The sequence below is a fragment of the Ranitomeya variabilis genome, chromosome 7, assembly GCF_051348905.1.
Source record: "Ranitomeya variabilis isolate aRanVar5 chromosome 7, aRanVar5.hap1, whole genome shotgun sequence".
NCBI lineage: Eukaryota > Metazoa > Chordata > Amphibia > Anura > Dendrobatidae > Ranitomeya > Ranitomeya variabilis.
This window is the reverse complement of record NC_135238.1, coordinates 4588791-4704566: the sequence shown is the minus strand read 5'-3', so window position 1 is coordinate 4704566 and position 115776 is coordinate 4588791. Positions and strand designations below refer to the sequence as shown.

Sequence of the window (115776 nt, the reverse complement as noted above, 5' to 3'; positions counted from 1 at the left end):
CTCCTCACCAGTTTATTCCGCAGCGTATGATCAGCAACAAGTTGGGTGAGAATTGATGCTACAAGACCTCATGGCCACACGTACCATGCGGAGGACTTCACATCTGCTGTTAGGTCCTGATTGACATTTTGCCACCGTTGATATACTACTTTCCCAGGTTCCTTGACTGAAGGAATATTCCAAAACCCACAAACTTCTTTTGACCTTGCGCGCTGGATATTAAAATTAACATAAAAATTTAATTTTATAACCGAAATGTTGATATCTCTAATTGTCCCCTTAGGGAGGCAGGAACGTTCCCTACTGTGCCCCCTCGCCCCAGAGCAAATTCATTATTGAGTCCGGAAAATATCCTGATTCTGACTGAGGTTACAGATTCGTCATCACAATGGATCCGTTGGCTCCTAAGGGGCGGCACTCGGAGCTTCAGAGACGATGTTTCCGCTCTTCTGTCTTCCTAACCTTGGACGCACAGAAGGTGGTGGACATCTGGGCTTCCTAAAAGAGATTCCTGGTGTCACGAACAGCACTCCGCGTGCCAACGATGGTCAGGAACTCAGGATAGATGGACGAGGCAACGGCTGCTTTTGCTACTAGGCCGGATATCAGGCGCTTTCACAGTGAGCGTATGGTATATACACATCCGATTACAACACATGGAATATATATACAGTGGGTACGGAAAGTATTCAGACCCCTTTACATTTTCACTCTTTGTTTCAGCCATTTGGTAAATTCACAAAACTTCATTTTTTCCTCATTAATGTACACTGCACCCCATCGTCACTGAACAAAAACAGAAATGTAGAAATTTTTGCAAATGTTTTAAAAAAGAAAAACTGAAATCTCCCATGGTGATAAGTCTTCAGATCCTTTGCTCAGTATTGAGGAGAAGCCCCCTTTGAGCTAGTACAGCCATGAGTCTGCTTGGGAATGATGCAACAAGTTTTTCACCCCTGGATTTGGGGATCCTCGGCCATTCTTCCTTGCAGATCCTCTCCAGTTCCGTCAATTTAGATGGTGAAAAACACCCCCATAGCATGATGCTGCCACCACCATGCTTCACTGTGGGGATTGTATTGGGCAGGTGATGAGCAGTGCCTGGTTTTCTCCACACATACCGCTTAGAATTATCACCACAAAGGTCTATCTTCATCTCATCAGACCAGAGAATCTTATTTCTCATAGTCTGGGAGTCCTTCATGTGTTTTGTAGCGTGCGCCTTTCCAAATCAAGTCCTATCAGTTTAATTAAACACAGCTGGACTACAATGAAGGAGTAGAACCATCTCAAGGAGGATCACAAGGAAATGGACAGCATGGGACTTATATGTGAGTGGCTCAGCAAAGGGTCTGAATACTTATGACCATGGGATATTTCAGTTTTTCTTTTTTAATAAATTTGCAAAAATATGTACATTTGTTATTTTCAGTGAAGATGGGGTGCAGAGTGCACAGTAATGAGAAAAAATTAACTTTTTTTAATTTACCAAATGGCTGCAATTAAACAGAGTGAAAAATGTAGTGTGTCTGAATACTTTCCGTACCCACTGTATGTTATAATTGTTGCGCCTCCTTGGATCACATTGCTAAGGACTATTAGGACTGTAACCTCTGAATGCAGCAGTGATGAACACGTTATGTCTATACATTCCACTGTCCTGAGTGTTATAATAAATACAGCAGGGACAGGGAGTGTCTTTTATTTGTCACCTCATTTGTTCGCCTCCATCATATTGACCCAAGTCATGTAGAAAAAATGAATGTTCAGAAACACCCTGCTATATAATACACCACACCTCCGCTTCCTGTAAGCCACCGAAAATGAAAGTATTCAGAAAAATCTGAGATAACTGAAGAAAACGCAAGACCTAGAAAGAGGAGAGAAAATAGGAGAGGTGGTGAGAAGGAGCAATCCATGAGAGATGGATCCAGACCAGCTAAGGAAAAGTATCCTGAACTTCAGCCTGGACCATCAGGGCTTTCTATCGACACTCTGGAAGCTCTCTGGTTTCACAAGTCGTGGTGATCAGGGATACTCCCGGGTTCTCCTCCAGATATTTGGCTACATTGGTCATGGGAAATCCTCCTTCATTAACTCCTGTAAGTACGTGATGGAGGAGGGCGAGGAATTCATAGAATGCGCTATTGCTGGAGAAGATCATAAGACCATGACCATGGAAAGAAAAGCCTACGCTCTCACCAAGAACATCACCATAGTGGACAACAGAGGGTGCATAATTATGGGCAGCTTCCAAAGAGCAGAAATCTACGCCCAACTGGGTGAGTAAGAACTGCCAATATTAACCCCTTAGTGACAGAGACAATTTTGGCCTTTTTGATCACTTATTAATGCTACATGTCACTTTATATATTAGCTTTGGAGCTTCTATATATCCCAGTGATTTTGAGATTGTTTTTCAGGACATATTGTACCTTTTGTTAACGATAAATTTATATATATAACATTTCTGCCTATTTATGAAAATATTTAAAATTTACAAAAAATGTATAAACATGTGTGGCCATGGTGGGACTGCTACTGATGCCCTGGTCCTCTGGATGTGCTGCCTGGCTTGCAGATTCCGGTGGTGGGGGTGCTTGGGTGCATCTTGAAAGTGCTGAAGAAGGACCTGCCTCTTCACCACCATCACCCACTGGATCAATTTGCACCTCGGATTTGGAACCCGTCTCCCTCTCCGTAAGGTTTGACTCCGTGCTATATTTTTGTTAAATAAAAAACATAACATTACTATTTGACACCAAAAGCAAATACAACCTTTTTAAAGCCATGCACTTAAGTTCTCAGATCCATCACCGGAGTTAGGAAATTAAGGCGGTCGAAGTAGAGGTATTTCCTCTTGGTGGTTGCAGCCACTCCACTCCAGGCCCGCAGCTGTCTCTCCCTCCTATAGTCCCTACAGCTGCGCCAACGCCTTGTCACATCATTCACTGCAATGTAACACAAAACACAAGTGTTCAAACCACAAATATGGATATGTTCTGAGCATATACAAATATACTTTGCAATCAATATCAAAATTATATGATTTATTTTTGTTATGGCTCCAGACCAATAATACAAAAGTAGTAACGATTTCAGGGCGGAAAAGGGCCTTCATCAGAACATACTTGAACATAAAATGACTACAATGATGAGGTTTTGAGGTATGGGTAAGAACATCTGTTATTACTTAAGGCCAAAGCATTCACCTGTATACTGGCTAAGATGGGGCAAAACATCAATGAGAAAAGCAACACATTTGTTGTGTGCTAAATTTGGTAATTACTGCAATATAGCTCATAAAAAAATTAATGGGGGCAACATTCATGGATCTAGAAATTATATTGTGTAAAGATTCACACGTATTGCTTTTAAACGGTTTAGCTGTAAAGGAGGGCACATTTTTCAAATTTAATATAACATATGAATATTGTACATTTTAGTTTAGTGACACATTGTAAAATTAAAATGTAAACATTTTTACATAATTTTACTTACTAATTCTCTCCTGATCCTCTCGAGATCTGTCCGCATAATCTGTGAACAGTGGGCAACAGATTCTTTTCCACGCTGCCTCCTTGCATGCCCGGTCGGCCTAGTGGGCATCTCTCTGGTCACATAGTTCTGGCCTCTCTTGGACCTGAACTATGAGTATCTCAACGTTAATAAGCGTCGACATGCTTTTAGGAATCCGTGACGTTGTTCCTTTTTTTTAATCTGTTCCAGTGTAATTTGCATGCCAAAGCTTCCTGACAATGCCTGATGCAATTTCCGGTCACCTGGAGAAGTCTTGCGATTTTATCATAAGTCACACTTGTGGTCCATTTGGAATCCGATTTTTCATCACACCCATAGACTTGCATTGGTGAATCCGATCCGATAATCGGTGACAATCGCAGCATGCTGCGATTTTCTCGGCCCGATGAAAACGGCCAACAAAAAATCGGCTGCTGGGAGCTGCCCCATAGATTAACATTGGTCTGAGTGCAATGTGATTTTTTTTTATCGCATTGCACTCGTCCGTTTTTTGTCGCCAGTGTGACTCCGGCCTTACTGTCAACCCTGCGCAGTTTGTCAGAGAGTTGGAAAGTCCGGGAATATACGGAAAGCTCCATTGATACCACTGCCTGTGATCGATGAGCCTTTCCAGTGAGTGGCTGTGGATATCATAGGGCCACTTGCAATCCCTAGCAGCTCTGGCAAAAAGTACATTCTCACAGTGGTGGACTATGCTACACGATACCCGGAAGCTGTGGCACTGTCCTCCATCCGAGCAGACAAGGTGGCGGATGCTTTACTGACTGTGTTCTCTCGTGTGGGATTCCCCAGGGAAATGTTGACCGATCAGGGAACCCAGTTCATGTCCGATCTGATGGAAAGCCTCTGTGAGAGAATACAAGTGCAGCATGTTGTGGCCAGCGCCTATCATCCCCAAACCAACAGACTCTGCGAGCGTTTTAATGGAACATTAAAGCAAATGCTCAAAATGCAGGTGGAGACTGAAGGGAGAGACTGGGAGCGGTACCTCCCCCATCTGTTGTTTGCCTACAGAGAGGTACCCCAGGCGTCTACTGGATTCTCCCCCTTTGAACTGGTTTATGGGAGGAGGGTCAGGGGGCCACTTGATTTGATTAAGGACTGTTGGGAGGACGACCCCAGAACTACTGGAGTCTCAGTGGTCGAATATGTACTGCGGCTCAGAGAGAGAATGCAAAAACTGAGCAACCTGGCCCATGAGAACGTGACCCAGGCCCAAATCAACCAGAAGGTCTGGTACGACCGTAATGCCAGACTGAGGGCCTACGAGGAGGGACAGAAGGTTTGGGTGTTGGTCCCTATTAGTGTTGAGCGATACCATCCGATACTTGAAAGTATCGGTATCGGAAAGTATCAGCCGATACCGGCAAAGTATCGGATCTAATCCGATACCCGATACCAATACAAGTCAATGGGACTCAAGTATCGGACGGTATCCCTGATGGTTCCCAGGGTCTGAAGGAGAGGAAACTCTCCTTCAGGCCCTGGGATCCATATTAATGTGTAAAATAAAGAATTAAAATAAAAAATAGGGATATACTCACCCTCTGACGCGCCCTGGTAGTAACCGGCAGCCTTCTTTACTTAAAATGCGCGCTTTTACTTCCTTCCGTGATGTCACGGCTTGTGATTGGTCGCGTGCCGCCCATGTGACCGCGACGCGACCAATCACAAGCCGTGACGTAATTTTCAAATTCTGAATGCCTAGAATTAGGCATTCAGGACCTGAAATTACGTCACGGCTTGTTGTGATTGGTCGCGTCGCGGTCACACCGAAGTCTTCACAGGGGAGCCTGGGAGGACACACTTAGCAGTTCACCATGTGGACACTGGTACTAATCCCCCAGTATGGCAGTCTGCATACCATGTGTCAGCAGAGGTGAAGGCACACATGAGGGAACAGGTAGAGGAGATGCTGAACCTCAAGGTGATACAAAAATCCCAGAGTGCCTGGGCCTCGCCTGTGGTTCTTGTCCCAAAAAAGGACCATACTACCCGGTTCTGTGTAGACTACAGCAGAGGTGTCAAACTGCATTCCTCGAGGGCCTCAAACCATGCATGTTTTCAAGATATCCTTAGCATTGCACAAGGTGCTGGAATCATTATCTGTGCAGGTGGTTAAATTATCACCTGTGCAATACAAGGAAATCCTGAAAACATGACCTGTTTGTGGCCCTTGAGGAATGCAGTTTGACACCCCTAGACTACAGGAGATTAAATGTACTGACTACATGTGAGGTCTACCCCATGTCGAGGATAGACGAGCTGTTAGAGCAGCAAGCTAAAGCATCGTACCTCACCATCATGGACCTGAGTAGGGGATACTGGCAGATACCCCTGCCCAGAGAAGCTCAGGAGAGGTCTGCCTTCAAAAGCTTCCAGGTGTCCACTGGGGAAAAGAGGAAGTTACTACCTGGATTTAACCCCTGTGGGTGTGGCCGTAGGACCCTTCCCCTTTAGGGACTATTGGCCAGCTGGGGCATCCTAATTAGTGCATCACCAAGGGGAGTAGTGCGAGGGGGGATCTGGCTACTGACCATATTTTATTGTTGCTTGCTATATGTGCTCCCCAGTCAGAGGCGCGCACCTTATACAGTATCGCGCCTGCCAAAACTGCAGGTCTTATTGTTAAGTCGGGGACGTGTCAGGGAGCTATGCGGGAAGTACAATACCTAGGACACCGGGTGGGGGGAGGCCTGCTAAAACCTGAGCCAGGGAAGGTAGAAACCATTACAAAATAAAAAGGGGTGAAGCCAGCGCTGCTTATGGTCAGAATGCAATACAGAGTGCACATGCACATATTAATTTCTAACTGTATTTCAAAATGAGACAATTAGCGAACAATTGATCAATTCTTTGAGCCACCCGGCCACGCCAAGGTATTATAATGGGGCAGTCCTACTTCCTAAATTTAGGCTTCCTAAATGTGTTAAAAGCAAGTCCACATTACATGCAAATTGTACCTGAAGCGTTTCTGAATCACTCCCATGGCGCCAGAAAGGGTAGCACAGATAAAAGTGGACCAGATCCGGACATAGACATTTCAGGTCCATCCTCCACACTGTCCAACCAGCACCACAGATGAAGGGTGAGACAGGCTGAGACACAGGTGCACAATCAAACAGAGCCTAGGGCAGGGCAGGGCTGCTATAGCAGCCTAGATCAATCACAATGAACACAGAAAGAATGGCATGCATAACCCAGCGCACACAGCAACAGTACTGTCTTTCCTGGGTACGGCTGGCTACTATAAGAGGTTTGTACCAAACTTCAGTGCTCTGGCCAAACCGTTAACTTATCTGACCAGGAGGAAACGTCCCAAAATTGTCTCCTGGAGTCCTCAGTGTGAGGAATCATTTTCTGCCCTAAAGTCGGCATTGGTTAGTTCACCCGTCCTGCAGGCCCCAGATTTCACTCGCCGGTTTGTAGTGCAGACAGATGCCAGCACCTATGGGCTAGGTGCGGTTCTCAGCCAGGTGAACCAGCAAAGTGAGGAACACCCAATTCTGTACCTAAGCAGGAAACTCCTGCCCAGAGAAGTGGCTTATGCCACCATAGAGAAGGAATGTGTGGCAATTTTGTGGGCTCTGCAGAAGCTGCAACCATACCTCTATGGGCGCAACTTCACCGTGATCACAGGTCATAACCCATTGAGTTGGCTCAACAGAGTAGATGGGGACAACGGGAAATTGCTTAGAGTCTGATATTACAGCAATACGATTTAACAATTCAGCATAAGAAAAGAATCGATCACGGCAATGCTGATGGCCTATCTTGCCAAGGTGGGGCGGAACCAGATACGTGCTTTGGAGCTGACCTGTAAGTCAACCCCCATGCACGTTCATAAGGAGGGAGGTGTAGTGAAATATGTATAGGTATGATTGTGTGACTTGCAGTAATTTAACATCTATCCTGAAGGCTGCAGGTCTCACCCAGGTGTTAATATGTATTATCCTGAGAAAGCAGCCTTCTGTCTCAATCTCACCAGGGGGCTTAGCTAAGGACCAGGAAGGAGAGGAAACGCTTCACACCTTCGGCTCTTTTGAAGAGAGATGTCAATTACAGCCTGACACTATCTGTCTGTGAGAAACTTTTACACAGGGATTCCCAGAAGAAAATAATATGCTCATTGGTGGAGTGGCCATGGTCCAATCAGAGACAAGCAATTATAATATCAACATGAGAGGCTGATCTAGAAATCTGACCTCCAGAGTGACTCTATAAATTAGACCTACACCCAAAGGGGGTATTCACAGATTGAGGGGCAGCCAAGCTGATGTGTTCCATTCCATATTCTTCCCCCCCCCCCTCACGGAGCAGAAAGCAGACTACAAGTTAGCTATTTCTGTAAGTTTTCTCCTGTTTATTTTATACTGTTTTGCATAACTGTATGTCTTTTTATTATCATATTTTTATACCTTTTTCTTTACTGTAAGCACTGTACCTTTTTGTATTAAAGCATAAAACTTTAACAAGTTGAACCTTGTATGTTCTCAAGAATCCAAAGCCTTAAACTGTTTGATCCTTATGAATGGTAGACAGTAGTAATAATATTTCCGGGACTCATCGCCCGTGTATTCGATGAGTGGTGGCAGCGTGTATGAGCGGGTGTGTGGCCTGGGTCGGTGTGTGATTTATGCTCCCATTACAGCATAGGACAGAGGTTGAATGCTGGACTGAGAGAGGGGAGATAGATTAACCCATGCAGGCGCAACCCCAAGTCGCTTGCTGAGAGCGGGTACGTGACAAAATAGCGGCAGCACGGAGGGATCCATGACACTGTGCAATTTTCAATCTTTCCTTTTTTTACCTTCAACACCACAAAGTCACACTACACAAAACTTTTCCCATGTGTCTACTTTACAAAAAACATCATTTTTTCCCAAAGTCTTTTTATGTTGTTAGAAAGGTTCAAAATTTAGGAGCAAATTTTCCTTTTTTTTCAAGGAAGTTCCAGCTGTATGCATGGTCTCACGGGCACAGTCGGCGAAGCACCGTGTAATGCTAGTCACTACTCAATGTGGCGCTAGTCACTATTCACATATCAAGAGGTCCGGGGTCAGTACCAAGAGAGCTCGTAATAGAAAAAAGTAACAGACAAAAGCGCAGTCAGGTCACAGTCCAAAGTCAGAGAATGAGGAAGGAAGCAGATCAAGAGAAATGGTAAATGGATGGTCAAAAGGGTAAATCGTAGGTCACCAACAGAGATCAGAAGACAGCTCACAGCACAGAGCACAAAGCTCAGAGCATTCTTGAGATTCAGGCTAAAAAGGCCTTGCTGGCTATGTCTCAGGGGCAGGACGAGGCTGAAGTGTACTGCCAAAAATTTCGGAAATGGTCCGTGCTGACACATTGGAACGAGTGTGCACTGGCCGCTAATTTTAGAAATGGCCTTTCTGAAGCCATTAAGAATGTTATGGTGGGTTTTCCCATTCCCACAGGTCTGAATGATACTATGGCACTGGCTATTCAAATTGACCGGCGGTTGCGGGAGCGCAAAACCACAAATTCCCTCATGGTGTTGTCTGAACAGACACCTGATTTAATGCAATGTGATAGAATCCTGACTAGAAATGAGCGGAAAATTCATAGACGCCGGAATGGCTTGTGCTACTACTGTGGTGATTCTACACATGTTATCTCAGCATGCTCTAAACGTATAGCTAAGGTTGTTAGTCCTGTCACCGTTGGTAATTTGCAACCTAAATTTATTCTGTCTGTAACTTTGATTTGCTCACTGTCATCTTATCCTGTCATGGCGTTTGTAGATTCAGGTGCTGCCCTGAGTCTCATGGATCTCTCATTTGCTAAGCGCTGTGGATTTACTCTTGAACCATTAGAAAATCCTATTCCTCTTAGGGGTATTGATGCTACGCCATTGGCAGCAAATAAACCGCAGTATTGGACACAGGTTATCATGTGCATGACTCCTGAACACCGCGAGGTGATATGTTTCCTGGTTTTACATAAAATGCATGATTTGGTTGTTTTAGGGCTGCCATGGTTACAGACCCATAATCCAGTCCTGGACTGGAAGGCTATGTCAGTCTCAAGTTGGGGCTGTCGTGGTATTCATGGGGATTCCCTGCCTGTGTCTATTGCTTCTTCTACGCCTTCGGAAGTTCCGGAGTATTTGTCTGATTATCAGGATGTCTTCAGTGAGTCTGAGTCCAGTGCACTGCCTCCTCATAGGGGCTGTGACTGTGCTATAGATTTGATCCCAGGCAGTAAATTTCCTAAAGGAAGACTGTTTAATCTGTCGGTACCTGAACATACCGCTATGCGTTCATATATCAAGGAGTCTCTGGAAAAAGGACATATTCGTCCGTCTTCTTCCCCTCTTGGTGCGGGATTCTTTTTTGTGGCAAAAAAGGACGGATCTTTGAGACCTTGTATTGATTATCGGCTTTTGAATAAGATCACTGTCAAATTTCAGTATCCTTTACCGCTGTTGTCTGACTTGTTTGCCCGGATTAAGGGTGCCAAGTGGTTCACCAAGATAGACCTTCGTGGTGCGTACAACCTTGTGCGCATTAAGCAAGGTGATGAATGGAAAACCGCATTCAATACGCCCGAAGGTCATTTTGAGTACTTGGTGATGCCTTTTGGGCTCTCCAATGCGCCTTCAGTTTTTCAGTCCTTTATGCATGACATTTTCCGGAAGTATCTGGATAAATTTTTGATTGTTTATCTGGATGATATTTTGGTTTTTTCTGATAATTGGGATTCGCATGTGGAGCAGGTCAGGTTGGTCTTTAAAATTTTGCGTGAAAATTCTTTGTTTGTCAAGGGCTCAAAGTGTCTCTTTGGTGTACAGAAGGTTCCCTTTTTGGGGTTCATTTTTTCCCCTTCTGCGGTGGAGATGGACCCAGTCAAGGTCCGAGCTATTCTTGATTGGACTCAGCCCTCGTCAGTTAAGAGTCTTCAGAAGTTCTTGGGCTTCGCTAACTTCTACCGTCGTTTTATCGCTAATTTTTCTAGCATTGTGAAACCTTTGACGGATATGACCAAGAAGGGCTCCGATGTAGCTAACTGGGCTCCTGCTGCCGTGGAGGCTTTCCAGGAGTTGAAACGCCGGTTTACTTCGGCGCCTGTTTTGTGCCAGCCTGACGTCTCACTTCCCTTTCAGGTTGAGGTGGATGCTTCGGAGATTGGGGCAGGGGCCGTTTTGTCGCAGAGAGGCCCTGGTTGCTCTGTTATGAAACCTTGTGCCTTTTTCTCTAGGAAGTTTTCGCCTGCCGAGCGAAATTATGATGTGGGCAATCGGGAGTTGTTGGCCATGAAATGGGCATTTGAGGAGTGGCGTCATTGGCTCGAGGGTGCTAAGCATCGTGTGGTGGTCTTGACTGATCACAAAAATCTGATGTATCTCGAGTCTGCTAAACGCCTTAATCCGAGACAGGCCCGCTGGTCATTGTTTTTCTCCCGCTTTGATTTTGTTGTCTCGTATTTACCAGGTTCAAAGAATGTGAAGGCCGATGCTCTTTCTAGGAGCTTTGTGCCTGATGCTCCTGGAGTCGCTGATCCTGTTGGTATTCTTAAAGATGGAGTTATCTTGTCAGCTATTTCTCCGGATCTGCGACGTGTGTTGCAGAGATTTCAGGCTGATAGGCCTGAGTCTTGTCCACCTGACAGACTGTTTGTCCCGGATAAGTGGACCAGCAGAGTCATTTCCGAGGTTCATTCCTCGGTGTTGGCAGGTCACCCGGGAATTTTTGGCACCAGAGATCTGGTGGCCAGGTCCTTTTGGTGGCCTTCCTTGTCAAGGGATGTGCGGTCATTTGTGCAGTCCTGTGGGACTTGTGCTCGAGCTAAGCCTTGCTGTTCTCGTGCCAGCGGTTTGCTCTTGCCCTTGCCTGTCCCGAAGAGACCTTGGACACATATCTCCATGGATTTCATTTCTGATCTTCCGCTATCTCAGGGCATGTCCGTTATCTGGGTGATATGTGATCGCTTCTCCAAGATGGTCCATTTGGTTCCTTTGCCTAAGCTGCCTTCCTCTTCCGATCTGGTTCCTGTGTTTTTCCAGAACGTGGTTCGTTTGCACGGCATCCCTGAGAATATTGTGTCAGACAGAGGATCCCAGTTCGTTTCCAGGTTCTGGCGATCCTTTTGTAGTAGGATGGGCATTGATTTGTCGTTTTCGTCTGCTTTCCATCCTCAGACTAATGGACAGACGGAGCGAACCAATCAGACTTTGGAGGCTTATTTGAGGTGTTTTGTCTCTGCTGATCAGGACGATTGGGTGACATTCTTGCCGTTGGCTGAGTTTGCCCTTAATAATCGGGCTAGTTCCGCCACCTTGGTTTCGCCTTTTTTCTGCAACTCTGGTTTCCATCCTCGCTTTTCTTCGGGTCATGTGGAGCCTTCTGACTGTCCTGGGGTGGATTCTGTGGTGGATAGGTTGCAGCAGATCTGGAATCATGTGGTGGACAACTTGAAGTTGTCACAGGAGAAGGCTCAGCGCTTTGCCAACCGCCGCCGCGGTGTGGGTCCCCGACTACGCGTTGGGGATTTGGTATGGCTTTCTTCCCGCTTTGTTCCTATGAAGGTCTCCTCTCCCAAATTTAAACCTCGTTTTATTGGGCCTTACAAGATATTGGAAATCCTTAATCCTGTATCTTTTCGTCTGGATCTTCCTGTGTCGTTTGCTATTCACAATGTATTTCATAGGTCCTTGTTGCGGCGGTACATTGTGCCTGTAGTTCCTTCTGCTGAGCCTCCTGCTCCGGTGTTGGTTGAGGGCGAGTTGGAGTACGTGGTGGAGAAGATCTTAGATTCTCGTCTCTCCAGGCGGAGGCTTCAGTACCTGGTCAAGTGGAAGGGCTATGGTCAGGAGGATAATTCCTGGGTGGTCGCCTCTGATGTTCATGCGGCCGATTTAGTTCGTGCCTTTCATGCCGCTCATCCTGATCGCCCTGGTGGTCGTGGTGAGGGTTCGGTGACCCCTCACTAAGGGGGGGGTACTGTTGTGAATTTGCTTTTTGCTCCCTCTAGTGGTTACTAGTTTTTTGACTCTGGTTTTTCTGTCATTCCTTTTATCCGCACCTGGGTCGTTAGTTAGGGGTGTTGCTATATAAGCTCCCTGGACCTTCAGTTCAATGCCTGGCAACGTAGTTATCAGAGCTAGTCTGCTGTGCTCTTGTCTACTGATCCTGGTTCCAGTTATATCAGCTAAGTCTGCCTTTTGCTTTTTGCTATTTGTTTTGGTTTTGTATTTTTGTCCAGCTTGTTCCAAATCTATATCCTGACCTTTGCTGAAAGCTCTAGGGGGCTGGTGTTCTCCCCCCGGACCGTTAGACGGTTCGGGGGTTCTTGAATTTCCAGTGTGGATTTTGATAGGGTTTTTGTTGACCATATAAGTTACCTTTCTTTATTCTGCTATCAGTAAGCGGGCCTCTCTGTGCTAAACCTGATTCATTTCTGTGTTTGTCATTTCCTCTTACCTCACCGTCATTATTTGTGGGGGGCTTCTATCCAGCTTTGGGGTCCCCTTCTCTGGAGGCAAGAAAGGTCTTTGTTTTCCTCTACTAGGGGTAGCTAGATTCTCCGGCTGGCGCGTGTCATCTAGAATCAACGTAGGAATGATCCCCGGCTACTTCTAGTGTTGGCGTTAGGAGTAGATATATGGTCAACCCAGTTACCACTGCCCTATGAGCTGGATTTTTGTATTCTGCAGACTTCCACGTTCCTCTGAGACCCTCGCCATTGGGGTCATAACACTCAGCCCACTCAGTGATGTCACGACCGGAGTGCATATCTTTACCCCTGCTGAGTTGGGAGTAAGTGTTGGTCCAGGAAGCGAGCTAGCAACCGCTCTTCAAAGCTGTCCTTATGCATCTTGATGTATCTCCTGGGCACATGGGTGATCAGGCAATGAAATGATCTGAACGACCTGTAAGTGTTCTATTCAATTTTAATCCTTCTTTTATTTGTAATTGCAATGTACATATGAATTGTCTTCTTTATAATATCTTTTTAATACTTTGTAAACACTGCCTACCTTTTTATGGAGTAAAATATATCATTTGCTAGCTTGTCTCTCCCTGCTCTATAAACAAACTGTGAGTCCTCTGAGGTGAATTACGCTACTGATTTGAATTGGCTCCGGACCCGTTAATCAGAGCTAGTGGCAGCATACTTTTTTCTGTGCGATTGGGAATCTATGTAGCGACCGGCGGTGTTGATAATTATTGTTCCCGCCTGTGTGGGAGTAGTTATATTGCCCTTGTTGTAGCGTGCCAATAGCCAGTACATAGCAGGTAGCCTTTCTGGTGACTAATTACCCTCGGTACAGTACCCTGACTGACCTGAGGATAAGGGGGCGCCAGAGAGCTGCAAGTTCCAAACCGGAACTGGGAAATGGGATATACATAAATCCCCTTTAGAAGGAACCAGGGGCAACCAAACAACCCTGGTTCATGACAAATAGGTGTGAGTGGTGGGGACGATAAAGGTGTTTTCCCCGTGATCCGTGACATATTGTTGGCGGCACGGTATGAATCCTGACAACCAATGCATTTTGAATGTTGTAGCTTTCGTAGTCCTGGTATATGGGTGAGTGAAGTATGGAGGTTTTATACCACACTTGTTCACCAGAGAGCAGTGCAGCCCAGGTGGGACATGAGGAATTTAGAATACTGTAGTGTCCACCACTTAGCATACTCTGACAAAAGTTATATATATATATATATATATATATATATATATATATATATATATATATATACATATATATATATATATATATATATATATATACAGTGTGTAAAATAAGTATTTGATACACTGCAGATTTTGTACGTTTCCCCCCTATGAAAAATGGATAGAACTTTATCGTAGGTACACTTCACCTGTGAGAGACAGAATCTAAAAATAAAACCCAGGGGCTGTCACTGGGCAATATTGATTTTCAGCTCCTTCAAAGATTTTCTATTGGGTTCAGGTCTGGAGACTGGGAGGCCACTCCAGGACCATGAAATGCTTCTTACAGAGCCTTAGTTGGCCTGGCTGTGTGTCCCAGGTCATTGTCATACTGGAAGACCCGGCCATATCTCATCGTCAATGTTCTTACTGAGAGAAGGAGGTTGTTGACTAAAATATTGTAATACATGACCCCATCCATCCTCCACTCCTTACGTTGCAGTTGTCTTGTCCCCTTTGCAGAAAAGAGCCCCAAAGTATGTTGTTTCCCCACCATGCTTCATGATTGGAATGGTGTTCTTGGGGTTACACTCATCCTTCTTCTTCCTCAAAACATGGCAAGTGGAGCAGATACCAAAAAATTCTATTCTGGTCTCATCAGATCATATGACCTTCCCCCATGCCTCCTCTGGATCAACCAGATTTTTCATTGACGAACTTCATCTGAAGGCTTTGGTGAGCAGTGATATCAGGAATGTACAATGACCGAAGAAATGGATGGCACTCACCAATGCGGGTTTTTTCTTGCTTTATTGAATGCTGCGTGTCTCAGGCACCAGAGACATGTGCAAGGTATGGACTAATAATAAAGAATAATAATCTTTATTTTTATATAGCACTAACATATATCCCGCAGCGCTTTATAGTTTTGCACACATTATCATCCCTGTCCCTGTTGAGGCTCACAATCTAAATTCCCTATCAGTATATCTTTGGAATGTGGGAGGAAACCGGAGAACCCGGAGGAAACCCACGCAAACACGTGGAGAACATACAAACTCTTTGCAGATGTTGTCCTTGTTGGGGTTTTAACCCAGGACTCCAGCGCTGCAGGGCTACTGTGCTAACCACAGCACAGGACTACAGCTGTTTCACGCTTCAGCGCTTCAACAAGTCTGTTGAAGTGCAAAACATGTCTCTGGTGCCTGAGACACGCAGCATTCAATAAAGCAAGAAAAAACCCGCATTGGTGAGTGCCATCCATCATTTCTTCAGTCATTGTGGATTGCTTGCATGTATTTTTTCATACGGATTGAGCACCTACAGCGGTGTTTTTGGAGGCTATAGCGCTCATGATTTAGTGTGGCTAACCTCATTCTTTTGAGCTAAAGGCGATGCAGTGGTGCCAAACACTCTTCTGATGAGCGATGATGACAGTAAGGTTATCAGAGGTCACAGCCGATGAACTGCGGTAACCTTACTGACATCAGTGCTCGCAGCATGAGAGATTTCACATCACAAATTGTTCGGACATCCCTGTTATTAGACAGACACTTATTACACAGGGTAAATGTTTTTCTTCACCTAGGAAACTTCCTCCCCATTGGTGAGAAGGTGGAGTGGATGAAAGACTACACAGATCTGATGTACAAACTGGAAGATGCTGCACTCAACCCAAACTACTCCGATTTCATTGTCCCCATCCTAATATACAGGTGAGGGCCACAACTGGCAAGACCTGGGGTCAGTGTTGGATAATGTTGGATAATGTTGAGATCATACAGAAATATATATGGAGACACAGAGAGTAAAAACAGACACAAAATATGAGACACCTGCGCTAAAGAACTAATAAAGGCCTAATTGTGGGGAGGCACAAGCTGCAACCAACTATGTTACACACCCTGTCAAATGTGCAAAATTGAAATAAACTATCTCAAGAAAGACCCTGACACTACAGTTACATGTTAGAAAGCACAATATAAATAGGGGATAACAATACAAATTAAGGGTAAGTTCACACAGGGCGTTTTTGCTGCTTTTTTAATGCTAATTTTCAGCTGCTTTTTACAGTACCAGGAAAGCCTATGAGATTTCAGAAACCTCATGCACACACATTGGTTTTTTTTGTCATCAGGATTTTAGGCTTTGCTGGGTTTTTTAAACATAGAGCATGTCACTTCTTTCAGCGTTTTTGCTGCATTTTTTCAGTGTTTTTCACCCATTGACTTGAATGGGTGTTGAAAAAACTCTGCAAAAACGCAGGTATCATTATTTGCTGTGTTTTTGCTGCTGAAAATTCAATGACATTAGCATGGACAAAGAGGAAGAAAAAACACACCAAAAATGCACCTAAACCTGCATTTTTTGACACAGCTTCTTTCCTGCCAAGAAGATCAAGTTTTGCTGCAGAAATAAAAGCAGCAAAAATGCCCTGTGTGAAGTTACCCTAACAATATAAATATTGTCAAATATTGCCTATTTATATTGTACATTGTTATTGTTGTCCCCTATATATATTGAAACATGTAACTGGATAAACACTGGCACGTAAGCCTTAGTGTCAGGGTGGACTAAAGTAATTTAGGCTGACTTCTGAAAGTTATTTAAGCAATTTTTTTTTATTAATAAAGCATTGCAGCCTAATGTGATAACCCCCTAGAGCTTTTTTGTTATTGTTTCTATTTGTGTTTTTTTTACCCATACACTTACTATATATAAAGGTTTTTGCAATTTTGCATATTTTTTGGTTTCTACAAACGTCTGGGGAGGTCACACTAGTGCAAAGATATATACCTTGTTATGGGTTCTTGAGATAGCTTGGAGACACAACGAGGCAGAGAGGTGATTTCTGCAGCTGGCGCCCCATGTGGGAGAGCTCACAGCAGTATTCTTTATAGTGACTTAAAGAAGTATAATAAAATTCTATTAAAAATAATCCTGAGTTATTAAAGGTATTTGCTAAGACTGAATTATATTTGAGGGTAGGTAATCAATGTTGGATCAGTGAGGGTCCTACACCTTGTCCCCCTGCGGTTCAGCTATTATCAGATCCAGCAATGGCTGCATGTGAAGAAGTAATGGAAGCTAAAAAGCACAGCGCCACACACGGCCAATTGGCTGCAGCTAAGAAATGCACCTTCACTACTTATAAGCAAGTATGCTCGTTACTCGGGTTTCTCCGAGCACACTCAGGTGGTCTCCAAGTATTTGTTAGTGCTCGGAGACTTAGTTTGTGTCGCTGCAGCTGCATGATTTGCAACTGCTAACCAGCCTGAATACCTGTGGGGGTTGCCTGTTTGTTAGGAAATCCCCACATGTATTCATGCTGTATAGCAGCCGCAAATCATGCAGCTGCAGCAACACAAACTAAATCTCCGAGCACATTCAAAATACTCGGAGGATGCCTGAGCATGTTCGCAGAAACCCAAGTTCTTATTAGCCTTCAAAGAATAGTGCTTCTATTGAAGAGCCGTTTTATCATCATCATCAACATAATCTCCATTAATTTCACTTCAGCTATCACCAGCATTATCACTACCGTTATCATAACAACCATCCTCTTGTACAGGCCCAAAGTGACTAAAGAAAGGGACAATGACTGCGAGGTTTAAAAACTTTTAATGTTTTAATTTTTCCAATTGGTGAATGGTTATCCATGGGTCATATAAAGGCTAAGGTTTAATGGGGGAGGGGAGGAGAGTAGCAGGGGAACAAAAGCTGGGGCATATGTGCTGCTCCTCTGCCAGTTTGGTGAGAGAACCAATGTTGATACACAATACACAGAATGTCAACGATATTATCTGTGCCCAATCAGGGGATTAGATAGACAAAATCCCATGCAGCAAATATATAAATCCTACAAAAGATACTGCAAGAAAACCAGGATACATAAATATATAAATTTATTATTTAAAAAAATTATAGATAAACAAGAATCAAGGTGCTTTAAAAGGTGAATACTACAAAGGAGCCGCAGATCAGAGGTTTAAACCAATGCTGGGTATAATGCCTTTGTCCACATTGACATAGATTGGTGTATTTAGTCAGTCCAACACATAGGAACAATCTTACTAAGCTGGTGCACAAAACATCCAGCGATACCACCTATTGCAGACAACAGGAACATATAAAGTTACAATGAAGCATAGTTACCTCGGGCCTGCGGCGCCACCACCCCTACGCGCGTTTCGGCGTGCGTGCCTTCTTCCGGGGGAGTGGCGTCGTCAGGTCTTACCGTAGTATAAATATACACAGCCGCCCAATGGAATTGCAGGGTTATAGAAAAAACGCCGAGTACCGGCCCTATTGTGGCGCATGCGTAGTCGGAGTCAGGAAACATCCACATCACTGGGTGCGTCATCGCCATGTGAGCAGACAGAACCCTCCCACTTTATGACGTGGGAAGGCACTGCCCACCTTGGATGTAACTAGCGATGGAGACGCCATCAGCCATGGTGAGTAACCGACTCAAACGGTCATGCGCACAGGCCAGCCAAGGATTATAAAGGGACCGAATGATAATTGCGAATCTTTTGGTACATAGAAATATAATGTCCGTAGACAATATAAAGTGCAATTTAGTACATGAAGATATAATATCAACAAACAGTGAAAGTGCAACAGTGCTAAATTAATATTAAAACAGTGCAAAATACTGCTAAAGAAAACAAAGTAATTACGTAAAGAAACATACTATAAACATACATAAAAATATAATGGTGCATTGTACACAGAACTAGTTATAAAGTTATAAAAATACAAAAATACAAGAATATAGGTGGTATAATTTATTTAACCACCATTATATGCACTGAAGCATGTGACACTAAAAGTGCAAAGTGCCATAAAAAACATATAGTCCATGAACCAGACGTCCGAAGCTTTTATGTAAGGTCCTCATGATGATACAGCAAGCTGATTATTCGCCATACGAGCAGCCGTAGCAGAGAATTTTTACGCATAAATATTAAAATACTAAAAAGAGAAAAAAACATATTATTTATTAGTGCATATTATAAAATTAAATATTAGTGAATTAAAAGACCCCTGACGAGGCCACTTAAAAAACCTGTGACATAGAGCTCAGAGGAAGGGGGCATAACTTATCATCTCATTTAGACCTTGTGGATATAAGGTACGTAACTCCCAAATCCAGCGAGCCTCCTTCTGGGCTAGTAACCGTCCCACATTACCACCCCGGAGATCCAACCGTACACAATCAATCCCTTTGACCTGTAGAACACTAGGGTCACACGCATGGTACTCTTTGAAGTGCCTTGGTATACTTTTTAACAATTCATTGTTTTTTTCCTCTTTGGCCGCCAAAATGTCCCTCACATGTTCCCTAACTCTGACCTTAAGGGCTCTTGTTGTTAGCCCAATATATACTTTAACGCAGGGACATGACGCATAGTAAATCACCGCCATCGTTGAACATGTGATGGTGTGTGTTATTTTAAAATTGCGGCCATCAGATGAAAGAAATTCTTTTGCCTCCACAATATTGGGGCATGCCACACATCTCCCGCATGGCTTGCAGCCCCAAGCTGGTAATGGTCTCTGATCAATGCAAAAAATGGGAGACGGAGTCTTAGGTGTATAATAACTCCTAACCAGCATGTCACCCAAATTGGGGGATCTCCTAGCTGTCAGAGATGGTTTGGGCGTGAGGTATTGCTTAAGAATAGGGTCGGCCAAAAGTATAGGCCAATGTTTTGCCATGATTTCATTTAGCCTATTCCAGTGAGAATTATAGGTTGTGACCAATCTTACCTGGTTGGTTGATTCTTTTTTATTATTACGAGAGTACAGCAATTGGTTTCGATCCGTGTTTCTTGCTCTATTATATGCTCTTTTAATAGACCTTTTACTGTAACCTCTCTCCAGAAAACGTGTCTTCATCTCCTCCGCTCTAGCTTCAAAGTCCAATGGGTTAGAACAGATTCTTTTAATCCGCAAAAACTGTCCGGTGGGGACAGCATTCACTACATGACAAGGATGTGAAGAGCTTGCGTGAAGAACAGAGTTGACTGCTGTGACCTTACGAAAGGCATCAGAAGACAAAAGACCATCAGGGCCCCTCCTGACCAGAACATCCAAAAATTCAACCTGATGATAACTGAAATTAAAGGACAAATGAATATTCAAATCATTATTATTAAGATTTTGAAAGAAAGATTTTAAATCATTAGGAGTTCCCCGACAGATCAGGAATATGTCATCTATGTAGCGGGCCCAAAAAATGACCCGCTCCATAGATACACCCCGATCTGACGAGAAAAGGTCCCTCTCCCACAGCCCCAGGAACAAATTAGCGTAAGAGGGTGCACATGCTGCCCCCATTGCTGTTCCCTGGAGCTGCAGGAAGAAGGACCCATTAAAAAGAAAGAAATTTTTTGTTAACAAAAATTCCAACAATATCAACAAAAATTCAGAATCATCAGTTGATAAGTCTGTCATGGTCAGGAAATGGGAAACCGCCCTCAAGCCATCCTGGTGGCGTATATTAGTGTACAGAGACTCAACATCACATGTGGCGAGGATCATATCCTCGTCAATGTGAATGGAGTCAATTTTTTTTAAGAAATCTGTGTATATTTATACTACGGTAAGACCTGAGGACGCCACTCCCCCGGAAGAAGGCACGCACGCCGAAACACGCGTAGGGGTGGTGGCGCCGCAGGTCCGAGGTAACTATGCTTCATTGTAACTTTATATGTTCCTGTTGTCTGCAATAGGTGGTATCGCTGGATGTTTTGTGCACCAGCTTAGTAAGATTGTTCCTATGTGTTGGACTGACTAAATACACCAATCTATGTCAATGTGGACAAAGGCATTATACCCAGCATTGGTTTAAACCTCTGATCTGCGGCTCCTTTGTAGTATTCACCTTTTAAAGCACCTTGATTCTTGTTTATCTATAATTTTTTTAAATAATACATTTATATATTTATGTATCCTGGTTTTCTTGCAGTATCTTTTGTAGGATTTTTACAGTTTGGTGAGAGGTACAGCCACCCTCTCCTCTTCCATCTCACTGTTCGTCTCCGTCACCGGTGCCCTCTCCTCCTCTCCTTTTCTCTCTCTCATGCTCTCCCTTTCATCCTCTATACCTCTACCTCGCTCTCCTCCTCTCCATCTTCTCTCCCTTTTCCTCTTCTCTCCTCATTTCTCTCTACCTCGCCTCCTCTGCTAGTACGCCTTTCCCTTTCTCTCTTCTCCTCCTCTCTTCCTTTCCCTCTCCCTACACCCATTCTTTTTTCAGTCATACTCTCCCTTTCCTCCTTTCCCTTCTTCCTTCCTTCCCTTCCTTTCCTTGTTTTTATTTATCCCTTCTTTACTTTTCTTTCCTGTTTTCCTTCTATTTCTTCTTTCTTTCATTACTTCCATTCTTTTTTTCTTTCCTTCCTTTTATGCTCTTCCATTTATCCTTCCTTTCCTTCTATAGTTCTTTCCTTCACCATCTTCCTTCCTTATTATTATTACTAATATGCATTGTTATAGCGCCTTTCATTCCATGGCGCTTTACATGTGAAAAGGGGGCAAATATAGACAAATACATTAAACATGAGCAAAAAACAAGGCACACGGGTACATAAGGAGGGAGGACCCTGCCCACGAGGGCTCACAGTCTGTAGGGGATGGGTGAGGATACACTAGGAGAGGGTAGAGCTGGTTGTGCGGCGGTTCAGTAGGTTGAGGATCACTGCAGGCTGTAGGCTTGTCGGAAGAGGTGAGTCTTCAGGCTCTTTTTGAAGGTTTCTATGGTAGGCGAGAGTCTGGTATGTTGTGGTAGAGAGTTTCCGAGTATGGGGGAAGCACGGGAGAAGTCTTGGATGTGGTTGTGGGAAGAAGAGATGAGAGGGGAGTAGAGGAGGAGATCTTGAGAGGATTGGAGGTTGCGTATAGGTAAGTACCGGGAGACCATGTCACAGATGCATGGAGGAGACAGGTTGTGGATGGCTTTTTATGTCGTTGTAAGGGTTTTGAACTGGAGTCTCTGGGCGATAGGAAGCCAGTGAAGGGATTGACATAGGGGAGAGGCTGGGGAATAGCAGGGAGACAGGTGGATTAGTCGGGCAGCAGAGTGTAGGATGGATAGTAGTGGTGCCAGAGTGCTAGAGGGGAGGCCAGAGAGCAGGAGGTTGCAGTAGTCAAGGCGGGAGATGATGAGGGCATGTACTAGTGGTTTTGTGGTGTCTCAGTCAAGGAATTCACGGATCCGGGATATATTTGTGAGTTTAAGATGGCAGGAGGAGGCAAGGGCTTGGATGTGTGGCTTGAAAGAGAGGGCAGAGTCGAGGATCACCCCGAGGCACCGAGTGTGTGGGACTGGGGAAATTGAGCAGCCATTAACATTGATGGATAGGTCTGGTGGAGGGGTAGAGTGAGGTGGGGGAAAGATGATGAATTCTGTTTTGTCCATGTACAGTTTTAGAAATCGAGCAGAAAAGAAGGCCGAGATAGCAGACAGACAGTGTGGGATTTTGGTAAGTAAGGAGGTGAGGTCAGGTCCGGATAGGTAGATCTGCATGTCATCTGCGTAGAGATGATACTGCATACCGTGGGATTCTATTATCTGTCCCAGGCCGAAGGTGTAGATGGAGAAGAGTAGGGGTCCTACAACAGAGCCTTGAGGAACACCGACAGACAAGGGGCGAAGTGAGGAGGTGGTGTGGGGGAGGGAGACACTGAATGTTCGGTCTGTTAGATATGATGAGATCCATGAAAGGGCCAAGTCTGTGATACCAAGAGATGAGAGGATCTGTAGCAGAAGGGAGTGGTCCACAGTGTCAAAGGCAGAAACAGGTGCAGGAGAAGGAGGACAGAGTAGTGTCGCTTGCTCCTGGCAGTTAGTAGGTCATTGGTGACTTTAGTTAGGACAGTTTCAGTTGAGTGATGAGGACAGAAGCCAGATTGTAACTGGTCAAAGGGGGAGCCTGAGGAGAGATGGGAGGACAGTTCAAGATGGACGTGTTGTTCCAGTAATTTGGAGGCATAAGGGAGAAGGGATATCGGGCAATAGCTAAACACAGAGGAAGGGTCGAGGGAGGGCTTTTTGAGGATGGGTGTGATCTTGGCATGCTTGAAGGATGAGGGGAAGACACTTGCTGTGAGTGAGAGGTGCGTTAGGGTTGGGCTGAAGACTGTGGCAAGGATAGGGATGAGGTGGGACGGTAGTGGAGCACCCCCAGACGCAGGGCAGCGGGGTACTCGGTACCGGGTCTCTCTGTCTCTGTTCTGGGGATTCACGGTGGCCCGACCCAGTCCGTGGCCCTGCTATGGGGCGTCCAATTAAAGGTGTAGGTAGAAGTCTGTCAAGTGTTCGTGACGCCACCTGTGGTATTCGGTCAGGATGACCGACACTGCTAGGGATCCGCTGGGGTGATGGTATGGCAGCTAGATGGTATACCTTCCCACAGGTGAAGTGTATCCCCAGGGCTTCCTCAGAAGGATGTTGCCTCGATCTTAGGGCACGTCTCCTCCCAGTATTATCTCCTAGTGATGTGATATCGTTTCTCACTTCTCCACAATATACTCCGCTTCTTGTCCTTTCTTAAGATGCCGCCGCAATGAAGTGCAGGCGCGGCTCCGTAACGATCTGTCTCTTGCTAGGCCACTGTCAGGATCCCACCCCTGACACTACTGTAACTGTATTGGCGCACACAGAGCGCCGATACAATTTCTCCCTGCTCTGCCGCAGAATGTATCGATCTCCCTGCTCTGCCGCCCAGCCGCTATGAGGCCCCTGAGAAGGCGGGGGGCTTTGTGCCAGCAGTTGACTCCCCGCCCGTCATCGCAAGGTCAGCTGTACGGCATTATACTATATGTAGGCTTATGGGGAGTGCCTTATACTATATGGAGGCTTATGGGGAGTGCATTATACTACATTTAGCACTATCTGGTGCATTATACTATATGGAGGCTATCTAGGGGGCATCATACAGTGTAGAGATTACAGTGAGGGGGCCATCGTACAGTGTGGGGATTACAGTGAAGGGGCCATCATACAGTTTGGGGGCTACTAAGTCAGTATACTGTGTGGGTGGTACTATACAGTGAGGGGGCATTGTACTGTGTATAAGAGAACATCATGCTGTGTATAGAGGAGCTGTACAGGGGGCAGACTCCGGGGCACAATGTGGGCACTGTTTTCTAGGGCACTTGCACCCGGCATTACTATATTATAGAGGGGGCTTTAGAATTTAGAGGGCACAGAGAACCACACAGCAGGTGCAGTAATAGGGACACAAACAGTAGCAGCGGCTCAGCATTGGGATATCAGCAGGATGAGGAGTTTGTGCTGGTTGAGAATAGAGGATGATGGGGCTGGAATGTGAGAAGTGAAATGTGTCTTTGTTGTATTCTCTGCAGACGAGTCCTGGCTGGAAGAAGTTGTCATGTCGGTCTGGGCCAGATGGAAAAGACCGGAAAAGTGAACGATTCCATCAGAAAGGACATCTGCTGAGGTTCTCCTCCAGTATTAGGGAGCATCAACCAGTTGTAATCAAGCTTACCTGGTTAGGGGCCCACTCAGATGTTTCGCCCCTCCGGAACCAAAACCCTAGCTACGCCTCTGCGTGCAGAGGATTCTGGCAGGGGGTTAGAAATGAGTGTGGGGATGTGTTGAGGAGGCCCGAGATTTGGGGATACGTCACCAGAGATGAGGAGTAGCAGACAGAGCGTTAGAAAGTGGGAGCAGGATAGAACGTGATGGGGCCGTGTGTGTCTGCAGAAAGAGCATTGTATGTGGAGGAACAGTTCTGAGAAGGTGAGCTGACGGGGGAGGATGGAGGAAGAAATGACTAGTTCCTTACTAGGTGGAGGGATTGCAGGAGATTGTAAGAAGGAAAGTAGTATGGGGGTGAAAGAGCAAAGAAACCGAAACATTATAGTGGTTTGGTATTCTGTTACCTTCCAGTCAATTCCAGTCCAATCCAGTCTAATTCAAAGTAATTAAAAAGATGTAGTTTAAAAGATGGAAGTTAAAAGATGAATGGAGCAGACTATGTCTGGACCTTCTATAGTTCTTTCCTTCCTTCCTTCCTTCCTTCTTTCTTTCTTTCTTTCTTTCTTTCTTTCTTTCTTTCTTTCTTTCTTTCTTTCTTTCTTTCTTTCTTTCTTTCTTTCTTTCTTTCTTTCTTTCCTTCCTTCCTTCCTTCCTTCCTTCCTCCATTTCTTGGGACACTTTGGTTATACTTTGTAAAGATACATTTAAAAATTTGGCAGATGATAAGAGTAAAAAGAGTTCTGTTACTGTTTGTGGCACTGCTGTTAATAAAGGTTGTGACCATCCCACTTGACCCATAAAGATTGTTACAAGTTTATTTTCAAGAGACGGAAGTCCTTCACTAATGAGATGTTGATGTCTTAATCCTCATGGTCTCATAAAAACCATCCCAACCATTACCACCACCATCATCCAATATTATCACCACTGTCACCAGCCTCAGCACAGTCACCATCACCCCTATAAACATTATCATCATTACAATCTCCGTCATCATCTTTTCTTTTATTTCTACAGTGCTAAATGTCGGTTTGGTGAGGGTGAGAAACAAGAGCTGCAGGAGTTGCTGAATAATTGTGTGAAGATGACAGGTAATGTTGGGTGTAGTGGACAGCAGACACATCGAGACCCTAGATCTTGTTTCTTGATGTTCAGTTGCTGCCGGGTCCAGAGAGTAACAAGTATGAGGAACGGATGATGTTAGCGTTAGTCCAACACAAAATGTCATCCAGATATTCAGGAACAATTACAATGAAGAGTGATGTTATATCTCCCCAGATCTCCGCTCACATCTTTGTCTCTTGCAGGAGTCTTCCCCATTATTGTCATCACCAATAAAACCAGTGGAGACTTCATGGAGGCTGAAAAGATGTTCAAGCAGATGGGAGCTGAGGATATAATCTCTATAGAGAACTACACCAAAAAAGATCATATCAAAACACGGGGGAAAACCAACGATATTCTGAAGGTTATTCACAGCGCCCTGGAAAACGTCAAATATCGCCTGGAAGCGAAAGAAAGAAATCCCCAGAAAGACTGGGTGCAACGGAAGAAGTTCATGTTGGAGTATATACATAAGGCGGAAATGGAGAAGAAACAGGATGAGATGAGAAGAGAGGAAGCAATGAGAAGAGCAGAAGAAAAGAAAAGAGAGGAACAAAAGAGAAGACAGGAAGCAAGAAATATGGCGCCAGTGAAGCCTTTCATGAGGGATAATGAACACAATGCAGAAATGAAGAAGAGACAGGATGAGCTGAGTGGAAAGGAAGAACCGAAAACCGAGAAGGGAAACGACAGTGGAGGCGGTTTGTGGTCGTGGTTATTTGGGCGCAAACATTAGAGGGAATTATTCTACTAAATGTGACAGAATTTTATCACAATTTTCAGAAAAAAACAACTTCCCATCATCAGATTTATGTAATGTTCTTTTCTCTTTACACCTCACTCCACAAAGGCAAAGTGATAAGGGACGCTGGGTAAAATGCAAAACTGCTTTTATTTTTTTTCACAAATTGATGTAAAGTCATCAAACTGAGAGGTGGCGTTCACCCGACCAATGTGAGAAATGACGCACCGTCTTATATTCAGCCTGAGGCACTGCGGTAATTTTATCTCATTTTCTGACTGTTTAGATTAACTTTACGCTTTCTATATATTACACATGATAAGTCATTCTACCCCATCATATATAATAATAAAGGACTGACCAGGAAACGTCTCTTTCTTCTTCCGTCTAATGGGGCAGCTCTTCTTATAGCACATGTGGATTGTATTCTGGGCATTTCCACCATCTTCTGCTCCCTATTGTACCTGTGTCACCCAAAATGCAAATGAAGATACTGTGGTAACGAGGAAGAGCAGCCGCAAACACCTCCAAGGTTCCAGGATAGCCGCTGTACACTGCACGATTGTATGGACAGTAGATACAACACTATTGATCACAGCTCAGTGTGGATACATAACAATATGGTGTATTCTCCATGGCTTTAGATGCATTCAGGGCAGGAACGAGGGATTTTAGTGCCCTGGACAGATGAAGCCGATGGAGCCCACCCCTCCCTTCTGCACCCAAGTAGAGGAATGGGTCAGAGACTAAAGTAACAGGACCCCTGATGCTCCCCACCCCACCTCCAATGTGTTAGGTAATAATGAGCTCTGACAACCACTTCCACTAGAATTGTTTTTTTTTTTCAACAAAAGTAAAAAAAATTCTGTACTTTAGGGATGAGGATTAATATGGAATATAATTTAAAAGTAAGATACAGAATCATTCATTGTTGGTAACCATTTACACTATAAAAGGGACAAATAACGATATTTTTCCCTGGCATCCTAGATTTTAAATGTCAGACCCAAAGACAGTCATGGAAACTACGAGTAATATAGCTTAACTATAATGGGGGCTGTTTGGATTCACTTAAGGTGTCCAGCACTTGATGGATTCCTTGATGGGAACTAAACAGACCTCATTATATATATAAACAAATAAGTCTGATGGGTTTAACATCCATCATGCAACAAACCCTGATTGAAACAAAACTGATGGTGGTTCTGGTGAAGTATTCATGTACTAATGGTGGGTCTTGTGCTGTGTTCATGTACTGATGGCAGCTCTGATGCCCCATATTTCTGCACTGATATTCTGGTGACAAATTCATGTAGTATTGGTTGTTATGCTTCTGTTTTCATGTACTACTAATGGCTCTGGTGATGTGTTCATGTAATGATCATGGTTTTCACAATGTAATCATCACAAGAATCATCATCAGTGCATGAATACAAAACCAGAATAATCATCAGTGCAAAAATAGAACACCAAAACTATCAATAGTACAGAAATACACACCAGAACCATTATCAGTAAATAAATAGTTCACTAGAACCAGTACAGCCATCATCAGTACATGAATGCATCACCAGAACCACTATCAGTATATGAATACATCATCAGATTCACCATCATTACATGAATACATTACCAGAACCACCATCAACACATGAATGCATCACCTGAACCACCATCAGTACACAAATACATCAACAGAACCACCATCAGTACACAAATACATCACCAGAACCACCATTAGTACAATGATACAATGCTAGAACAACCATCAGTACATGTACATCAGTATATGAATACATTACCAGAACCACCACTTACAAGACATCCCGATGGTGGGCTTAGACTGGAATCCAGGTGAATACAACAGGTAGACAGGTATGGGTTCAAGCACAAGCAGAACTGGTACATGAACACGGGGCGGCCACAGCTACGGAATCACAGATGCAGGTTCACAGGTGCTGGTTCAGACTGGACAGGTGAGGATAGCGGTAGGTGTAGACCAGATGAATCAGGATCAGGACTAGGCGCAGACAGCATTTACCTTGGTTTAGGGAAAAAGGAAAATAAGAGACAAGTGTGGAGCTTCCTCTGGTACGTTTTTACCAACAGTAAAAAAAATTCTTTTAGTTGTGGTTCTGCTCACCTTCTATCGGTAAGAAATGCACGGTGAGATTCTCAAGGAATCAAGTCTGCAGGCCACTCTTCTCCGCATGTTGTATAATCCAGTAAGGTGTGCGGCTCACTGTGGAGAACTATGTGTTCATCCTGCTCCGATCCACAGAGGTGGCGAATTCTAAGGGAAAATAAACTCCAAGCAAATGTGGCGCTAAGCACCTACGGATTTCTTGAATGCATCCACCTCCAGTGAAAAATGTTAATAAAAGTTCATTTATTATCTCAAAACAAAAAAAGGGAAAAAATATTTTTAAAATACAGTACAACACATTTCGGCTGCGATTTTTACAGTGCAGCCTTCATCAGGTAACAAAACAAACAAACAAAAGCAAACAAAAAGAACAGACATACAATAAGCACTATAAAGTGATGTCACAACCTCCAAGTTTTCTTATTTATGAGGGTTCCTAGAAGGGATTAGCAGGGCGGGACCCGGGATCAGGTTCTCCTTCCTAACGAATATCTACATGGTAGCGTCTAAAGAGACTCATTTTTCTTATATATATATATATATATATATATATATATATATATATATATATATATATAATATGCCATTTAGTACTTCTATTCTATCCAAAATGAGCTTTTAACCCCTTAATGACCGGGCCAATTTTTACAATTCTGACCACTGTCCCTTTATGAGGTTATAACTCTGGAACGCTTCAACAGATCCCGCTGATTCTGACATTGTTTTTTCGTGACATATTGGACTTCATGTTAGTTGTAAAATTTATTCGATATTACTTGCGCTTATTGATGAAAAAACGGAAATATGGCAAAAATTTTGCAATTTTCCAACTTTGAATTTTTAGGTCCTTAAATCAAGAGATATGTCACACAAAATAGTTAATAAATAACATTTCCCACATGTCTACTTTACATCGGCACAATTTTGGAAACACATTTTTTTTGTTAGGACATTCTAAGGGTTAAAAGTTGACCAGCAATTTCTCATTTTTACAACAAAATTTACAAAACCATTTTTTTTAGAGACTATCGCACATTTAAAGTCACTCGGCAGCCGAGACCCCGAGATCTGTCGAGTACCGGCCGGTAGATCTCGGTGGGCGCACTACGTGTGCGCTGCATTTTTCTCCGGGAAAAGATGGCGGTGCCAATGGGGGAGGAAGCAGGAGGACCCACGGACAGCGGGAGACACCAGTAAGTATCGGGGGGGATCGGAGACCCTATTTCTCTCTCCTCTGATGTGTGATCACATCAGAGGAGAGAAAAATTAAATGGAAAATTGTGGGGGGGTTTTGTGGTCACCGGTAAACGGTTAATTACCAGCGATCGCAACTCGGGGGTCAGTAAATACCGACCCGAATCATGTTCTCTGGGGTCTCGGCTATCTCTGGCAGCCGAGACCCCGGAGAAAATCCGACTCTGGGGGGAGCTATACACTATTTCCACAGAGCCGTTAATTAACGGCGCTGTGGTTTAAGTCCCCTTAACTACCATCGTTAAAAGGCGTATCGGCGGTCGTTAAGGGGTTAAATACATGATGTTACATTGTTGCAAACAAACATAACATTATAAGTATAGGTATAAGTATAAATATAATTCACTCTAATGCTTTATCAAAAATACTACTATCATCTCTACATGAATCAACTCATCCCATTAAAAAGCAAAAAAACTATATATATTTTCTGCAAAAAAAAAATGGAAAATTAAACTTTTGCTGTTATATTAACCCATGTGCAATTGGCTGAGCTATTCATGACAACTAGGGTTGAGCGAAACGGGTCGATCATTTTCAAAAGTCGCCGACTTTTGGCTAAGTCGGCGTCTCATGAAACCCGATCCGACCCCTGTGCTTGTCGGCCATGCGGTACGCGACTTTCGCGCCAAAGTCGCGTTTCAATGACGCGAAAAGCGCCATTTCTCAGCCAATGAAGGTGAACGCAGAGTGTGGGCAGCGTGATGACATAGATCCTGGTCCCCACCATCTTAGAGAAGGGCATTGCAGTGATTGGCTTGCTGTCTGCGGCGTCACAGGGGCTATAAAGGGGCGTTCCCGCCGACCGCCATCTTACTGCTGCTGATCTGAGCTTAGGGACAGGTTGCTGCCGCTTCATCAGAAGCAGGGAGAGCGTTAGGCAGGGTCCACTAACCACCAAACCGCTTGTGCTGCAGCGATTTCCACTGTCCAACACCACCTTCGGTGTGCAGGGACTGTGGAAGCTATTTATTTTTTTTTTCCCTCAGCGCTGTAGCTCATTGGGCTGCCCTAGAAGGCTCCGTGATAGCTGTATTGCTGTGTGTATGCCACTGTGGAAACCAACTGCTTTTTTCAAAGCACATATCCTCTTGTTCCTTCCTTTCTGCACAGCTATCTTTTTTGTTTGTCCACACTTTTTATTTAATTTGTGCATCAGTCCACTCCTATTGCTGCCTGCCATACCTGGCTTACATTACTGCAGGGAGATAGTAATTGTAGGACAGTTTTTTTTTTTTGTTTGTTTTTTTTTTGTGGGAGATTAAGATTGGCATTTCTGCTACAGTGCCATCCCTGTGTGTGCCATCTCTCACTGAGTGGGCCATAGAAAGCCTATTTATTTTTTATTTTTTTTTAATATTATTTGGTTTCTAAAGTCTCCCTAAAAAAAAAAAAAAAAATCCCTAAAAAAACAGTGGGAGAGTAATATTGCCCTTTCAGCTTGTGTGCCAGTCTTGACTCCTGGGTGTGCCACCTCTCTCCCTCTCATTCAGTGGGCCATAGAAAGCCTATTTATTTATTTTTTTAAATATTATTGGGTTTCTAAAGTCTCCCTTAAAAAACAAAAAATACATAAAAAAACAGTGGGAGAGTAATATTGCCCTTTCAGCTTGTGTGCCAGGCTTGACTCCTGGGTGTGCCACCTCTCTCCCTCTCATTCAGTGGGCCATAGAAAGCCTATTTATTTTTTTTTAAAAATATTATTGGGTTTCTAAAGTCTCCCTTAAAAAACAAAAAATACATAAAAAAACAATGGGAGAGTAATATTGCCCTTTCAGCTTGTGTGCCAGTCTTGACTCCTGGGTGTGCCACCTCTCTCCCTCTCATTCAGTGGGCCATAGAAAGCCTATTTATTTATTTTTTTAAATATTATTGGGTTTCTAAAGTCTCCCTTAAAAAACAAAAAATACATAAAAAAACAGTGGGAGAGTAATATTGCCCTTTCAGCTTGTGTGCCAGTCTTGACTCCTGGGTGTGCCACCTCTCTCCCTCTCATTCAGTGGGCCATAGAAAGCCTATTTATTTATTTTTTTAAATATTATTGGGTTTCTAAAGTCTCCCTTAAAAAACAAAAAATACATAAAAAAAACAGTGGGAGAGTAATATTGCCCTTTCAGCTTGTGTGCCAGTCTTGACTCCTGGGTGTGCCACCTCTCCCTCTCATTCAGTGGGCCATAGAAAGCCTATTTATTTTTTTTTTTAAATATTATTGGATTTCTAAAGTCTCCCTTAAAAAACAAAAAATACATAAAAAAACAGTGGGAGAGTAATATTGCCCTTTCAGCTTGTGTGCCAGTCTTGACTCCTGGGTGTGCCACCTCTCTCTCATTCAGTGGGCCATAGAAAGCATTTTTTTTTTTTTTTCCTTGATTTGTGTTCTAAAATCTACCTCAACACAAAAACACTACATCAATCAGTGGGAGAAAAATATTGGCCTCAGTCAGGGCTTGTGTGCCACTGCTGTGTGTGCTATCTCTCATTCAGTGGGCCATACAAAGCCTATTTTTTTTTTTTTTTTTTAATATTATTTGGTTTCTAAAGTCTCCCTGAAAAAAAAAAAAAAACCTAAAAAAAAAAAACAGTGGGAGAGTAATATTGCCCTTTCAGCTTGTGTGCCAGTCTTGACTCCTGGGTGTGCCACCTCTCTCCCTCTCATTCAGTGGGCCATAGAAAGCCTATTTATTTATTTTTTTAAATATTATTGGGTTTCTAAAGTCTCCCTTAAAAAAAAAAAAATACATAAAAAAACAGTGGGAGAGTAATATTGCCCTTTCAGCTTGTGTGCCAGGCTTGACTCCTGGGTGTGCCACCTCTCTCTCATTCAGTGGGCCATAGAAAGCATTTTTTTTTTTTTTCCTTGATTTGTGTTCTAAATTCTACCTCAACACAAAAACACTACATCAATCAGTGGGAGAAAAATATTGGCCTCAGTCAGGGCTTGTGTGCCACTCCTGTGTGTGCCATCTCTCATTCAGTGGGCTATAGAAAGCCTATTTATTTATTTATTTTTTTTCTTATTATTTGGTTTCTAAAGTCTCCCTGAAAAAAAAAAAAAAACATAAAAAAAACAGTGGGAGAGTAATATTGCCCTTTCAGCTTGTGTGCCAGTCTTGACTCCTGGGTGTGCCACCTCTCTCTCTCATTCAGTGGGCTATAGAAAGCCTATTTTTTTTTTTTTTTTTTTTTAATATTATTTGGTTTCTAAAGTCTCCCTGAAATAAAAAAAAAACTTAAAAAAACAGTGGGAGAGTAATATTGCCCTTTCAGCTTGTGCGCCAGTCTTGACTCCTGGGTGTGCCACCTCTCTCTCTCTAATTGTGGGCCATAGAAAGCCTTTTTTTTTTTTTTTTTTTTTATATTATTTGGTTTCTAAAGTCTCCCTGAGAAAAAAAAATAAATAAATTAGGTGGGAGATTAATATTGACATTAGTGCTTGAGTGACAGTCCTGCGTGTGTGTCATCTCTGTGATTTTGTGCCACAGAAAACAGAGTGTGTAACATTGTGCCTGATTTTCCTTGTGGTCTCACCAACCTGTTAAGGGATATTGAAATCATACTGAAGTTATAGCTCACCGTGTAAGTTGTTTGACAGCAACAAATAAAGTTACTTTGGTTAAGATTTTAAAACAATGAGGAAGTCTGGTGCAAGAGGTCGTCGTGGGCGTTCATTGTCAGCTGGTAATGATGGTAGTGGTAGTGGAGCATCAGGTGGTCGTGGGGATAAAAATATTCCACCTAAGTCTGGAGCTGTGGAGCCAGTTTCGTCGTCAGGCTACACAAGGCCTCGAACGCTCTCTTTTCTGGGAGTAGGAAAACCGCTTTTAAAGGCGGAGCAGCAACAGCAAGTTTTGGCTTACATTGCAGACTCAGCCTCTAGCTCTTTTGCCTCCTCTTCCGAAACTGGTAAATGTAAAAGCAGCGCGTCGCTTGTGGATGTTCACGGTCAGGGACAAGTCGCTTCCTTGTCCTCCTCAGCAAAAACTACAACAAGAGAGAAGGATGCAGCAGGCGACACAACGGGTCACTCCATGGAGCTCTTTACACATACCGTCCCTGGCTTAGAAAGTGAAACATTTAACAGGCCATGCCCATTACAAGTATATTCTGACATGGAGTGCACTGATGCACAGCCACAGCCAGAGTACTATGCTGCTCCTTTGACTCAGACCACCACATTGCCCTCTCAGGGTACAGATCCACAATCAGACCCTGATGAGACTATGTTGCCCCGCCACGAACGCTATACCACCGACCGACACAGTGACACAGACGAAGTTGCACACGAGCTCGAAGAGGAGGTAATAGATGACCCAGTTATTGACCCCGATTGGCAGCCATTGGGGGAACAGGGTGCAGGCGGCAGTTCAGAAGCGGAGGTGGAGGAGGGGCCGCAGCAGGCATCAACATCGCAACAGTTTCCATCTGCCGGGCCCGTATCTGGCCCAAAACGCGTGTCAAAGCCAAAACCTGTTGGAGCACAGCGTTGCCATCCGGTTAAAGCTCAGTCTGCAATCCCTGAAAAGGGATCCGAGTCTAGGAAGAGTGCAGTCTGGCATTTTTTTAAACAACATCCAACTGATCAGCGCAAAGTCATCTGTCAAAAATGTTCAACTAGCTTAAGCAGAGGTCAGAATCTGTAAAGTCTAAATACTAGTTGCATGCATAGACACTTAACCACCATGCATTTTCAAGCCTGGACTAACTACCAAACGTCCCTCAAGGTTGTAGCACCCTCGGCCAATGAAGCTAGTCAGCAACGCAACATCCCTTCCGTCACTGTAAGGCCACCATTTTCCGCACCACCGGCAGTATCTGTGCAGGTTTCTTTGCCAGCCAAAAGCAGTCAGGGTCAGGGAATCACCAGTTTTGTAGGAGGAAATATTGCATCTAGGGCACCGGCGGAAACAATACCGTCTCCAACCGTCTCTCAGTCTGCCATGTACACCGGCACACCCGAAAGTTCCACGATCTCCAGCTCTCCAGTCCAGCTCACCCTACATGAGACTCTGGTTAGAAAAAGGAAGTACTTATCCTCGCATCCGCGTACACAGTGTTTTAACGCCCACATAGCTAGACTAATCTCGTTAGAGATGATGCCCTACCGGTTAGTTGAAAGCGAAGCTTTCAAAGCCCTGATGGAGTACGCTGAACCACGATACAAGCTACCCAGTCGACACTTTTTTTCCAGAAAAGCCATCCCAGCCCTGCACCAGCATGTTAAACAGCGCATCGTCCATGCACTTAGGCAATCTGTGAGTACAAAGGTGCACCTGACTACAGATGCATGGACCAGTAGGCATGGCCAGGGACGTTATGTGTCCATCACGGCACACTGGGTGAATGTGGTGGATGCAGGGTCCACAGGCGACATCAATTTAGGGACAGTTGTGCCTAGCCCACGGTCTAGGAAACAGTTGGCTGTAGGCGTTCGCACCCCCTCCTCCTCCTCCTCCTCGTCCTCCTGCAGAAGCTACAGCTCTTCCACAGAACGCAGTCTGCCAACCACTCCATCGGCAGATGACACTGTTGCACACCAGTTGTCCCATTATGGGCCAGCTACTGCCAAGCGTCAGCAGGCTGTATTGGCTATGAAGTGCTTGGGCGACAACAGACACACCGCGGAAGTTCTGTCCGAGTTCTTGCAACAAGAAACGCAGTCGTGGCTGGGCACAGTAGATCTTGAGGCAGGCAAGGTAGTGAGTGATAACGGAAGGAATTTCATGGCTGCCATCTCCCTTTCCCAACTGAAACACATTCCTTGCCTGGCTCACACCTTAAACCTGGTGGTGCAGTGCTTATTGAAAACTTATCCTGGGTTCTCCGACCTGCTCCTCAAAGTGCGTGCACTTTGCTCACATATCCGACGTTCGCCTGTACACGCCAGCCGTATGCATACCTATCAGCGGTCTTTGAACCTTCCCCAGCATCGCCTAATCATAGACGTTGCAACAAGGTGGAACTCAACACTGCACATGCTTCAGAGACTGTGCGAACAGAGGCGTGCTGTTATTTATTTGTGGGAGGATACACGGGCAGGCAGTAGGATGGCAGACATGGAGTTGTCAGGTGTGCAGTGGTCTAAGATACAAGACATGTGTCAAGTCCTTCAGTGTTTTGAGGAATGCACACGGCTGGTTAGTGCAGACAACGCCGTAATAAGCATGAGCATCCCCCTAATGCGTCTGCTGATGCAAAGTTTGACGCACATAAAGGAGCAGGCGTCTGCACCAGAGGAAGAGGAAAGCCTTGATGACAGTCAGCCATTGTCTGGTCAGGGCAGTGTACAGGACGAGGTAGCGGGCGAAGAGGAGGTGGAGGACGAGGAGGATGATGGGGATGAGTATATTTTTAATGCCGAACCTTTCCCGGGGGCACAGGAAATTGGTTGCGTGTCACGGCCGGGTTCTGGTTTTTTGAGGGACACAAGTGACGTAGATTTGCCTGCAACTGCCCCTCAACCAATCACAACCGGAGATTTGACAACTGGAACTTTGGCCCACATGGCGGATTATGCCTTACGTATCCTAAAAAGGGACACACGCATTACGAAAATGATGAACGATGACGATTACTGGTTGGCCTGCCTCCTTGATCCACGCTATAAAGGCAAATTGCAAAATATTATGCCACATGAGAATTTGGAACTAATATTAGCAACCAAACAATCAACTCTTGTTGACCGTTTGCTTCAGGCATTCCCAGCACACAGCGCACGTGATCGTTCTCACACGAGCTCCAGGGGGCAGCAGACTAGGAGTGTTAGGGGTGCACACATCAGAAGTGGTGTTGGACAGAGGGGTTTTCTGACCAGGTTGTGGAGTGATTTTGCTATGACCGCAGACAGGACAGGTACTGCTGCATCAATTGAAAGTGACAGGAGACAACATTTGTCCAGTATGGTTACTAACTATTTTTCATCCCTTATCGATGTTCTCCCTCAACCGTCATTCCCATTTGATTACTGGGCCTCCAAATTAGACACCTGGCCAGAATTGGCAGAATATGCATTGCAGGAGCTTGCTTGCCCGGCAGCAAGTGTCCTATCAGAAAGAGTATTCAGTGCTGCAGGTTCAATATTAACCGAAAAAAGGACTCGTCTGGCTACCCAAAATGTTGACGATCTAACATTCATTAACCCCTTCCCGACATGTGACGGTATAGTACGTCACATGTCGGGACCCCCGCTTTGATGTGCGCTCCGGCGGTGAGCGCACATCAAAGTCGCGACATGTCAGCTGTTTTTTACAGCTGACATGTGCGCGCAATAGCGGCGGGTGAAATCGCGATCACCCGCCGCTATTAACTAGTTAAATGCCGCTGTCAAGCGCAGACAGCGGCATTTAACTACCGCATCCGGCCGTGCGGCCGGATATGAGCGCATCGCCGACCCCCGTCACATGATCGGGGGTCGGCGATGCTCCTCCATTGTAACCATAGAGGTCCTTGAGACCTCTATGGTTACTGATTGCCGGTGGCTGTGAGCGCCACCCTGTGGTCGGCGCTCACAGCACACCTGCAAATCTGCTGTGTAGCAGCGATCTTATGATCACTGCTGCATAGCAGAGCCGATCGCGTTGTGCCTGCTTCTAGCCTCCCATGGAGGCTATTGAAGCATGGCAAAAGTAAAAAAAAAAAGTTTTTAAAAATGTGAAAAAAATAAAAAAAATATAAAAGTTTAAATCACCCCCCTTTCGCCCCAATCAAAATAAATCAATAAAAAAAAAACCCAACCTACACATATTTGGTATCGCCGCGTTCAGAATCGCCCGATCTATCAATAAAAAAAAAGCATTAACCTGATCGCTAAATGGCGTAATGAGAAAAAAATTCGAAACGCCAGATTTATGTTTTTTTGGTCGCCACGACATTGCATTAAAATGCAATAACGGGCGATCAAAAGAACGTATCTACACCAAAATGCTATCATTAAAAACGCCAGCTCGGCACGCAAAAAATAAGCCCTCACCTGACCCCAGATCACGAAAAATGGAGACGCTACGAGTATCGGAAAATGGCGCAATTTTGTTTTGTTTTGTTTTTTGCAAAGTTTGGAATTTTTTTTCACCACTTAGGTGAAAAATAACCTAGTCATGTTAGGTGTCTATGAACTCGTAGTGACCTGGAGAATCATAATGGCAGGTCAGTTTTAGCATTTAGTGAACCTAGCAAAATAGGCAAGCAAAAAACAAGTGTGGGATTGCACTTTTTTTGCAATTTCACTGCACTTGGAATTTTTTTCCCGTTTTCTAGTACACGACATGCTAAAACCAATGATGTCGTTCAAAAGTACAACTCGTCCCGCAAAAAATAAGCCCTCACATGGCCAAATTGACGGAAAAATAAAAAAGTTATGGCTCTGGGAAGGAGGGTAGCGAAAAACGAAAATGGAAAAACGGAAAAAGCTCCGGGGGTGAAGGGGTTAAAATGAACCACAACTGGATTTCGAAATCTTTTGCCCCACCTTGCCCGGCCGACACCTAGCTTTCCTATGAAAAGCTCTTGCCTGTGAATTACTTTTCTAATGTCTAATTTGCTGCAGCTGATTGTACAGCATACGACATGTTTACACCTCCCTAAATGGCCAAACTCCCCACACGGGGCCGTGGTATCGCGACTTGGCGCAAGCACCCGTGAGACTGCTGTTTGTCTGAAGAGGTGGGTGTGCTCGCTTTTGGTTGACGGCATTGCTACTGGGTCCCTCATAGTACAATGTAGTGTCTCTGGCGGTGGTGGTGCGCACCCAACGTCAGACACACCGTTGTAACATGAGGGGCCCTGGGGCGGTCCCGCCGGCCTCTAGAGAGTTCCCCCCTACCCCAGCTCAAAATGTGCTCTACCACATGCAAAATTATGTCGCACAGCTCCACCAATCTTTAGTCTATTCGCTGACATCATTCAATGTCTGGCACTGACAATACAAATTTGTAGACATCTACGATGCAACTTAAAGTAGTCTGTGTCTGTGTCCTATATTGGCACCATTAAATAGTTACTGCCAAATTACTATGTCAGAAACTCAGTAGATGAGCCCACCCCTGTACCTAAGTATGCCACCTTTTTTTTTGTTTTGGTTGTTTTGCGAGACATTAACATCTATTTATATTTTGGGAGTACTGGGACAGACACTCCTTGCACTACTCCTCCACTCACCACCAAGCTGCCTGTGTATCCATGTAACCGCTGTAAAGCTGCCATGAGCCTATTGTTTGTTATTTTAGGCCTTTGAAGCCTGTCTGCGGTCCCTCCTTCCACTAGTCCTCCACTGACCAGACCACTGCTGCCCGTGTACCCCTGGAACCAATTATAAAGTGCCTACAGCCAGCCCATTTTTTTATGTTAGGCCTTTGAAGCCTGTCTGCGGTCCCTCCTTCCACTAGTCCTCCACTGGCCAGACCACTGCTGCCCGTGTACCCCTGGAACCAATTATAAAGTGCCTACAGCCAGCCCATTTTTTTATGTTAGGCCTTTGAAGCCTGTCTGCGGTCCCTCCTTCCACTAGTCCTCCACTGACCAGACCACTGCTGCCCGTGTACCCCTGGAACCAATTATAAAGTGCCTACAGCCAGCCCATTTTCTTATGTTAGGCCTTTGAAGCCTGTCTGCGGTCCCTACTTTAAATACTCCTCCACTGACCACCAAGCTGCCTGCCCGTGTATCCATGTAACCGCTGTAAAACTGCCATGAGCCTATTGTTTGTTATTTTAGGCCTTTGAAGCCTGTCTGCGGTCCCTCCTTCCACTAGTCCTCCACTGGCCAGACCACTGCTGCCCGTGTACCCCTGGAACCAATTATAAAGTGCCTACAGCCAGCCCATTTTTTTATGTTAGGCCTTTGAAGCCTGTCTGCGGTCCCTCCTTCCACTAGTCCTCCACTGACCAGACCACTGCTGCCCGTGTACCCCTGGAACCAATTATAAAGTGCCTACAGCCAGCCCATTTTCTTATGTTAGGCCTTTGAAGCCTGTCTGCGGTCCCTCCTTCCACTAGTCCTCCACTGGCCAGACCACTGCTGCCCGTGTACCCCTGGAACCTATTATAAAGTGCCTACAGCCAGCCCATTTTCTTATGTTAGGCCTTTGAAGCCTGTCTGCAGTCCCTACTTTAAATACTCCTCCACTGACCACCAAGCTGCCTGCCCGTGTATCCATGTAACGCTGTAAAACTGCCATGAGCCTATTGTTTGTTATGTTAGGCCTTTGATAGCCTGTCTGCGGTCCCTACTTTAAATACTCCTCCACTCACCACCAAGCTGCCTGCCCGTCTATCCATGTAACCGCTGTAAAACTGCAATGAGCCTATTGTTTGTTATTTTAGGCCTTTGATAGCCTGTCTGCGGCCCCTACTTGCAATACTCCTCCACTGACCACAATGCTGCCTGGAGTGCCTGCCTGTGTATCCATGTAACCGATGTAAAACTGCCATGACTGCCTACTGTTTGTTATTTTAGGCCTTTGATAGCCTGTCTGCAGCCCCTACTTGCAATACTCCTCCACTGACCACACCAATGCTGCCCGTGTACCCCTGGAACCTATTTAAAAGTTCATAGAGCCTAGTTATATATTTTATTTACTATTAATAAGGCCATGATGGACTACGCTGTACCACGCTACAAGCTAACCAGTCGACACTTCTTTTGCGAGAAAAGCCATCCCAACCCTCCACCAGCATGTAGAAGACCGCATTGTCCATGCACTCTGGCAATCTGTGAGTACAAAGGTGCACCTGACAACAGACGCATGGACCTGTAGGCATGGCCACGGAAGATTACGTGTCCATTACGGCGCAATGGGTTAATGTGGTGGATGCATGGTCCACAGGGGACAGCCTACTAAGTCTGTCTGCAGTCCCTAATTCAAATTGTCCTCCACTGTCTAAATCGGAGCTTCCACCTTCTGGCTTTCGGCCTATAGTATCAGAAATTAAACTGCATTTGGCCTTCAACTTTGGTTAGGGCCTACTAACGGCTTCTGCCCCTCCCTGGTGTTGCCCTCAACTAAATAAAGCTGAGCTTCAACCTTCCGGCTCTCATTAAGTGGTTTTAAAAAAAAAAAATGGTGGTTAGGGCCTACTAACGGCTTCTGCCCCTCCCTGGTGTTGCCCTCAACTAAATAAAGCTGAGCTTCAACCTTCTGCTCCAAATTACCATTTTAAAAAATGCAATAGGCTTTTCCGGCCTACTAAAGGTGTCTGTCTGTGTGCCCCTGCCTGGTGTTGCCCTCAACTAAATAAAGCTGAGCTTCAACCTTCTGCTCCAAATTACCATTTTAAAAAATGCAATAGGCTTTTCCGGCCTACTAAAGGTGTCTGTCTGTGTGCCCCTGCCTGGTGTTGTCCTCAACTAAATAAAGCTGAGCTTCAACCTTCCGGCTCTCATTAAGTGGTTTTAAAAAAAAAAAAGGGTGGTTAGGGCCTACTAACGGCTTCTGCCCCTCCCTGGTGTTGCCCTCAACTAAATAAAGCTGAGCTTCAACCTTCTGCTCCAAATTACCATTTTAAAAAATGCAATAGGCTTTTCCGGCCTACTAAAGGTGTCTGTCTGTGTGCCCCTGCCTGGTGTTGTCCTCAACTAAATAAAGCTGAGCTTCAACCTTCCGGCTCTCATTAAGTGGTTTTAAAAAAAAAAAAGGGTGGTTAGGGCCTACTAACGGCTTCTGCCCCTCCCTGGTGTTGCCCTCAACTAAATAAAGCTGAGCTTCAACCTTCTGCTCCAAATTACCATTTTAAAAAATGCAATAGGCTTTTCCGGCCTACTAAAGGTGTCTGTCTGTGTGCCCCTGCCTGGTGTTGTCCTCAACTAAATAAAGCTGAGCTTCAACCTTCCGGCTCTCATTAAGTGGTTTTAAAAAAAAAAAATGGTGGTTAGGGCCTACTAACGGCTTCTGCCCCTCCCTGGTGTTGCCCTCAACTAAATAAAGCTGAGCTTCAACCTTCTGCTCCAAATTACCATTTTAAAAAATGCAATAGGCTTTTCCGGCCTACTAAAGGTGTCTGTCTGTGTGCCCCTGCCTGGTGTTGTCCTCAACTAAATAAAGCTGAGCTTCAACCTTCTGCTCCAAATTACCATTTTAAAAAATGCAATAGGCTTTTCCGGCCTACTAAAGGTGTCTGTCTGTGTGCCCCTGCCTGGTGTTGTCCTCAACTAAATAAAGCTGAGCTTCAACCTTCCGGCTCTCATTAAGTGGTTTTAAAAAAAAAAAATGGTGGTTAGGGCCTACTAACGGCTTCTGCCCCTCCCTGGTGTTGCCCTCAACTAAATAAAGCTGAGCTTCAACCTTCTGCTCCAAATTACCATTTAAAAAAATGCAATAGGCTTTTCCGGCCTACTAAAGGTGTCTGTCTGTGTGCCCCTGCCTGGTGTTGCCCTCAACTAAATAAAGCTGAGCTTCAACCTTCTGCTCCAAATTACCATTTTAAAAAATGCAATAGGCTTTTCCGGCCTACTAAAGGTGTCTGTCTGTGTGCCCCTGCCTGGTGTTGTCCTCAACTAAATAAAGCTGAGCTTCAACCTTCCGGCTCTCATTAAGTGGTTTTAAAAAAAAAAAATGGTGGTTAGGGCCTACTAACGGCTTCTGCCCCTCCCTGGTGTTGCCCTCAACTAAATAAAGCTGAGCTTCAACCTTCTGCTCCAAATTACCATTTTAAAAAATGCAATAGGCTTTTCCGGCCTACTAAAGGTGTCTGTCTGTGTGCCCCTGCCTGGTGTTGTCCTCAACTAAATAAAGCTGAGCTTCAACCTTCCGGCTCTCATTAAGTGGTTTTAAAAAAAAAAAAGGGTGGTTAGGGCCTACTAACGGCTTCTGCCCCTCCCTGGTGTTGCCCTCAACTAAATAAAGCTGAGCTTCAACCTTCTGCTCCAAATTACCATTTTAAAAAATGCAATAGGCTTTTCCGGCCTACTAAAGGTGTCTGTCTGTGTGCCCCTGCCTGGTGTTGTCCTCAACTAAATAAAGCTGAGCTTCAACCTTCCGGCTCTCATTAAGTGGTTTAAAAAAAAAAAAAGGGTGGTTAGGGCCTACTAACGGCTTCTGCCCCTCCCTGGTGTTGCCCTAAACTAAATAAAGCTGAGCTTCAACCTTCTGCTCCAAATTACCATTTTAAAAAATGCAATAGGCTTTTCCGGCCTACTAAAGGTGTCTGTCTGTGTGCCCCTGCCTGGTGTTGTCCTCAACTAAATAAAGCTGAGCTTCAACCTTCCGGCTCTCATTAAGTGGTTTAAAAAAAAAAAAATGGTGGTTAGGGCCTACTAACGGCTTCTGCCCCTCCCTGGTGTTGCCCTCAACTAAATAAAGCTGAGCTTCAACCTTCTGCTCCAAATTACCATTTTAAAAAATGCAATAGGCTTTTCCGGCCTACTAAAGGTGTCTGTCTGTGTGCCCCTGCCTGGTGTTGTCCTCAACTAAATAAAGCTGAGCTTCAACCTTCTGCTCCAAATTACCATTTTAAAAAATGCAATAGGCTTTTCCGGCCTACTAAAGGTGTCTGTCTGTGTGCCCCTGCCTGGTGTTGTCCTCAACTAAATAAAGCTGAGCTTCAACCTTCCGGCTCTCATTAAGTGGTTTTAAAAAAAAAAAATGGTGGTTAGGGCCTACTAACGGCTTCTGCCCCTCCCTGGTGTTGCCCTCAACTAAATAAAGCTGAGCTTCAACCTTCTGCTCCAAATTACCATTTTAAAAAATGCAATAGGCTTTTCCGGCCTACTAAAGGTGTCTGTCTGTGTGCCCCTGCCTGGTGTTGTCCTCAACTAAATAAAGCTGAGCTTCAACCTTCCGGCTCTCATTAAGTGGTTTAAAAAAAAAAAAATGGTGGTTAGGGCCTACTAACGGCTTCTGCCCCTCCCTGGTGTTGCCCTCAACTAAATAAAGCTGAGCTTCAACCTTCTGCTCCAAATTACCATTTTAAAAAATGCAATAGGCTTTTCCGGCCTACTAAAGGTGTCTGTCTGTGTGCCCCTGCCTGGTGTTGTCCTCAACTAAATAAAGCTGAGCTTCAACCTTCTGCTCCAAATTACCATTTTAAAAAATGCAATAGGCTTTTCCGGCCTACTAAAGGTGTCTGTCTGTGTGCCCCTGCCTGGTGTTGTCCTCAACTAAATAAAGCTGAGCTTCAACCTTCCGGCTCTCATTAAGTGGTTTTAAAAAAAAAAAATGGTGGTTAGGGCCTACTAACGGCTTCTGCCCCTCCCTGGTGTTGCCCTCAACTAAATAAAGCTGAGCTTCAACCTTCTGCTCCAAATTACCATTTTAAAAAATGCAATAGGCTTTTCCGGCCTACTAAAGGTGTCTGTCTGTGTGCCCCTGCCTGGTGTTGTCCTCAACTAAATAAAGCTGAGCTTCAACCTTCCGGCTCTCATTAAGTGGTTTTAAAAAAAAAAAAGGGTGGTTAGGGCCTACTAACGGCTTCTGCCCCTCCCTGGTGTTGCCCTCAACTAAATAAAGCTGAGCTTCAACCTTCTGCTCCAAATTACCATTTTAAAAAATGCAATAGGCTTTTCCGGCCTACTAAAGGTGTCTGTCTGTGTGCCCCTGCCTGGTGTTGTCCTCAACTAAATAAAGCTGAGCTTCAACCTTCTGCTCCAAATTACCATTTTAAAAAATGCAATAGGCTTTTCCGGCCTACTAAAGGTGTCTGTCTGTGTGCCCCTGCCTGGTGTTGTCCTCAACTAAATAAAGCTGAGCTTCAACCTTCCGGCTCTCATTAAGTGGTTTTTTAAAAAAAAAATGGTGGTTAGGGCCTACTAACGGCTTCTGCCCCTCCCTGGTGTTGCCCTCAACTAAATAAAGCTGAGCTTCAACCTTCTGCTCCAAATTACCATTTTAAAAAATGCAATAGGCTTTTCCGGCCTACTAAAGGTGTCTGTCTGTGTGCCCCTGCCTGGTGTTGTCCTCAACTAAATAAAGCTGAGCTTCAACCTTCTGCTCCAAATTACCATTTTAAAAAATGCAATAGGCTTTTCCGGCCTACTAAAGGTGTCTGTCTGTGTGCCCCTGCCTGGTGTTGTCCTCAACTAAATAAAGCTGAGCTTCAACCTTCCGGCTCTCATTAAGTGTTTTTAAAAAAAAAAAATGGTGGTTAGGGCCTACTAACGGCTTCTGCCCCTCCCTGGTGTTGCCCTCAACTAAATAAAGCTGAGCTTCAACCTTCTGCTCCAAATTACCATTTTAAAAAATGCAATAGGCTTTTCCGGCCTACTAAAGGTGTCTGTCTGTGTGCCCCTGCCTGGTGTTGTCCTCAACTAAATAAAGCTGAGCTTCAACCTTCCGGCTCTCATTAAGTGGTTTTAAAAAAAAAAAATGGTGGTTAGGACCTACTAACGGCTTCTGCCCCTCCCTGGTGTTGCCCTCAACTAAATAAAGCTGAGCTTCAACCTTCTGCTCCAAATTACCATTTTAAAAAATGCAATAGGCTTTTCCGGCCTACTAAAGGTGTCTGTCTGTGTGCCCCTGCCTGGTGTTGTCCTCAACTAAATAAAGCTGAGCTTCAACCTTCTGCTCCAAATTACCATTTTAAAAAATGCAATAGGCTTTTCCGGCCTACTAAAGGTGTCTGTCTGTGTGCCCCTGCCTGGTGTTGTCCTCAACTAAATAAAGCTGAGCTTCAACCTTCCGGCTCTCATTAAGTGGTTTAAAAAAAAAAAAATGGTGGTTAGGGCCTACTAACGGCTTCTGCCCCTCCCTGGTGTTGCCCTCAACTAAATAAAGCTGAGCTTCAACCTTCTGCTCCAAATTACCATTTTAAAAAATGCAATAGGCTTTTCCGGCCTACTAAAGGTGTCTGTCTGTGTGCCCCTGCCTGGTGTTGTCCTCAACTAAATAAAGCTGAGCTTCAACCTTCTGCTCCAAATTACCATTTTAAAAAATGCAATAGGCTTTTCCGGCCTACTAAAGGTGTCTGTCTGTGTGCCCCTGCCTGGTGTTGTCCTCAACTAAATAAAGCTGAGCTTCAACCTTCCGGCTCTCATTAAGTGGTTTTTAAAAAAAAAAATGGTGGTTAGGGCCTACTAACGGCTTCTGCCCCTCCCTGGTGTTGCCCTCAACTAAATAAAGCTGAGCTTCAACCTTCTGCTCCAAATTACCATTTTAAAAAATGCAATAGGCTTTTCCGGCCTACTAAAGGTGTCTGTCTGTGTGCCCCTGCCTGGTGTTGTCCTCAACTAAATAAAGCTGAGCTTCAACCTTCCGGCTCTCATTAAGTGGTTTTAAAAAAAAAAAAGGGTGGTTAGGGCCTACTAACGGCTTCTGCCCCTCCCTGGTGTTGCCCTCAACTAAATAAAGCTGAGCTTCAACCTTCTGCTCCAAATTACCATTTTAAAAAATGCAATAGGCTTTTCCGGCCTACTAAAGGTGTCTGTCTGTGTGCCCCTGCCTGGTGTTGTCCTCAACTAAATAAAGCTGAGCTTCAACCTTCTGCTCCAAATTACCATTTTAAAAAATGCAATAGGCTTTTCCGGCCTACTAAAGGTGTCTGTCTGTGTGCCCCTGCCTGGTGTTGTCCTCAACTAAATAAAGCTGAGCTTCAACCTTCCGGCTCTCATTAAGTGGTTTAAAAAAAAAAAAATGGTGGTTAGGGCCTACTAACGGCTTCTGCCCCTCCCTGGTGTTGCCCTCAACTAAATAAAGCTGAGCTTCAACCTTCTGCTCCAAATTACCATTTTAAAAAATGCAATAGGCTTTTCCGGCCTACTAAAGGTGTCTGTCTGTGTGCCCCTGCCTGGTGTTGTCCTCAACTAAATAAAGCTGAGCTTCAACCTTCTGCTCCAAATTACCATTTTAAAAAATGCAATAGGCTTTTCCGGCCTACTAAAGGTGTCTGTCTGTGTGCCCCTGCCTGGTGTTGTCCTCAACTAAATAAAGCTGAGCTTCAACCTTCCGGCTCTCATTAAGTGGTTTAAAAAAAAAAAAATGGTGGTTAGGGCCTACTAACGGCTTCTGCCCCTCCCTGGTGTTGCCCTCAACTAAATAAAGCTGAGCTTCAACCTTCTGCTCCAAATTACCATTTTAAAAAATGCAATAGGCTTTTCCGGCCTACTAAAGGTGTCTGTCTGTGTGCCCCTGCCTGGTGTTGTCCTCAACTAAATAAAGCTGAGCTTCAACCTTCCGGCTCTCATTAAGTGGTTTTAAAAAAAAAAAAGGGTGGTTAGGGCCTACTAACGGCTTCTGCCCCTCCCTGGTGTTGCCCTCAACTAAATAAAGCTGAGCTTCAACCTTCTGCTCCAAATTACCATTTTAAAAAATGCAATAGGCTTTTCCGGCCTACTAAAGGTGTCTGTCTGTGTGCCCCTGCCTGGTGTTGTCCTCAACTAAATAAAGCTGAGCTTCAACCTTCTGCTCCAAATTACCATTTTAAAAAATGCAATAGGCTTTTCCGGCCTACTAAAGGTGTCTGTCTGTGTGCCCCTGCCTGGTGTTGTCCTCAACTAAATAAAGCTGAGCTTCAACCTTCCGGCTCTCATTAAGTGGTTTTTTAAAAAAAAAATGGTGGTTAGGGCCTACTAACGGCTTCTGCCCCTCCCTGGTGTTGCCCTCAACTAAATAAAGCTGAGCTTCAACCTTCTGCTCCAAATTACCATTTTAAAAAATGCAATAGGCTTTTCCGGCCTACTAAAGGTGTCTGTCTGTGTGCCCCTGCCTGGTGTTGTCCTCAACTAAATAAAGCTGAGCTTCAACCTTCCGGCTCTCATTAAGTGGTTTTAAAAAAAAAAAAGGGTGGTTAGGGCCTACTAACGGCTTCTGCCCCTCCCTGGTGTTGCCCTCAACTAAATAAAGCTGAGCTTCAACCTTCTGCTCCAAATTACCATTTTAAAAAATGCAATAGGCTTTTCCGGCCTACTAAAGGTGTCTGTCTGTGTGCCCCTGCCTGGTGTTGTCCTCAACTAAATAAAGCTGAGCTTCAACCTTCCGGCTCTCATTAAGTGGTTTTAAAAAAAAAAAATGGTGGTTAGGGCCTACTAACGGCTTCTGCCCCTCCCTGGTGTTGCCCTCAACTAAATAAAGCTGAGCTTCAACCTTCTGCTCCAAATTACCATTTTAAAAAATGCAATAGGCTTTTCCGGCCTACTAAAGGTGTCTGTCTGTGTGCCCCTGCCTGGTGTTGTCCTCAACTAAATAAAGCTGAGCTTCAACCTTCTGCTCCAAATTACCATTTTAAAAAATGCAATAGGCTTTTCCGGCCTACTAAAGGTGTCTGTCTGTGTGCCCCTGCCTGGTGTTGTCCTCAACTAAATAAAACTGAGCTTCAACCTTCCGGCTCTCATTAAGTGGTTTTAAAAAAAAAAAATGGTGGTTAGGGCCTACTAACGGCTTCTGCCCCTCCCTGGTGTTGCCCTCAACTAAATAAAGCTGAGCTTCAACCTTCTGCTCCAAATTACCATTTAAAAAAATGCAATAGGCTTTTCCGGCCTACTAAAGGTGTCTGTCTGTGTGCCCCTGCCTGGTGTTGCCCTCAACTAAATAAAGCTGAGCTTCAACCTTCTGCTCCAAATTACCATTTTAAAAAATGCAATAGGCTTTTCCGGCCTACTAAAGGTGTCTGTCTGTGTGCCCCTGCCTGGTGTTGTCCTCAACTAAATAAAGCTGAGCTTCAACCTTCCGGCTCTCATTAAGTGGTTTTAAAAAAAAAAAATGGTGGTTAGGGCCTACTAACGGCTTCTGCCCCTCCCTGGTGTTGTCCTCAACTAAATAAAGCTGAGCTTCAACCTTCCGGCTCTCATTAAGTGGTTTTAAAAAAAAAAAATGGTGGTTAGGGCCTACTAACGGCTTCTGCCCCTCCCTGGTGTTGTCCTCAACTAAATAAAGCTGAGCTTCAACCTTCTGCTCCAAATTACCATTTTAAAAAATGCAATAGGCTTTTCCGGCCTACTAAAGGTGTCTGTCTGTGTGTCCCTGCCTGGTGTTGTCCTCAACTAAATAAAGCTGAGCTTCAACCTTCCGGCTCTCATTAAGTGGTTTTAAAAAAAAAAAATGGTGGTTAGGGCCTACTAACGGCTTCTGCCCCTCCCTGGTGTTGCCCTCAACTAAATAAAGCTGAGCTTCAACCTTCTGCTCCAAATTACCATTTTAAAAAATGCAATAGGCTTTTCCGGCCTACTAAAGGTGTCTGTCTGTGTGCCCCTGCCTGGTGTTGCCCTCAACTAAATAAAGCTGAGCTTCAACCTTCTGCTCCAAATTACCATTTTAAAAAATGCAATAGGCTTTTCCGGCCTACTAAAGGTGTCTGTCTGTGTGCCCCTGCCTGGTGTTGTCCTCAACTAAATAAAGCTGAGCTTCAACCTTCCGGCTCTCATTAAGTGGTTTTAAAAAAAAAAAATGGTGGTTAGGGCCTACTAACGGCTTCTGCCCCTCCCTGGTGTTGCCCTCAACTAAATAAAGCTGAGCTTCAACCTTCTGCTCCAAATTACCATTTTAAAAAATGCAATAGGCTTTTCCGGCCTACTAAAGGTGTCTGTCTGTGTGCCCCTGCCTGGTGTTGTCCTCAACTAAATAAAGCTGAGCTTCAACCTTCCGGCTCTCATTAAGTGGTTTTAAAAAAAAAAAAGGGTGGTTAGGGCCTACTAACGGCTTCTGCCCCTCCCTGGTGTTGCCCTCAACTAAATAAAGCTGAGCTTCAACCTTCTGCTCCAAATTACCATTTTAAAAAATGCAATAGGCTTTTCCGGCCTACTAAAGGTGTCTGTCTGTGTGCCCCTGCCTGGTGTTGTCCTCAACTAAATAAAGCTGAGCTTCAACCTTCTGCTCCAAATTACCATTTTAAAAAATGCAATAGGCTTTTCCGGCCTACTAAAGGTGTCTGTCTGTGTGCCCCTGCCTGGTGTTGTCCTCAACTAAATAAAGCTGAGCTTCAACCTTCCGGCTCTCATTAAGTGGTTTTTTAAAAAAAAAATGGTGGTTAGGGCCTACTAACGGCTTCTGCCCCTCCCTGGTGTTGCCCTCAACTAAATAAAGCTGAGCTTCAACCTTCTGCTCCAAATTACCATTTTAAAAAATGCAATAGGCTTTTCCGGCCTACTAAAGGTGTCTGTCTGTGTGCCCCTGCCTGGTGTTGTCCTCAACTAAATAAAGCTGAGCTTCAACCTTCTGCTCCAAATTACCATTTTAAAAAATGCAATAGGCTTTTCCGGCCTACTAAAGGTGTCTGTCTGTGTGCCCCTGCCTGGTGTTGTCCTCAACTAAATAAAGCTGAGCTTCAACCTTCCGGCTCTCATTAAGTGGTTTTAAAAAAAAAAAATGGTGGTTAGGGCCTACTAACGGCTTCTGCCCCTCCCTGGTGTTGCCCTCAACTAAATAAAGCTGAGCTTCAACCTTCTGCTCCAAATTACCATTTTAAAAAATGCAATAGGCTTTTCCGGCCTACTAAAGGTGTCTGTCTGTGTGCCCCTGCCTGGTGTTGTCCTCAACTAAATAAAGCTGAGCTTCAACCTTCTGCTCCAAATTACCATTTTAAAAAATGCAATAGGCTTTTCCGGCCTACTAAAGGTGTCTGTCTGTGTGCCCCTGCCTGGTGTTGTCCTCAACTAAATAAAGCTGAGCTTCAACCTTCCGGCTCTCATTAAGTGGTTTTAAAAAAAAAAAATGGTGGTTAGGGCCTACTAACGGCTTCTGCCCCTGCCTGGTGTTGCCCTCAACTAAATAAAGCTGAGCTTCAACCTTCTGCTCCAAATTACCATTTTAAAAAATGCAATAGGCTTTTCCAGCCTACTAAAGGTGTCTGTCTGTGTGCCCCTGCCTGGTGTTGTCCTCAACTAAATAAAGCTGAGCTTCAACCTTCCGGCTCTCATTAAGTGGTTTTAAAAAAAAAAAATGGTGGTTAGGGCCTACTAACGGCTTCTGCCCCTCCCTGGTGTTGCCCTCAACTAAATAAAGCTGAGCTTCAACCTTCTGCTCCAAATTACCATTTTAAAAAATGCAATAGGCTTTTCCGGCCTACTAAAGGTGTCTGTCTGTGTGCCCCTGCCTGGTGTTGTCCTCAACTAAATAAAGCTGAGCTTCAACCTTCTGCTCCAAATTACCATTTTAAAAAATGCAATAGGCTTTTCCGGCCTACTAAAGGTGTCTGTCTGTGTGCCCCTGCCTGGTGTTGTCCTCAACTAAATAAAGCTGAGCTTCAACCTTCCGGCTCTCATTAAGTGGTTTAAAAAAAAAAAAATGGTGGTTAGGGCCTACTAACGGCTTCTGCCCCTCCCTGGTGTTGCCCTCAACTAAATAAAGCTGAGCTTCAACCTTCTGCTCCAAATTACCATTTTAAAAAATGCAATAGGCTTTTCCGGCCTACTAAAGGTGTCTGTCTGTGTGCCCCTGCCTGGTGTTGTCCTCAACTAAATAAAGCTGAGCTTCAACCTTCCGGCTCTCATTAAGTGGTTTTTAAAAAAAAAAATGGTGGTTAGGGCCTACTAACGGCTTCTGCCCCTCCCTGGTGTTGCCCTCAACTAAATAAAGCTGAGCTTCAACCTTCTGCTCCAAATTACCATTTTAAAAAATGCAATAGGCTTTTCCGGCCTACTAAAGGTGTCTGTCTGTGTGCCCCTGCCTGGTGTTGTCCTCAACTAAATAAAGCTGAGCTTCAACCTTCCGGCTCTCATTAAGTGGTTTAAAAAAAAAAAAAATGGTGGTTAGGGCCTACTAACGGCTTCTGCCCCTCCCTGGTGTTGCCCTCAACTAAATAAAGCTGAGCTTCAACCTTCTGCTCCAAATTACCATTTTAAAAAATGCAATAGGCTTTTCCGGCCTACTAAAGGTGTCTGCCCCTCCCTGGTGTTGTCCTCAACTGAACAAAGCTGAGCTTCCACATTCTGGCTTTTCAGATATTAAACTGCATTTGGCCTACTAGTGTGGTTAGGCCCTTGAAACAGTGTCTGCTGCTCTTGGGTTTGCTACTCCACTGAACAAAGCAATGCCGCCTGTTTAGTCCTGTTACCAATTTTGAACTGCATGTAGCCTACTTTATTCTTTGGCCCTATATCTGTTTCCTCCTCATCCTGCCCATTGCCCAGCCACTGCTAAATGAGTCTGCTGGTACATTGACCTAGACCACTACATTCCCCTTGTACTCTACACAGCCAGAATCTGACCCTGCTGAAAGTAAGGTTCCCCTTCCCGCATGTTATACCACCTTACACAGGGACAAAGAGGAAGGTGCAGATGAAAGTGCAGGTTCCTTCATCAGGTGGGGGGGCATACTCGTTGGCGACGTCACTGGCACAGGGCCCCTCAGAGTACGCAAAAGTGTCGCTGCTGGTGGGAGGCGCCCCCGCCATGCAAACACACCGCCGTACTTTGAGGGGCCCTGTGCCAGTGGCAATGCGAACGAGTGGGCCCCCCCCTGCTTGCTCAGGATCACAGCACTTGCAACTTTTAAATACTTACCTTTCCCTGCAACACCGCCGTGACGTAGTCCGCATTTCCTGGGCCCACGAAAAACTTGAGCCAGCCCTACTCCCCCCACAACTTTCCCCCAATTCCCTATGCCCAACTATTATTATACAGTTAATTAAGATTGGCAAGCTTCAGAAACAAGAATGGATGTTTTTGGCATTAAAATGGGCACTGTAGGTGTTTTCCTGGCCTCCACTCACTGCCGACTATGCTTCCCCATTGACTTGCATTGGGTTTCGTGTTTCGGTCGATCCCCGACTTTTAGCGATAATCGGCCGACTGCACTCGACTCGACTCTGGACAAAATCGGGTTTCCCAAAACCCTACTCGATCTTAAAAAAATGAAAGTCGCTCAACCCTAATGACAACCCTTCCACATTCTCTACTACATCATTAAGTCCATTTGGACAGAGGCTTTGTAACCTACATATCCAATAGGACTCCTTACGGTTTAATCATTTGTTCCTGTTATTGGCCCCTTTTGGTATATGCTCCAGCGGTGGGACCGTGATGCAGAAGCATTTATTGGGCTTCAGCAGGAGGTGACGGGACAGACTAGGTTTAATCTGCCCGTTCTTTGCATTATAGCGGTGATTATTCATCCGGGCGCCCGATTCCTGGGAAGTTCGTCCCACGTATTGGAGCCGCATCTGCAAGTCACTACGTAGATGCCAAAACCCGTTCTACATGTGAGCCTCTGCTTAATCTTAACTGTTTCCCCAGTAGTATTAGATCGAATACTCCGAGCTCCATGGTCAATGATCGTACAACATTTACATTTGTGTGAGGAGCATCTATAGACTCCTGGATTCACCTTCCCTCCATTCACATTGGTATTGTCTCCCCAGTAGTGTTAGATCGAATACTCCGAGCTCCATGGTTAATGATCTTACAACATTTACATTTGTGTGAAGAGCATCTATAGACTCCTGGATTTACCTTCCATCCATTCACATTGGTATTGTCTCCCCAGTAGTGTTAGATCGAATACTCCGAGCTCCATGGTCAATGATCATACAACATTTCCATTTGTGTGAGGAGCATCTATAGACTCCTGGATTTACCTTCCCTCCATTCACTTTGGTATTGTCTCCCCAGTAGTATTAGATCGAATACTCCGAGCTCCATGGTTAATGATCGTACAACATTTCCATTTGTGTGAAGAGCATCTATAGACTCCTGGATTTACCTTCCCTCCATTCACATTGGTATTGTCTCCCCAGTAGTGTTAGATCGAATACTCCGAGCTCCATGGTCAATGATCATACAACATTTACATTTGTGTGAAGAGCATCTATAGACTCCTGGATTCACCTTCCCTCCATTCACATTGGTATTGTCTCCCCAGTAGTATTAGATCGAATACTCCGAGCTCCATGGTCAATGATCGTACAACATTTACATTTGTGTGAGGGGCATCTATAGACTCCTGGATTTACCTTCCATCCATTCACATTGGTATTGTCTCCCCAGTAGTGTTAGATTGAATACTCCGAGCTCCATGGTCAATGATCGTACAACATTTACATTTGTGTGAGGAGCATCTATAGACTCCTGGATTTACCTTCCATCCATTCACATTGGTATTGTCTCCCCAGTAGTATTAGATCGAATACTCCGAGCTCCATGGTTTATGGTCGTACAACATTTACATTTGTGTGAGGAGCATCTATAGACTCCTGGATTTACCTTCCATCCATTCACATTGGTATTGTCTCCCCAGTAGTGTTAGATCGAATACTCCGAGCTCCATGGTTAATGATCGTACAACATTTACATTTGTGTGAGGAGCATCTATAGACTCCTGGATTCACCTTCCCTCCATTCACATTGGTATTGTTTCCTATTATATTTTCTATTTTTGGAACCTCTCTTATTTTACTCCGAGCTACAATATTTTTCACTGTCGCCCCTCTCCTAAAAGTTATTCCTGGTTCCCTCGGAAGCATTTTCCCAAGAATCTCATCTTTTTTAAAATATACCAATATTTTGTTAAAATTCTCCTTATCAATACATTCCCTTTATTATAAGTTGTTATAAAATTAAACTTCCAAAGATTTCTCTTATTCTCCTCATTGCTTGCTGGCCGTTCTTTCCCTCTACTTTCCTCTGCATTACAATCTTTTCCCTTCCTACTTGGGAGACAATCCTCCTGTACTTTGTCCAAGTTCTTTCTGTATGCCGCCTTGATTAATTCTTCTGGATATTTCTTATCCCTGAACCTTTTCCTTAGTATCGCTGATTGGGTCACATAATCTTTGGTGTTTGTACAGTTTTTTCGTATCCTTGAGAACTGGCTGAATGGTACATTAGTTTTCCACTGTTTATAATGCGCACTTCTAAAGTCCACGTAGCCATTCGTTTTGAAGTGCGTTTTTGTTATAATTTTCCCCCGCTTTATGCCCCAATTCCAGGTCCAGGAACACAATATTGTCCCTTCTGATGCCTGACGTAAAGGAGATGCCCCAGTTATTGCTATTAAGGGAATCTATTAATTTAAAGGCTTCTTCCTCCGTCCCAGCCCAGAAAATGATCAAATCATCTATATATCTACAGTATAGTAATATTTCTTCTTTGTATTTGGATGCATACAGTAGCGATGAGGACTCGAAATGCCCCATGAAGAGATTAGCGAAACTTGGCGCTACCCGAGCCCCCATCGCGGTACCGAGGCGCTGTACATAGAGTTTATCCTGGAACTCAAAGATGTTGTGCGTTAATAGGAATTTCAATCCTTCAAACAGAAATGTTTTTTGTTCCTCCCGCAATCCTGATATTAATGATCAATAATGATCTACCGATCTGATGCCGAGTGTGTGATCGATGTTGGAGTACAATGAATTTACATCCACAGTGATGAAGCTGTAATTCTCCTGCCATCTTATATTCCTACATTCCTCCACCAGTTGCACAGAGTCTTTCAGATATGAAGGAAGGGTAGTCACAATTTCTTGAAGAAATAAATCAATGTAATGCGATAACGAACTTGTTAAGGAATCAATTGCAGATATAATCGGGCGACCGGGGGGAGTAGAGAAATTTTTATGCATCTTTGGAAGATGCAGAATCCGACCAGAGGAGCAGCACTTTTAGACCTAATACTATCTAATAGACCTGACAGAATAACAAATCTGCAGGTGGGCGGGCATCTAGGAAATAGTGACCACAATATTGTACAGTTTCACCTGTCTTTCACTAGGGGGACTTGTCAGGGAGTCACAAAAACACTGAACTTTAGGAAGGCAAAGTTTGACCAGCTTAGAGATGCCCTTAATCTGGTAGACTGGGACAATATCCTCAGAAATAAGAATACAGATAATAAATGGAAAATGTTTAAGAACATCCTAAATAGGCACTGTTAGGCTACGTTCACATTTGCGTTGTGCGCCGCAGCGTCGGCGCCGCAGCGCACAACGCAAACAAAAACGCGGCAAAACGCACGCTAAAACGCTGCGTTTTGCGCCGCATGCGTCGTTTTTGCCCGCAAGTTGGACGCAAAAAAAATGCAACTTGAAGCGTTTCTTGCGTCCAACGCTTGCGGCCATGCGGCGCAAAACGCAGCACAACGCATGTCCATGCGCCCCCATGTTAAATATAGGGGCGCATGACGCATGCGGCGCCGCTGCGGCGCCCGACGCTGCGGCCCTGACCGCAAATGTGAACGTAGCCTAAGCGGTTTATACCTTGTGGGAATAAAAGGACTAGAAATAGGAAAAACCCAATGTGGCTAAACAAAGAAGTAAGACAGGCAATTATCAGTAAAAAGAAAGCATTTGCACTACTAAAGCAGGATGGCACCATTGAAGCTCTAAAAAACTATAGGGAGAAAAATACTTTATCTAAAAAACTAATTAAAGCTGCCAAAAAGGAAACAGAGAAGCACATTGCTAAGAAGAGTAAAACTAATCCCAAACTGTTCTTCAACTATATCAATAGTAAAAGAATAAAAACTGAAAATGTAGGCCCCTTAAAAAATAGTGAGGAAAGAATGGTTGTAGATGACGAGGAAAAGGCTAACATATTAAACACCTTCTTCTCCACGGTATTCACGGTGGAAAATGAAATGCTCGGTGAAATCCCAAGAAACAATGAAAACCCTATATTAAGGGTCACCAATCTAACCCAAGAAGAGGTGCGAAACCGGCTAAATAAGATTAAAATAGATAAATCTCCGGGTCCGGATGGCATACACCCACGAGTACTAAGAGAACTAAGTAATGTAATAGATAAACCATTATTTCTTATTTTTAGGGACTCTATAGCGACGGGGTCTGTTCCGCAGGACTGGCGCATAGCAAATGTGGTGCCAATATTCAAAAAGGGCTCTAAAAGTGAACCTGGAAATTATAGGCCAGTAAGTCTAACCTCTACTGTTGGTAAAATATTTGAAGGGTTTCTGAAGGATGTTATTCTGGATTATCTCAATGAGAATAACTGTGTAACTCCATATCAGCATGGGTTTATGAGAAATCGCTCCCGTCACCAATCTAATCAGTTTTTATGAAGAGGTAAGCTATAGGCTGGACCACGGTGAGTCATTGGACGTGGTATATCTCGATTTTTCCAAAGCGTTTGATACCGTGCCGCACAAGAGGTTGGTACACAAAATGAGAATGCTTGGTCTGGGGGAAAATGTGTGTAAATGGGTTAGTAACTGGCTTAGTGATAGAAAGCAGAGGGTGGTTATAAATGGTATAGTCTCTACCTGGGTCGCTGTGACCAGTGGGGTACCACAGGGGTCGGTATTGGGACCTCTTCTCTTCAACATATTCATTAATGATCTGGTAGAAGGTTTACACAGTAAAATATCGATATTTGCAGATGATACAAAACTATGTAAAGGAGTTAATACAAGAGAAGATAGTATTCTGCTACAGATGGATCTGGATAAGTTGGAAACTTGGGCTGAAAGGTGGCAGATGAGGTTTAACAATGATAAATGTAAGGTTATACACATGGGAAGAAGGAATCAATATCACCATTACACACTGAACGGGAAACCACTGGGTAAATCTGACAGGGAGAAGGACTTGGGGATCCTAGTTAATGATAAACTTACCTGGAGCAGCCAGTGCCAGGCAGCAGCTGCCAAGGCAAACAGGATCATGGGGTGCATTAACAGAGGTCTGGATACACATGATGAGAGCATTATACTGCCTCTGTACAAATCCCTGGTTAGACCGCACATGGAGTACTGTGTCCAGTTTTGGGCACCGGTGCTCAGGAAGGATATAATGGAACTAGAGAGAGTACAAAGGAGGGCAACAAAATTAATAAAGCGGATGGGAGAACTACAATACCCAGATAGATTAGCGAAATTAGGATTATTTAGTCTAGAAAAAAGACGACTGAGGGGCGATCTAATAACCATGTATAAGTATATAAGGGGACAATACAAATATCTCGCTGAGGATCTGTTTATACCAAGGAAGGTGACGGGCACAAGGGGGCATTCTTTGCGTCTGGAGGAGAGAAGGTTTTTCCACCAACATAGAAGAGGATTCTTTACTGTTAGGGCAGTGAGAATCTGGAATTGCTTGCCTGAGGAGGTGGTGATGGCGAACTCAGTCGAGGGGTTCAAGAGAGGCCTGGATGTCTTCCTGGAGCAGAACAATATTGTATCATACAATTATTAGGTTCTATAGAAGGACGTAGATCTGGGGATTTATTATGATGGAATATAGGCTGAACTGGATGGACAAATGGCTTTTTTTGGCCTTACTAACTATGTTACTATGTTACTATGTTAGGACACACTAGGTGGCAGGGCTCTGTGAGGGGCAGGAGGACCCACTAGGTGGCAGGGCTCTGTGAGGGGCAGGAGGACACACTAGGTGGCAGGGCTCTGTGAGGGGCAGGAGGACACACTAGGTAGCAGGGCTCTGTGAGGGGCAGGAGGACCCACTAGGTGGCCGTGCTCTGTGAGGGGCAGGAGGACACACTAGGTGGCAGGGCTCTGTGAGGGGCAGGAGGACACACTAGGCGGCAGGGCTCTGTGAGGGGCAGGAGGACACACTAGGTGGCAGGGCTCTGTGAGGGGCAGGAGGACTCACTAGGTAGCAGGGCTCTGTGAGGGGCAGGAGGACTCACTAGGTGGCAGGGCTCTGTGAGGGGCAGGAGGACCCACTAGGTGGCCGTGCTCTGTGAGGGGCAGGAGGACCCACTAGGTGGCAGGGCTCTGTGAGGGGCAGGAGGACACACTAGGTGGCAGGGCACTGTGAGGGGCAGGAGGACACACTAGGCGGCAGGGCTCTGTGAGGGGCAGGAGGACACACTAGGTGGCAGGGCACTGTGAGGGGCAGGAGGACACACTAGGTGGCAGGGCTCTGTGAGGGGCAGGAGGACACACTAGGTGGCAGGGCTCTGTGAGGGGCAGGAGGACACACTAGGTGGCAGGGCTCTGTGAGGGGCAGGAGGACCCACTAGGTGGCCGTGCTCTGTGAGGGGCAGGAGGACCCACTAGGTGGCAGGGCTCTGTGAGGGGCAGGAGGACACACTAGGTGGCAGGGCACTGTGAGGGGCAGGAGGACACACTAGGCGGCAGGGCTCTGTGAGGGGCAGGAGGACACACTAGGTGGCAGGGCTCTGTGAGGGGCAGGAGGACACACTAGGCGGCAGGGCTCTGTGAGGGGCAGGAGGACACACTAGGTGGCAGGGCTGTGTGAGGGGCAGGAGGACTCACTAGGTGGCAGGGCTCTGTGAGGGGCAGGAGGACACACTAGGTAGCAGGGCTCTGTGAGGGGCAGGAGGACACACTAGGTAGCAGGGCTCTGTGAGGGGCAGGAGGACACACTAGGTGGCAGGGCTCTGTGAGGGGCAGGAGGACACACTAAGTGGCAGGGCTCTGTGAGGGGTAGGAGGACACACTAGGTGGCAGGGCTCTGTGAGGGGCAGGAGGACACACTAGGTGGCAGGGCTCTGTGAGGGGCAGGAGGACACACTAGGTGGCAGGGCTCTGTGAGGGGCAGTACGACACACTAGGCGGCAGGGCTCTGTGAGGGGCAGGAGGACACACTAGGTGGCAGGGCTCTGTGAGGGGCAGGAGGACACACTAGGTGGCAGGGCTCTGTGAGGGGCAGGAGGACACACTAGGTGGCAGGGCTCTGTGAGGGGCAGGAGGACACACTAGGTGGCAGGGCTCTGTGAGGGGCAGGGTGGAGAGTATGTGGTAGGGGAAGAATCTAGGGTCTCACAGGTTCTGAAGGCTGGAGGGGAAACATTAAGGGGAAAAATCAGCAGCATTTAATCCCTAACTCCACATTGTGCCCTGCACTGCGCTCCTATGTGCCCCCTCCTCACCTTCCTCACATAAGGAGGAGCATGGTGAAAGTGAAAGTCTGCGCCCCCGACCCTGCTGCTCTGAGGCCGCTGCTTTCACTTTCATTGTGAGAGATTCAGTTCAGTTCCAGGAAGGACGAGGAGCAGAGAGGAGCGAGAACCAGGGGTAACGGGGAAATGGGGGCTGTCAGGGGTCGTGTGTGATGTAATATGTGTGATGTGTGTAATATGTGTGATGTGTGTAATATGTGTGATGTGTGTAATATGTGTGATGTGAGCTGTGCAATGTGTGGGATTTAACCTGTATTATATATTCTGTGTGACGTCCGATCTGTACAGTTATATGTGCAGTGCTTTATGTGCAGTGCAAGGTGCGGTGTGTGCGCTATGTGTGCGGTGTGTTCAGTGTGAGATGTGTGCTATGTGTGATGTGCACTCTGTGGACTCAGTAGTATGTGTGTTACTTGCCTCATGTTATGTGTCAGGTCTGATGTGTGATTATTCCTCGGGCTGATTGCCGATTACTTTGGCGCCCCGCTCTGCTGTGAGTAGATAACTTATCAGTATCAGATTGAGAATTGCACTTTGTATCTTTGTCGTAGACATTTCCCAGCAACTGAAATATTGTATCAAAATCATTTAACATCAGTAGTAACAGCACCACCGGGGAGGGGCCTATAGCTCTGCAGCACTCCTCTATCTGGGAGGGGTCTATAGCTCTGCAGCACTCCTCTATCTGGGAGGGGTCTATAGCTCTGCAGCACTCCTCTATCTGGGAGGGGTCTATAGCTCTGCAGCACTCCTCTATCTGGGAGGGGTCTATAGCTCTGCAGCACTCCTCTATCTGGGAGGGGTCTATAGCTCTGCAGCACTCCTCTATCTGGGAGGGGTCTATAGCTCTGCAGCACTCCTCTATCTGGGAGGGGTCTATAGCTCTGCAGCACTCTATCTGGGAGGGGGCCTCTAGCTCTGCAGCACTCCTCTATCTGGGAGGGGTCTAGAGGGGTCTATAGCTCTGCAGCACTCCGCTATCTGGGAGGGGCCTCCAACTCTGCAGCGCTTCTCTATCTGGGAGGGGCCTCCAGCTCTGCAGCGCTCCTCTATCTGGGAGGGGCCTCCAGCTCTGCAGCGCTCCTCTATCTGGGAGGGGCCTCTAGCTCTGCAGCACTCCGCTATCTGGGAGGGGCCTCCAGCTCTGCGGCGCCCTTCTATCTGGGGGGGGGCCTCTAGCTCTGCAGCACTCCTCTATCTGGGAGGGGCCTCCAGCTCTGCAGCACTCCTCTATCTGGGAGGGGCCTCTAGCTATGCAGCACTCCTCTATCTGGGAGGGGCCTCTAGCTCTGCAGCACTCCGCTATCTGGGAGGGGCCTCCAGCTCTGCAGCGCCCCTCTATCTGGGAGGGGCCTCCAGCTCTGCAGCACTCCTCTATCTGGGAGGGGCCTCTAGCTCTGCAGCACTCCTCTATCTGGGAGGGGGCCTATAGCTCTGCAGCACTCCTCTATCTGGGAGGGGTCTATAACTCTGCAGCACTCCTCTATCTGAGAGGGGCCTCTAGCTCTGCAGCACTCCTCTATCTGGGGGGGGGGCTCTAGCTCTACAGCACTCCTCTATCTGGGAGGGGCCTCTAGCTCTGCAGCACTCCTCTATCTGGGAGGGGCCTCTAGCTCTGCAGCACTCCTCTATCTGGGGGGGCCTCTGGCTCTGCAGCACTTTATCTGGGAGGGGCCTCTAGCTCTGCAGCACTCCTCTATCTGGGAGGGGCCTCTAGCTCTGCAGCACTCCTCTATCTGGGGGGGCCTCTGGCTCTGCAGCACTTTATCTGGGAGGGGCCTCTAGCTCTGCAGCACTCCTCTATCTGGGAGAGGCCTCTAGCTCTGCAGCACTCCGCTATCTGGGAGGGGCCTCTAGCTCTGCAGCACTCCTCTATCTGGGAGGGGCCTCCAGCTCTGCAGCACTCCTCTATCTGGGAGGGGCCTCTAGCTCTGCAGCACTCCGCTATCTGGGAGGGGCCTCCAGCTCTGCAGCGCTTCTCTATCTGGGAGGGGCCTCCAGCTCTGCAGCGCTCCTCTATCTGGGAGGGGCCTCTAGCTCTGCAGCACTCCTCTATCTGGGAGGGGCCTATAGCTCTGCAGCACTCTATCTGGGAGGGGCCTTTAGCTCTGCAGTACTCCTCTATCTGGGAGGGGCCTATAGCTCTGCAGCACTCTATCTGGGAGGGGCCTCTAGCTCTGCAGCACTCCTCTATCTGGGAGGGGCCTATAGCTCTGCAGCACTCTATCTGGGAGGGGCCTTTAGCTCTGCAGCACTCCTCTATCTGGGAGGGGCCTATAGCTCTGCAGCACTCTATCTGGGAGGGGCCTCTAGCTCTGCAGCACTCCTCTATCTGGGAGGGGCCTTTAGCTCTGCAGCGCTCCTCTATCTTGGAGTTGCCTCTGCCTATGAATAAACCGCTAAATTTGCTGTAAAGACTGACACTGTGTCTGTGTTAACTCTCTCAGAATTCTTTTTGTTTTGATACTCAGCAGAACATCATGGTGGGCCGGCAGACTGTGCAGATATTTTCTCGATCTGGAGAAGTTGAGTACAGATGGTTGCTGGACGGCCTGAGAGAAGAGTGGACGGTGTCTGCATTCACCATCACCAACAGTAACAGCGGTGCCTTCTGTGATCAGATCTACAGATGTTCCTTCGCAATCCTCTACCACTCCCGAAACCGCGGGCGAGTCAACATCACCGACGTCACCGACTCTTTGTATGATGATGAAGTAAAGGCCATATCCGAGGGGCTGGGTAAGAGCATGGCAGCATACAGAGCAATGTCCAGTGTTCACAGAGGGGGCAGCCTCTTACCGGGAGACCTCTGCGGTGGAGAAGGTCCAGAAATTTCTGTGCCCCAGGGTCAGGATGAGTTTCAGAGGATTACTCAATGGTTCTTGATACAAAAGGAGCGTAACATGGCTGCTGTCACCCATACACAGTGCCTCAAATGTCTACAGGCCATGTGTGGTACTGCTGCACTTACTGTCATACCAGATATAAGGTGTAGACAGGAGACCACCCATCCTCTGTCCCCACTGTAAATGACAGACATCCCGAGCGTCCATTACTGGGTCCATAACCGAGTCCATTATTGGGTCCAGTATTAGGTCCATTACTGGGTCCATTATTGAGTCCCTTACTGGGTTAATTATTGGGTCCATTATTGAGTCCATTATTGGGTCCAATATTAGGTCCATTATTGGGTCCATTACTGGGTCAATTATCGGGTCTTTTACTGGGTTCATTATTGGGTCCATTACTGGGTCCATTATTGGGTCCAATGTTAGGTCCAACATTGGGTTCAATATTAGGTCCATTATTGGGTCCATTACTGGGTCAATTATCGGGTCTTTTACTGGGTTCATTATTGGGTCCATTACTGGGTCCATTATTGGGTCCAATATTAGGTCCAACATTGGGTTCAATATTAGGTCCATTATTGGGTCCATAACTGGGTCCATTATTGGGTCCATTATTAGGTCCATCACTGGGTCCATTATTGGGTCCTTTACTGGGTTCATTATTGGGTCCATTATTGGGTCCATTACTGGGTCCATTATCGGGTCCATTACTGGGTCCATTATCGGGTCCATTATTAGGTCCATCACTGGGTCCATTATTGGGTCTTTTACTGGGTTCATTATTGGGTCCATTACTGGGTCCATTATTGGGTCCAATATTAGGTCCAACATTGGGTCCAATATTCGGTCCATTATTGGGTCCATTACTGGGTCAATTATCGGGTCCATTATTGGGTCCATTACTGGGTCCATTATTGGGTCCATTACTGGGTCCATTATTGGGTCCATTACTGGATCCATTTTTGGGTCCAATATTAGGTCCATTATTGGGTCCATTACTGGGTCAATCATCGGGTCCATTATTGGGTCCATTACTGGGTCCATTATTGGGTCCATTATTGGGCCCAATATTAGGGGACAGCCTCTTACCGGGAGACCTCTGTGGTGGAGAAGGTCCAGAAACAATTTTCTGTGCCCCAGGGTCAGGATGAGTTTCAGAGGATTCCTCAATGGTTCTTGATACAAAAGGAGCGTAACATGGCTGATGTCACCCATGCACAGTGCCTCAAATGTCTACAGGCCATGTGTGGCACTGCTGCATTTACTGTCATACCAGATATAAGGTGTAGACAGGGGACCACCCATCCTCTACCCCCACTCTAAACGACAGACATCCCGAGCGTCCATTGCTGGGTCCATAACTGAGTCCATTACTGGTCCAATATTAGGTTCATTATTGGGTCCATTCCTGGGTCCATTATTGGGTCCATTACTGGGTCCATTACAGGGTCCATTATTGGGTCCATTACTGGGTCGATCTATGTATTACAGGTAAAGAGAGGCTGATCGTTGTTATTGATGACCTGGATGACAGCAGCGAGAAGGCAAAGGATCGGATCCTGACACATCAGCACAGTCTGAAGATCCGAACCCAAGAGATCTTCTTGGTCACCACCCAAGAAAAGACAAATCATGAACTGCTGCAACGCAAAATGGCAAATATCAAAAGCATCATCGCTAACAGTAGGTTACTAATCTAACAGGGGGCAGGGCTGACAACCTCTCACACGTGTATTCAGGCTGGTTGTCAGCAGTAATAGATAATGAGCTGGCAGTACACTATAGGTGCTTGTTATGGATCATGTACCTGGTGGTATCAGTGAGGTGTGTGGGTGGTCTAATATGGGCTTCTATGCATAATAGGGGTTATCATGAGACATGTAATAATCACGTCCTCTCTTATTACAGGTATGAGACCATCGCGCATAAACGTGAGTACTAATCACACATCACCCCTGTTATATTAGTATAAAGCTGCTAGAGCTACACAGTGAATATAAGACATTGGGGAGAGGAGGGGGATGAAGCTGCAGCTTCTCTTTCTCGGCCTTTGCTGGGTGCAGCAGTACATGTCATCAGACTCATCGTACAGTGAGATACTGTAGTAGGCGGGGCAGTATGGGGAGACATCATTGGCTCAGAGCAGGCAGCACAGCGCTGACATAATGATGACCCCGCCCACTCAGCAGGCACAGGAAGAGAGAGAGACTGTGCAGGAGCAGGAACAGCAGAGGGAAGTGAGACCGCAGATCTGCAGGAGCAACGTCTGACCCACATCTACAGGAGCAGGAGGGAGATGTTTCTCCTGTTATTATACATGAGCATTAACTGGAATATTTTCTCCTATTTCCAGGATGACGCCTCTTTCAATGTCCCCATACAGGTGAGTGGTCTCTTATAGACGTTCCACTGTCAACCATTCATTAATCATGAAATATTGTAATATTGCGTGTAATAAGTAAAGAAGCGACAGAAGGATCGTTACTCAAAGATAATGTTGAGAATCGGGAGGGGCCTCTAGCTCTGCAGCACTCTATGTGGGAGGGGCCTATAGCTCTGCAGCACTCTATCTGGGAGGGGCCTATAGCTCTGCAGCGCTCTATCTGAGAGAGGCCAATAGCTCTGCAGCACTCCTCTATCTGGGAGGGGCCTCTAGCTCTACAGCGCTCCTCTATCTGGGAGGGGCTTCTAGCTCTGCAGCACTCTATCTGGGAGGGGCTTCTAGCTCTGCAGCGCTCCTCTATCTGGGAGGGGCTTCTAGCTCTGCAGCGCTCCTCTATCTGAGAGGGGCTTCTAGCTCTGCAGCACTCTATCAGGGAGGGGCTTCTAGCTCTGCAGCGCTCCTCTATCTGGGAGGGGCCTCTAGCTCTACAGCGCTCCTCTATCTGGGAGGGGCTTCTAGCTCTGCAGCACTCCTCTATCTGGGAGGGGCTTCTAGCTCTGCAGCGCTCCTCTATCTGGGAGGGGCTTCTAGCTCTGCAGCGCTCCTCTGTCATGATCTCAATGGCAAGAGAACATAGCATAAGCATATATAGGAACTAGCTCTTGGAAGATGGGAACTGAGCTGACCATGAACTAAACCTAACGCACAACTAGCAGTGGCCGGGTAGCATGCCTACGTTGATTCTAGATGCCCAGCACCAGCCGGAGGACTAAATAATGCTAGCAGAGGAAAATATTAGTCCTAGCTCACCTCTAGAGAAATACCCCAAAAGGAGACAGAGGCCCCCCACATGTATTGGCGGTGAATTAAGATGAAATAACAAACGTAGTATGAAAATAGGTTTAGCAAATTTGAGGTCCACTTACTACATAGCAGAAGACAGAAAGGACACTTTCATGGTCAGCTGAAAACCCTATCAAAACACCATCCAGGAATTACTTTAAAACTCTGGCATTAACTCATAACACCAGAGTGGCAATTCCTGTTCACAAGAGCTTTCCAGACACAGTAACGAAACTACAGCTGTGAACTGGAACAAAAATGCAAAAACAAACATGGACAAGAGTCCAACTTATCTAGTAGTTGTCTAGGAGCAGGAACAAGCACAGAGAGGCTTCTGATAACATTGTTGACCGGCAAGCAACTAACAGAGCAGCAAGGTTATATAGCGACTCCCACATCTTGATGGGAACAGGTGAACAGAGAAGATGAAGACACAGTTCAATTCCACCAGTAGCCACCGGGGGAGCCCAGAATCCAAATTCACAACAGTACCCCCCCCTCAAGGAGGGGGCACCGAACCCTCACCAGAACCACCAGGGCGATCAGGATGGGCCCTATGAAAGGCACGAACCAGATCAGAGGCATGAACATCAGATGCATTCACCCAAGAATTATCCTCCTGGCCGTATCCCTTCCACTTGACCAGATACTGGAGTCTCCGTCTGGAAACACGAGAGTCTAAGATTTTCTCCACAACGTACTCCAACTCACCCTCAACCAACACCGGAGCAGGAGGCTCAACGGAAGGCACAACCGGTACCTCATACCTGCGCAATAATGACCGATGAAAAACGTTATGAATAGAAAAGGATGCAGGGAGGTCCAAACGGAAGGAAACAGGGTTAAGAATCTCCAATATCTTATACGGGCCGATGAACCGAGGCTTAAACTTAGGAGAAGAGACCCTCATAGGGACAAAACGAGAAGACAACCACACCAAATCCCCAACACAAAGCCGAGGACCAACACGACGGTGGCGGTTGGCAAAAAGCTGAGTCTTCTCCTGGGACAACCTCAAATTGTCCACCACCTGCCCCCAGATCTGATGCAATCTCTCCACCACAGCATCCACTCCAGGACAATCCGAAGATTCCACCTGACCAGAGGAAAATCGAGGATGAAACCCCGAATTACAGAAAAACGGGGACACCAAAGTGGCAGAGCTGGCCCGATTATTGAGAGCAAACTCTGCCAATGGCAAAAAAGCAACCCAATCATCCTGGTCAGCAGACACAAAACACCTCAGATATGTCTCCAGGGTCTGATTAGTCCGCTCGGTCTGGCCATTCGTCTGAGGATGGAAAGCGGACGAAAAAGATAAATCTATGCCCATCCTAGCACAGAATGCCCGCCAAAATCTAGACACGAATTGGGTCCCTCTGTCAGAAATGATATTCTCAGGAATACCATGCAAACGAACAACATTTTGAAAAAACAGAGGAACCAACTCGGAAGAAGAAGGCAACTTGGGCAGAGGAACCAAATGGACCATCTTAGAGAAACGGTCACACACCACCCAGATGACAGACATCTTCTGAGAAACAGGCAGATCTGAAATAAAATCCATCGAGATGTGCGTCCAAGGCCTCTTAGGAATAGGCAAGGGCAACAATAATCCACTAGCCCGAGAGCAACAAGGCTTGGCCCGAGCACAAACGTCACAAGACTGCACAAAGCCTCGCACATCTCGTGACAGGGAAGGCCACCAGAAGGACCTTGCCACCAAATCCCTGGTACCAAAAATGCCAGGATGACCTGCCAACGCAGAAGAATGAACCTCCGAGATGACTCTACTGGTCCAATCATCAGGAACAAACAGTTTATCAGGTGGGCAACGATCCGGTCTATCTGCCTGAAACTCCTGCAAGGCCCGCCGCAGGTCTGGAGAAACGGCTGACAATACCACTCCATCCTTAAGGATACCTGTGGGCCAGAGTTACCAGGCGAGTCAGGCTCAAAACTCCTAGAAAGGGCATCCGCCTTAACATTCTTAGAACCCGGTAGGTATGACACCACAAAATTAAACCGAGAGAAAAATAATGACCAGCGCGCCTGTCTAGGATTCAGGCGCCTGGCGGTCTCAAGATAAATCAAGTTTTTGTGGTCAGTCAATACCACCACCTGATGTCTGGCCCCCTCAAGCCAATGGCGCCACTCCTTAAAAGCCCACTTCATGGCCAAAAGCTCCCGATTCCCAACATCATAATTCCGCTCAGCGGGCGAAAATTTACGGGAAAAGAAGGCACAAGGCCTCATCACGGAGCAGTCAGAACTTTTCTGCGACAACACTGCCCCAGCTCCGATCTCAGAAGCGTCGACCTCAACCTGAAAAGGTAGAGCAACATCAGGCTGACGCAACACAGGGGCAGAGGAAAAACGGCGCTTAAGCTCCCGAAAGGCCTCCACAGCATCAGGGGACCAATCAGCAACATCAGCACCCTTCTTAGTCAAATCGGTCAATGGCTTAGCAATATCCGAAAAACCAGCAATAAATCGACGATAAAAGTTAGCAAAGCCCAAAAATTTCTGAAGACTCTTAAGAGAAGAGGGCTGCGTCCAATCACAAATAGCTTGAACCTTGACAGGATCCATTTCAATGGAAGAGGGAGAAAAAATATATCCCAAAAAGGAAATCCTCTGTACCCCAAAAACACACTTAGAACCCTTCACACACAAAGAATTAGACCGCAAAACCTGGAAAACCCTCCTGACTTGCTGGACATGAGAGTCCCAGTCATCCGAAAAAATCAGAATATCATCCAGATACACAATCATAAATTTATCCAAATAATCGCGAAAAATATCATGCATAAAGGACTGGAAAACTGACGGAGCATTTGAAAGACCAAAAGGCATCACTAAATACTCAAAGTGGCCCTCGGGCGTATTAAATGCGGTTTTCCACTCATCCCCCTGCCTGATTCGCACCAAATTATACGCCCCACGAAGGTCAATCTTAGAGAACCACTTGGCCCCCTTTATGCGAGCAAACAAATCAGTCAGCAACGGCAAAGGGTATTGATATTTAACAGTGATTTTATTCAAAAGCCGATAATCAATACATGGTCTCAAAGAGCCGTCTTTTTTTGACACAAAGAAAAAACCGGCTCCTAAGGGAGATGACGATGGACGAATATGTCCCTTTTCCAAGGACTCCTTTATATATTCTCGCATAGCAGCATGTTCAGGCACAGACAGATTAAATAAACGACCCTTTGGGTATTTACTACCCGGGATTAAATCTATGGCACAATCGCACTCTCGGTGCGGAGGTAATGAACCAAGCTTGGATTCTTCAAAGACGTCACGATAGTCAGACAGGAACTCAGGAATTTCAGAGGGAATGGATGATGAAATGGAAACCACAGGTACATCCCAATGAGCCCCCTTACATCCCCAGCTCAACACAGACATAGCTCTCCAGTCAAGGACTGGGTTGTGAGATTGCAGCCAAGGCAATCCTAGCACCAAATCATCATGTAGATTATACAGCACCAGAAAGCGAATAATCTCCTGGTGATCCGGATTAATACGCATAGTTACTTGTGTCCAGTATTGTGGTTTATTATTAGCCAATGGGGTGGAGTCAATCCCCTTCAGAGGAATAAGAGTCTCCAAAGGCTCTAAATCATACCCACAGCGTTTGGCAAAGGACCAATCCATAAGACTCAAAGCGGCGCCAGAGTCGACATAGGCGTCCGTGGTAATAGATGACAAAGAGCAAATCAGGGTCACAGATAGGATAAACTTAGATGGTAAGGTGCAAATGGAAACAGATTTATCAAGCTTTTTAGTGCGCTTAGAGCATGCTGATATAACATGAGTAGAATCACCACAATAGAAACACAACCCATTTTTCCGTCTAAAATTCTGCCGCTCGCTTCGGGACAGAATTCTATCACACTGCATACTCTCTGGCGACTTCTCAGTGGACACCGCCAGATGGTGCACTGGTTTGCGCTCCCGCAAACGCCTATCGATCTGAATAGCCATTGTCATGGACTCATTCAGACCCGCAGGCACAGGGAACCCCACCATAACATCCTTAATGGCATCAGAGAGACCCTCTCTGAAAGTCGCCGCCAGGGCGCACTCATTCCACTGAGTAAGCACAGACCATTTACGGAATTTTTGGCAGTAAATTTCCGCTTCATCTTGCCCCTGAGATAGGGACATCAAAGTTTTTTCTGCCTGAAGCTCCAAATGAGGTTCGTCATAAAGCAACCCCAAGGCCAGAAAAAACGCATCCACATTGAGCAACGCAGGATCCCCTGGTGTCAATGAAAAAGCCCAGTCTTGAGGGTCGCCCCGGAGCAAGGAAATCACAATCCTGACCTGCTGTGCAGGGTCTCCGGCAGAGCGAGATTTCAGGGACAAAAATAATTTGCAATTATTTCGAAAATTCTGAAACCCAGATCTATTCCCCGAGAAAAATTCCGGCAAAGGAATTCTCGGCTCAGATACAGGTGCATGACAAACAAAATCTTGCAAATTTTGTACCTTCGTGGCGAGATTATTCAAACCTGCAGTTACACTCTGAAGATCCATTACAAACAGGTGGACACAGAGCCATTCAAAGATTAGAAGGAGAGAAAAAAAAAAAAAAAAATTCAGCAGACTACTTATTTCTCTCCTTTCTCAGCCAAGGATTTTAACCCTTTAGTGGGCCGGTCAAACTGTCATGATCTCAATGGCAAGAGAACATAGCATAAGCATATATAGGAACTAGCTCTTGGAAGATGGGAACTGAGCTGACCATGAACTAAACCTAACGCACAACTAGCAGTGGCCGGGTAGCATGCCTACGTTGATTCTAGATGCCCAGCACCAGCCGGAGGACTAAATAATGCTAGCAGAGGAAAATATCAGTCCTAGCTCACCTCTAGAGAAATACCCCGAAAGGAGACAGAGGCCCCCCACATGTATTGGCGGTGAATTAAGATGAAATAACAAACGTAGTATGAAAATAGGTTTAGCAAATTTGAGGTCCACTTACTACATAGCAGAAGACAGAAAGGACACTTTCATGGTCAGCTGAAAACCCTATCAAAACACCATCCAGGAATTACTTTAAAACTCTGGCATTAACTCATAACACCAGAGTGGCAATTCCTGTTCACAAGAGCTTTCCAGACACAGTAACGAAACTACAGCTGTGAACTGGAACAAAAATGCAAAAACAAACATGGACAAGAGTCCAACTTATCTAGTAGTTGTCTAGGAGCAGGAACAAGCACAGAGAGGCTTCTGATAACATTGTTGACCGGCAAGCAACTAACAGAGCAGCAAGGTTATATAGCGACTCCCACATCTTGATGGGAACAGGTGAACAGAGAAGATGAAAACACCAGTTCAATTCCACCAGTAGCCACCGGGGGAGCCCAGAATCCAAATTCACAACACTCCTCTATCTGAGAGGGGCTTCTAGCTCTGCAGCACTCTATCTGGGAGGGGCTTCTAGCTCTGCAGCGCTCCTCTATCTGGGAGGGGCTTCTAGCTCTGCAGCGCTCCTCTATCTGGGAGGGGCCTCTAGCTCTGCAGCACTCCTCTATCTGGGAGGGGCTTCTAGCTCTGCAGCGCTCCTCTATCTGAGAGGGGCTTCTAGCTCTGCAGCACTCCTCTATCTGGGAGGGGCTTCTAGCTCTGCAGCGCTCCTCTATCTGGGAGGGGCTTCTAGCTCTACAGCGCTCCTCTATCTGGGAGGGGCTTCTAGCTCTGCAGCGCTCCTCTATCTGGGAGGGGCTTCTAGCTCTGCAGCGCTCCTCTATCTGGGAGGGGCCTCTAGCTCTGCAGCACTCCTCTATCTGGGAGGGGCCTATAGCTCTGCAACACTCCTTTATCTGGGAGGGGCCTATAGCTCTGCAACACTCCTTTATCTGGGAGGGCCTCTAGCTCTGCAGCACTCCTCTATCTGGGAGGGGCCTCTTGCTCTGCAGCACTCCTCTATTTGGGAGGGGCCTATAGCTCTGCAGCACTCCTCTATCTGGGAGGGGCCTCTTGCTCTGCAGCACTCCTCTATTTGGGAGGGGCCTATAGCTCTGCAGCGCTCCTCTATCTGGGAGGGGCTTCTAGCTCTGCAGCGCTCCTCTATCTGGGAGGTGCCTATAGCTCTGCAGCACTCCTCTATCTGGGAGGGGTGTTGTGAATTTGCTTTTTGCTCCCTCTAGTGGTTACTAGTTTTTTTTGACTCTGGTTTTTCTGTCATTCCTTTTATCCGCACCTGGGTCGTTAGTTAGGGGTGTTGCTATATAAGCTCCCTAGACCTTCAGTTCAATGCCTGGCAACGTAGTTATCAGAGCTAGTCTGCTGTGCTCTTGTCTACTGATCCTGGTTCCAGTTATATCAGCTAAGTCTGCCTTTTGCTTTTTGCTATTTGTTTTGGTTTTGTATTTTTGTCCAGCTTGTTCCAAATCTATATCCTGACCTTTGCTGGAAGCTCTAGGGGGCTGGTGTTCTCCCCCCGGACCGTTAGACGGTTCGGGGGTTCTTGAATTTCCAGTGTGGATTTTGATAGGGTTTTTGTTGACCATATAAGTTACCTTTCTTTATTCTGCTATCAGTAAGCGGGCCTCTCTGTGCTAAACCTGGTTCATTTCTGTGTTTGTCATTTCCTCTTACCTCACCGTTATTATTTGTGGGGGGCTTCTATCCAGCTTTGGGGTCCCCTTCTCTGGAGGCAAGAAAGGTCTTTTGTTTTCCTCTACTAGGGGTAGCTAGATTCTCCGGCTGGAGCGTGTCATCTAGAATCAACGTAGGAATGATCCCCGGCTACTTCTAGTGTTGGCGTTAGGAGTAGATATATGGTCAACCCAGTTACCACTGCCCTATGAGCTGGATTTTTGTATTCTGCAGACTTCCACGTACCTCTGAGACCCTCGCCATTGGGGTCATAACAGAGGGGCCTATAGCTCTGCAACACTCCTTTATCTGGGAGGGCCTCTAGCTCTGCAGCACTCCTCTATCTGGGAGGGGCCTCTTGCTCTGCAGCACTCCTCTATTTGGGAGGGGCCTATAGCTCTGCAGCACTCCTCTATCTGGGAGGGGCCTATAGCTCTGCAGCACTCCTCTATCTGGGAGGGGCCTCTTGCTCTGCAGCACTCCTCTATCTGGGAGGGGCCTATAGCTCTGCAGCACTCCTCTATCTGGGAGGGGCCTATAGCTCTGCAACACTCCTCTATCTGGGAGGGGCCTATAGCTCTGCAGCACTCCTCTATCTAGGAGGGGCCTATAGCTCTGCAGCACTCCTCTATCTGGGAGGGGCCTCTAGCTCTGCGGCACTCCTCTATCTGGGAGGGGCCTATAGCTCTGCAGCACTCCTCTATCTGGGAGGGGCCTCTAGCTCTGCGGCACTCCTCTATCTGGGAGGGGCCTCTAGCTCTGCAGCACTCCTCTATCTGGGAGGGGCCTATAGCTCTGCAGCACTCCTCTATCTGGGAGGGGCCTATAGCTCTGCAGCACTCCTCTATCTGGGAGGGGCCTATAGCTCTGCAGCACTCCTCTATCTGGGAGGGGCCTCCAGCTCTGCAGCACTCCTCTATCTGGGAGGGACCTCTAGCTCTGCGGCACTCCTCTATCTTGGTGAAAACTCTAGTTCTACAGCACTCCTCTATCTGGGAGGGGCCTTTTTCTCTGCAGCACTCCTCTATCTGGGAGGGGTTTCTAGCTCTGCAGCACTCCTCTATCTGGGAGGGGCTTCTAGCTCTGCAGCGCTCCTCTATCTGAGAGGGGCTTCTAGCTCTGCAGCACTCCTCTATCTGGGAGGGGCTTCTAGCTCTGCAGCGCTCCTCTATCTGGGAGGGGCTTCTAGCTCTGCAGCGCTCCTCTATCTGGGAGGGGCTTCTAGCTCTGCAGCGCTCCTCTATCTGGGAGGGGCCTCTAGCTCTGCAGCACTCCTCTATCTGGGAGGTGCCTATAGCTCTGCAGCACTCCTCTATCTGGGAGGGGCCTATAGCTCTGCAACACTCCTTTATCTGGGAGGGCCTCTAGCTCTGCAGCACTCCTCTATCTGGGAGGGGCCTCTTGCTCTGCAGCACTCCTCTATTTGGGAGGGGCCTATAGCTCTGCAGCACTCCTCTATCTGGGAGGGGCCTATAGCTCTGCAGCACTCCTCTATCTGGGAGGGGCCTCTTGCTCTGCAGCACTCTATCTGGGAGGGGCCTATAGCTCTGCAGCACTCCTCTATCTGGGAGGGGCCTATAGCTCTGCAACACTCCTCTATCTGGGAGGGGCCTATAGCTCTGCAACACTCCTCTATCTGGGAGGGGCCTCTTGCTCTGCAGCACTCCTCTATCTGGGAGGGGCCTATAGCTCTGCAGCACTCCTCTATCTGGGAGGGGCCTATAGCTCTGCAACACTCCTCTATCTGGGAGGGGCCTATAGCTCTGCAGCACTCCTCTATCTAGGAGGGGCCTATAGCTCTGCAGCACTCCTCTATCTGGGAGGGGCCTCTAGCTCTGCGGCACTCCTCTATCTGGGAGGGGCCTATAGCTCTGCAGCACTCCTCTATCTGGGAGGGGCCTCTAGCTCTGCGGCACTCCTCTATCTGGGAGGGGCCTATAGCTCTGCAGCACTCCTCTATCTGGGAGGGGCCTCTAGCTCTGCGGCACTCCTCTATCTGGGAGGGGCCTATAGCTCTGCAGCACTCCTCTATCTGGGAGGGGCCTCTTGCTCTGCAGCACTCCTCTATCTGGGAGGGGCCTATAGCTCTGCAGCACTCCTCTATCTGGGAGGGGCCTATAGCTCTGCAACACTCCTCTATCTGGGAGGGGCCTATAGCTCTGCAGCACTCCTCTATCTAGGAGGGGCCTATAGCTCTGCAGCACTCCTCTATCTGGGAGGGGCCTCTAGCTCTGCGGCACTCCTCTATCTGGGAGGGGCCTATAGCTCTGCAGCACTCCTCTATCTGGGAGGGGCCTCTAGCTCTGCGGCACTCCTCTATCTGGGAGGGGCCTATAGCTCTGCAGCACTCCTCTATCTGGGAGGGGCCTCTAGCTCTGCGGCACTCCTCTATCTGGGAGGGGCCTCTAGCTCTGCAGCACTCCTCTATCTGGGAGGGGCCTATAGCTCTGCAGCACTCCTCTATCTGGGAGGGGCCTATAGCTCTGCAGCACTCCTCTATCTGGGAGGGGCCTATAGCTCTGCAGCACTCCTCTATCTGGGAGGGGCCTCCAGCTCTGCAGCACTCCTCTATCTGGGAGGGGCCTCTAGCTCTGCGGCACTCCTCTATCTTGGTGAAAACTCTAGTTCTACAGCACTCCTCTATCTGGGAGGGGCCTTTTTCTCTGCAGCACTCCTCTATCTGGGAGGGGTTTCTAGCTCTGCAGCACTCCTCTATCTGGGAGGGGCCTCTAGCTCTGCAGCGCTCCTCTATGTAGGAGGGGCCTCTAGCTCTGCTGCACTCCTCTATCTGGGAGGGGCCTCTAGCTCTGCAGCGCTCCTCTATGTAGGAGGGGCCTCTAGCTCTGCTGCACTCCTCTATCTGGGAGGGGCCTCTAGCTCTGTAGGACTCCTCCATCGTGGTGAGAACTCTAGTTCTGGAGTAATCCTCTATCTGGGTGGGGCCTCTGCCTCTGAAGATTGATGGGGATTGACGTTGGCTAGTGATGACGATGGTGATGACTGATGTTGATTATATATTGTAGTCTCGGCTAAATGATTCTATATTGACCCCAGCTGATTATTTTTTTCCACATTTGGTGGACCTGTTGGACCAGATGTTTGTCCTCTGAGCTCTTTGCCATGGTTGCCTTCAGATTATGTAATCATTAGAGTAGAAGTTTTCAGCCTACTTCCTCCTATATCTGGACCATATAGTTACAGCCAGATTCTGCTGCGGTGGTCCTCCGGTCACTCCTGCTCTGCAGTGCGCTCAGACCTTTCCCCGCACTCTCTTCTGATTTCCGCTCTCCTTGTCTATCAGTTCCAGCCGTATATACAGTATATTTGCTTAGAACTAAATCTCCTTCTTTTGATTACATGCAGAGTACAGAAGAAGGTCGTCCTAGGAAGACGGGCCAGCCCGGGGCTCATGAGGTCTCTGCTTATTATTTGTTGGGATCCTGAATATTAGATCCACCTCAGTCTCACAGTCATGAATGATAACATGGAAGGTTTGATGCATCGCGCTGGGGTGGTGGTTCCTCCATGGTTTGTGGATGATCCCAGCTCCATGTCCATGCACCGCTCTGGCCTGTGACCTAGCGCACCATCATCCCCCATTTCTCACATGTATTAGTGGCCCCTGTACAGTGGACGACACATCCATCAGGTCTCCTTATAATGAGGAGACTCCATGAAATGATGGAAAGTCTCCTGGTGACATTGGATCCTCCATATCTGCACCAGTGGTCTAATATTGGCCGGTCTTCTGGATGTCTCTCCGAGCAGGGAGTTGGGGTTAGCTTAATTGTCCGTCTAGGACACATCACCAGGATGGAGCAGAGTGGGGGGCTGTAACCTGAGCGCTCAGTCTACACTCCACCCCTAGTACATACTGTATGTAACGTGACTGCTCTGTTTTCAGGGGCCCGTGAGGAAGCTTGTGGTATCGGCGCTATCGATTCTCACTTTCTGGAACACATACCACGATCCAAGCCAGAGAAATGTAAGTTATTGTAAGAAGAAGCCGAAATTCTGTGTCTAATTCAGGGAAAGTGTCACAAATGTGGAGAAACTATGGATTGAAGTGAGAATGTGCAGTGAATGTCACGTGTCACCTCCTCAACGCTCCCAATCATTAGCAGAATGGAAATACAGAAATTATGGTCCTCCATCACTGCGCGGACACCAGAGGGGGAGGCTGCCCATAATACATGACTGGTAGCCCACCCAGGAATGTGATAGCTTCTCCCATGGTAGATCTGTAGGTGCATGAACACACTGGAGGACTCGTATCTATCGGGCCCCGCAGTCACCAGGGCCACGTGTTACTACGACCTCGCCATCCCTTATATCTACGTCTCAGGATCCTGGCCACCAAATGTAGTAAGGTCCTGCAGCAGTTTATGGGATACAGCGCAGGGGTACAAGCCAGGGGGTGACATATTTATGGCTGTAATTCTCCTTGCCTTCCACCATCACACTGGGTTGTTCTTCCTGGCAGGGTCTTCTCCTGATGCTCTGGACAGCACTGACAGTGAGGGTGCTTATTATCCCTGTATCTAAGCCCGTGATACCACTGGTGAGTACCGGTGACCGTCCTGTACTAGCGATGGTGATAATGTGACATCAGGTGCCGGTAACGTCTTCTTCTGTCGCAGGGCTCCTGGGCATGCTTCCTTCTGTCCTCCGCCATGACGATGATCTCCATCTATGACACGTGCCAAAGACCCAGCGCTCCCAATGTGAGTGATGCCATTATACTACGGCTCATTATAACCATGTCAGCGTCGTCCTCTCCGGCGTTATCTGGCTGGAGTGTAATAACCACATGACGTCGTACTTCTCTGTATCGGACATGACGCGGACCTTACATTGACTCTTAGGTAACCGGCAGCGTGCTGTGGATTATATCCTGCTACCGATATTTCCTGCCCAGAAGTCAGTCAGTAAGTAAATGTATACATATCTATTAACCCACTAGATTATGTGTACAGTGCTCCTCTCTATAGTGTACAGTGCTCCTCTCTATAGTATGAAGTGCTCCTTACTATAGTATGAAGTGCTCCTTACTATAGTGTACAGTGCTCCTCTCTACAGTGTACAGTGCTCCTCTCTATAGTGTACAGTGCTCCTCTCTACAGTGTACAGTGCTCCTCTCTATAGTATGAAGTGCTCCTCTCTATAGTATGAAGTGCTCCTCTCTATAGTGTACAGTGCTCCTCTCTATAGTGCACAGTGCTCCTCTCTACAGTGTACAATGCTCCTCTCTATAGTATGAAGTGCTCCTCTCTATAGTGTACAGTGCTCCTCTATAGTGTACAGTGCTCCTCTCTACAGTGTACAGTGCTCCTCTCTACAGTGTACAGTGCTCCTCTCTATAGTGTACAGTGCTCCTCTCTACAGTGTACAATGCTCCTCTCTATAGTATGAAGTGCTCCTCTCTATAGTGTACAGTGCTCCTCTATAGTGTACAGTGCTCCTCTCTACAGTGTACAGTGCTCCTCTCTACAGTGTACAGTGCTCCTCTCTATAGTGTACAGTGCTCCTCTCTACAGTGTACAATGCTCCTCTCTATAGTATGAAGTGCTCCTCTCTATAGTGTACAGTGCTCCTCTATAGTGTACAGTGCTCCTCTCTACAGTGTACAGTGCTCCTCTCTATAGTGCACAGTGCTCCTCTATAGTGTACAGTGCTCCTCTCTACAGTGTACAGTGCTCCTCTCTACAGTGTACAGTGCTCCTCTCTATAGTGTACAGTGCTCCTCTCTACAGTGTACAATGCTCCTCTCTATAGTATGAAGTGCTCCTCTCTATAGTGTACAGTGCTCCTCTATAGTGTACAGTGCTCCTCTCTACAGTGTACAGTGCTCCTCTCTATAGTGTACAGTGCTCCTCTCTACAGTGTACAATGCTCCTCTCTATAGTATGAAGTGCTCCTCTCTATAGTGTACAGTGCTCCTCTATAGTGTACAGTGCTCCTCTCTACAGTGTACAGTGCTCCTCTCTATAGTGTACAGTGCTCCTCTCTACAGTGTACAGTGCTCCTCTCTATAGTGTATAGTGCTCCTCTCTATAGTGTATAGTGCTCCTCTATATAGTGCACAGTGCTCCTCTCTACAGTGTACAGTGCTCCTCTCTACAGTGTACAGTGCTGCTCTCTATAGTGTACAGTCAGGGCCGGACTGGGACTAAAATTCAGCCCTGGCATTTGAAGTGACACAGGCCCACTTGCAGGGCCGGACTGGGACTAAAATTCAGCCCTGGCATTTGAAGTTACACAGGCCCACTTGTCACATGGTGACTGTATAATATCTTTGTACACTTGTAGGCAGGGCCGGTTTTAGGCAAAGTGGGGCCCTAGGCAAAGTTTAAAATGGGTCCCCAAATGCTAACATATTGCACATCACACAGAAGCCTTTCTGTTGTATTTACGTGCGCTGAGTTCAGGCCGCTAAACGAGTTTGATCGACAATACTGAAGTTGTTCAACGCTTGTTTCCCGGCCTCTTTCCACCAGCTGAGGAATAATGATGAGACAGAACGATCACTAATAGATCACTAACAGATCACCATACAGTATCATGTTTTCAGCAGCACATCTACAGTTTACACTGGCAATGTGCTGCTGACAACAAGGCTTTTTGTTCCAGCAAAAACAATCCGAATATGCAGCATTTTACTTGTTTAGTAAAATACACCCCATAGTCCTCCATATATTATAATGTGCTCCATAGTCCTCCATATAGTATAATACACTCCCTATAGTCCTCCATATATTAAAATACACTGCTCAGTCCTCCACATAGTATAATACACTCCTCATAGTCCTCCATATAGCATAATACAATCCTCATAGTCCTCCATATAGCATAATACAATCCTCATAGTGCTCCATATAGTATAATGCACCGCCACAGTCATCCATGTAGTACAATTCACTTCCCATAGTATAATGCACCCCATAGTTCTTCATATAGTATAACGTATTCCCCATAGTCCTCGATACAGTATAATGCAGCCCACATATAGTATAATGCAGCCACCCCAGAGTATAATGCAGCCACCCCAGAGTATAATGCAGCCACCCCAGAGTATAATGCAGCCACCCCACAGAGTATAATGCAGCCACCCCAGAGTATGTAACCCCCATAGAATATAATACAGCCCACCTCCCCATAATATATAATGTAGCCCCCCATAGAATATAATGCAGCCCCCCATAGTATATAACGCAGCCTCCCCCATAGAATATAATATACCCCCACAATAGTATATAACACAGCCACATAGTACATAACATGGCCTCCCCCATAGAATATAATATACTCCCCATAGTATATAGCAAAGCCCGCATATTATATAGCACAAACCGCATAGTATACAGCACAGCCTGCATACTATAGCACAGCTCGCGTAGTAGATAACACAGCCCACACAGCAGTATTCAGCACAGACCACACAGTAGTATACAGCACAGACCACACAGTAGTATACAGCACAGCCCACGTAGAAGTATACAGCACAGTCCACACAGTAGTATACAGCACAGCCCACAGAGTAATATATACAGCACAGCCCACAAAGTAATATATACAGCACAGCCCACAGAGAACTATATACAGCACAGCCCACAGAGAACTATATACAGCACAGCCCACAGAGAACTATATACAGCACAGCCCACAGAGAACTATATAAAGCACAGCCCAGAGTACTATATACAGCACAGCCCAGAGTACTATATACAGCACAGCCCACAGAGAACTATATACAGCACAGCCCAGAGAGTACTATACACAGCACAGCCCAGAGAGTACTATATACAGCACAGCCCAGAGAGTACTATATACAGCACAGCCCAGAGAGTACTATATACAGCACAGCCCAGAGAGTACTATATACAGCACAGCCCACAGAGAACTATATAAAGCACAGCCCACAGAGAACTATATACAGCACAGCCCACAGAGTACTATATACAGCACAGCCCAGAGTACTATATACAGCACAGCCCAGAGTACTATATAAAGCACAGCCCAGAGAGTACTATATACAGCACAGCCCAGAGAGTACTATATACAGCACAGCCCAGAGAGTACTATATACAGCACAGCCCACAGAGTACTATACACAGCACAGCCCACAGAGTACTATATACAGCACAGCCCACAGAGTACTATATACAGCACAGCCCAGAGAGTACTATATACAGCACAGCCCACAAAGTAATATATACAGCACAGCCCACAGAGAACTATATACAGCACAGCCCACAGAGAACTATATACAGCACAGCCCACAGAGTACTATATACAGCACAGCCCAGAGTACTATATACAGCACAGCCCACAGAGAACTATATACAGCCCACAGTGGTATACAGCACAGAGCACAGCCCACAGAGAACTATATACAGCCCACAGTAGTATACAGCACAGAGCACAGCCCACAGAGAACTATATACAGCACAGAGCAGTATACAGCACAGAGCACAGCCCACAGAGAACTATATACAGCCCACAGTAGTATACAGCACAGAGCACAGCCCACAGAGAACTATATACAGCCCACAGTAGTATACAGCACAGAGCACAGCCCACAGAGTACTATATACAGCCCACAGTAGTATACAGCACAGAGCACAGCCCACAGAGAACTATATACAGCACAGAGCACAGCCCACAGAGAACTATATACAGCCCACAGTAGCATACAGCACAGAGCACAGCCCACAGAGAGCTATATACAGCCCACAGTAGTATACAGCACAGAGCACAGCCCACAGATAACTATATACAGCCCACAGTAGTATACAGCACAGAGCACAGCCCACAGAGAACTATATACAGCACAGAGCAGTATACAGCACAGAGCACAGCCCACAGAGAACTATATACAGCCCACAGTAGTATACAGCACAGAGCACAGCCCACAGAGAACTATATACAGCCCACAGTAGTATACAGCACAGAGCACAGCCCACAGAGTACTATATACAGCCCACAGTAGTATACAGCACAGAGCACAGCCCACAGAGAACTATATACAGCACAGAGCACAGCCCACAGAGAACTATATACAGCCCACAGTAGTATACAGCACAGAGCACAGCCCACAGAGTACTATATACAGCCCACAGTAGTATACAGCACAGAGCACAGCCCACAGAGAACTATATACAGCACAGAGCACAGCCCACAGAGAACTATATACAGCCCACAGTAGCATACAGCACAGAGCACAGCCCACAGATAACTATATACAGCCCACAGTAGTATACAGCACAGAGCACAGCCCACAGATAACTATATACAGCCCACAGCAGTATACAGCACAGAGCACAGCCCACAGAGTACTATATACAGCCCACAGTAGTATACAGCACAGAGCACAGCCCACAGAGTACTATATACAGCCCACAGCAGTATACAGCACAGAGCACAGCCCACAGAGTACTATATACAGCCCACAGTAGTATACAGCACAGAGCACAGCCCAGAGAACTATATATAGCACACAGTAGTATACAGCACAGAGCACAGCCCACAGAGTACTATATATAGCACAGAGCACACAGTAGTATACAGCACAGAGCACAGCCCACAGAGAGCTATATACAGCCCACAGTAGTATACAGCACAGAGCACAGCCCACAGAGAGCTATATACAGCCCACAGCAGTATACAGCACAGAGCACAGCCCACAGAGTACTATATACAGCCCACAGTAGTATACAGCACAGAGCACAGCCCACAGAGTACTATATACAGCCCACAGTAGTATACAGCACAGAGCACAGCCCACAGAGTACTATATACAGCCCACAGTAGTATACAGCACAGAGCACAGCCCACAGAGTACTATATACAGCCCACAGTAGTATACAGCACAGAGCACAGCCCACAGAGTACTATATACAGCCCACAGTAGTATACAGCACAGAGCACAGCCCACAGAGTACTATATACAGCCCACAGTAGTATACAGCACAGAGCACAGCCCACAGAGTACTATATATAGCACACAGCCCACGGTAGTATACAGCACAGAGCACAGCCCACAGAGTACTATATATAGCACAGAGCACACAGTAGTATACAGCACAGAGCACAGCCCACAGAGAGCTATATACAGCCCACAGTAGTATACAGCACAGAGCACAGCCCACAGAGAACTATATACAGCCCACAGCAGTATACAGCACAGAGCACAGCCCACAGAGAACTATATACAGCCCACAGTGGTATACAGCACAGAGCACAGCCCACAGAGAACTATATACCGCCCACAGTAGTATACAGCACAGAGCACAGCCCACAGAGAACTATATACAGCCCACAGCAGTATACAGCACAGAGCACAGCCCACAGAGTACTATATACAGCCCACAGTAGTATACAGCACAGAGCACAGCCTACAGAGAACTATATACAGCCCACAGCAGTATACAGCACAGAGCACAGCCCACAGAGAGCTATATACAGCCCACAGTAGTATACAGCACAGAGCACAGCCCACAGAGGACTATATACAGCCCACAGCAGTATACAGCACAGAGCACAGCCCACAGAGAACTATATACAGCCCACAGTAGTATACAGCACAGAGCACAGCCCACAGAGTACTATATACAGCCCACAGTAGTATACAGCACAGAGCACAGCCCACAGAGAACTATATACAGCCCACAGTAGTATACAGCACAGAGCACAGCCCACAGAGTACTATATACAGCCCACAGTAGTATACAGCACAGAGCACAGCCCACAGAGTACTATATATAGCACAGAGCACACAGTAGTATACAGCAGAGCACAGCCCACAGAGAACTATATACAGCCCACAGCAGTATACAGCACAGAGCACAGCCCACAGAGAACTATATACAGCCCACAGCAGTATACAGCACAGAGCACAGCCCACAGAGAACTATATACAGCCCACAGTAGTATACAGCACAGAGCACAGCCCACAGAGTACTATATATAGCACACAGCCCACGGTAGTATACAGCACAGAGCACAGCCCACAGAGTACTATATATAGCACAGAGCACACAGTAGTATACAGCACAGAGCACAGCCCACAGAGAGCTATATACAGCCCACGGTAGTATACAGCACAGAGCACAGCCCACAGAGAACTATATATAGCACAGAGCACACAGTAGTATACAGCACAGAGCACAGCCCACAGAGAACTATATACAGCCCACAGCAGTATACAGCACAGAGCACAGCCCACAGAGAACTATATATAGCACAGAGCACACAGTAGTATACAGCACAGAGCACAGCCCACAGAGAGCTATATACAGCCCACAGTAGTATACAGCACAGAGCACAGCCCACAGAGAACTATATACAGCCCACAGTAGTATACAGCACAGAGCACAGCCCACAGAGAGCTATATACAGCCCACAGTAGTATACAGCACAGAGCACAGCCCACAGAGAGCTATATACAGCCCACAGCAGTATACAGCACAGAGCACAGCCCACAGAGAACTATATACAGCCCACAGCAGTATACAGCACAGAGCACAGCCCACAGAGAACTATATACAGCCCACAGCAGTATACAGCACAGAGCACAGCCCACAGAGAGCTATATACAGCCCACAGTAGTATACAGCACAGAGCACAGCCCACAGAGAACTATATACAGGCCACAGTAGTATACAGCACAGAGCACAGCCCACAGAGAGCTATATACAGCCCACAGTAGTATACAGCACAGAGCACAGCCCACAGAGAGCTATATACAGCCCACAGCAGTATACAGCACAGAGCACAGCCCACAGAGAACTATATACAGCCCACAGCAGTATACAGCACAGAGCACAGCCCACAGAGAACTATATACAGCCCACAGCAGTATACAGCACAGAGCACAGCCCACAGAGAGCTATATACAGCCCACAGTAGTATACAGCACAGAGCACAGCCCACAGAGAACTATATACAGCCCACAGCAGTATACAGCACAGAGCACAGCCCACAGAGAACTATATACAGCCCACAGCAGTATACAGCACAGAGCACAGCCCACAGAGAGCTATATACAGCCCACAGTAGTATACAGCACAGAGCACAGCCCACAGAGGACTATATACAGCCCACATCTCTTCTCTTCCTCCCCTCACCTCCTCCGAGAATGGCCCCACAGTCCAGAAAAAAAAAAAACTCTCCTCACCTCTCCTCGTGCCCAGCGTTGCTTCCTGGTTCCTGCTCCTGTCTCAGCAGCTGCAGTCTGCCCGGGACACAGCAGGTGCGCGATGATATGACATCATCGCGCACCCGCAGTGTCAGAGGCAGAGCGGGGAATGATGGGAGAGGAGCGTCTGTAGACGCTCTCTCCTCCATCATTGCATTCAACTGTACCGGCGTCTATACGCCGGTATAGTTGAATGCGACGGCGGGGGCGGCGGATTGAGCGGCCCACCACTGGCACCGGCCCTTCTGGCATTTGCCAGAAGTGCCCTATGGCCAGTCCGGCCCTGTGTACAGTGCTCCTCTCTATAGTATGAAGTGCTCCTCTCTATAGTGTACAGTGCTCCTCTCTATAGTGTGAAGTGCTCCTCTCTATAGTATGAAATGCTCCTCTCTATAGTGTACAGTGCTCTTCTCTACAGTGTACAGTGCTCCTCTCTATAGTGTACAGTGCTCTTCTCTATAGTATGAAGTGCTCCCCTCTGTAGTGCTCAGTGCTCCTCTATAGTGCACAGTACTCCTCTATAGTGTACAGTGCTCCTCTCTATAGTGTACAGTGCTCCTCTCTATAGTATGAAGTGCTCCTCTCTATAGTGCTCAGTGCTCCTCTATAGTGCACAGTGCTCCTCTCTATAGTGTACAGTGCTCCTCTCTATAGTATGAAGTGCTCCTCTCTATAGTGCACAGTGCTCCTCTGTATAGTGCACAGTGCTCCTCTGTATAGTGCACAGTGCTCCTCTCTACAGTGTACAATGCTCCTCTCTATAGTGTACAGTGCTCCTCTCTACAGTGTACAGTGCTCCTCTCTATAGTGTACAGTGCTCCTCTCTACAGTGTACAGTGCTCCTCTCTATAGTGTACAGTGCTCCTCTCTACAGTGTACAGTGCTCCTCTCTATAGTGTATAGTGCTCCTCTATATAGTGCACAGTGCTCCTCTCTATAGTGCACAGTGCTCCTCTCTATAGTGCACAGTGCTCCTCTCTATAGTGCACAGTGCTCCTCTCTACAGTGTACAATGCTCCTCTCTATAGTATGAAGTGCTCCTCTCTATAGTGTACAGTGCTCCTCTATAGTGTACAGTGCTCCTCTCTACAGTGTACAGTGCTCCTCTCTATAGTGTACAGTGCTCCTCTCTACAGTGTACAGTGCTCCTCTCTATAGTGTATAGTGCTCCTCTCTATAGTGTATAGTGCTCCTCTATATAGTGCACAGTGCTCCTCTCTACAGTGTACAGTGCTCCTCTCTACAGTGTACAGTGCTGCTCTCTATAGTGTACAGTGCTCCTCTCTATAGTATGAAGTGCTCCTCTCTATAGTGTACAGTGCTCCTCTCTATAGTGTACAGTGCTCCTCTCTATAGTATGAAGTGCTCCTCTCTATAGTATGAAATGCTCCTCTCTATAGTGTACAGTGCTCTTCTCTATAGTATGAAGTGCTCCCCTCTGTAGTGCTCAGTGCTCCTCTATAGTGCACAGTGCTCCTCTATAGTGTACAGTGCTCCTCTCTATAGTGTACAGTGCTCCTCTCTATAGTATGAAGTGCTCCTCTCTATAGTGCTCAGTGCTCCTCTATAGTGCACAGTGCTCCTCTCTATAGTGTACAGTGCTCCTCTCTATAGTATGAAGTGCTCCTCTCTATAGTGCACAGTGCTCCTCTCTATAGTGCACAGTGCTCCTCTGTATAGTGCACAGTGCTCCTCTCTACAGTGTACAATGCTCCTCTCTATAGTATGAAGTGCTCCTCTCTATAGTGTACAGTGCTCCCCTATAGTGTACAGTGCTCCTCTCTACAGTGTACAGTGCTCCTCTCTATAGTGTACAGTGCTCCTCTCTACAGTGTACAGTGCTCCTCTCTGTAGTGTATAGTGCTCCTCTATATAGTGCACAGTGCTCCTCTCTACAGTGTACAGTGCTCCTCTCTACAGTGTACAGTGCTGCTCTCTATAGTGTACAGTGCTCCTCTCTATAGTATGAAGTGCTCCTCTCTATAGTGTACAGTGCTCCTCTCTATAGTATGAAGTGCTCCTCTCTATAGTATGAAATGCTCCTCTCTATAGTGTACAGTGCTCCTCTCTATAGTGTACAGTGCTCCTCTCTATAGTATGAAGTGCTCCTCTCTATAGTGCTCAGTGCTCCTCTATAGTGCACAGTGCTCCTCTCTATAGTGTACAGTGCTCCTCTCTATAGTATGAAGTGCTCCTCTCTATAGTGTACAGTGCTCTTCTCTATAGTGTACAGTGCTCCTCTCTATAGTATGAAGTGCTCCTCTCTATATTGCTCAGTGCTCCTCTATAGTGCACAGTGCTCCTCTCTATAGTATGAAGTGCTCCTCTCTATAGTGCACAGTGCTCCTCTCTATAGTGCTCAGTGCTCCACTATAGTGCACAGTGCTCCTCTATAGTGTACAGTGCTCCTCTCTATAGTGTACAGTGCTTCTCTCTATTGAGTACAGTGCTCCTCTATAGTGTACAGTGCTCCTCTCTATAGTGTACAGTGCTCCTCTCTATAGTGCTCAGTGCTCCTCGCTATAGTGCTCAGTGCTCCTCTATAGTGTACAGTGCTCCTCTCTATAGTGCACAGTGCTCCTCTCTATAGTGCTCAGTGCTCCTTACTATAGTGTACAGTACTCCTCTCTATAGTGTACAGTGCTCCTCTCTATAGTATGAAGTGCTCCTCTCTATAGTGTACAGTGCTCCTCTCTATAGTGCACAATGCTCCTCTCTATAGTGCTCAGTGCTCCTCTATAGTATACAGTGCTCCTCTCTATAGTGCACAGTGCTCCTCTCTATAGTATGAAGTGCTCCTCTCTATAGTGTACAGTGCTCCTCTCTATAGTATGAAGTGCTCCTCTCTATAGTGTACAGTGCTCCTCTCTATAGTGCACAGTGCTCCTCTCTATAGTGCTCAGTGCTCCTCTCCATAGTGTACAGTGCTCCTCTCTATAGTGTACAGTGCTCCTCTCTGTAGTGTACAGTGCTCCTCTCTATAGTGCACAGTGCTCCTCTCTGTAGTGCTTAGTGCTCCTCTATAGTGTACAGTGCTCCTCTCTATAGTGCTCAGTGCTCCTCTCTATAGTGTACAGTGCTCCTCTCTATAGTGCTCAGTGCTCCTCTTTAGAGTACAGTGCTCCTCTCTATAGTATGAAGTGCTCCTCTCTATAGTATGAAGTGCTCCTCTCTATAGTGCACATTCTCTTTTTATACACAGTCATGTGACTTAGCAGAAAATTGACCTTCCTGCTGTTAATCATTAGTATCACTTAATTTTCCGGCCTTTTGTTAATCCTGTCCCAACTTTTTTTAGTTTTGTTGCTACTTTCAATTTCTAAATGTGTTAATTTTATCAGATGAAAAGGAGAAATGTCCAACGTCTGATCTGTTCTCTGTTCTATGTGATAAAATATGGTGAGAAGCGGTTTCCAGTTCATCACATTCTGGTTTTATTTTTCTTCTACAAACGCCCATATTTTATGGAATTGTGGTTGTATAACATTCTGGGTGTTATATAATATTTAGATACAGGAAAGAAATATATCTTGGTACCGTGTTAGCCAGTAGATAGAAAAATATTTAGAATTGAGAGTCCTCAGTGGTTGATACCTTTTAATGGCTAACTGAAAAGATGGTAACAAATTGCAATTTGTTACCATCTTTTCAGTTAGCCATTAAAAGGTATCAACCACTGAGGACTCTCAATTCTAAATATAATATTTAGGTAATTCGGTAGATTACCACTAACCAGTGAAGAGTCTCTAATGCATATTCTTGAGGTCAAGTAGTCATCTGCGTGTCTGCTCGTGTACATTATCTCTGTCGTATTGTAGAGCCGACTGTTCTGGAGGCTGATACCATACGGGCCGGTGCTACTTACACTCTGGAAGATGTGGTGGCCATCACATGCGGAAACTGTGAGTATGGGAGATGTGTGCAGGTTATGTATACAGGTATATATACCGTATGTATAGACGTGCAGTACAGACCAAAAGTTTGGACACACCTTCTCATTTAAAGATTTTTCTGTATTTTCATGACTATGAAAATTGTACATTCACACTGAAGGCATCAAAACTATGAATTAACACATGTGGAATTATATACTTAACAAAAAAGTGTGAAACATCTGAAATTATGTCTTATATTCTAGGTTCTTCAAAGTAGCCACCTTTTGCTTTGATGATTGCTTTGCGCACTCTTGGCATTCTCTTGATGAGCTTCAAGAGGTAGTCACTGGGAATGGTTTTCACTTCACAGGTGTGCCCTGTCAGGTGTAATAAGTGGGATTTCTTGCCTTATAAATGGGGTTGGGACCATCAGTTGTGCAGAAGTCTGGTGGATACGCAGCTGATAGTCCTACTGAATAGACTGTTAGAATTTGTATTATGGCAAGAAAAAAGCAGCGAAGTGAAGAAAAACGAGTGGCCATCATTACTGTAAAAAATGAAGGTCAGTCAGTCCGAAAAATTGGGAAAACTTTGAAAGTGTCCCCAAGTCCAGTAGCAAAAACCATCAAGAACTACAAAGAAACTGGCTCACATGAGGACCGCCCCAGGAAAGGAAGACCAAGAGTCACATCTGCTTCTGAGGATAAGTTTATCCGAGTCACCAGCCTCAGAAATCGCAGGTTCACAGCAGCTCAGATTAGAGACCAGGTCAATGCCACACAGAGTTCTAGCAGCAGACACATCTCTACAACAACTGTTAAGAGGAGGCTTTGTGCAGCAGGCCTTCATGGTAAAATAGCTGCTAGGAAACCACTGCTAAGGACAGGTAACAAGCAGAAGAGACTTGTTTGGGCTAAAGAACACAAGGAATGGACATTAGACCAGTGGAAATCTGTGCTTTGGTCTGATGAGTCCAAATTTCAGATCTTTGGTTCCAACCACCGTGTCTTTGTGCGACGCAGAAAAGGTGAACGGATGGACTCTACATGCCTGGTTCCCACCGTAAAGCATGGAGGAGGAGGTGTGATGGTGTGGGGGGGCTTTGCTGGTGACACTGTTGGGGATTTATTCAAAATTGAAGGCATATTGAACTAGCATGGCTACCACAGCATCTTGCAGCGGCATGCTATTCCATCCGGTTTGCGTTTAGTTGGACCATCATTTATTTTTCAACAGGACAATGACCCCAAACACACCTCCAGGCTGTGTAAGGGCTATTTGGCCAAGAAGGAGAGTGATGGGGTGCTACACCAAATGACCTGGCCTCCACAGTCACCAGACCTGAACCCAATCGAGATGGTTTGGGGTGAGCTGGACCGCAGAGTGAAGTCAAAAGGGCCAACAAGTGCTACGCATCTCTGGGAACTCCTTCAAGATTGTTGGAAGACCATTCCCGGTGACTACCTCTTGAAGATCAGCAAGAGAATGCCAAGAGTGTGCAAAGCAGTCATCAAAGCAAAAGGTGGCTACGTTGAAGAATCTAGAATATATGACATATTTTCAGTTGTTTCACACTTTTTTGTTAAGTATATGATTCCACATGTGATAATTCATAGTTTTGATGCCTTCAGTGTGAATGTACAATTTTCATAGTCATGAAAATACAGAAAAATCTTTAAATGAGAAGGTGTGTCCAAACTTTTGGTCTGTAGTGTATGTGTATGGGGAAGCTGATTTCTCTGTCTCCAGGGGAACCTCTGCCCCCTGACCCCCCCGATCATGGTGATCTCCTCTTGGTCAATGTTTCCGGGATATCATTACTGTACTGATGGTCAATCTCGTATCCCAGACTTTACAGGAGATTTCTTACTTTGCCGTCCGCTCCCCGGTGATCCTGGCAGCTGAAGGCATTTAACATCACATAAGACGAGCAGTCGATGGGTGGCAGCGCTGCCGATCGTGTGATGATAGCGCCGTTCTTCGCTGACGCCTCCTCCTTCTCTGGACGTCCCTGGCTGAGCTCACTACCACTGTTTGTCTTCATTACATTTCAGCTTTTATTTTGTAGCATAGAAACTTCTCTCTGTAATTCCACAAAATCAATAAATTCAGAAAGTCAAAGATCGAAATTGATGTCACTAAATATCCGGGACATGTCGTATTTGTTGGATATGTGGATGTTGTGTAAGATTGTAACGGCGGAACGACTTCATTGTCTACAGCACCACGTGTACGACTGTGGCGGTGCCCGGTACTGCAGATCAGTGCCACCCACCCCCGCCACGCAATGCTCCTGGAAGCTGACCTACCATAGTCATTGACCGACAGGAAGTGACCAGCCAAAATCACTGACAGGAAGTGACCCACCACAATCACTGACAGACAGGAAGTGACCCTCCTCAATCACTGACAGACAGGAAGTGACCCTCCTCAATCACTGACAGAGAGGAAGTGACCCACTACAATCACTGACATACAGGAAGTGACCCTCCACAATCACTGACAGACAGGAAGTGACCCTCCTCAATCACTGACAGACAGGAAGTGACCCTCCTCAATCACTGACAGACAGGAAGTGACCCACCACAATCACTGACAGAGAGGAAGTGACCCACCTCAATCACTGACAGGAAGTGACCCACCACAATCACTGACAGACAGGAAGTGACCCTCCACAATCACTGACAGACAGGAAGTGACCCTCCACAATCACTGACAGACAGGAAGTGACCCACCACAATCACTGACAGACATGAAATGACCTCCACAATCACTGACAGACAGGAAGTGACCCACCACAATCACTGACAGCGAGGAAGTGACCCACCCAATCACTTACAAACAGGAAGTGACCCTCCACAATCACTGACATACAGGAAGTGACCCACCACAATCACTGACAGACAGGAAGTGACCCTCCATAATCACTGACAGACAGGAAGTGATCATCCACAATCACTGGCAGACAGGAAGTGACCCACCACAATCACTGACAGACAGGAAGTGACCCACCACAATCACTGACAGACATGAAATGACCTCCACAATCACTGACAGACAGGAAGTGACCCACCACAATCACTGACAGCGAGGAAGTGACCCACCCAATCACTTACAAACAGGAAGTGACCCTCCACAATCACTGACATACAGGAAGTGACCCACCACAATCACTGACAGACAGTAACTGACCCACCGCAATCACTTACAAACAGGAAGTGACCCTCCATAATCACTGACAGACAGGAAGTGATCATCCACAATCACTGGCAGACAGGAAGTGACCCACCGCAATCACTCACAGACAGGAAGTGACCAGCCAAAATCACTGACCGGAAGTGACCCGCCACAATCACTGGAAGACAGGAAGTGACCCACCTCAATCACTTACAAACAGGAAGTGACCCTTCACAATCACTGACAGAGAGGAAGTGACCCTCTACAACCACTGACAGACAGGAAGTGACCCTCTATAATCACTGACAGGAAGTGACCCACCGCAATCACTGACAGACAGGAAGTGACCCTCTACAACCACTGACAGACAGGAAGTGACCCTCTACAATCACTGACAGGAAGTGACCCTCTACAGTCACTGACAGACAGGAAGTGACCCACCGCAATCACTGACAGGAAGTGACCCTCTACAGTCACTGACAGACAGGAAGTGACCCACCGCAATCACTGACAGACAGGAAGTGACCCTCCACAATGACCAGTAAAAACTGTGGAAGGGAATGGAGCAGCTTGTGTTATTGTACCAAAAAATACTGAGAATAATGAATATTGTAATGTGACAAGGGGCTAATCATGTCCTAACAGTCAAAGAATGATTTTTATTGTGAATCCTTCATTCTGGATAATTTACAAGATAGAATAAAGGCGATGATGGGCAGCGTCCACTAACAATGGAATAAACACAGGACAAAAATGAAAACAGCACAAAGTAAACACATGAAGTCGGAGTGGTCTGTGCTCTGCAGCCGTGACATAATAAAGTCTGCACTGATGGGAGTTCTTCCCTTTAGGGCTCATGCACACAACCCCCCAATACTATCCGCTGTTTTGAGTTGATACGATAATTGGCTAGCACTCGCCCGTTCATGTCTATTGGCCCGTGGAGAACATCGGACCACACTCAGATCACATCCAAGACTGAAGGAATTTTTTTTAATTTTAATTCTCCACATCCGAGAAAATCAGTCAGGAGGGTCTACAGTCCCAAGCTCTTCACAGCGCTGTGCCCTTCTATCTACAACTAGAACCTGATAGTCTCATGCATTTTTGTGATACAATGTCTAACTATCCTGTCTTATAATTTCCAATAACAAGTATTTGTAGGTGGAATTCCATCCAGAGGAGGATTAGTAACAAATAGCAACAACCGCAGTCCCCATAATAACCCCCCATGCACCATGTTCTGCCCCAGCCGAGGTCATTACCTTCTCACCCTCAGAACCTGTATCTTTGTTCTTACATACAAGTAGCTGCTCATAATATGTACGTGTTTCTATGAGACTTCTCCTCTGATTGTTCCACTCCTGGTTACAAATACTGATGTAAATTACCGACCAAACACTCAGCGTGTAAACGTGGCCATAGGCAAACCCTATCAACTCAGAAACGTCTCCCCCATTAGATTAAGCAAAAGACACAAATCCAGATAAAGACACAAACTTTTATAAAAATAAGTTTAGAAAAAGCAGCTGAAGAAACATTGAGCTGTGACGGCAGAGTCTTCCCAGGGTAATAACCAACTGTGATAAAGTTTGACTTTGATTTAACGCCACAAACAGAACCTCTTTCCTAGACTCCGGTGTTAGGTTATGGCTTATCGTTTCTTGTTCCTTAGGGCCGCTTCCTCCTCCTTCTTTCTGGCCTCCAGCACGGACTGGTGGATGTATCGGAGCAGGAACTTCTTGTGCTCCACTCTTCCTCTTCTCGGGTTCATGTACTGCTCCATTCGGAAGGCGACATTCTGAAGGGCGAGTGTCATGAAGTTTAGGAAGTCCATGGTCCTTTGTCGTGTCTTTATGTGGTCCGCTCTTGTGTAGTTCTCCAATATGAATATATTATCTGCTCCCAGAAGCTCAAATTGCTTCTTAAGCTCAAAGTAATTTCCCCCGGATCTGTGTGTGAGGACGATGATTGGGGACAACCCTGCAAAACATGAGATTGGGAGCAGATGAGAATAACGACACCAGCACTGAGGTGGTCATTTAGTTCTCACACCTGCGACCTGTGAGCCACCATCATGTGGCCGAGGTGCTGAATATCATCATAACCACCTGTTAACTGTGTGCAGTTCCTGAAAAACACCGGCAGGCTGTCCTTCATGTCCTCCGTCAGGGTGGATTTGACGCTACAAAAAAGGAGAATTAGTAAAGGAGAAGGTAAATAAAGAAAATCATCTCATATGTCAGAAGCACAGACCTGCAAAACCAATTTATGAGTAAGGGGAGGATCGGCCATATGCCTCATCCTCCATGTACCTGAATAAAGCCTTCCTCCTCATCCTCCGTGTACACAGATATTGCCATCCACCTCATCCACCGTGTACCCGGTAAACAGCTTCATCCTCTGTGTACTCAATTATTACCATCATCCTCATCATCTGTGTACTCAGTTATTACCATCCTCCTCATCCTCCATGTTCCCAGATATTACCGTTCTCCGTGTACCCAGATATTACCACCCACCTCATCCTCCATGCACCCGAACACTCTTCCTCATCATCCTACTTATACCTGGATATCTAATACCTAATTCCCAGTTTATATGTTTGCTGTGAACTACAGAGAATATGTGACAACTGAGAACATTTACCTGTAAACAAAGATGGGAACAAGTATATCGGTGACATTGGTGTCGATGTGCATGTCCTCCACTCTATCAACAAGAAACTCAAAGTTCTTGTGCCACTTCACGGGCTCATCCAGAGGGAGGAAGTTACCTGGAAAAGCAACCAGAGATGATTTGTATCATGTGACTGCTTTGTATCTGTGCCTCAATGATCGTCACATGTCTATTATACAGCCATCATATTCATCTTCCAGCACGTTTCGCCCTATATTCTTGGTTCATCAAGGGATCTTCAGGGACTAATCAATTATGGCACCAGTCCATCAGGAAACTGGTATACAGAGTCCATACTCTAGACATGGCACACATAGGAGGAAACACATTGGCAGGATAAGTATGATAGTGCTCACAATGAATTAGCAGATTAAAGTATCAGAGGCAGTGGTCGGTAAATATGTAGATTTATTGTCAATGGGTTTCAGAGTCCACCGACTCCTTCTTTAGGACTTCCATACATAAATAGCGAGGGAATCCAGACATACATGTGTAAGGGGTCTGCTAAAGCTACGTGATGTACCCCGCTCCCCTTTCCCGTGTTTGTGCTATGTCATGTATGTTTTGTAATGCTGCTACTTGTATAGTGTAATGTGCAAATGTGTATGTTGTAGGGAAAGTGCAGTATTTGAGTTAGTCCACTAAATGAGGACATCTTAGCACCCATAAGATAGTAAAGAGTTAACATAGGAGGGGCCAGCTGTGGGTAAGATAAGAGTATTTCCTTATTGAAGCTCAGTAGGGCCAGGAAGCCCAGACAGCCCAGTAGGGCTAGGGAGCCCAGATAGCTCAGTGGGGCTTTGGAATCCAGGCAACACAGTGGGCCCCGTAACATTAGAAGCAAGAAGCCCAGACATCAAGGCCAGGAGATCAGGAATCGCAGCAGCACATGGTACTCGGTACCGGGCCGGTTCTGTTCTTAAAGGGGTGGTCACGGTGGCAGTAAACTGGTCCGTGGCCCTGGGCATCCAGTAAAAGGGGTTAATGAAAATGGGAATAAAGTCTAATGTAGGAATGTTCATGAAGCCACCTGTGGTATTTGGCCAGGGATGGCCGACACTGCTTAAAGGGGTCCACTGGGGATGATGGTATTGCAGCAGAGGTGCTATAGTTCCCTATAGGTAGAGCTTAGTCCCCAGGGCTCTTGGTGTAGTTGGAAAGGATGATAGATGGTGAAGTGCAGGAAAGAATTGGAGGACACAGGGTTGCAGTCTCTACCTTTAACTTTTGTAGTTCCGGTACACATTACAGATGGTCTTTGGAATCTGGGCAGCCTGAAAGCGATTCAGAATCCCCCTAGCCAGGTGGGTTGGAAGCCTTCCTTACTGCGCTGTGCTCTAAGTTCCTTGCTGTCTGAGACTTCACACAAGGTCCTCTCTTTCTCTCTGTCCCTTTTAGGTGGACATGCAGCGCCCCAGAGTCCTGGTCGTTGCAGTACTGTGGCTCCGCCACTATGGGGAGCCATGGTACGTCTGATGGCACTGAAGGAGTTCATCTGACCAGGTATCACAGACACCAATACATTTCACAGCCGGGCCACCAGGGGGAGCTAAGGGTGCTATTCATTATGCCACTCCCCACCATTGTGGGTAAACTGGGGGTCAGGCAGGAAGTTAGTAGAGAAAGCTGACTGGATAGGAACCAGGCAACACCTTGTGGCAGAGGGTGTTGCAGGAGAGGATTCGGTAGGGTCTCTGTCAGGTTTGGGACCCTGATGGAGACCTGGCTACAGGAAAGAAAGTAACGGGACCGTGCCTGCACTGAGAAGCGGCGGTGCCCTAAGGAAGGACTAGAAGAGAGATGTGTTGTGCTGAGTGAGAAACGAGATCGAAGCAAAAGGAGAATACCAGTAGGGGTGATGCTGTGAGAAGGGGGCAACATCCTACTGAGGCGCATTACCGGTGGCCGGAACGCCGAGGGAGTATTTCAATAGACAGCTTCAAGCAATACTCTAAAATGCGGCAGGACAGTCAGTCACAGGCGGGCTGTCTCACCTTAATCACCTATGAAGTCTTGGGGGGCAACTTGTGGAGAGGGGCGTCTCTAGGGTCCAGGAAGAGCTCCGAGCCTACCCGTCAAACGGGTGCCGTCCTAACCGTAACAACAGGGAGGGACGGAGGATTAGCAGAAGATCAGTTAATCGAGTTGTTGTGAGGGAACTTAAGAAACAGACACAACAGTTGTGGGGTACTTTCCGTAAGCGCAGCAGGGAAGGACTACAACACATAGCGCTAAGAAGGAAGGCACTGATTTCCACCTGTGAAGTGAACTTTGGAAGTGCCATTGGACCGGCCGGACTTGCGCAGCCTGGTGAACCATATTCTGGACTGAGGACTCAGAGATCTCCAGTAAAGAGGTAAAGAGACTGCAACCTGGTGTCCTCGTTATTTACCGCGACCTGCACCCCACAACTGCACCATTATCACTACTCATTGCATCGGACGTCCCCCACTGACCGGCAGGGCCACGGACCGGGTCTAGCCACCGTGACAACCCCAGAGAAGAGACTTAGAGACCCGGCGCCGGGTACCCCTCGGCCCAGCGGCGGTGTGGGGGCGCTCCATCTTGGCGTCACGAACAGGATCTACTTAAGCCTGAAGAATCAGGTCATGTGTGCCTTGGAACTGTGATTTGTTGTGCTTGGACTGTACTTTATTGAATGGACTGTGCTGTGCTGTTAACCGCCAAAACCGCCGCCATTGCAGCGCTGAGGAGAGGCGCAGGAGAAGAAGAGGGGCGTGGAGTAGGCGTAGACAAGCTGAAGAGCGTGAAGGACAATGGCCGCCCAGTCTAAACATTTCCTGGTCCTGAGGACGTGTCCGTCAACGGCCGAGGTCCGTCTCCTGATCCTGTTTGGAGGGTGGAGACCATGGAGACGGGGCCGCCCACGAAAGAGACCGCGGGAAGAGGACACCGAGGAAGGAGCAAAGATGGCGACACCGAGAATCCCGCGGGGGACTGACCCGATCCAGCCTGAGGCTACACCGCCTGACACAGCCTCCGATGCACCAGCGTTGCGGGGACTGACCCTCACGGAGCTACCGATGGGCCGACCCCCCTTGCCACCATCGGAGGAGTGTGTAGCTGCAGCCGAGGCCCGCCAGATAGCGCGCCGTGTGGAGGCCGATGCCCGCGTGCTTGCTCGGCTAGGTCGGCCCACAGAAGTCCACCTATCTCCGGTGTCCCCTGTTCCTTCCCACCCGGCCGCGGCTGAAGGTACGCTGCAGGCACGGGGCATGAAGATCCTGCCGGAGGCTGAGCACCTGCGGCGCTTAATGGCTGCATGGCGGAACCGACCACAACCGGCAGCCCAGATTGATTTGACCACTGTCGCGGAGGTCCCATCGTCCCACTGGGGTGTAGTGGTCTCCTTCAACCCCCGATATGGAAGAGGGGTTATCCAGGAGATCGGGGAGCCACTGCAGGTCCACGTGGATAGGAAGGAGGTCGAGCATTGCGGAGGAAGGTTTGCTCGTGACCTGGAGCCCGGTGATGCCGTCACCTACACCAGGTGGAGGAGAGCCACAGGCGAAGCTGGTTGGATGGCGCGGGGCGTCCAGCGATGCGTTGTGCTCCAGGCCGCCGCTGAAACATCCGATGATGAACCTCCCGCCGAAAAGGCCAAAGAACCTGACCCGGCGGAGCAACAGAGAACCCGGACCCACCATGTGCCTTGGGGGCGTGCAGGATCCTCGGTGAGAAGAGCATCACGGCGAGGGATCTTGTCGTTGCTGGGACCAGAGCCACTTCCTGGCGAGGCAGCGCGGCCCGTTGGCCTGGTGAGGCCTGGAAGGAAACCACCTGCTGCGCCAAATGAGTAAGCATGAATGCTTTGACTATGTACATAGTTTCTTAACTGATTGTTTGTTTACTGTTTGCTGCTAAACCCGTCCAGGGTTAATTCTTCACGGATCCCTTTGCTGACCCGGGATCCCTATTGTTTTGTTTATTTTTCTCAAGTTTGCACAAAGTTTACAGAACTGCCGTAATCATGAACAGTGCATGATACAAACTTCCTGTATATAGTTTGCACCTTCTTAAAGGCGCTTCCTACTGGTTTTACTTAAGAAGAGACTCTTTGCGAAGATACCGTACCGGAGCCTTTGCTGAGTAAGGACTGGTAGCCTGAGAAGATATGCTACCTCATAAAAAAACTTGATCCCCTCTTAAAGGGGATGTTCATTGGTTGCACTCGAGAGGATCATATTGCTTTAAGACTGACAGGAAGCAATAATGTCCTAAGAAAGTACTGATGATGGTGTTTACATGTAAAGTTATATGTATTTGACTAAGTTAATTGTAACAGAAATGCTGATAATGTTCTTTAGGAGAAAGTGTGAGAGCTAGAAGAAAGGTGCAGTAGGCCCGTAGGGGGTAGACATAGTGTCTCACATAGTTGCAAGTAAGAAAGTTGATAATGTTGATAGATAATGGGGATAGAAGGTAAACCCTGAGTCCTCCGTAGAAAGTTAGTTCATTGTAAAAGAAAGAGTTAATAATGTGTTGCAGAGGACAGAAAGTGAACCCGTAGGGGTTAGTCAGTGAGTCCTCTTAGGAGCCATATGCAGATGGCTCAGTGTTCCTAAACCTGAAAGTATGTTATGTTCTATACTGTGTATAGTAGTTGAAAAGACAGAAGGCTCGGGCTGAAAGGAGCGGTCCTGTGAGAAAGGAGAGGCAGTAGGTCTGGTGCCGTTAGGACAGGCGGTCCTGCAGATTAAAGAAGGAGAATGTAGAGTTAAACTTGCCTTATAATGTGATTATAAGAAGGTGTTTAATGGATGCCGAGTGTACGTCCTTAAGGGCGATGTTAAAGTATTGTTCAAAGAATTGCACTAAGTAGAATACCCGGTTGGGTAACAGGAGTTATTTGTAACCTGTAATTTATACTGTTTAACCATGTTTTGTAACGTTCAAGTGTCCTCACCTCCCATAAAGGGAAGCCTGTTCAAGTATACTTATTATTATTTGCACTCACCAAAATTGTATGTCTTTTTGCTAACTGTATTGTTGTTTTCTTCCCAGTCCCGGAGTACTGGATTTAACCGGGGGGGAGTGCAGCGCCCCAGAGTCCTGGTCGTTGCAGTACTGTGGCTCCGCCACTATGGGGAGCCATGGTACGTCTGATGGCACTGAAGGAGTTCATCTGACCAGGTATCACAGACACCAATACATTTCACAGCAGGGCCTCCGGGGGGAGCTAAGGGTACTATTCATTAGGCCACTCCCCACCATTGTGGGTAAACTGGGGGTCAGGCAGGAAGTTAGTAGAGAAAGCTGACTGGATAGGAACCAGGCAACACCTTGTGGCAGAGGGTGTTGCAGGGGAGGATTCGGTAGGGCCTCTGTCAGGTTTGGGACCCTGATGGAGACCTGGCTACAGGAAAGAAAGTAACGGGACCGTGCCTGCACTGAGAAGCGGCGGTGCCCTAAGGAAGGACTAGAAGAGAGATGTGTTGTGCTGAGTGAGAAACGAGATCGAAGCAAAAGGAGAATACCAGTAGGGGTGATGCTGTGAGAAGGGGGCAACATCCTACTGAGGCGCATTACCGGTGGCCGGAACGCCGAGGGAGTATTATAACATTCAGCTTCAAGCAATACTCTAAACAGCGGCAGGACAGTCAGTCTAAGGCGGGCTGTCTCACCTTAATCACCTATGAAGTCTTGGGGGGCAACTTGTGGAGAGGGGCGTCTCTAGGGTCCCGGAAGAGCTCCGAGCCTACCCGTCAAACGGGTGCCGTCCTAACCGTAACAACAGGGAGGGACGGAGGATTAGCAGAAGATCAGTTAATCGAGTTGTTGTGAGGGAACTTAAGAAACAGACACAACAGTTGTGGGGTACTTTCCGTAAGCGCAGCAGGGAAGGACTACAACACATAGCGCTAAGAAGGAAGGCACCGATTTCCACCTGTGAAGTGAACTTTGGAAGTGCCATTGGACCGGCCGGACTTACGCAGCCTGGTGAACCATATTCTGGACTGAGGACTCAGAGATCTCCAGTAAAGAGGTAAAGAGACTGCAACCTGGTGTCCTCGTTATTTACCGCGACCTGCACCCCACAACTGCACCGCTACACTACCACTTATTCTACCGGACGTCCCCCACTGACAGACAGGGCCAAGGACCGGGTCTAGCCACCGTGACAACCCCAGGACTGAGACCTAGAGGCCCGGTGCCGGGTACCCCTAGGCCCTGCGGCGGTGTGGGGGCGCTCCAGACACTACCCACATGGCAGGCAACTTGAGCCTTTTTACACGTGTCCCTTCTTGTGGTGACTCCAAACTCTATCTGTTGCTGTGCCTTCAGGTGTAATGGTGGCCAGGAGACTTGGAATCTCCTGCCCGCTGATTTCTGCTGTGCGGCATACAGTTACCCCCACAACCTCAGAATTCTGGCCTCCGGCTTCTGCGCTTGATCCTGGAGTGAGCCCAATCCCAGCTCCACTCCAGCTTCTCTCTCTCCTCCTTTGCTCCTTCTCCCCTCACTGTCTCTTACAGACTGTGCGATTCTCCTGTCAGGAGCTGCAGAGCCGCATGTCTGCTCAGCTCCAGCTCTCCTCACAGACTTTCTCTAACTCCTCTTCCAGCCAGAATATATAGGGAAGCCACCCTCAAACCAGGTCTCGAGCTCCCCCTTCTGGCCTGGATCCTCCTCAGATCCTCCTTGCTTCCAGGCATGTCATCCCCCTTCCCTGTGAGGAAGGCAATACCACTGTAACAACCAGCTTCCTGGGGTGTTACATATGCAAGAAGGGGGGACGCTGTATTCATGTGACGAGGTACCAGGGCGCTATTGAGCAATATATGTCAGCCACGACTACGGCCCTGGCGCTCCTCACACAAGGTTTAAATACAGAAACAAATTCATAGAAAGTGCGCCAAGAGAAGAGGAAGGAGAATACACAGTCCCATGTCAAAACACCGCGTACAAGGTTGTATAATTACATATACTTTTTAGTGAACCTACAGGGGTCTGTAAAATGTTAACATTCTAATGATAAAAATATTTGTATTACTTAACATGTTTAGGGTCTAACAAGTAAGCAAATACAGTGGTCAGTGAGTGAGTTGTGAGGATTTTGGCAGATACAGCTGTTCTTTGTCATGACTATAGGACTTTTGTCTCATTGAACTGTCAATATGGCTATTTGGAGATGACAAATGGTACTCAAAGGTCATAAGATATAGCTGTTAAGTATTTTGAAATGAGGAAATGTGCAAACAAAATAAATAAATAAAAAGTAACTAGAATACATATAATACAAGTTACTAGTGTTCTTCTCATACGGTAAAAGCTACTAATCTAACAGCAAAGCGACCATAGCTGGGAACGTAACAGGGAAACATAGTGTCCAGTGTAAGTCAGCGAGGTAAGATGGAAGATCAGCCGGCCGAGGAATCACTGACTCAGATCTCGTTCCTTCACAATCTCCAACCCGGACCACATCAAGCCTCAAGACCATATGTAAGAACCACTGAATGCTGGTTTTCTCTTTTATAACCTATGACTTATTTTTGTGTGCTACGAACTTACTTTTCTTCATTTTTGTTACCACTTTTTGAATTCAAGTGAAACAAGATGTGTCTTATCCGCACAATTCCACATTGCTCTTCCTTCTATCCTCACCGTGCTCTTACTTAAAAAACGTGTTTTTTTTCTAACATTTTAGTGACGCAGTTCTGATTTTTGTGCTGTTTCCTGTGGATTCCTTCTCCTTGCACACAGGGAGGAGGAGAGCTTTGAACTTTTGTAAACTCTTGTTGTCCAAGTCTCAGGAATTCCACCACATTAATTAGTTCAAGTCACAAGGATCAGACAGAATCTAGAGGGCTCATGTCTCCAACCATCGAAAGCTGAATGTGTCCCATCCAGACGGAGGTCCCAGGAATCCAGTAAACACACAGAGGACCATCCATTGAAGGTTGGATCAATCCAGGAGAGGATAAGACGTTCCATAGGTGAGAAAATAGAGTTTATTCATGACTAGTCTAAGTAAAGTTATGTAGAGTTTAAGTTTGTTCATATCCATACAGATACACAGAGATGGTCCAGATTGTACAGTCAATGTGAAGCGGAGAATCACAGAAATGAGAAGGGGTTTTCTTCAGTAAAAGAGTTAGAGAGAAAGCTTCAAAATGTAATGTACGTGGTCCGAGTGTATAATAAGATAGTCTACACAACAGAAACACATAAGGCATGTACGATCACACAAGACATCAGTCACACTGACACACAGGGGACACACAAGAGACCGGTCACACTGACACACAGGGGGACACACAAGAGACCGGTCACACTGACACACAGGGGGACACACAAGAGACCGGTCACACTGACACACAGGGGACACACAAGAGACCGGTCACACTGACACACAGGGGGACACACAAGAGACCGGTCACACTGACACACAGGGGGACACACAAGAGACCGGTCACACTGACACACAGGGGGACACACAAGAGACCAGGCACACTGACACACAGGGGGACACACAAGAATGTGGCGTGGTTACTTTGATTGTTCAGCCTGTTTGATATTGTCAGAACATATTGAGGATTTGAATAATCAATTTCATACTCGAACAGAGGTATTGTACAAGTTGTGCCATGACATAAAAAGCTTCTGTTCAGACAAGAACAAGTAATCTAAAGGAAGACAATGCTTCTACATCAATTTTACCAGACACACAAAATCCAGAGGTTTCAGAAGAAGGTTTATAGGCAGGTGAACTACAACGGAAAAAATTGTCAGAAAAAAACAGGTGATTTCTGAGAGTGACCTGGAATGGAATTTGTAGAGTCAATTACCTGAGGTCTTCAAAGAATCATAGAATCCTAGGATGTTGGAAGGGACCTCCTGGGTCATCTGGTCCAACCCCCTGCTCAATGCAGGACTCACTAAACCATCTCAGATAGATGTCTGTCCAGCCTCTGTGTGAAGACTTCCATGGAAGGAGAACTCACCACCTCTCGTAGCCGCCTGTTCTGCTCATTAATCACAGTGATGAGTGAACGTGCCTGGAAAACATCTTATTCGAGCACATTCGGGAGTTATCTGAGCATCTGGGAGCGCTCATATATTAGGGCCAAGTGGCTGTGGCTGTTAGGCAGCCTCATCACATGTGCGGATTGCCGGCTTGTTGCGCAGATCTTTCCTCTGTCCAGCAGACGTCTCTGCAGCGCCCCAGAGTCCTGGTCGTTGCAGTGCTGTGGCTTCGCCGCTAAGGGGAGCCATGGTACGTTCGATGGCACCGAAGGAGTTCCTCCAATCAGGTATCACAGACACCAATATGTTTCACAGCTGGGCCTCCGGGGGGAGCTAAGGGTGCTATTCATTAGGCCACTCCCCACCATAGTGGGTAAACTGGGGGTCAGGCAGGAAGTTAGACAGAACGCTGACGGGATTGAACGGAGCAACACCCTGTGGCAGGGGGTGTTGTGAAGGGAGAGACTGTAGGGTCTCTGCCAGGGGTGGGATCCTGGCAGAGGCTTGGCATTGAAAGAACGTAACGGGTCCGCGCAGGCTCCTGGAAGCGGCGGGACTCAAGAAAGGACTAGAAGCGAGACAGATTGTGCTGAGTGAGAAACGAGATCAAGCAGAAGGAGAATACCAGCAGGGGTTGTGCTGAAAGAGGCAGCACCTTGCTGAGGCGCAATACCGGTGGCCAGAACGCCGAGGGAGTGGATTAGAATACAGCTTCAAGCCATACTCCAAACAGCGGCAGGACAGTCGGTCTCAGGCGGGCTGTCTACCACATATCACCTATGAAGTCTTGGGGGGCAATTGCGGGAGAGGGGCGTCTCTAGGGTCCCGGAAGAACTCCAGGCCTACCTGACAAACGGGTGCCATTCCAACCTGAATACAGGGAAGGGGTGGATTACAGAGGAACATCAAATCGAGTTGTGAGGGAACTTAAGAAACAGACACAACCGTTGTGGGGTTACTTTCCGTGAGCACAGCAGGGAAGGACTACAACACATAGCGCTAGAAGGAAGGCACAGATCTCCACCTGAGAGGAGGACTCTGGAGGTGCCATTGGACCGGCCGGATTTGCGTAGCCTGGTGAACCGTGTTCTGGACTGAGGACTCAGAGATCTCCAGTAAAGAGGTAAAGAGACTGCAACCTGGTGTCCTCGTTATTTACCGCGACTTACACCCCACAACCGCACCGCTCCATCGCTACCATTACTACCACCTATTACACCGGACGTCCCCCACTGACGGACAGGGCCACGGACCGGGTCTAGCCACCGTGACAACCCCGAGACTGAGAACTAGAGGCCCGGCTCCGGGTACCCCTCGGCCCTGCGGCGGTGCGGGGGCGCCGCATCTCCTCCGGTAGGTAATCACACTCTGCTCTGCCCTCTAGTTTAGGAGGAACCTGAAGCAACTCGACGTCGGTTTCGGCGGCTAGGTCTGAATTGCCATCTTGTAGTCTGTGGTTAGGGCTATCTCTGTTCCCACAGGCACCGCTAGGGACCGCAGAGTCAGGATATCTAATCTGTGCAGGATCCGGCAGGTCAGCTGCAGTTATTACCGTATAACCTATTACTCCCGAGTGACTTACTACGCGAGCATCACACTGTGAAAAGAACCGAGTGTTCATTCTGTTACGTACTGTTTGTAATTTCTCAGGAAACATTGATTTTCTCGATGGGATAGGAATTACATTTATGATGGGCGGACAAATACGATGGTTCTTTTATATACAGTATAACGTCAAGACATCATTTATACCACAAGAGTCGCCATACTGTATTTATCGCCTGTTTGCTGGTGGGGTAAATGGACCTAGGTGTCATCGTATTTAACATATATTTCTTTTGAAAAGCGCAATAGTTCTCAGATTGAGATTGTCTAAGAAGTTGAGGGACTTAGTGATATGCAGAGAGAGCCGTCGTGGAGCAGAGCGCCAATATCGTTTTTATTAAGGTGTCAACCTCCGCGGTTAGGCCGGAGTTCTGTACATATAGCAGGGAAAGTAACATCAACACCCGTGTCCCCCCGATACCGTGCTCCCTCTACTAGATATCAATGTCGGGTCTATCTAATCTGTATCCGTCCTTAGCGCCTCCACTGCCCAGGATTATCCCATGACACACTGCACTTGCTCATCCATCCATGTCCAGTCTGTACTCTCCACTTTTTGTCCTGTTTTGGATATTATTGGATGTTTGATTATGAATAATTATCCATTGTCTACTTTTAAACTATTTGTAACTATTTTTAATGAAGAAATAATAAAATGTGCTGATACAATGTATGCGAATGAGACAGAAAAGAGAACCCCTATCTCCTCTTACCTATCTTATCAGAGCAGTACAAGTGTATATTTAGCATTTCTCCCCCCAAAATAACCTGATTTCTTTGGGTCCAGCTGTTGTAACGTAACTAAGTGCTGATATAACCAGCAATCATGAAGATTGTGAGCCCTCGTGGGCAGGGTCCTCTCACCTACTGTATTCTCACCCATCCCTTGTAGATTGTGAGCCTTTGTGGGCAGGGTCCTCTCTCCTCATGTATCCTCACCCATCCCTTGTAGATTGTGAGCCTTTGTGGGCAGGGTCCTCTCTCCTCATGTATCCTCACCCATCCCTTGTAGATTGTGAGCCCTCGCGGGCAGGGTCCTCTCTCCTCCTGGACCAGTTGTGACTTGTATTGTTTAACATTATTGTACTTGTTTTTATTATGTATACCCCTCCTCACTTGTAAAGCGCCATGGAATAAATGGCGCTATAATAATAAATAATAATATAATATGACACCCAGTAAACCCAGTAAAAACCATGTCATACCGGGCAGAATAGGGAACATTCAGCGCTGGGCCTCTACTCTCAATGATTTCCAGATGCCCCAATTAGGGGACAACCCTTTCATCACTGACCACACAATCGTTCACACATTGTAGACATTGAGGTAATAATGAAGATAAAGAAGACTCCACACTCACCAAGTTGAGTATAGACCTCCACTGTCTCGAAGTTCTCCATCGTGGCATATCCTCTGTTGTCCACAATGGTGATGTTATCGGTCAGGTTATAGGACCTTCGTGTCAATGTCACCGCACCATCTGTTATCTCCTTATCCCCAGACCTTGCATGCTCTGTAAACTCTCCATCATCCAGGACGTACTTACAAGAGTTCACAAGGGCCGATTTACCGTGTCCCATATGACCAATGAGCTGCAGGAGAACCCGCGTGTACCCCTGACTCCCCCGAGGACCACTGTCCAGGCTGAAGGTCTGGATGTATTTTCTCAGCTGGTGGTGATCCATGGTGGATGTCGTCCTCGCTCAGTTTCGTGTGATCTTAGATTCACTTTTGTTTCCTCACTTTTTACTTTCACTTTGTCGTAACACTAATGATCGGCCAGGACTCTCTCTTTGTCAGATCTTGGGGTTGGAATTTGGGATTCATAAATGTTCCAGCTGGTGGGGCCTTCATGTACAAATATAGGGCCTCACACCTTTATTCTTTCTATGTCACCAGCTCATCAGGGCACAGAACACCAGTACACACCCTCATATACTGGACTAGCAGCATTCTGTGGAAGGATTCACCATCTGTGGCCACAACATGTTCAATAAGCAGAACTTTATGTAGACTCCTAATAAGACTGAATGTGGCTGTAAAAGAGCTGCTAACATAGAAAAAACTCAGAAAAAATACATACAATGAGATACGGCCTTCCCAAAACCCTGTCTGATGACAAATGCACACTTAGCAGGATGCAGCAGGCCTAAAGGCTAGAAGCGGCACAGGTGCAGACTACTTGATAAAAACAACCACCCCCACCCTCCAAACATTGCAAGGGCTGGCTGCCTAGTAGAAAAAATGCACATTGATATAACTCACATAGGACGCCAGTCACACTGATAAGTGTGGTGCACAGTGTCTGGTATGCAACCTATTAATGACGCCCCTTGTATTAACAGGCGGGCTGCCCAGCACTATAACATGCAGCACACAGTGACAGACGCCCCAGAAAAAACCTAAACAACAAAAAGAGGCCTGGCCACATCCTGCAAAAAAGGATATGATATAGTGCAAAAAAATGCATGCATATGATAAACACATACACTATATGAGGTATTGGTTTAATATTTTCGCCAAAATAAAGTAAGCCCGCAACCCAACGTCAAGGGTCCTCATAATATTGCGGGTCCTACCACTAATATCAAAAAACAGCTAACATAGAAAAAACTCAGAAAAAATACATACAATGAGATACGGCCTTCCCAAAACCCTGTCTGATGACAAATGCATCAGGCCTCCACTGATAAAGGCTAGAAGCAGCACAGGTGCAGACTACTTGATAAAAACAACCACCCCCACCCTCCAAACATTGCAGTGGCATCTTGTGCCCAAAATAATGACATAGACGCACTTTCTAGAAATGGGCGAACCCAAACAGTAAAGCTCGGCGTCCGTACTGGGCACGAAACACGGACTTCAGCAGGAAGTCCATTTTACTGTTTGGGTTCGGCTCCCCGAACACCGGGTGTTTTATCGTCGATCAGAGGCAGTGTTTTCTGCGCTGTCATGTGTATGACAGCGCAGAAAACACTGCCTCTGATCGGCAGCAAAATCATCACAGCCGGTCAGGGAGCCTGTTATGACCCCAATGGCAGGGGGTCTCAAGACAAATAGCGAAGTCTGCAAACATAAAACCCAGCTCATAGGGCAGTGGTAACTGGGCTGACCATATACCTGAACCTAGCACACAAATAACAGCAGCCGGGGAACGTACCTACGTTGATTCTAGACGTCTCGCGCCAGCCGGAGAACTAACTAACCCTAGCAGGGAAAAGAAAGACCTTTCTTGCCTCCAGAGGAAATACCCCAAAAAGTTGGATACAAGCCCCCAACAAATAATAACGGTGAGGTAAGAAGAAAAGACAAACGCAAGAAATGAACTAGGTTTTAGCAAAGAGAGGCCCACTAACTAATAGCAGAATATAGGAAGATGACTTATATGGTCAGCAAAAACCCTCTCAAAAACTCCACGCGGAATATTCAAGAACCCCCGAACCGTCTAACGGCACGGGGGGAGAACATCCGCCCCCTAGAGCTTCCAGCAGTATCAGGAATCACATTTAGTACAAGCTGGACAAAAATAAGAGCACAGTAGATAACCAAAAACAAGAAAGCAGGACTTAGCTTAATTTTGCAAAGAACCAGGACCAGCAGGAAGGAGCAAACAGAAGGATCTGATTACAACGATGCCAGGCACCAGACTGAAAATCCAGGAAGTTCAAATAGCGACACCCCTGGACTAACGAGGCCAGGTGGGTGCCAAGCAAGGGAAGGAATAACAAAGTGTCATATCACTAGTGACCACAAGAGGGAGCCAAAAAGTCTAATTCACAACAGGAGCCACAGTTTCCACAATGTCTAAAGACAGCATGAGTCCGCAGCAGTGATTGGAGGTATACAGTTCACCTCCGGTCACTGGTGTCAGCTGATAGGACTACAGCTTCCAAAAGCCTATGCCTGCTACTGCTAAGAACAGCAAGAACAGGAGTGGCTGATGGGAGTATTCATCAGTCGGTGCCTACGCTCTAAATAAATAATTAAAAAACTAAAGGTATGGGTTCCCCTGTATTTTTTATATCCAGCCAGGCAAAACTGACCCCTGAGGGCTGCAACTCTCACCTGTCAGCTTCAGCAAGGCTGGTTATCAAGAATAGTGGGGTCCCCATGCCGTGTTTTAAAATTATTTAAATAATTTTAAAGAATTATGTGTGTCCCCCTTTTTTGACAACCAGCCTTGCTAAAGCGCCAATTCTGGCATTTTGCCCAGCTGTTCCCACTTGCCCTGGAGCAGTAGCAAGTGGGGATCATATTTGTGGGGTTGATGTCACCTTTGTATTGTCTGGTGACATCAAGCCCATGTCTTAATAATGGAAAAGCGTCTATGAGACACCTATCCATTACTAATCCTATAGTTATATGGCAAATAGAGACACAGCCAGAATAAAGTCCTTTATTAGAAATAAAACAAAATACACTTTTACTTTTTTATTTAAAAATAATAGAAAACACAGATATACTCACCTAACGCCTATTCAACCGAAGTCCTCGCTCTCCTGTAATAAAACTAAAATAAAAAACAACATTATACCATACCTGTCAGTCGTTCTGTCCAACACCATAATCCATGCCTGGATAAACAGTTTTCAACCTGGATGGTGCTAAGATGCGAGCACAGCATCACTGAGCAGTGGTGAACTCATCATCGTTACCACCCATCACTGAGGCTGCGTGGTATGGAGGGACGGCTTACCGGACGAATGGATGAGGGATGGATGGCTGTATGGATAGATGGAGGGATGGCTGGATGGGTGAGGGATGGATGGAGAGATGAATGGAGGTATGCCTTGACGGATGGATGAAGGATGGATTTACAGGTGGCTTGATGAAGGGATAGCTGGAATCCATAGTGGTCCACGCCGTAATGCATCTCTGCAACATGTGCCCTTCATCATGAAAGGTGGAATCATGCAACCGTTCATGCTGAGAATCAAAGAAGAATGAGCTGCAGTGAGCGGGCCAGTGAACTACGGTGATCACCACTACCACAATGAGAAAAAGTCTCACAGTGCAGCACTGAGTTCACCGCAGTTCACCGTCAGAGATTTCTCCCGATGTACTGCGATGAACTCTCTGCTGCATAGTGAGACTTTTTCTCACCGAGTGAGCGAGAGTACAAGAATATAACTACTATAATACTGCCCCTATGTACAGAATATAACTACTATAATACTCCTCCTATGTACAAGAATATAACTACTATAATACTGCCTCTATGTACAAGAATATAACTACTATAATACTGCCCCTATGTACAAGAATATAACTACTATAATACTGCCTCCTAGCTGTGAGGTTGTGTGTCTGTAGCTCTCCTGATGTCTGGAGCAAGCCCAGGGAGGGGCCACCCTGGGCGGGGAAGCTCCCCAGGCAAGGCCCAGGCTTCTCGGCCTACACTGGGACACGGCTCCCAGACCTCTCTAAATGGGAATAGTAATCCCAAAGTCACTGTGAGACCAGTGAATGCAGCGAGCCAAAGCTGCAGCAGTTCTGTGAAAGAGGAAAAAGCTGCCAGTAAAGTTTTGGGAGGAAAATCTCCTCCAAGTCCAGCAAAGAAGCCAGAAGTTAAAGTGTTGGTGAGTGATGTTACACAGCACAGTATGAAGTCCTGTAACTCCCCGGTCAGTAAGCAGCCCCTGCCTGGAGCACAGGTGAAAGCAGCCGCAGCTGTACAGATCACCTCTCCTGCTTCCAGGCAGAGACGGATGTCTCTGGAAAGACAGACAATCCAGGAGAACTTGCAGCAACATGGCAGTGTGGCGCTGTCAGGACGCACCCGGTCACAATCAGGTGGCAGCGATAAACCTGCTGCGGAGCCTGCACCCAGCCGAGGAGCCACAAAGCCATCTGTGGTGGAACCGCACAAGTCTGTGTTCAAAACCCCTGCACCCGTGGTGAAGAGTAAAGCTGTGCAGCCGGCACGTGCACCCGAGCTGCAGCTAGCGGACGAGATACCGGGACTGGTCAGAAAACTGGGTGAGTTACAGCAGCAAAAAAAAACGCTGCAAATGGAAGTAGACTTTATCTGATGAGGCCGAAGCTGAGGCTGAGGCACAGACTGGGGCTGGTGATGTTGTGCCCATGGGGTCGGGGGTTGGAGGGGTTTCACATTCTGTCATGGACGTGGCACTGTCTGAGGATAATGATGCTGCTGATGATAATGTGCATGATATGTGTGACTATCCCCCTTTACCATCTAGTCCACAAGGTGTGGCAGCCCCCCCTGCTGCAGACCCTCTCCCTGTCAGTCGGCCCAGTGTGACCCAGCAGGTGCCCCCCAGGAATGCCTGGAGCCGCGGCGCCCCATCCTTCACTTCCAGCGCCAGGTATACCGGCCAGACATTTAAGCGCATTAATGTGGTGCGGTTTAAATACATTGGTGCCAAGGAGGATCTGCCACAGCGCAGGTATGTGGTGAGAGAGCTGCTATGCGGCCAGATGGGGTTTGTGGTAAACGAGATACTGGCGGTGTCTAACCTTCAGGACAGGCAGGGCTACGAGGTCAGTTTCAAGCTGCAGTGTGACGTGGACAGGTTCTGGGCCAATTACCCCAGGTTCAGAGACTCTGAAGGCTGGAATAAGTTTATACTGGTTCCTATCTCCAGGCCGTACACTGTCACGGTAAATATCACCTTCTGGAATGAGGCCGTTCCCCCACAGGACATCGAGGTGTGGCTTCGGAGACACTGTGACCTCGCCTCTGGACTCTCCAAGGTCAGAGATGAGGATGGTATCTGGACAATGGGGTGGAAAGCTGTGGTGAAACTGCGGCAATTTAATAACATTACTGCCCACTTACCCAACTCCTTCTTCATTGGGAGGGAGAAGGGAAGATGTTATTGCCCCGGGCAGCCCAGAAAGTGCTTCAAATGTGGTGGGAAAGGTCATCTGGCTAACGCCTGTACTGTGGTGAAGTGCAGCTTGTGTGGGGATATCGGCCATGTCGCTGCGGATTGCCAGGATGTTAGATGTAACCTCTGTGGTAAGATTGGCCACCCTCACAGGGACTGTCCAGATGCCTGGCATAATATCTGCAGAGTCTTCCCTGATGAGGCTGTACTGGCAGGGGCAGAGGCTCAGGAGGATGAGGATGTGGTGGCAGGGGCGCATGAGGGGGAGGATTTAATGTCAGGAGAGATGGTGACCAACCCAGATGCCCACCAGGAGTCCATTCACGTAAAGCCACAGAAGCAGGGTATCATAATAAAAGGAAGAAAAAGAGCACGTCCTCCCGTAAACCTGAGGAAGAATATGACACCGGTCAGAGCGCTACTAGGAAACTTCAGGATTCTGCAGGAGTGATGGCTGTGTCCAACAAGTATGGAGTTTTATCTGAGTCTAATGATGATGATTATGAGACAGAGTTGAGGAAAGTTGATGCAGAGTGTGACATAGAGGACCACCCTCCGTCAAAGCGGAAGCCTTTATCTGTGGACCCTCAGGTAGAGTCTGTCATGGACACCAGTGGTGGACAGAACATCCCTGACTCATGATGATGGCAGTTACTGTGCTCCTTCTCTATTGTGTAGTGATGGCGGGGTTCTCATTAACACTAACTTCAAGTAATGTCAATAGTATTAAGGCAAGGAGGACGAGACATGTGGTGTATGAACATCTCACACATCTGGACACCGATGTCATTTTCCTGCAGGAGACACGACTGACATCTGTGGGGCTTATGAGAGAGGCTGAGAGGGAATGGCGGTCCGGTCCTTCTTTCTGGTCACTGGCTGTGGAGCCTTACGCCGGAGTCGCTGTCTTGTTTAACACCAATGATGTGACTGTGCATAGGATGACGGAGGTGGTAATGGGAAGATGTTTGGTCCTGGAAGTCACTATTCATGGGAGGCGACTCCAGCTTATTAACATCTATGGGCCACAGACAGTGACTGACAGGATTCAGCTATTTAATACCGTTAAGCCTTACCTCTTCACTTCTCTTCCGGTGGTGATGGCAGGGGACTTTAACGCCATACTGACGTCAGGTGACAGTTCCTCGGGCAGGACAGTGACCAGGGATGGTAAGGTCCTAAATAGCATTATAATGCAGGCTGGACTGACTGACGTTTTCGCACAGGGAGGTCGACAGCCAAAATTCACGTATTCATGTTCGAACAGGAGCAGTAGGATAGATTTTGCTTTTGTAAGTCCTACTGAGGCTGTCGGCACCCTGAGTGAGAAGGTCGTCCCTTACTCTGATCACCTTGCCTTGTGCTTCAGTCTGGGGACCTCTAACCGTCCGGACATCGGTAGTTGGTTGTGGAAGCTCAATTCCAGTCTCCTGGATGATGCTTATGTTCAGAGTCGTGTCTACTCCCTTATCCAGCTTCATCTGGATAGGGTTGACTTCTATGACAACATGACCGACTGGTGGGAGGACGTCAAGGAGGATATCAGATCCCTCTTAAAGAGACTGTCAGTTAATAAAGGGAGGAATAAGTACAGCCAGTACCTAAAGCTGCGTAAAGAATTGGAGTCACTATATTCGGCGGGCGGGGATGACAAAGTGAAGATCGACCGACTGAAATCTGAGATAAGGCAGTATCAGTATAGTAGGTATACCTCCCTGGTTCTTGAACGGGATTATGGGTCCTTAGGGGCCCCTGATCCCTTTGAGAATTGCAGGGAGAGGGTAGTCAAAAAAATGGTCATGGGTCTCACTGACTTCCAGGGTGTATTGCAGGAGTCACGGGAGGGTATCCTGGAGGTGGTGGGATCTTACTATGCTGACTTGTTTCAGAGGAAAGTTTTGGATAAAGATAAGATGGCTCAATTCTTGGAGGCAACTCCTGTGCCTGATACTAATGATCTGGACTTTTCTCCTTTGACAGCAGAGTTAACGGTGGAGGAAGTTAAGGAGGCTATTGATAAATTACACCTGAAGAAGGCACCAGGTCCAGATGGCATAACAGCAGAATTTTGTAGGAAATTCAGAGACCTCCTGGCCCCAATCCTCGTGGATGTGTTTAGAAGTTGTCTAGAAAATCACCTGATGCCTCCATCCATGAGAGTGTCCTCGTTGATTCTGCTGTCTAAGGGTAAAGGGCCGAGCGACATCAAGAACTGGAGGCCGATTGCCCTCTTGAATGTGGACAGGAAGATTCTAGCAAAGATCCTGTTTTCTAGATTAGTCTGTTTGTCCCCAGCACTGTTGGCAGGCTCTCAGTTTGGCACAGTAAAAGGGCGGAACATCTCTGGAGCAGTCATCTCGATACGGGAGATGTTTGAGAGATGTAAAGCTCTGCGGTGTGGGAAATATATTGTTAGTCTGGACCAGGCTAAAGCCTTTGACAGGGTTGATCATGACTATCTGTGGGCCACTTTGTCAAAGTACGGTATTCCGGGACAATTTGTGGATTGGCTGAAGACATTGTACAGAGAGGCGGTGAGCTTTCCTGTGATTAATGGTTGGCAGGGTGACACTTTTGGAGTTGGGGCAGGGGTGAGACAGGGTTGCCCACTGAGTCCGCTCCTGTATGTTTTTGCCCTAGACCCGTTTCTGAGGTCACTGCAGGAGTGCGATTTTCAGGGGGTGCCGGTCCCCCATTGCCTGCCTCTGAAGGTTGTTGCCTATGCGGATGATGTGACGTTGGTGATCTCTAATCCTCGAGAGGTGCAGATGTTATCTGCGTCTATCAGAAGTTACTCAGAGGCCTCCGGGTCTCTGGTCAACCTTGAGAAGAGTCAAGCTCTGTGGACATTAGATACTGATCCCAGCTTTGATCTGCGGCAGTTTGCCAAAGCCTCCACCCATATTAAGATCCTAGGGGTTAAATTTGGGAGGGATGATAATGCCACGCTAAATTGGGAGGAGAAATTGGAAACCGGAAATGCAAAGGTTCAGCGATGGAAGAACTGGAGGCTGACCTACAGAGAAAGGGTCGCAATGTTGAAGACTTACCTGGTCCCTGTTTTCTTGTATGTCTCTGTCATTTTCCCTTTGCCAGAATCTTTCTCAGCGAGGCTCTTCAGCCTGTTCTTCCAGCTCTTGTGGGGGAATAGGTTGAATCTAATAAAGAGGGGAATAACGTACCTACGGCGGAGAGAGGGTGGACTGGATATGTTGAATCCAAGGGTTTTCTTTGACTCCTTGTTTCTAAAGGTAAATTTTGGGAACATGGACTCAAACAGTAGCTCCCTGTGGGTAAATAGTATCAGGTACTGGATATTGCCTTTTGCAGAATCTTGGGTGCGAGGCGGCAGTCTCAAGAGGAGGAGATGGACAGGTGATCACCTCCCCCAGTATCTGGACTACGGTCTGAAGTGTATTAGGAGGTGGGGACTGGAGAAGTCTTACATTGAGAGGAGTACGAGAAGAGACAGATATGCTCATGTATGTAGGACTTTCTTCTACTCTCCAATGGCCCTGAGAGATTGTGTCACCACCACCCTGCAGGAAAGCCTTAGGTTCCTAAACGGGAAACGACTGCCTCCTAAACTGTTTGATGTCACTTGGCTTTCACTGCATAGTCATCTCTTTGTCAGGGGAAACCTGAAACATCTGAGTGTCTCTGATCGGAATTGTCCCCTTGGTTGTCAAGCAGGAGGAGACTATGGAGCACTTTATATGTGATTGCTGGGGAGGGAGGAAGATCTGGGAGGAAGTGTCAGATAGTCTAAAAATCCCCAGACTGCGGACCCTAAAATATCCTGACATAATCTATGGTGTCCCCTCCACTGTTAGTAACATCGACAGAGAGACGATGTACATTATCATAAGTGTTATCAAATACTATCATTGGCACATGAGAACCCGGGTGTCACTGCACAATGAGCTGTTCGATCACACCGCTGCGGCTGGTCAGGTTATGTCAGAACTCCGGTGGATAAAATCGCTAGAAGTTGGAAGGAGTCCGAGAAATAATAAGTTATGGAGGAATGTAAAATTCAGTTAGGAAATATGATGATATATTGTTTTGTTATTG

At 46.7% G+C, this 115776-nt stretch overlaps 3 protein-coding genes across 3 annotated transcripts; 2 read left to right on the top strand and 1 right to left on the bottom strand.

The window, feature by feature from the left end:
• Window positions 1–1831: 1831 nt before the first annotated feature.
• Window positions 1832–26908, top strand: LOC143784182 (uncharacterized). The gene is made up of 4 exons (XM_077272106.1): window positions 1832–2282; window positions 15773–15899; window positions 25715–25788; window positions 26005–26908. Exons 1-4 carry the CDS (start codon window positions 1925–1927, stop codon window positions 26535–26537), a joined length of 1092 nt encoding a protein of 363 aa, XP_077128221.1. The 5' UTR covers window positions 1832–1924; the 3' UTR covers window positions 26538–26908.
• A 32791-nt stretch (window positions 26909–59699) lies between these two features.
• Window positions 59700–90528, top strand: LOC143785053 (uncharacterized). The gene is made up of 12 exons (XM_077273714.1): window positions 59700–59750; window positions 62110–62374; window positions 63976–64167; window positions 64393–64415; window positions 64838–64867; window positions 75692–75742; window positions 76233–76313; window positions 76812–76889; window positions 76969–77052; window positions 77194–77256; window positions 88343–88426; window positions 90249–90528. The coding sequence occupies exons 2-12, from the start codon at window positions 62116–62118 to the stop codon at window positions 90312–90314; spliced, it is 1011 nt and encodes a 336-aa protein (XP_077129829.1). The 5' UTR covers window positions 59700–59750; window positions 62110–62115; the 3' UTR covers window positions 90315–90528.
• A 1543-nt stretch (window positions 90529–92071) lies between these two features.
• On the bottom strand, window positions 92072–106742 carry LOC143785051 (uncharacterized). Its single transcript, XM_077273710.1, has 4 exons — window positions 106209–106742; window positions 94226–94352; window positions 93688–93761; window positions 92072–93559 (listed from the first exon to the last, which is right to left on the bottom strand). Exons 1-4 carry the CDS (start codon window positions 106531–106533, stop codon window positions 93231–93233), a joined length of 855 nt encoding a protein of 284 aa, XP_077129825.1. The 5' UTR covers window positions 106534–106742; the 3' UTR covers window positions 92072–93230.
• Between the last annotated feature and the right edge of the window lie 9034 nt (window positions 106743–115776).

Excerpts from the sequence above, each read along its gene's own strand:
- LOC143785053 (XM_077273714.1), top strand. The coding sequence starts at position 62,116 with ATGGTGGGCCGGCAGACTGTGCAGATATTTTCTCGATCTGGAGAAGTT. Across the intron at positions 75,743-76,232 it reads GCCAGCCCGGGGCTCATGAG|GGGCCCGTGAGGAAGCTTGT; the intron begins GTCTCTGCTTAT and ends CTCTGTTTTCAG. Across the intron at positions 77,257-88,342 it reads TCCTGCCCAGAAGTCAGTCA|AGCCGACTGTTCTGGAGGCT; the intron begins GTAAGTAAATGT and ends GTCGTATTGTAG.
- LOC143784182 (XM_077272106.1), top strand. The coding sequence starts at position 1,925 with ATGGATCCAGACCAGCTAAGGAAAAGTATCCTGAACTTCAGCCTGGAC. Across the intron at positions 15,900-25,714 it reads GTCCCCATCCTAATATACAG|TGCTAAATGTCGGTTTGGTG; the intron begins GTGAGGGCCACA and ends TTATTTCTACAG. Across the intron at positions 25,789-26,004 it reads TAATTGTGTGAAGATGACAG|GAGTCTTCCCCATTATTGTC; the intron begins GTAATGTTGGGT and ends TGTCTCTTGCAG.
- LOC143785051 (XM_077273710.1), bottom strand. The coding sequence starts at position 106,533 with ATGGATCACCACCAGCTGAGAAAATACATCCAGACCTTCAGCCTGGAC. Across the intron at positions 94,353-106,208 it reads GGAGGTCTATACTCAACTTG|GTAACTTCCTCCCTCTGGAT; the intron begins GTGAGTGTGGAG and ends TTGCTTTTCCAG. Across the intron at positions 93,762-94,225 it reads GTTCCCATCTTTGTTTACAG|CGTCAAATCCACCCTGACGG; the intron begins GTAAATGTTCTC and ends CCTTTTTTGTAG.